Raw genomic sequence first — 140,383 nt, 5'->3', positions numbered from 1 at the left:
TGGAGGATGCTGGGAAGTTATACAATTTTTAAAAATTATAACAAAATCGGCACGTTAGATTACGTGAAGACAATATGGGACAGAATGACAGAGAGATGAGTGTGTGGGCATGGTCAGACCACCCAGTTTTGACCAGTTGTCCTCCATAATTCACAAACTGTTGTCTTGGGCAAGTTCCTCATCATTCCAGCTCCCATGTCCACATCTAGGAATATGGAATAAGGAGAGAGAGTGCCTTCCTGAGAGAGGTGTAATGAGATTTAAATGAAGTGATGTATGGAAGAGTCCCCAGTGATAGCAAAGGTCTTGGGAGACCTAACCCTGAGATGCTGCGGTGATGCTGTACCCAGGATTGCATATCTGGGGTCCCCAGAGAGTGGTCCATAGAGAGTTGGACTTCAAAGACCTGCTCCTGAGAGGTGGGGTGATGCTGTCCCCAGATCCTGTACCTGGGGTCCTCCAGGAGTGCTCTCTGTTGGGGGTGGGACGTCATGGACCTGCATTTGAGATGTCGGGTGATGCTGTCCTCAGATCCTGTACCTGGGGTCCTCCAGGAGTGTTCTCTGATGGGGGTGGACGTCATGGACATGCATCTGAGATGTGAGGGCTATGCTTTACCAAGTTCTCTGTTTAGGATTTCCCAGTAGTTTGTGTCCAGTGATATCCATCAGGGCACAGTTCTGATCTCGCTTTGTGTGTTGATTTAATAAATCGTGTGACCCTTCCTGTTTCATACAATAAGGAAAGCTTTTATTCCCTCTCACTCTCCATAGAGTTGGGACAACTAAATGAGACTCAATGAAAGTAAGTGAATTACATGGGTGTCCATTGTTTTAGTCTATTGTAATTTATTTTACACAATTCCACACATTTCGTCTGTGGAAACACACACACACACACACACACACACAGAGCCTCACAGCTCTTATCAAGACCCCTGATAATGCCTTGGGACTGTGGAGAAGGATGTCGCCTGCCATATTAGTAAACAAAGGATGTTGCAGCCACCAAGCCCTCAGCCACTGCAGCCGCCCCCAGCTGTGCCCCCTGAGGGGACTCAGGATGGAGAAAAACAGGAAACTGGCCCCAGGTAGCTGAGGTGCAGATCAAAGGAGTGATTTCAGTGAACCCAGACGCTTGCATCTTCCCGTACCTAGAAAGCACTAAAATCATTTACTTGAGATGCCTGGTTTTCTTTAATTAACAGTCATGTTTTGATGTTCAGACTACCTGGTGTTTGTTGCAAAAACCCCTAGATATTTCGGCCCCTCCCTTACCTCTTTGGAGCTGTCCTTCAGAGCCTTCTGAGTGGCTGTCTCCAGGATTTGAGTCCTCAGAAGTTCTGCCCAATAAAACAAAATTCTTCCGCGGAGCAACTAAGCCCACGCGCCACAACTACTGAACCTGCGCTCTAGATCCCGCGAGCCACAACTGCTGAGCCCACGTGCCACAGCTACTGAAGCCCACGCGCCTAGAGCCCGTGCTCCACAACAAGAGAAGCCACCGCAATGAGAAACCCGTGCACCGCAACAAAGAGCAGCCCCCGCTGGCCACAACTAGAGAAAAAGCCCGCACGTAGCAACGAAGACCCAACGCGGCCGAAAATAAATAAATAAAATAAGTAAGTTTAAATAAAAGTAAAATTAAAAAAAAAAATTCTTAACTTTTAGGTTGTGCTTTTTTTCAGTCACCAGGACAATTCCTTCCTGGACCCAGCAGCAAAGTGGACCCTTGGCTTCCAGAAACCTCCCACCCAACTCTGTTTACATCTTCCTCCTATCCCTCTGCCTGCACCTGCTCTCTCTTCTGGAATATTCTTACCCAGGAATCCGGCCACTTTCCAACTCACCCCTTTTCCCAGAGGCCCCCTATTTCACGAGCAAACAGCTTACACACACACCCCGTCCTTCGAACCGTATTTCCATAGCCCTTACACCGGTTTTAACACACCGTATAATCTCCTTATTTGTTATGGAGGGTGCCTATCGCCCCTACAATGGTATCAGTTTCACGAGAAGGAGGGTCTTTGTTCTGTTGACTGCAAGCCGCCGGGCCCACGATGAGGACCCAACGCCCGTGGACGGAACCGAGTGAGTGGGGAAGTGAGTGGATCCTTCCACACTGCGGGGCACCCTCCTTTGAGCTCTTCGGAGCTGACGACCTCACCCATCTTTGGTGGGGCATGGCCAGCCTCCCGCTATAAACCTGCTTTCCCAGACCGCTTTTGTTTTCGACGAAGGTGATATATCAGCCCAGTCCTACGCTTTGCCTCTTTCAACCTATTCAACTGCATTTGTTCCTAATGGGAGACAGAGAGGTCCCCAGACGACCGGGCCCGCTGCGCGCTTGTTAGCATCTGTTGGCAGATCGAGGCCTGATGAGGTGCTAATCGGATACAGTGCAGGCAAAAGAGGCCTCCGACATTTCTGGGTCACATCTGTGTAATGTACGGCCCTGATCTGTGGGACTTTCATGTGGCGCTCTGCAGGAATGCGTGTCACCCCGCCGGCCCCTGCCCCAACCCTGGACGGACCCTTGGAACGTCTGAGGCTGATTGCCTCAATACGGAACACCTTGGGGCTCTGCCCACACTCCCTGCCCGGGAGGGGAAAGCCGCTGGGCTGTGTGTGTGTTTGAAGTGCTTCGTCATCTGCGTTCCTGATTGCCTAGCCCTTTCTCCCACGTTTGCATGGAAAGAGAAGCTACAGAAAGTTTCTGGGAAGCTCGGGTGCCCGTGTGTGCCCACGTCCGGGCCAGGCACCCCACCCATCCCTCGTGGGGAGGGGACCAGAAAACAGTGCTCTTTGCAGGATGGTGGGACCACCTGCTTCTTCCAGATTATCCCGGAAGTGGGAAGGGAAGAAGGGTTGGGCTCAAGAGCGGAAGGCCGGGCGCCATGTCTGCGTCCCGTTTGTTCATGCGTGAGCTCCTGTGGGGTTTCCTCTGTGCCCCTGGAAGTTAACGGTCGTGGAAGCCGACGGGCAGGACAGACTGGAACGGCCCCCTTGGAAACCGATTTTACTCCCCCAAGGCTGTCAAACCCTCTGTGCATGAATTATCAGGCTGCTCAAGGGTGAAATGGGTGCAGGAGTATCCAACCTGCTCCTGCAGTAGGTGCGCTCCGGGATGTTCAATTTTAATAAAATCGGGTTTTTTTCAAGTGCACTTCTTTTTGTAAAATGGTGGGGAAATAGTTATAGCATCGATTTTACCATCTTTGCTGTGTTTAAGTGCACAGCTCAGTGGTGTGAAGTACAGCCTGTTGTACAACCGTCCGAGTCATCCAGCCCTATAACTTCCATCTGCCCAAACTGAGACGCTGTCCCCATTAAACACGCACTTCCCATCCACCTCCCCAGCCCCTGGCCCCCACCCTCTACTTTCTGTCTTTATGAATCTGACTATTCCAGGGACCTCCTACGAGTGGAATTATACAGTGTTTCTCCTTCTGTGTCTGCCTCTCTCACTGAGCATCGTGTGTTCAAGGTCCGTCCACATTGTAACCTCTGTCAGAGCTTCACTCCTTTTCACGGCTGAGTCATATTCCCCTATATGGGTGGACCCCGTGCTGTTTATCCACCCATCCGTCCATCCATCCATCCACCCATGGACACTTGGGTTGCTTCCACATTTTAGCTATTGTGAATAACACTGCTATAAACACAGGTGTACGGATATCTGCTTCAAAGTGTCTCTTTCGGATTCTTTCGAATATAAAAAAAGAGGAAGTGGTGAAGCATAGGGTCATTCTGTTTAATTCTTTTGCAGGAATTACCATACTCTTATCCACAGCACTTTCTGGCCTGACTGTGTTTTATTAGATTTCTTCCTTGGCACCCCTAATATCAAACACTTGGATGAAACAAAGAGGAGACACGAGGGGGTCGGGGCACGACAAACATTACAGGACATTCTCACATTTACAAAACAGAAAACCAGAGGCAGGGACTCTGCCAAATCGGCAAAGAGGATTATGGTCATTGGTTTAAAGATCAAATGGGGAAGAAAGACAAGTAGAAGAATTCAGTCTGAGGAGAAGAATTCAGGCGGTCCAGTGGTTAAGACTCGGTGTTTTCACTGCTGAGGGACAGGGTTTGATCCCTGGTCGGGGAACTAAGATCCCACAAGCCACGAGGTGTGGCCGGAAAACACACACACACACACACACACACACACACACACACACAAGAATTCAGTCTGAGAATAAAATTGCATATCCATCCCTTCGTGGTTATCTTTTGAGAAGAAAGGGTTTCAGATGTGGCATTTTTACATAACTCCATCATTCAGGGATAGACGGAGCTCTGGGGAAGGCAGGGCTATGGGGCTTAGTACCTGAGTGAGACTCTTTTCTCTGAGGCAACAAGGAGTCAGGGAATTGACCACCCAACTCAAGCCATTCTCCCACTGTCATGCCAAGAACACTCAGAGCGTGTGCTGGTCTTCACGCACGGGGGGCCTGCCCATGAGAGTGAGATGGACCCCAAGGGGAAAGCAACATTCTCTAATAAACGTTTACCATCTCTGGACACCAAGGAGAATCAGTGTTTGCAGAAAAGTTCGGAGAATTTAGCCAGGAACACAGGCGGCAGTGATGTTTGTCAGCTGGTTAGTGGCCTATACTGTTTTCAAGGGGGTCCTTGGCCAAATTCCATGCTGTGTCTGAACTGGTAGAATCAGTCTCTGAGGAACGGCCTGTGGCTGCAGCTTCCTGGGGCGGCCACGGCAAACGGCCACAAACTGGGGCTTAAATCCAAAGACATCCACCCTCCCCCATCCTGGAGACAAGACGTCTGAGGTGAAGGTGTCCCAGGGCTGAGCTCCCTTTGGAGGCCCCAGGGGAGGGTCCTTCCCGCCCCTTCCAGCTTCTGGGGGCTCCAGGCATCCCTGGGCTTGTGGCCGTGTCCCTCCCGTCTCTGCCTCTGTCTTCCCAGGGCTTCTCCTCTGTGTCTGTGTCTCTCCTCTTCTGTCTCTTAGAAGGACCCTGTCATTTAGGACTGTTAGAGATAAATACATAAATAATACACAGATGATAGAAGAGATAGATAGATAGACAAATGGATCGATGGATGGATGGCTAGATGAATAGATAGATAAATAGACAGATGATTGTTACAGATATATGCATAAATAGATGATAGATAGATAGACAAGGTAGATAGATAGATAGAAATAGTAAGAAAGAGACTCTCTTGTGAATTGGCCAGAGGTTCTCAGCCTCACCCCCACTGACATCTGGGGCTGGGTGACCCTCTGATGTGGGGCGTCCTGGGCCCTGTGGGGGGCGGAGCAGCTTCCCTGGTCTCCACCCACCACGTGCCAGGAGCACCCCCTCCACCAGTCATGACAACTGAAAATGTCTTCAGATTTTGCTAGGTTTCCCCAGGAGGTGAGTATTTCCCCATTCGAGAATTGTAGAGAGTTGTCTGTTGTGGGTGTGTGGAAGGCACCCCGCCCCTGGTGCCTCCTTGTGCCGCAAAATACTTGGCCAGTGGGTCACAACTGCAGCCCCGAATACCTGTAGCATTTAGAGCCCAAGAGAGGGAAGGGCTCGGCTCTTTCTCCCTGCTTCTGGGTCCAACATTAAATTTTTGCACCGAGAAAACACGACAGGGTGGTTGGCCTCTTAACCACAGTGAGACTCGGTCCATCTTTGCCTCCCGATGTCCATCTGGGAAATAATTCTTCTCTCCCCAACACGATCCACATGCCCAGGGCGAATTTCCCACTTAACAGATCACCGTCTATCAGGATTGGTAGAAAAGTCAAGTCTGACCAAAGCTTCGTGAAAGAAAGCTTCCCTTTCATTAATAGTCTCCAACTTTGGCTCTTTTTAAGAGGGAGGAAAAAGCCAACCATAGAACGCTTCTTTTATTTATTTTCTCCCCCAAACAATAAACTATTTAGCCAATGCCATCCCGGGCTTCTCCCCTTGGTGGTCAACTCATGAATTATGAAGCCTGGCTGGCTGCTAAGAGTCTCTGCTGGCCACTCCTTCTCCGGATGCGGAGCGCGGTAACAGTGGCGGTTTGTCTGCCCTGGGGGAGGGCAGGGGGCCCTAAAAGGGCTACTGTGTCTGCAAGGACAGGGACGGAGGACAGGCAGCCGGCCGTGCACGACTGTGCTCTCTTTCTGCGCCACTGCAGCAGGGAGCTGGTGGGGCTCAAGGAAGGCATGGATTTTCTGCAGACTCATGCTGAACGGAATCAGTGCCCCACCAGGACTTTTCACCGGTACAGGACTTGGAGCTCCATGGGCTGCAGCAGGAGGGTCCTGCCTTCCGGAGTGACGCCTGCCCCTAGTTCCCCACCAGAGCCGGCCAATAACTACACAACGGAAATCAGGGAATAGGAATTACAGCCCCACAGGCACCTTGGCCTCCCTCCCATCCAGCCGCACGTTTTGAATCTCTCTGGGTGATTCTCACCTACAGCCTGGATTCAGAGCCTCCTCCAGCTGAGGTGTCAAGGTTTCTCCTTTCTCCCCCATCTCTGTTCCCTTCCCCCTGCTCCCCGCCCCCCCCCCCCAAGGACCTTCCATCCTGCAAAATAGAGCTGAGCCCTGGTCACACTCCACCCCTAGGAGATGGCCATGGAGAAGCACACGACATGCCTCTTCTGGCCCACAACATGGGATGCCCGCAGCTCCCTGGAGAAAGAGGGGGCACTGCCTTTCTTGGGGGGATCAGCTCACACTCAATGGCTCAGCGATGCCTTTGGTCCTAAGGAACAAGGGACACAGGTTCCAAGAGGCACATGAAATAGCATCACCGTCATCCTGGGTGAGCCCCAGCAGACATGCCAGGTACGTGACAAAACATGGCGGGAGGCCGTTCTTCAGGGTGAAGTTAAGATTCTGAGTGTCCATCACTGGCCAGTTTGTAGGCTGTGAACTTTTTTCTTCTCTGCCCCCTCCCACAGTTAAGTGTCCACCTTGACTTCCAAGACTTACAAGTCACATATCACCTTCAGCCACTCCCACACCTGCCCAAGCATTTGCTGTTTTCATCTTGACATCATGCATGACTGACTCTCTACCCATGAGAATCTAAAAGCCCCTTTAGCTGCTTTATAGAGATGATTTACAGTATCCAAGGGAACAGAATGTGAGCGTTTTTATTAGAAAGCTAAATAGAAAGCGAATTCTATTGACCTGAGTTTATTCTTCGTAGTGAGGTATTTAGTTCACTGAAAGCTCTAATCTCACCCTGAATGCTTCTTACCCATGAAGGCTGCATTCCTCCAAGAATCTTTCATGACTATATGTTGGACATATTTTAAACTCCACCAGCCACTAAGATCTCATGGAAATTTTTCCTTCCTGGATACGGTTCTTCATGATTAAAAAAAAAAAAAAGTGTTAATGGGGACAGAGTTTCAGTTTGGGTGATGAAAATGTTCTGAGATGATTGTGGTGATGGTTGCATAGCAGAGTAAAGGTCCGTAATGCCACAGAACCGTGCACTTAACAGTGATTAAGATGGTAAATTTTACGCTACATATATTTTACCACAACAAAAGAAGACTGTTACATTCAAAAATTCATTTGGGGCTTCCCTGGGGGCGCAGTGATTGAGAGTCCGCCTGCCGATGCAGGGGACACAGGTTCGAGCCCTGGTCCGGGAAGATCCCACATGCACCGGAGCAACTAAGCCCGTGCGCCGCAACTACTGAAGCCCACGCGCCTAGAGCCCATGCTCCGCAACAAGAGAAGCCACGGCAATGAGAAGCCCGCGCACCGCAACCAAGAGTAGCCCCGCTTGCCGCAGTTAGAGAAAGCCCGCGTGCAGCAACGAAGACCCAACGCAGCCAAAAATAAATAAATAATTTTTTTAAAAAATCATTTGGGGCTTCCCTGGTGGCGCAGTGGTTGAGAGTCCGCCTGCCGATGCAGGGGACGCGGGTTCGTGCCCCGGTCCGGGAAGATCCCACATGCCGTGGAGCGGCTGGGCCCGTGAGCCGTGGCCGCTGAGCCTGCGCGTCCGGAGCCCGTTGCTCCGCAACGGGAGAGGCCACAACAGTGAGAGGCCCGCGTATCGCAAAAAAAAAAAAAAAAAAAAAAAAAAAAAAATTCATTTGATTCTTTTATTTTTCATTGACTTTCATTGTATATCCTTGGCTATAAAATGAACAAACACTTAAATACGTGTTGCCCTCAGGATGTAATAAAATTCCACTTAAGAATAATATAAACCATCTTTTTTCCTGTGAGAATTTGGCCTTGAGAAGAATTTAGGCTGGAGTCGTCAACTCAAGCATTGTTTTGATTGAAAACCTTGACGTCTGCAGCTAACCTTTAGGAATTCAGCTTGTTCTGGTTTGAATTTTCACAAAGCCCTGTTATCTAGAGAAAAAAAAAGTCCTGACCTCAGCCCTGGCATCACCGCGACCCAAGCACCCAGCTAGATCCTGCCGCGGCATCACACCTGCTCCGCACATCCCCTCTGTACGTCCTGGCAACGTCTGGGCTGGCTCAGACGCTGCTTCTTCCTATGCCAAGAAAACAGGACATGTTCAGAAGTAAGTAGGCTAAAATGGAAACTAGGAGATATTAGAAATGTAATCACATCATTTTCACCAGACCCATCAACTCAAAAATACCAGGAGAAAATCTGCAACATTTTAACTGGAAATAGTTTGGACGTTAAGAAATTATATAATCATAAATCCCACCTGCAGAGTCAGCATAGGGACAGCCCCTGCTTGAGCGTCTCGCATGTGGCCTCCTATGGGCTCCGGATCCAGGTAAGGACAGCTGTCAATTTTGGGTTTTGCTTCAGCCTGGAAGAAAAACATCGGGGATGACCCCTGAGGGTCAGGGATCTGGACAAACACCCTGGTGAAGGTTCTGGACCCTTGGTGGCTTTTTTCGCCCCTGAGCTGACCGTGGTCCCAAACAAAGGTGCCCAGTTTGAATCATGCTAACAAAACCGTTTACACCCTAATGCATGCCTAGAGCCAGCTGGACACACTGACCAGTAAAATCAAACCTCTCCTAATTGCAGTGCCCACCTGCCCGTCAGAGGTGGCGATGCCTTTGCCCCAGAAGCTCTCCCGGCCAAGGGCACTTGGAGGGGAAGGGGGAGAGGTCACCAGGGCACAGGTCAGAATTAGAAAGTGTCCATCTGCCCAGGTGCACGTGGCTGCCCTCCATGCTCTGGAGCTGTCTGCAGTATTGGGGACCCTACATGTCCTGGGGCTGTCTGCTGGATAGGGGCCCCTCCATGCCCTGGGTCTGTCTGTAAAATTGGGGGACCCTCCATGCCCTGGATCTGTCTGCAGTATTGGGGATCCTACATGTCCTGGGGCTGTCGGCAGGATGGGGGGACCCTCCAGGCCCTGGGTCTGTCTGCAGGATTGGGGGATCCTCCATGCTCTGGGGCTGTCTGGGGCTTGGGGAACAAAATAAAATGCCTCCACCTCTTATAACTTCATCTTCCTGAAAACAAGTGACTCCAATGCTGTACCCGTTGAGACCTGGATAAGCCATCACCCGAGGAAACCCGGGTGGGGGAACAGCAAACGCTCTCCCAACTGTGAAGGGTCCCCAACCCCCGTCCCTTTTTCTTCTCCAGATGCAGGCCCTCCTTACCCCACAATGATTTCTAAACTACTTATTTAGACAGAGACAGGAAGGTCCCTGGCTCTCTGCTTCTCTTCAATCCCACATTTAACCTGACGCTGCAGTGTTCCAAGTGTTCCAGGACATCTTTGGAGCCGATTGCCAAATGCCAGCTACCTGAGAGCCACGGACAAACCACCGGTTTCCCTTCGATGACATTGAGCTGAACCAGGAACGCCCAGTTTAGACATCTTTGCCCCGGTCCGGTGTCCCTGGGCTGTCGACTGCTACAACGGTCCCATCCTAACGGGGTCGATTTTGAGGAAGAGATTGGGTTCGTTTGGGATGACTTGGTTACCCATGGGGTGGGGGGAGGGTCCATCTTTCACACCCGCCGTGGGGTTTGGGGGCGTGAGATGTGTACAGTGGGCTCTCAGCGGAGCTTGCATTTTTCTTAGATTTTTTTACCCGCGTAAGGCTGTTTTGAGAAGCCGCGGACATCTGCTGCCCCCCAGTGGCGGTTTGGGAGTATGGTCCAAGGATTGGGTCTGAGAAGAAACACCTCCCACCTCCATCTTGCCTGTGGAGTCGACCCTGAAACTCAAGGAAAAACGGGAGGTATTTCCAGAGGGGTCCAGGTGGGTATTCCAGACAAATACAAGGAAACTCCGAGAGTTTCTGCAGTTTTGCATATTCTCCCCGTGTCTTGGTCTCCGGCAGAGGGCTGAGCATCTTTTGTAGACCCTTAGTTTGGAGCTTTCTCTGTCAGAGATGAAAAGGAAGTGATTCATTCATCTCCCCAGCCCAGCTTTCGGGGATAAAGACGCTTGGCAATAGGAGGTTGAATTTCCCCGACATCCGGAGGAAGAGGTGCTCGTCCGCAGGGACAGAACTGTGTTGACGGCCACCCATGAGTGTCCCTCTTCGTGAGAAGGCAAAGGGGACCTCGTGCCCCTCAGAGGGAATGCTTACAAATACTGGTCCCCAGTGACCCGTCCCCCGTGGGCTCATCACCGTATTCGGAGATGCAGCCACCTCAGCCCTCATCCTTCATAACGTGGATCAAATCTGTGAGCAGCCCTCGCCTGCCCAGACCGTAGGGTGCTACAGGCACCAGGGCGCATCCCCGTCTGGGATACGGCCATGTGGGAAACTGAGGCCACAAGCTGGATTTCTCTTTTTTCTTTCTTTCTTTCTTTTTTTAACATATACATGTATCTAAGTGTTTTCCATGTATTAACTTACTTTTTTTAATTTTTATTTTATATTGGAGTAGAGTTGATCTACAATGTCGTGTTACTTTCAGGTGTACAGCAAAGTGATTCAGTTCTACATATACATGTATCTGTTCTTTTTTCACATTCTTTTCCCATTTAGGTTGTTACAGAATATTGAGCAGAGTTCCCTGTGCTCGACAGTAGGTCCTTGTTGGTTATCCATTTTAAATATAACAGTGTGTACCTTTCAATCCCAAACTCCTAATTTATCCCTCCCCCACCCACCTCCCCCCCACCCCATAACCATAAGTTCAAGTTCTCGAAAGTCCATGAGTCTGTTTCTGTTTTGTTAATAAGTTCATTTGTATCCGTTTTTTTTTAGATTCCACATAGAAGTGATATCATATGATGTTTGTCTATCTCTGTCTGACTTACTTCACTTAGCAGGATAATTTCTAGGTCCATCCATGTTGCTGCAAATGACATTAGTTCATTCTTTTTCCTGGCTGAGTAATATTCCATTGTATATATGTACCACACCTCCTTTATCTATTCATCTGTCCTTGGACACTTAGGTTGCTTCCATGTCTTGGCTATTATGAATACTGCTGCCATGAACATAGGGGTATATGTATCCGTCTCACTCTTTAGATTCCACATGTAAGTGATATCATATGATGTTTGTCCTTCTCTTTCTGACTTACTTCACTTAGTATAATCATTTCCAGGTCCTGGAAAAACTGGACTCTCTCTTAGCATCCCTCCCTTTCCAGGAAGGAGGTGGGGAAATGCATTATCCTGTAAAGGTAGCCGGCACCTAGCTCTGCCTCCGCCACAAGAAGCAGGCACTGCCTCCACGACTTCCGGTGAGAGTGGAAAAGGATGGGTACCGAGCCCGTGGAAGCCACTGAGAAGCGGTTTCCATTTTTCACGGGATTTTAAGTCTGACGCCACCGCCTGAGCACCCTGCGTTTTACGCATCGTTGGACCACCACACCCCAGTTTAAAGCATCCTTCAAACTAAGTCTCTGAAGTTGTATCCATGGTTCCACGGACGTGACCCATGGTTAAAACCTCATACAAATCATTGTTCTGAGTTTATGAATCTTGGCAGGGGTGTTTTGTAAGACCTGCAATGGCCGGGCAGAGGCATGAGAAGACACACAGTTCTTTTCATTTTTGTGTGTGTGCAATTCTTCTTAGGACGCTTGCTTAATCCCACACCATCATACGTATGTGTGCTGCCCTGTGGTGAATGGTCCCAGGGAACCAGAAAACAGTCCCCTCTAGTAGAAGACTTGCCTTTGTTCTGCAACCAGACCCAGGGTGATTTAGGGCCAGATGCGGCCATTGGCCCCCTGTCGCTTCCCAAAGAGCAGGCAGCTGGCTGCAGGAATGTCTCACGCGTCCCCAGACTTAAAAGACCCTCACAAACGCCACTGTAGTCCTTCACGGTTGCCCTGGAATAGGCATCATTTCTCCAAGCCTGTGGGGGATGCCAAGTCCCAGTGCATTCAACCTGTTTACTCTTTAGATGAATTTAATTACCAGTCGGAACCCTGTGCGCGCAGGTCTGGAAACACCACCTGATGAAGCCAAATCTTGAGTCCTTGTGAGAGCTCTTCCAGGCCTCCTTCCAGGAAGAGCTGTTTTTCGTTAAAAGCGAGAACACTATGTTACCTGTCACAGGGATGTCTCACGCACCCTGTATGTCTTCTTTCATAAGCGAAACAGGGGTGATTTCCTTTGTCCCTGTTTCTCCAGAAACGAGGGAATCCTGCCATCTGGCTCTGCTCTTGGAGCTGGACGTTCCCTAAGGCCGGTGAGAGTTCAGCTTGCTTACGAAGGGCTGGGCACAGAATTATGGGTAACGCTGCCGTGATCAGTGGAACTTCCCACACCTCCCGTTTCCCAGAAGCAGAAAAGTGCTTTTCTTTTTTAAGAAAAATTTATTTTAAAGACAGAGGGGACAGCTGGAACCATATCCATAAAACACCAGCAAAAAAATATATTACTCAGCCATAAAAAAAGAATGCAATCATGCCATTTGCAGCAACATGGATGGACCCAGAGATGATCATACTAAGTGAAGCAAGTCAGACAGAGAAAGACAAATACCGCGTGATATCACTTCTATGTGGAATCTAAAATTATGACACAAACGAACTTATTTACAAAATAAAAACAGACTCACAGACATAGAGAATGAGCTTATGGTTACCAAAGGGGAAAAGTTGGTGGGGGGGATACACTGGGAGTTTGGGATTAGCAGATACACACTGCTATATATATAATAGATAAGGACCTACTGTAGAGCACAGGGAACTCTACTCAATATTCTGTGATAACCTATATGGGAAAGGAATCTGTAAAAGAATATATATATATGTGTATCTATAACTGAATCACTTTGCTGTACACCTGAAACTAGCACAACATTGTAAATCAACTGTACTTCAATTAAAAAAAGAATCAGTGCATGTCTGTTCTAGGAGGGGCCATAATACTTGTGAATGGGTTTGTTTTGATTTTGCACGGGGTGAAGCAGCAGATACGGTCTTATTGTTGGTAGCGAAGACTGTGTCATCGGAAGGTAATGGTTTTCTATTTGGGGGCCAGTTTACCTGCTGGGGGCCGCTTTAGGAGAGCACAGGCATTTGTTCGGAAGGCAGGTCTCATTAGACATAGAATTAAGTGCGTGGGTGAACTCAGGACCCAGTGTAGGATCGCAGAGGGGGGTTCTGCAGAGAAAGGGCTCACACTCTCCCAAGTGTGGGTCTGCAGACAGAGGGGAAGGCAAGGACCAGTGCCCTTTTTACTATGTGATCAGAGCTCAGCCACCCAAACTGAGCTTGTGAGCATCTGAGGTCGTGCCTCAGGCATCGCTCTGCCACCTCAAGGCCCACGACATCGGCAAGACACATTGGTACCAACAAGGCCTACTTCCGGGGGCTGTGCTAGCCGGGCAGAAGTGACCTGATGACAATTTTGCACCAGACGCTTCACAGCAGCCTTTTGCAGGATTACGGACATAACTGTAGAAACAGAAAGTACAACAGGCTGTATGGAACCTTATGCATTTAGGCAGAAAGAAATAGCAGAATAAACAATATCAAATTTTAGGCATTTAGGCAGAAATAGATGATAGAATAAACTATATCTAATCTTATGCATTTGGGCAGAAATAAATAGAATAAACTGTATGGAAACTTATACATTTAGGCAGAAATAAATGGCAGAATAAACAATATCAAATTTTAGGCATTTAGGCAGAAATAGATGATAGAATAAACTATATCTAATCTTATGCATTTGGGCAGAAATAAATAGAATAAACTGTATGGAAACGTATACATTTAGGCAGAAATAAATAGCAGAATAAATAATATCTAATTTTATGCATTTAGGCAGAAATGGATAGTAGAATAAACTATCTAACCTTATGCATTTAGGTAGAAATAAATAGTAGAATAAACTCTATGTAACCTTATGCATCTAGACAGAAATGGTGTAATAAACTATATATAATCTTGTGTATTTAGGCAAAAATGAATTGTAGAATTAAAACTATCTAGTTCTATGCATTCAGGTAGAAATGAAGAATGGACAAAATATATCTAATCTTATGGGTTTTGGGGGGTTTTTTTGGTTTTTTTGCCTAAATAAATACCGGGTGAATGGCCCGGCTTCGAAGAGGAGGCTTTTTGTGTAAACGAATGATAATCAGAAAAGCGAAGCCTTTACATCACGTCTGACACTGTCCTTCTCACCCCCAGAAGCAGGCTCCCTAACAAACGAGGCTATTGGCTCTCTATAAACAGGCATCTCAAACCTCGGCTGCCGTCTTTGGGTGTCCTGTCCACACTTCCCACCTCGGGAATGCTGGGAAATTCAGCATTTGAGATGCTGTGCAGGGCACCAGGGTCTGCGGGGGGAGGGGAGCGTGTGTGTTCAGATCACAAAACATCGGTTTGCAAATTCCCCTTCATCATTTCTGAAAACGGACAGAAAAATAAAAGGGGGGCGGGGTGGCGCCCTCAACAGCATATTTTCCATCATGAAGGCACATGATTCTCATCAAGCAGCTCAGAGGAAGCAACACGTCAGGATGGAACTTGGGGAGATGCTGACCTTCTGGGGAGATAAGCAGGCAGTAAAGGCAGGTACATGCCAGGAAGTGAAGAGCCAGGTGCATTCCTTTCAGAAAAGGGATTTATTCACACTATTTACGACACCCAGGGAACACAAGGCAGGACAGCAGTCAGGGATATTCGCCCCTGGCCCTGGAAGGAACTTTGAAAGCAAAGCAGTGCCCAGATGCTGCAAAGAGGGGCTGGATTTGCAGCTACAACCAAAAGCCAGCTTCCGGCGAGGAATCCGGCCGAATGGAGAAAATGAGCATTGGCGACGGTTGGGGACAGCAAAAAAAAGATGCTTTGCACATGTGGCGACCCGCCCCTGGGGACAGAGGGCAAAGGAAACAAGGGCTGTGCTCCCAGGCGCCCACAGGATCAGGGCTCACCGTGGAAGGCTGGTACCCAGAGCCACAACTGGAACCAGGATGGAGAAACGGTCTCTCCCCTCCAAGGGGAGAGGGCTGCAGGTGGAGAGTGGGATGGGCTCCGGGTCCGGAAGCAAGGAAACGTGCCCCCCAGGAGAATGAATTAGAAAAGGTTAGGATGCACTGGGCATGGCTTCACCCAATGGACCATCACCTGTCCCGCTGGGTCACCAGACCTTGGAATCTAACACAGGTGTGATCTCATGTGCAAATTCTGCACAGATTCGGTGAGCATTTGTGGTAATGCCAAACGTTCCCTTTTCCCCTTCATCCTCAGGGAAAGAGGACGTCCCTCTAGTGTGGAGCTGGTTGGTGACCGTACACCACGCTAGTTCAGTGCTGTGCAGACACATCCCTTCCTGGGGAGGGCAACCGTGTAGATGAGGGTGAGAATGTCCAAGGTGAGCTGTTAGAACCTTCTTTTGAAAGCTGTGGGCTGCAGGTAGAATCGAACAATTGATGTGAATATTCATGTGATGAAAATGTATTGATTAATACATAGTGGGGGTTACTGTGCTGATAGGGAAGGGGTCCAGAATTAGCCACTGTGGCATAAAATTATTTTGAGCCGAAGGCATTTGAGCTCCTGAAATTCTTTATCTGTCTGAACGCAGAGCCTCTGCCAACAGCCATTGTCATAAACCCACTCTGTGGAAGCAACTGTAATCTTGTTTCCTCGGCGATGAGGTTGGTACCACACCCACACAGACATTGTTACACAAATATTGTATCTCCCATCTGTTCTCCTAAGGGCACATTTATCTTCCCAAAGAGTCATCTGTTTTTCCGTAAGTGCCCCTTCTCTCCCCATTTCCAAGAAGCCATTTGTTCTCCCAGAAACACTCTCTTTTTCTCCTCATTCCCTATGAATAGGGTATAGAAAGTCTGAAATTCTAACCCCTCCATGAGTCAGATTTCTCTGTGAAGTCCTGTGCATATATGCATCATGTAATGTTTTATTCTCTTGCTAATCTGTCTTTTGCCGGTTTAATTTGCACGCGCCAGGGACCGAAGTAAGAGGGTAGAGGAAAAGGTTTTCCTCCCTGACAGTATTAGTAGAGGGAAAGATGATACAGAGAGGCTGGATCCAACATTCCCTCACTTTCTCTCCTCTCCCATATTCATCTTGGCTCTTTTTTCCTTCCTTGTTCCCCTCTTCAAATGTCTGCCTCCACAAATACAAAGGAAAGCTAAGCTTTGAGCTTCCTTGAAATCGCTACTCTTGTGAGTCTGAAGTTGGCCCGCAGTGAAGGGCTCCCCTTTGCGTGTATCTAGGAAAGGAGCCCTGGGATGCTGGTGGCAGGCAGCACTGCAGGAAGGGACTCCAGCGGTGAGAATCCAGGTGGCCTTAACAGGTAAGTTGAGAAGCCATATACAGACCCCTGAACAAGGACCTCTCAGATCCTTAAATCTTAGTGCCAAACTTCTCAGATGACTTTGGTTATCATTTGGGCTTCTCTGTTGCCCAGCGTCTGGAGGGTGAAGACTCTTCCATGCCAGAGGCTGAGCTACTGTCTCTGTAAACCAGTAGATGACCACAAGGGCGTCTGCTTCAAGTCTATGTGAGTTGAGCTAATGTGAATCGGGCCTTAAGAGAACAGGCTGGCTTTGGGAATTCTGGTGCAATCATATTTCTGAGTCTGTAAGGTTTGAGGGGGCAGTTCCACTACTGGGGTAAATCCAGCTAAGGAAACCCACCCTTTAGGTCCTGGGCTGCCATCCAGAGGACGTTTTTTGTTTTTTGTTTTTTGTTTTTGTCTGCACCACATGGCATACAGGATCTTAGTTCCCTGAGCAGGGATGGGAACTGTGCCCCCTGCAGTGGAAGCACAGAGTCTTAACCACTGGACCACCAGGGAAGTCCCCTAGAGGACTTTAGTTATAAAGACCTGACCACCCTGCACAAGGACCTTCTACCCTTCCTGGTTTCCAGGGCAGCCACACCCAGCAGTTGAGAAGCACCCGCACTGCAGTCAATCAGAACCACCTCTGTCATCTTGAGATCAACGAGAAACCCTGGGGTCCTGTCCTGACCTGCCGATGAAGCAGGTTTTCCCAGGTCTGCAGCCCTGCGATTGGTTTGCAGACCAGGAAATGAGGCTGTTACCTTCATCTCTATTAAGTTCTCGCTTGTCCTCTGCCAGTGGCTTCAGGCTGGCCAGGGGCTGTCCCTGAAGCCTTTAGCTGACCCTCCCTGACCTGGCCACCTACATTCATGACCCACCACGGCATCCGGGTCAAGACCTCCTGGGGCTGAAAACCGGGGGCCTTTTGTGTTGGCCGTTGTCTTAAGAACTCCCAGCACCTTTAGAATGTACATTCTCTTCCAGGACACGGAAGAATGTATGACGACTGACCATGAAGGAGGTTAGGACACATGGCCCCAAAATGTGTCGCTTTGGTACACTGATTATTTTGAGTGGACGTCACTAGAAAACCGGCAGATGCCGGGAGGGTCTTTCTCTGAACGTAGATACTTAATGTTCTTCCAAAAGGAACCCGGTTGTCATCAATCCCCTCCAGGGAGTGTCATCAATCAGGAATATTGACTCTTGTCCCGGGAAAGGAGGTTCCACATCAGCTCCACATCCAGAGGGACATTGTCACAAATGGTCATACCTGCCATGTGTTCTTTTTTTTTAATTAATTTTTATTAGAGTAGAGTTGATTTACAACGTTGTCTTAGTTTCTGCTGTACAGCAACGTGAACCAGTTACATATGTATACCTATATCCCCTCTTTTTTGGATTTCCTTCCCATGTAGGTCACTACAGAGCAGTGAGTAGAGTTCCCTGTGCTCTACAGCAGGTTCTTACTAGTTATCTATTTTACATGCCGTAGTGTGTATATGTCAATCCCAATCTCCCAATCTATCCCGCCCCCCCATCCCCTGGTAACCGTAAGTTTGTTTTCTACATCTGTGAGTCTATTTGTCTTGTAAATAGTTTCATTTGCACCCTTATTTTAGGTTCCACATATAAGCAATATCATATGGTATTTGTCTTTCTCTGTCTGACTTACTTCACTCAGTATGATCATCTCTAGGTCCATCCATGTTGCTGCAAATGGCATTATTTCATCCTTTTTATGGCTGAGTAATATTCCATTGTATATACGTGCCACACCTTCTTTATCCATTCATCTGTTGATGGACACTTAGGTTGCTTCCATGTCCTGGCTATTGTAAATAGAGCTGCAATGAACATTGTGGTACATGACTCTTTTTGAATTATGGTTTTTTCTGGGTATATGCCCAGTAGTGGGATTGCTGGGTCATATAATAATTCTATTTTTACTTTTTTAAGGAACCTCCATACTGTTCTCCATAGTGGCTGTATCAATTTACATTCCCACCAACAGCGCGAGAGGGTTCCCTTTTCTCCACACCCTCTCCAGCATTTACTGTTTGTAGATTTTTCGATGATAGCCATTCGGACCGTCTGTTCTCCTAAGGGCTGAGCCATCTTTCCTGAGAACGTTTCAGTCTGCCTGAGAGGCCCACACCCCCTCCCCTCCCCTGTTAAGATGGTCTGTAACGTCTCAAACGTCTCGGCTTCTCACCTCTCCTCCTGTGAGGCCCTCGTGCGCGTAATGTAATGTTAAACCTTAATAGGTCTGTGTACCTTTCCTCCCGCTACTCCGCCTGTTGTCAGTTTATTTCGCAGGCCCAGCTGTGGCACTTAGGAGGGCAGAGGTAAAGGCTTTCTTCTCTGACAACCCATACACCAAGTCATAAAGTGACTCTCAAGAAGGCTTAAAAAAGCTAAAACCCAAAAAAGTGTATTCTCTGAAAACAATAAAATTGCACGAGAGACCAATGACAAAAAGATAGCACAGGAGTTAGAAGGGGAAAACGCAGTAAAATAAATTCAGAGAAAGTATTGGAAAGGAAATTATAAAGATTTTTTAAATACGGGGGGAGGGCTTCCCTGGTGGCGCAGTGGTTAAGAATCTGCCTGCCAGTGCAGGGGACACGGGTTTGAGCCCTGATCCGGGAAGATCCCACATGCCGCAGAGCAACGAAGCCCGTGCGCCACAACTACTGAGCCTGTGCTCTAGAGCCCACGAGCCACAACGACTGAGCTCGTGTGCCACAGCTACTGAAGCCCGCATGCCTAGAGCCCATGGTCCACAACAAGAGTAGCCCCCGCTCGCCGCAACTAGAGAAAGCCCGTGCGCAGCAACGAAGACCCAACACAGCCAATAAATAAATAAATAATAAAATAATAAAAATAGGGGGAAATACAACCAAAGCGAAAACGTGGTTTTACAACAAAACTGACAAAGTCGATAAACCCCCGGTGAGGCCAACAGAGAGAAAGAATGAACAAACAGCAGATAGAAACATAACCAGGAGAGGAAATAGAAATCGTGGTGTCAGCATTAGAACAGAAGAAATAGGGAATTCCTTGGCGGTCCAGTGGTTAGGACTCTGCGCTTCCACTGCACGGGACAAGGATTCAATCCCTGGTTAGGGAAAAAAGATCCCACAAGCCGCAGGAGTGCCCCCCCCCCCGAAAAAAAGAAAGAAAGAAGAAAGAAAATAATTATCTGCAGCTAAATAATTATGACCTAGAAAATTCAAAGTAATCTAAAGATGAGTGAATGCCTAGGAGAGTTTATCTGGCAAGAGCCCAACACAATACCAATATACAAAAATCACTTGTTTCTACCTGGTAGCAAAAAAAAATTTTTTTTAACATTAAAGGAAAGATGTCATTTAGGAGAGCATCAAATCTAGGAGCTTAGGAAAAATTCCAACCAAAGAGGTAAAACTCTTCTGATCGGAAAAATTTCCAAAACGTTACTGCAAATGGAATCGGGTGATATACTTAGGTTACCAACCAGGGCTCTTGGCCGCCTCCATCAACAGAAATTGATCAGAGGACAGACAAAAAATTCAGGCCAGGCTTTATTTGGGCCCCTGATGCAGCAGGGTGAGCGCGAGGGCGGTGAGCTGGCTCCTTACACGGGGTGAGGGTACGGGTGGGTCCAGGGGTCGGGCAGGAGGGGAGGCTTAGGTGGTCTGCCCACCCCTTAGGTGGTGTTGAGTGCGGGGGGCATCCTCAGGACCCTGCTTTCGCTCCACGCTCTTCAAAAGCGGCAACTGGGTTTTTTGGTTTCTTTGTATCTTTTAGGTCCAGGATTTGTCCCGACTGCGCATGCACGCAGTTATTTTTGGTCCCATAGAGTTTCTTTGTATTTTGTTGCGTCCAGATGCAAGCATCGCCGCCCTGCAGCAAAGAGTCCCAGGTCCCAGCAGAGGGTCCCAGGTCCCAGCCTGTCTCCCTTACAGGTTCAGACGCTCTGTATTTGCAAGAGATTGATTGTCTTCCCATCATCATCTGGAGATCCCACCCAAGTCCAATTAGAATTTCAACAAGTTTTTTTTTTCCGTTGTTATTGACAAGCTGTTTATAAAGGTTGTGTGGGAATTCGAAAGGGCTCAGATTCTCCAAACAGAGGGGATGGAGGGGGGCAGACGGAGAGAAAAGAAACACAGTGTATCAGACAGCCAGATGCCACGTTTATTAATAGAGCTGCAAAATCAAGTCAACCGGCCACGGGGCAGGGTCTGGAATGAACCCCGCAAACCCCAAGAGAGTCCAGGACGGGGTCCTGGGTTACAGACCTTAGGGGACAGCAGGGGGCGCTGTAGACACGTCAGGACCGGCTGCCTCGGAATAGCTAAAAAGGCGTCCCTCGCTCCCACCTGACTCAGCATCTCCATCCAGGTGGATTATATAAACCTCTGTGTGACTATTAAACCGTAGAGCGCTCAGAAACTCAGATAGGAGGACTGAGGCACCACCTCGGGGAAGGGCGATTTGTTTATACGAAAGTGTGAAAGGACAAAATAAGCAAGAAAAGACTCCTCAGATCGAGTTCCGCCAGCCAGAGGGCTCCAGGCACCCCAGGGAGGTAGGGTGAAAACTCACTTCCTGCCGGGATTTTCCCCTAGGCCCTTCCTGACGTCTCCATTGTGTTTCTAACGTATGTCTTGCTTATGCCGTGAACTGCACCCTCCTAGAATTCTCCAGGTGTGTGCGTGTTTATTTTTTTTTTTAATGCTATCCTGTCACTGTAGTATTGACAGAATTATTTTTACTGTATTTGGGGGATTTTTTGGCATGGTGTCAGGACACATGCCCCTTGTGCCTGTCACAGAAATGTGCTGATTTACAGCATTATCCTGGTTCACCAACCCCCCTCGCCCCAGGCGCCATCAGTCTAGCGACCCTGCCTTGCTGCGCAGGAGAAAACAGGGTTCCACAGGAAGGTCCGTTGGTTTTCACGTCTGTGTGGCCGGACCCATTAAGCATAAAGATACCTAAACACGTATTTTGCTTAATCGTTGGCTTGAGTTTCTCGCCTCTTTTTTGTGTCCTTTCACTCCGTGGGGACTCAGAGTTGGCCTGAAAAATAGTTTAAGCTGACGACATTTGAGATTCAACAGATGCTGGGAAGAAAAAACAACTTTCTAGAGCTTCCCTTCTCTGACCCAAAGGGGCAACTGCTAGGAAATAAGGCTCCATAAATTCCTCATCAAGGTGGATCTATTCCCAGAATTCAGAACACCAGAAAACCTCCCCTCCCCCCAAAAAAAACTAAAAATTAAAAACCTCCCCCCAAATCCCTTCTCCAGGGGAGTTTTTGTCCCCAGAAGGAGATGGAAACATCACTCATACCCATACAGACATCATCACAAACTTTCTCATCTCCTGTTTGTGCTCGGAAAACCCACTTCTCTTTCCAAAAAGTTACTTGTTTTCCCCTCCGTGCTTTTCTGGCCAGCTTCCCTTTCACCTCGAAGCCCCAAAATTCTAACAATCCTTTCCGGTTACTCAAAACACGCCACCCCCAAGTATGCCGCTTTGGCCTGTGGAGGTCCCTAAAAGCCACACAGAGCCAGTCGACTCCAGATAAGTAAGGAGATTTCCACGTATAAAGGAAATGCTCATTTGTAAAGATGTATCTGTCTCCCATACCTGGAAGAAGAGGCCGCTTCAGAACTCTTATCGCTACAGAAGGATCCACTTAATCTATGTAACAAGCCCTGATAAATACCCTCTTTCACCATAGTTTCCTAGTCAGCTCCCCACAATTTGCCTTCTCCCCCAGAACCCTCAAATCTGTTCTCCTTTGTTTAGCTTCAAAAAGGTATATATAACCACCCCTTGGAATTACTTGCCTCTGGGTACCCCCAAGTGGAACCGAGATGCTCTGCTAATAAACTTCAGTTTTTCTCCTGATAATCTGTCTGCGGTCGATCTCAGTTATAAGGTCCCACCCAGAGAACCTAAGTTCTGGGTCTTGCAGCCCTGGGAAGGTTAACCCAAGAAAGCAGGGTCAGCAGTCACACGGGGGGGACTCACTCGCTTGCCTGTTATAAAATTTAACTATTTGCAAGAATGCCTGCGCTATGATCTGGGGGTTTTAGAACGTGAATATGTGAGCATGTGTGTCTTAAATTGGTTTTGCGTCGACGAACTCGGTAAAAAATGTGATTTTGACTGAAGACTGGGAGCCTCTGCATTCATGAAGCTCAACACCTCTTAAATTCATGGGTTTTCGTGGCAGGCAGGCAGAGCCTGCCTGTGGAGCCTTCAAATATGCCTCTTAGGGGATTTGTTTAATTGAAGAAAATGTGAAAATATAGTAAGCGGTGATGTTAACAAAACATAGACATTTTTACGATGTCTTTTTCCATAATAACCAGAGGCCCCTTGCTAGTCCTGGCAGATGTCTGGAATTTTTGTTTTTGTTTTTTTCTATGAAAAACCAAATTATTTGCCCTGTATCACAGAACCACCCACACACAGCCTCTGACACTCACAGCTTCACGGGTGATAGGATACAAGAGATTCTGCTTCCAAATGCAGACAGAACGTTTCATTAAAATGAGGACTGATGTGTCCTGTGGGATTTCTGGGCGTGTGTTTTCACGGCTAAATTCTGAACACACATAAGACAACGATAATTCAAGCGTGGGGTGTGTGCTTCGTGAACTTGCTTTCTGGGGTTCTGGGCTTAAGCTAATCAATGGATTCAACGGGGCTGATGGGAATCTTGTTTCTTGCTGTCGGAGAATGGATTTATGCACATGGTGAGGTGGGACTCGGAATGAATGCAGGGGTGTTCTCAGTGGGTGAGTCTCCGGGGGCCGTTGTAACAAAGTACCCCAGACGGGGGGGGGGGGCTTCAACCAGGAAGTGCACCCTCCCCCAGCCCTGGGGACCAGACGTCTGAGGGCAAGGTGGCCCAGGACCGCGCTCCCTCCAGAGGCTCCAGGGGAGGGTCCTTCCCGCCTCTTCCAGCTTCTGGGGGCTCCAGGCGTCCCTGGGCTTGTGGCCGCGTCCCTCCCGTCTCTGCCTCTGTCTTCCCGGGGCTTCTCCTCTGTGTCCTCCTGTGGTCTTCCGTCCGTGTGTGTCTATGTCCTAGTGGAAGATACGGGCCTTCTGCATGGAAAGAGGCAGGTAACCATTGTGGAGAAAGAATGTCGCCTGCCATTTCAGTAAACAAACGACCTTTCGGCTGCCAAGCCCTCAGCTACTGCAGCTGCCCCCGACGGTGCCCCCGAGGGGACTCAGGATGGAGAAAATCAGGATCCTGGCCCTAGAGAGTTAAGATACCTATCAGAGGAATGATTTCCGTGAGCCCAGACTCCTGCATCTTCCCGTACATAGGAAAGCGCTACACTCATTTACTTGAGATGTCTGGTTTTCTTTAATTAGGAGTAATCTTTTGATGTTCGGCCACCTGGGGGGGGTGTGTTTGTTTGCATTTGTAAAACTCATATATCCAGGCTGCTCCCTGACCTCTTTGAAACAGCCCTTCAGAGCCATCTGGAAAGCTGTATTCCAGTCTTGAGTCCTCAGGAATGCCCCGACTAAAACATAACTCTCAACTTTTAGGTTGTGTTTTTTTCTCACGGACAGAGTCATTCACAACTTCTTCCCATGAGTTTAGGGGTTTGTATCCCTGAGGCTCATCATGACCACCGGTGGGCTGGCATCAGCTGGCACCTTTGTCTGGGGGAGCTGAGAGTTCTTAGCTGTGACCCCTGGGAGCCCACAGTCCTGAGGTTCCCCACCCCTCTGTGGGGTGCAGCAGGCAGGAGTGTCTCCAGATGGCCAGTGGGTACACAGAGCCCAAAGCGGCCTTCGCGGGTGGCCCAGAAGCACCGGGGAAAGTGGACACTGTTCCTTCATCCAGGGGGGCACAGACCCCAGCTGAGGGACGTGGATCCCCAGCCCTGCCGCAGCGCCAGGAGTGCCCAGCGGCCACAGACAGGACTGCAGCACGGCCACAGCCGCAGGTGTCCCCATGGAAGGGCAGCCACAGGCAGGACCAGGTGCAACCTTGGACAAGCCCACGGAAGCCAGTGTGGAAACCCGCAGGAGAGCACACTCCTCTCTGCCGGACCAGGAGGCCCCGAAACCCCAGCCAGGGAGCTTTGTCACCTGCCCTGTGCAAAGGAGCAAGAAAGGAAGACCGGTGGGATCTCCCCAGATGAACCCCCAAAACTGTACCTACTCAGAACTGCATAGGACACGCTATTTTTTAAAACTGAACCATAGTTGATTGACAATGTGTTAGGTTCAGGGGTACAGCATAGTGATTCAGTGACATTTTTTCCAGATTCTTTTCCATTATACGTGATTACAAGATACTGAGCATATTTCGCTGTGCTATACAGTAGGACCTTGTTGTGTGTCTATTTTAAATAGAGTAGTACCTATCTGTTATTCCCAAGCCCCTAATTTATCCCCTCCCCCCTTCCCCCTTTGGTGAGCCTAAATTTGTTTTCTATGTCTGTGGGTGGGTCTATTTCTGTTCTTTAAAAAAATGTTACAAAATGACACACTGTTGTATTCCTGCCCTCCTGGGAAAGGCAATGCCTGGGATACATTTGTGCCGCAGAGAAGGAGACGTCTCACAATTTGCTCAGAGTGTGGGCGGAGGCTCCCCGTGCCCTGGAAGTGGGGGATGGAGGTACCATTCTCTGAGACTCCCCCAGAGAAAGCACTTGTTTCTGTGCTCACAGCGCTTCTCACGCCAGGGAGGTTGTGTCTTCCTCACGGAGAGCTTCTCCGATTCATTGTGGACAGCAGGCGGTGTCCCAGCATCCTTGGTGACCCTGAGTTCCCCGGTGTTAGCGCAGACCCCTCAGGGTAAGGGACAGCCCCACCAGACTGGCCACACTTCAGCCAAATGTTAGGGACCCACGTGGTAAGTTATGAGGTGTTGGTTCCCCTGGCAACCAGCCCCCATCCTGAAGGCCTCCAGGGGCCCCTGTTGGGTTGAAAAGGACTTATTATGAATAACAAAAGAAGTGCTTCTCCCACCCCCCACCCCCCCATCCCTCAGGACATCCCGAGGGTTTTAGGAGCTCTGTGACTGGAACCAAGGCAGAGAACATATATTTCTTTTCTTTTTCTTCCAGGCGTTTCACACACCTCTCACCCCCTGCCTCTGGCAACCATCAATCTGTTCTCTGTATCTGTGAACTTGTTGGGGTTTTTTGGTTTGTTTTAGGTTACACACGTAAGTGATAACATAGAGTATTTGTCTCTCTCTGTCTGACTTAATTCACTGAGCATCATATGCTCTCCAAGTGCATCCGTGTTGCTGCAAATGGCATTATTTCCTTCCTTTTGTGGCTAATATTCCATTATTTATTTATTTTTTTTATTCCATTATTTATACATATATATAGAGAGAGAGAGAGGGAGAGAGAGAGAGAGCGATGATATAGATAGATATAGATGATAAATGATAGATAGATGTTAGATAGGCAGGTAGACAGATAGATGATAGATACAGATGATAAATGATAGGTAGATAGATGATAGGTAGATAGATGATAGACGATAGATGATAGATGATAGTATAGATAGATATAGATGATAAAAGATAGGTAGGTAGATAGATGATAGATGATAGTATAGATAGATATAGATGATAAAAGGTAGGTAGATAGATGATATAGATGATAAATAAAAGATAGGTAGACAGATGATAGATAGCTAGCTAGATAGATAGATGGGTAGATATCACATTCTCTTTACCCCTTCCTCTGTCAATGGACACTTAGGCTGTTTATGTATCTCGGCTCTTGTAAATAGAGCTGCTATAAACATGGAGATGCAGATGTCTCTTCGAGATCCTGACTATTTATTCTTTACGTAAAAGCCCAGAAGAGTGGACTTGCTGGATGGACCGTCCAGTATATTTCATATTTTATCACCACGTAACATCATTTTCTAGATTCTTTCCGTCATTACTGCCCAAGCCCCGCTTATCCCACCTCGACTGTTAAAGCCACACTGTCATCCAGTGGAAACTGGCATTCTTTCATCCAAATCCAAGGTTGTTTTCCGATCAGCAAAATCAAGAGGGGAAAATGTCAACAGGGATAGCAGAACATTCGAAGGTAAGAGAAAAGAAGGTTTTTAAAAAATACCCACCACCTCGAGTGTACATATAATATGTTGATCTTGGTACGAGCCTTTCCAGCTCCCAAGCCTGCGCTGGAGCATCTCAGGGCCTTTCTGGAAAAGGGATTCCTGGGTGACTGGACAGATAAGACTTCTTGAATGTGAAGTGGGGTTTTCCTCTGGTTTTCCAGTGGTTGCAATGAAATCCCACCCAGACCTTGGTGCTGAGCTGTACCGTCCCCTCTCAGGAGACCAGGCAGCGTCTAGCCTGAAGGGCCTGGCTGTCTGTCCCTCCCAAGGCTCCACTGCTTGCCCAGAGGGAGAAGTGAAGCATATTGGCCTGAATTCTTGCCATACCAGGTAGACAGAGAGGCTTTCCTGGGCCAGTGGGGTCAGGCCAAGGATGCGGGCAGGTAGGTGGACCACAGGCTGACCTGGTTAGATAGTTCCAGTCTGCATTGTGTCTCCCCCCAGATTCCTATGCTGAAGCCCTAAACCCCAGGACTTCAGAATTGGCTGTATTCAGAGATAAGGTCTTTAAAGAAGTGATGAAGGGAAAATGAGGTCACTAGGGTGGGTCCTGATCCCATAGCACTGGTGTCCTTATAAGAAGAGGAGATAAGGGCACTGACACACACAGAGGGATGACCACGTGGAGACGCAGGGAGAAGACGGCCCGCCCAGGAGAGACGCCTCAGGAGGGACCAGCCCTGCCCACGCCTGGATCTCACATTCTAGCCTCCAGGACTGGGAGAGGCAAATGTCTGTTGTCTTAGCCCAACCCCCCGCCCGGTCTGGGTTACTTGTCACAGCAGCCCTAGCTGATGAATGCAACATCTGTCCACCTCAGTGATGATTGTGGAGCCAACTTGTTTCCTGCGTCACGAATAAAACCCACATGGAGGCAACTCTCAGGAAAATCGAATGCTTACCCCGCTGATGGGACTAGATTCTGGAAACCTCCACGCACTTCCCCCAGAAAAGCCTGGTCTGAAGCAGAGGGCCTGTGCCCACCTGGAACGTATAGGCAGGGGATTCCACATGACCACACATCTCGGCTCTGTGACCCCAGGGGAGGGTCACCTGTAGCCTCAGGTCCCCGGGAGACGGAGGGCTGCTTCCCTGGTCAGTGCCGGCACCTTGCTCCCGAGAAGGGGGCTTCAGCGTCCAAGCAGCACAGACTAGCCCTCCTCTGTCTTCCAGGATTCAGTCGGCATCTTGCCGTACACCCTCCTCAGAGTGTGGTGCACACACCGGCCATGCCATCTCCCCTCCAGCCACTCCTGGGGAGGCTTGTAGAAGCGCAGCTGCTCTGACTGCAGAGGCACCTGCTGAATCAGAACCTCTGGGCAGGGGGACACAAGCCTTCCGGGGGGCTCCAGTGTGTGAGACCCCCTCTTTTCACCCCAGTGAGTGAGGAGAAGAGAAACACTGCATGATTCCCAACTCGAGGACTCTGGAGCAAAGAAACATGGACCAGGACACGAAAGATTCAATGGTGGAGACACAATTAAAGCCCCAGGGTGGGGCTTCCCTGGTGGTGCAGTGGTTGGGAATTCGCCTGCCAATGCAGGGGACACGGGTTCGAGCCCTGGTCCGGGAAGATCCCACATGCCGCGGAGCAACTAAGCCCGTGCGCCACAACTACTGAGCCTGTGCTCTAGAGCCCGCGGGCCACAACTACTAAGCCCATGTGCCACACCTACTGAAGCCAGTGCGCCTAGAGCCCGTGCTCTGCAGCAAAAGAAGCCACCGCAATGAGAAGCCCTCACACCGCAATGAAGAGTAGCCCCCGCTCACCGCAACTAGAGAAAGCCCGCGCGCAGCAACAAAGACCCAACGCAGCCAAACATAAATAAATTAATTAATTACTTTAAAAAAATAAATAAAAGCCTCTCACAGCCCAGAAACAAGGTCCCAGGTCCAGGCGTGCAGCCCACCATGAAATCTTCCTCGGGGAAAGGTGACTTCTGGGGTTCCTGCTCTCCCACTTCCAACCCTGCACCACAGCTCTGACCCAGGAATGACCTTCCCAAACGGGAACAATCACATAAGGCCCACCTCCCAGCTTCCAGGGAAGAGAGTGGCCTTACTGCAGCTGGAAACCTGGCCCCAAATTGCAACACCTACATCCTACAGAGAGGAGACAATTAGCAATGTTGTCTTGAGAATGGGACCGGGTTGCTAAGCTCAGAAACAGGGTGAGAGTCCTTCTATGTTTGCCAACCGTTAGCGGGCTGCCTGGCTTGGTGTTTGTTCACTAATAAAAGTGTTTTCTTTCCATTTCTATCTTTGTGGAGGAATTTTCTGGGGTGGGGAGAGATTTTGTTAAATTATAAATCCCCAACACCACACACACACACACACACACACACACACACACACACACACACACTCCAGGTATATCTGATCAAGTTTATTTACTGCACCCTGCAGAGAGAGACAAGATAAACTCAGTGCCAGCCTGAAAAAAAAAAAAACAAAGAAAAAAACAACTAGATCTCAATAATCTAGAAATCTAGACACATCCTGTACGTGAAGCTTGAGGGCATCAAACTAACATTGTCCACTATCTCCACACATATCAGCAAGATGTTTACATCTCACCGTAGTTCTCAGGCCAACACTTTTTTTTCTTTTTATTTCAATATAAAAAATAATAATAATAATGCACACTCAGCGGGGAATGTCTCAAATGCTCATGCAGGGTTTTTACATTCAAATGTCTCTTAGGAGTGATGTCCTGAGTGTGGACTCAGGAATTAAAACAGTCTGCTTAGTAAAATGCCTCAATGCTTGCAAAGAGGGTTTTTCCCTTTTGGATCAAGAGCTGGGTGGCTGGTTGTGGTTGGTAACGCAGAATCCCTTTTGTACCTGGGGGTGCCGTGCCTCACCTGCTGGGTACAGGTGCCGCGTAGCAAAAGACCTCAGGAACCACTCAGGTGCGAGCAGTAATGGCGAAAGGGCAGGACTGGGTGGGCACGTGCGAAGGAAGGTGGGCTCAGGCCGCGGGCTGTCCTTCCTTACGATTTAAGTGAACCGTGACAATGTGCCAGGTGACAGCAAGAACAAGCCCAACCAACGGTCTGCCGCCTATAGGGAATCCGCCTTCAAGCCCTTGGATATCGACATGCATGGGATGCATTGGTTAGATGGGTGGGATGTTGGGTGACCCCAGACACCAGCATCCTCGGTTCTGGGGAGTTCCCTTCACAGCGGTTTTTAGCCCCTGAGATGCTGTCCTGGGTTCCTACAATGTTAACGTAGATTTTGATGTTGGCTTTTGAGTTTGCACCCCCTCAGAACATCACGTATGAGTTGTCACTCATCACAAACGTAACATCCCCGAGAGAGACCACCTCGCCGCCCTGGGGGGGCTGGCGAGGGAGCTGGCCGGGCTCCCCGGTGGCCTCTTCCTCCGCTGTCTGCCGGTACACAGGGCTCGTCACCACTGTCTTGGGCATCTCGGCCAGCTGGACCACCACGGCCTCTTCCGGGAGAGACTCCCACTCCCCGTCTTCCATCTTATTCACATGAGCCACGTTCTGCGTGTCCTTGATCCACTCCTGCCAGGATGAAACACTGACTCAGGCTCCGTGCGGCAAACCCCTCCCCTCGGGGCCCGTGCATCCCCGGGACCCTGGCAGCCTCCCTCCGGAGGTGATGCCACCCCCAGCAGAACAAAAAAGCTCTCATGTTTAGTATCTTGGCATAGAGCTTGTGGTTTCAGACCCGCCTTTTTTTTTTTTTTTTTTTTTTTTTTTTTGCGGTACGCGGGCTTCTCACTGCTGCGGCCTCTGCCGTTGTGGAGCACAGGCTCCGGACGCGCAGGCTCAGCGGCCATGGCTCACGGGCCCAGCCGCTCCGCGGCACGTGGGATCTTCCCGGACCGGGGCACGGACCCGTGTCCCCTCCATCGGCAGGCGGACTCTCAACCACTGCGCCACCAGGGAAGCCCCAGACCTGCCTTTTGTCATCAGCCTCAAAGCGGCTGGCCTGTGGTCACTCCTCACACATGAGGACCGCCTGAGGGGCTTTTCCGGAACCCAAAACAGGAAACACAGATTCCTCCCCGCGCCCCCACCCCGCAGGTATGTTCTCTGAGATGGGAGTGACTTTTCAGAAGGAGGACTGTCACTCAGCAGGTCCAGGGGGCCCAGATGCTGAATCCTAACAGGTGCCCTGGGATTTCCTGATGCTGGCTGGGAGCACATCTGGAATACGGTGCTCCAGGGGACCGTATTCCACCGGGTGACTCCTCTGTTCCCTATAACATCTCCCTTCCCCGGCCCAGCCTCCCCCATCTCCTTCTTCTAGCCCCAAGTATTGAAAAGCTTCAGATTTCCTGTCCTAAACTCTGCTGTAACCCCCTCTCTTCTCCCTTGAAAGGAACTGGGACACCCCTAAATATGCCGCTTTTTCAGCTGCAGGCAATGGAGAATGCACCGCTGCAGAGAGGATTCTTTGCTCTCCGTTTATCCTCCCTAGAAGCAGGGCATAACTGTCCCTTTTGGCAAGGAAATGTACATTTGTAAAAGGTCACCCTGACCCTTCCAACTCCAGAGACAACACTTAGCACCTGGGAGAACTTGAGTCCGCATAAAATCTTACTAAAGAACCCTTATTTCTCATGCATTTCCTAGTCACCTTCTCATATCTTGCCTGCCACCCCCAAGTCCCCAACCCCTTTTCTTTTACTTGGTGTCTCCTCCACACTCTATCACCCTTTGTTTTCACTTGTTTTCATGTGCATACAAAATAAACCTTTTCTCTTCTTAATCTTTTTTTTTTTTTTGGTCCATTTAATTTGCAGGTATCAGGGACAGAACTTAACAGGATAGAGGCATGTTTTTGTGGGTTTTCTTTCCATTTCTTTCCCTCTCCTACACCTGTAAGTAGTTTTAAAGTTCACCTTCTTGCTCCTCTGGAAGGTTAAATAGTGCATCCCTTCCAAAATAAAGATATGCCCCAGTGCTAACCCTCAGAACCTGGGAATGGGACTTTATTTGGAAATAGGGTCCTTGCAGATGTGATGAAGTGAAGGGTCTGAGACGAGGTCCTCCTGGAGGAGGGTGGCCCTACATCCAATGACAGGGTCCTTCTAAGAGACAGAAGAGGAGAGACACAGACACAGAGGAGAAGCCCCAAGACAAAGGCAGAGACGGGAGGGAGGCGGCCACAAGCTCAGGGACGCCTGGAGCCCCCAGAAGCTGGAAGGGGCAGAAAGGACCCTCCCCTGGAGCCTCTGGAGGGAGCGCGGCCCTGGGACACCTGGACCTCACATGTCTGGTCTCCAGGATGGGGGAGGATGAATGTGTGATGTTTTGAACCCCGCCGTTTGTGGCAGCCGCAGGGAACTGGCATAACTCTGATCCCATGGTCCCGTAAAGTCTACGCCTGGGTGTCCACTGCTGGCAATCTCCTGGGGACGCGGTGCTGATTCCCTCCGTCTCATTCCTCCCAACTCCTTAAGCATTTGTCGTGTGAATGAAACAACAACCATAAAGTTTGAAAAAGGAAGTGTAGGTTTTGTTGTCAGCTCTGCAGAGAGAACAGATTAAGAACACAACTTCCTGATAAGATCAGAAAGTGATTAGGCTGGAAAATCCCGTAGTGGGGGCCACTGATCTCCGGGGCTGATTTCAAGAGAAGCCACCCTCGGAGGCCCTTGGATCTGCTCTCTCTGACCCAAAGAGAAAAGAACGTGCTGCTGCTTTCAAATGCAAAAGGGCTCCCAGGCATTTAAAGAGGCTGCTGGAATAGAAGCGGGGTTTTACGTGGTGCACAGGGGGGTAGCAGGACGGCACAAAGCAAGCCTGTTTCTCAGGCCCAAGGACATGACGCTTACCTGGAAGTTACCTTGGTGAGACTCAAAGAGCCCCGAGAAGGTGAATCTGGGATCCGGCACGCTGGGCATGAGAACCTTCTTAACCCTGAAATGGACATGGAGGGTCTGGTCAGACAGGCTGGCGCCCCTGAGCAGGGCTGTGGACGTCCAGGCGGACAGACCCCACCCACCGCCCCGCCATGAGGGGCCCGGGATGGCTGCAGACTGTGACCCCAGAGGCTGCACACCTTGGCGGAACTGCGACCCTAATTTCAAAACATGTGCCCCGCTCCTACCCTCGCAGGTACCCTGCTCCCAGCATCCACGAGAAGCCCTCACCAAGAATGTGATATTAGGGGCGTGGAGCCCGTCTCTGCCAAAGAGCAATTCTTATTACCCAGGAATCACTACTTCTGTTGACACTGTGGACTGAATTGTGTCCCCACCTCCCCAAATTCATAACTTGAAACCCTAACCCCTCAATCTGACCGTATCTGGAGGTCGTACTTCTTAGGAGGTAATTAAGGTGAAATGAGGTCATAGACATGGGGTATGAATGTGAACAGGATACACCACCCCAAAATATGCCACTTGGGGATATTGTGTATTTGGAGGTGAAGGCACTTGAGAAACAGCAGAGGTAGGAGAAGCCCTCTGCCCTCCCCCACCCACCTAAAAGCAGACCACAAATTTCCCTCTTTACAAAAAAGAAAAATTCCATTTGTAAAGGTGCCCCCCCCTTTACCTGGAAATGGACGAGTCACTGAGAGGCACCAAGATGCTTCCACACAGACAACGTTTATCTGCCTGTAGTTTCCCCCACACATTTCTTAGTCACCCTCCCACTAGTTACCCACATCCAAACTCCCTTTTCATTTGTCTTCCTTTTCCACTTCTCCACAAATTATCACCTTTTGTTAAAATGGTACAGAAGCCCCCGAATTAACTGCCTTGTTAGATGTTCACTTCCTTTCTACGAATCTCCACATGCTTAAGAACATTACATCAGTAAAGAAACATGCATTTTCTTACGTTACTCTGTCTTTGGTCAGTTTAATTCGCAGGCCCCCAGTTACAGAACCTAAGAGGTTTTCATCTAATAAGATGCTAACCCTGTGTGACTGGTGTCCTTAAAAGAAGAGGAGATTAGTACACAGATGCACAGAGAGGGACAACCGTGTGAGGACACAGAGAGGAGAGGGCCGTCTACACACCCAGGAGAGAGAAGCCTCAGGAGGAACCAGCCCTGCCCGCACCTGGACCTCAGATTCAAGCCTCCAGTACTGGGAGAAATAAACGTCTGTTGTTTGAGCCCCCCCCCCCGTCTGGGGTGCTTTGTTATGGCAACCCCAGGAAAATAATACAGTTGATTTCACCACTCGTCGTGAACAGGGACTTCCTTGAAGACAGGACAAGTGTTAGTTTTTTCCAAGAAGTGTACCCCTCAGATTCCCTCAGGGATGATTTCAGTTTTGTATTAAAAACATCAGACATGTCACCTGTCAACACGCTTATCTGATTGCTTCATCTACTCCCTTGGAGAGAACCATATTGCAGGCATCTGTTTGAGCTGGTCAAAGAGAGAAGAGCAGACTGAAGAAAAAATGGGGCGATTTGCAAGAATCAAGAGAAGCTGTATCCAACCATGACGGGACGTCCTTGAACTTGTCTAACTTAGCCTAGCTCAGACCCAGCCTGAGTTGTCCAGAATGGCGGTCCACGTTTCTCTATGCATCACTCCAGTCGTTGCTATGGAAACCTCATCCTAAGAAACAAAGATGGCACCCACGGCCCTGGGCATCAGTGCTTTCAAACATCATCAAGAAGTAAAAGGCCCGGGCACAAGTACGTTTAAAGAAAGATGGAAATAGCAGTTGTTAAATTATTGCATGGAAGGTTAATGGGGAGAAATATTTAATATCATATTTTTGAAATGCTTTCTATGGTCTCAAAGAATATTGTTTTGCTGTATCTGTAAATGGATTTACAAAGCAGACAAGCTTTCTTCTTGTCCAGTTCTTCTCACCTCACTCACCAAATTGTCTCATTTAATAAATCTCAATAAAAATTAAAAGTGTTTTAAGTACCTGTCATTGTAACATGACAGGAGGACACAGCTCAATGGGGCGTGTGTTTGAAGCAAGGTAACGCTCTCATAGGAATGAGCATTCTTATGTCCTACTGTCTCCAAGAGAATATTTGTCAATGAATTCTGCAGATATCTCTGCACCTTTGGCATTATTTCCCTCTCTATTTTCTTGTCATATACCACTGGCAAAGTGTGTATTATAGAGAAAGTGATATTCAGCTAAATAATCATATCAGACAATTCTTTTTTTCCCCCCCAGTTCAGGGACATATTGGAACCAAAGCCCATGTGTCTGAGGATTCTGTCAGGGTCATCCTTACCTCCGTAGTTTCCATAAAGGCAGAAGGAGAAGGGAGGCTATCAGGAAGGTGACCATGCTAGCAAATAAAATAAAATTTGGGAAAAGGCTCTTTTCCTGGCACAAATCTAAAGCAAAACAGAATGAGGGCTGTAAGTTATCAAGATAATTTCAACATAATACTAGATCACACTCCAAACCCAGCCACCCACATTGTTTTTTCCTCTGTAAATGTCAGGGTCAGCAAATCTTGATTTTGGTGTGAAATGTCCTGGAAAGAGAGATGGTGACACTGGACAGGCAAACATCAGGAAGGAGGGAGTGTATATTTAACTCACTGCCAGGGGTATTTGAGGATATCAGGGCTTTCTTTGGTCTATCCATACCTATCATCTATCTATCTATCTATCATCTATCTACCTATCTGTCTATCATCTATCTATCTATCATCTATCATCTATCTATTTACCTACCTGCCTATCTACTTATCTATCTACGATATATATCTGTCTACTTACCTATCCATCTATCTAGCTATCTATCACCTATCATCCATCTATGTCTATCTATCTATATATGTCATCTATCTATCACCTATTTATATCTGTCATCTATCTATCATCATCTATCATCTATCAATCTATCCATCTATCACCTATTTATCTATAGATCTCTCTATGCATCTGTATCTATATCCATGGAACCACATTCATAAATGACACATTATTCTTGCTATGAAATAAAAATGAAAATTAGTCCAATAATGATGGAATCTAGAAGAGGAATTCTTCCACCGTGACCTCTGGAGCAGGACTTGGGGTCATCCGTGTTTTCAGGTGCCCCATTCCACCCTCCCCCCAACGTAGGGTGCTGGACCATGTTGTGCAGCGATGCTGTGTGACATTACCTGTTAGCTTGCCCCTCTGCTGGCGTATCACCTCTGACCAGTCACTTGGGTATGTGTCAGAGCCGTAGCTGGACTCCAGCGTTTTCACTCTGGCCCGAAAGAAATAACACTTCTCATCATCCAAACTGTCGAGCGTGACATTGCAGGTTTTTGCCTCCTTGGACTAGAGGGAAAAACAGACACGATGACCCATGATTGACCCAGACTTTTCATCTTCTACCAGGGATTCACACAAGATTCCCTCTTGCAGGATTTCCCTCTCTTGTTTCACTTCCTCTCTCTGCCCAGATATTTATCCTCCAAACAGCAGCAAAAACAAATGTGGCAGCACCTCTACACCTCCCTCCAAAAAGGAAAAAAAATTCGTTATGACAAACATGATGACAGACGCTTTTGAAGAATTACTAAGTTCTTTCTTTTAAAAAAAAAAGTAATTTTTTAAAATAGAAGTATAGTTGCTGTACAGTATTATATGTTACGGGTGTACAATATAGTGGTTCACAATTTTTAAGGGTTAGACTTCATTTACAGTTATTATAAAATATTGCCTATATTTCCCAAGTAACTTTTTTTATGAATATAAAAGTAATGTATGCTGTGGCTTCCCTGGTGGCACAGTGGTTAAGAATCCGCCTGCCAATGCAGGGGACATGGGTTCGAGCCCTGGTCTGGGAAGATCCCACATGCCGCGGAGCAACTAAGCCCGTGCGCCACAGCTACTGAGCCTGCGCTCTAGAGCCCGCAAGCCACAACTACTGAGCCCACGTGCCACAACTACTGAAACCCGTGCGCCTAGAGCCCATGCTCCGCAACAAGAGAAGCCACCGCAATGAGAAGCCCGTGCACCGCAACAAAGAGTAGCCTCCGCTCGCCGCAACTAGAGAAACCCCGCACGCAGCAACAAAGGCCCAACACAGCCCCAAAATAAATTAATTAATTAATTTAAAAAGAAAGAAAAGTAATGCATGCTTACATTTGAGACTTTAGAAAACACACACACACACACACACACACACACACATACACACACACAAAGGCAAAATAAGACACTTAAAACCCGTCTTTATCCTAGCTCCAAAATACAATCACCATTAACAAATTGATATCATTTCTCTCCTTCCGGGGGTACGGTATTCATTGAACACAATATTTAATGTACACATTGCTTCTTATCACTAAATATTCTTCAAAATACCTTTTGATGGTTCTTAAATATTTTATTATAAATGCACCATAATTTGTTTGACTATTCACCTGCTGTATGCCACATAGGTGGTCCCTAAGTCCATGTATTTATTGTAGATAATGCTTCGATAGACGTCTTCGTGTATACAGCCTCATCCACATTTTGAATTATTCCCTGAGGATTGATTTCTGCAAAGGGAATTAATTGATCACAACAAGGACGGAGGTCTTAAAGTTTCCTGGTGTTCAACATCATTAAAAATGATCACATTTTATGATCAGCTATTTAGGAGAACTCCAGTATCCCTCTATTTTTTTTTTAATTTTAATTTATTTATATTATTTATTTTTGGCTGTGTTGGGTCTTCGTTGCTACGCACGGGCTTCCTCTAGTTGCGGTGAGTGGGGGCTACTCTTTGTTGTGGTGGGCGGGCTTCTCATTGCGGTGGCTTCTCTTGTTGCGGAGCACGGGCTCTAGGCACGTGGGCTTCAGTAGATGCGGCACGTGGGCTCAGTAGTTGTGGCTCCCGGGCTTAGTTGCTCCATGGCACGTGGGATCTTCCCTGACCTGGGCTCGATCCCATATTCCCTGCATTGGCAGGCAGATTCTTAACCACTGCGCCACCAGGGAAGCCAAGTATCCCTCTATTTTAATGTGTATTTCTTTGATGAGCAGTGATTCTATTCTACTGATTCCAGCCATTTGTCCGTCTTCTCCCTTTTTGGATGAGTGCCCCCTGCTTCTGTCACATACACCGGGCTCCACAATCACATGACCAAGTCCTTAAAATCAATCTCAGTATCTTTGTCTCTGTGTCTCTCCAGCTTCTCCACTGTTCGCATCTTGGGGATACTTACGTACACCTGGCCCGAGAAGACGTCCCTGCCCTCACCTGCCACTCGGCGTCAAAGGTGCTCTTGTGCTGGATTTCATACACGAGGCCTTTGTACCACAGGTCAGAGCAAGTCACTGTCACTGCTCCCTGATGCCACTGGAAGCTCAGATCACTCAGGGATCTGGGTTTCACTAAGAAGGAGAAATAGCACAATGACTAACGCCTCTGCCAAGATAAACATTCCACATCTCTGAAATTACAGTGGTAGCTGGGCTTGGATTCACTTTCCTCTGACTGTTCCAATCCTTCCTCTGATACCTTATGAGATGTGGGGTTTCCTTGTCTTTAGTACATTAAAAATAGAATTTTTAGCCAGCTCTCCAAGGACCCTTAGGTGTCTCGTGGAAAGAGCTCTCTGAAATTGCTTGAAAACCTTTTCTGTATCTGTTATGGGATGAATTGTGTCCCACCAGAAAAAGACACTTTGAAGTCCTGGACCCTAGCACCTCAGAATCTTTGGGAAGAGGATCATTACAGGTGTAATTGTTTAAGATAAGATGAGGTCATCCTGGAGTAGCGTGAGCCCTAATCCAGTATGACTGGCATCCTTATCAGAAGAGAAGAGACACAGACACAGAGGAGAAGCCACATGAAGACGGATGCAGAGACGGGAGGAGGCGGCCCCAAGCCCAGGGACGCCCAAGGTTACGAGCAGCTCCCAAGAATTGGGAGAGGCTTGGACAGATTCTCCCTCAGAACTTCCAGAAGGGACCAACCCCACCCACATCTCGACTGTAGAATTTCTGGTGTCCAGAACTGGAAGATAATGTTTACTTTAAGCAACCCAATTTCTGATCATTTTTTATGGCAGCCCGAGGAGACTTATACAATGTCTATGAGGGGTTGTTTTCAGGAGGGGGTCCATAGCTCTCATGGGATTCTGAGATGGACCTGTGACATCCCATCCCTCAAAACAGGGGGGGAAAAAGAAACTCTGCCTCACAGAAATCCAGACCAAAACATGAATCTTTGGAGAGAGGGTGTCACTACCTTTGTAGGATGTATCCTAACCCAACATGGACAGTCAGCCCTCAAGGTACTAAAGCACGTACGGTAACTGCTGATCCACAGACTCTTGCTGAGAAGAGGGTGTGTTCCATTCCTGATGGAAAAATATAGAACTTCATCTTTCTCTACTTCCAAGAGGCACCCGGCAGTGTAACCTTGTTGAAGGGTGTACTTGGAGCACGGTCTGTAGGCCTCATTGCTGCTTAACCTGTGATTTAAAAGGAGAAAAATTCAGCTATGTAGCATCTTAAAAATAACAACTTAAGGGCCGTTCCTTCGCTCCATGACTCTGTCACTGACTCAGATTGGGTACCACGTCACTCGCTTCAATGACCCCCTCCCCTTACAAAACTACAGCAAGACCTGTCGAAACAGAAAAGTACCCCTCTCTCAAATGTTTACCCCCCTTGAATGGATCTTGTAGGGCTCGAATTGTGGCCCTCCAAATGGCATGCCTACGTATCGATACTAACCCCGGAACCTGGGAACAGGACCTCATTAGGAAATAGGATCTTTGCAGAGGTGATGAAGTGAGGGGTCTGAGATGAGGTCCTCCTGGATGATGGTGGCCCTACACCCCATGACAGGGTCCTTCTAAGAGACAGAAGACGAGAGACACAGACACAGAGGAGAAGCCCCGGGAAGACAGAGGCAGAGACGGGAGGGATGCAGCCACAAGCCCAGGGACGCCTGGAGCCCCCGGAAGCTGGAAGGGGCAGGAAGGAGCCTCCCCTGGAGCCTCAGGAGGGAGCGCGGTCCTGGGACACCTTGACCTCAGACATCTGGTCTCCAGGATGGGGGAGGATGAATTTTCCTTGTTTTAAGCTGCCCAGTTTTGGGTACTTTGTTGCGGCCGCCCTAGGAAAGTAATTGACCTGCAGAGTAACCCAGCCCTTGACTCAAAGAGGCATTTTTATTTTCTATTGGAGTAGAGCTGATTAACAGTGTTGTGATAGCTTCAGGTGCACAGCAAAGTGAATCAGCCACGCATATACATGTATCCAGTCTCCCCTCCCATCCAGGCTGCCACATAACATTGAGCAGACTTCCCTGTATTATACAGTAGGTCCTTGTTGGTTATCATTTTTTTAAAAATAAAATTTATTTATTTACTTTTGGCTGCATTGGGTCTTTGTTGCTGCGCGTGGGCTTTTCTCTAGTTGCGGCGAGCGGTGGCTACTCTTCGTTGCGGTGTGCGGGCTTCTCATTGCAGTGGCTTCTCTTGTTGTGGAGCACGGGCTCTAGGCACGTGGGCTTCAGTAGTTGCGGCTCACGAGCTCAGTAATTGTGGCTCGCGGGCTCTAGAGCGCAGGCTCAGTAGTTGTGGCGCACAGGCTTAGTTGCTCCGGGGCATGTGGGATCTTCCTGGACCAGGGCTCAAACCCGTGTCCCCTGCATTGGCAGGCGGATTCTTAACCACTGCGCCACCAGGGAAGTCCCTGGTTATCCTTTTTAAATGTAGCAGTGTGTACATGTCAATCCCAAACTCCCTAACTATCTCTTCCAGGAGACATTTTTAATAGGGATGTCCCAAGATTGGGTATATCTTTGAGGCTTCCCTGCAGTATTAAGAAGAAGCCTATAGGACTGAGTGTGAGACCAGCTTATACTCCATCCTTAAGATCTCAAACCCAAGCAGTGATGAGACGAAGAATTATCTCCTTTATGATTAAAGAAATGGATGCGGGACTTCCCTTGTGGTTAAGAATCTGCCTACCAATGCAGGGGACACGGGTTCGAGCCCTGGTCTGGGAAGATCCCACATGCCCCGGAGCAACTAAGCCCGTGCGCCACAACTACTGAGCCTGCGCTCTAGAGCCCGCGAACCACAACTACTGAAGCCCACATGCCTAGAGCCCGTGCTCTGCAACAAGAGAAGCCACCGCAATGAGAAGCCCGCGCACCGCAACAAAGAGTAGCCCCTGCTCGCCGCAACTAGAGAAAGCCTGTGCGCAGCAAGGAAGACCCAACGCAGCCAAACATAAATTAATTCATTCATTAAAAAAAAGAAAAAAGATATAATCAAATATCTATTTAAAAAAAAAAGAATCTAGGTGGTTTCGAGCATGAGTCAGTCATCACTCCGTTAGAAGGTCTGGAAGCTGTGGCTACAGCTGTGGTGAGGCCTGAGAGCTAGAGAGCACACACATGCACACTTGCACCTTCTGATCCTTCACACGCTCGCGTCCTGGGCCTCCCAGCTGTTGACATCTTAGAAGAGGAAATATTTTAGCCATGGGCATGGTTTTCCCTTCCTCAGGGCACTTACTTTTGGAGGAATGTCAAATTAGTCCCGGGGTATTCACTTGCGTTCCATGTAACCTTCACAGTTTCGAAATTGAAGTTGATGATTTGAAGCTGCAATGTTTCTCCTGGGTAAAAAGACACACATAGAGTAGACTTCGAGGCGATGCTGGAAAGAGCTTGAAATTTGTAAAATGATGTCAGCACTCATGTTATAAGAATGATATAGTGCTTTTTAAAAAAATTTGATGATATATTTTATTTAACCCTATATATCCAGAATATTATCATTTCAACATGATATCTATATCTATCTATCCATCTATCTATCTACCTCTATTATCTATCTCTATTATCTATCTATGTATCTATCCATCATCATCTAGCTATTATTTATCTACTATCTATTTATGTATCTAACATCTATATCGTCTATCTACCTATCATCTATCTTGTCATCATCTATCTGTTACCTATGTCATCTATCTGTAATTATCAACAAGATATTTTATATTCTTACTATGTGTCCAGAGTCTGTTACGTGTTTCATACTTATAATACAAGAATGATAGAGTGCTTTAAAGGGACAGAGAAAACCAAGATTCTCACAAACAAACCGGTCATGACTTATGTCAGTAAGACTGCAGGATCTATGAAGGTCGGTGAGAAAACTCAATCACTTTGAGAGACAACAGTCAGTGCAAGATTACAGCGGACTTTCTTCTCTCGTTGGCAAGAGGTAATGATTACCGGTTAGTGTGAAGAGTAAACGGTGAGTGCTGACTGTGTGTCCAGAGGCACCATGTTTTGTGGGCACACAGAGAGGAACTGGACACTGTCCCCCATCCACCAAAGTCACTGTCTTACTCAGAACACCACACATGACGAGTCGAGGAAAAGCTCAAGGTCAAGTGAGTCCTTCAATGTTTGCTTTACACGCTACTTAGGCTCCACACCTGTCAGAATGGCCATCATCAAAAAGACCACAAATAATAAATGTTGGTGAGGGTGTGGAGAAAAGGGAGCCCTGGTACACTGTTGGTAGGGATGCAAATTGGTGCAGCCACTGTGGAAAACACTACGGCAGTTTCTCTAAAAGATAAAAATAGAGCTGCCATAGAAACCAGTGATTCCACTCCTGGGCATTTATCGCAAAAAAACAAAAACTCTAATTTGAAAAGACACATGCACGCCAATGTTCATAGCAGCACTACTTGCAATAGCCAAGACATGGAAGCAACTTAAACGTCCATCAACAGAGGAATGGACAAAGAAGATGTGGTGCATATGTACAGTGGAATACCACTCAGCCATAAAAAAGAAGGACATAATGCCATTGGCAGCAACACGGATGGACCTAGAGCTGATCATACTGAGTGAAGTAAGCCAGAGAAAGACAAATATCACATGATATCACTTAAATGTGGGATCTAAAATATGACACAAACTAGTGAATGTAACAAAACAGAAGCAGACTCACAGATACAAAAACAAACTAGCGGTTAAAAGTGGGGAGAGGGAAGGGGGCGAGTGGCAAGATAGGGGTAGAGGATTAAGAGGTACAAACTATTACATAGAAAATAAATAAGCTACAAGGATATATTGTATAACACAGGGGATATAGCCAATATTTCATAATAACTCTACATGGAGTATAATTTTTAAAAAATTATGAATCCCTATGTTGTATACCTGAAACATATATAATATTATAAATCAACTCTATCTCAATTTTAAAACTCATAATATATATTTTTTATAAATTTATTTATTTATTTGTTTTATTTATTTATTGGCTGCGTTGGGTCATCGTAGCTGCACGCGGGCTTTCTCTAGTTGCGGCGAGTGGCGGCTACACTTGATTCCAGTGCACGGGCTTCTCACTGTGGTGACTTCTCTTGCTGCGGAGCACGGGCTCTAGGGACACAGGCTTCAGTAGTTGTGGCACACGGGCTTAGTTGCTCCGCAGCATGTGGGATCCTCCTGGACCAGGGCTCAAATCCGTGTGCCCTGCACTGGCAGGTGGGTTCTTAACAACTGCGCCACCAGGGCAGTCCCAAAACTCATTATGTATATATATATATATGTATATATATATATATATACATATATATATATATATGTTTTTTGTTTTTTTTTTTTTTTTTTGCCGTACGCGGACCTCTCACTGTTCTGGCCTCTCCCGTTGCGGAGCACAGGCTCCGGACGCGCAGGCTCAGCGGCCATGGCTCACGGGCCCAGCCGCTCCGTGGCCTGTGGGATATTGCCGGACCGGGGCACGAACCCGTGTCCCCTCCATCGGCAGGCGGACTCTCAACCACTGCGCCACCAGGGAAGCCCTCATAATATATTAAAAATAAATAAATAAAATGTGTACGTTTTTTCTTCATCCCTCTGAAATATATGTAGAGACTTTTCGAAGTTAGTGAGCTTTTTCCAGATTTGGGACCTAGGCACAACCTTCTCAAGGGAGCCAACTCCTTGAAGAGCAAACATGAACGGTGTGGAGCCCCATTTCCGTGAGGGGCTAAGAGTCTGGCTCCAGGTCGTAAAAGCACCTTCAGTCATAAAGACAGGAGTTAATTTTTCCCTTGGAGAAAGCCAGTGATCTGACCCAGGTGGTCCCTCCACCTGGAAGGTGAGTTTAGGAAGAATTATGGTTACAAATGGTGCCGGGACGTCCTCCCGTTTGAGAATGCGGGTGCAGTGGCTGGTGTCCACCTTGCTCTAGAAGAGGGTTTGTGTCCTGTCAACCTCTTTCTCAAAAGGCATGTGCATCAGAGCGCAGGCTTGTTCAATGCTTGTTCAGTCATGAAACCGTGTCTCTCTTATCTCTACCTTGGTGGAGAAGAATTCTGGGTTGGCGAGAAATGCCAGTTTTGATTCTGTTTCTCCAGTACCATCAGAAACACCTCCATCTCTCCAGAAATTACCGCCAACCTGGGCCATCGGTGGTTAACCATCCTGGTGGCACCATTGCCCCTGAGAGATACCATCTCATTCCTGTGACTTCACTGTTCCCACCTGAATGTCGGCTCCCGAACGGAGAGCGCTCAGGGCCAGCAGGACCCGTTGTTGCTTAGAAAGTGTGTGCTGATTTTATGGGATATTATGAACTTATTCGGAAATTTTAAGAGATGAAGGTGTAAATGGCAAAGTGTACCAGGACAGCCCTGGTGACAAAGGTTGTCTGCACCAAGGCAAGGGTGGGGGTGGGGGGGTGTCTCTGGGTGTCGATTTCCTCGTGCTTCTTTTGACGCCGGTTCACAAGCGTTCACGAGGGTTAGGCGTGTTCGGGGCAAGGGCGTATTATCACTAGCCCCAACAGAAACACAGTAGCCTTATGTGGAAATATGATCTGAATCCCCAATGGAGTCGTGAAGTCTGAATCTGTTGGTTCAAAATGGATCGACGGCATGGAAATGGCCCCGGAGGGACCTCCCTGCGCAGCTCCGGGACCTCGGGTGGGATGGGGCGAGGCTTTTCTAAGACTGTGCCCAGTGGGACCGCAGGTGTTCACACACCTGTGATGACCTCGGCAAAAGAAAAGCAGGCAAACCACAAAGGCCTTTCGTCAAGCAAGTTCTGCATTTTCCAGGAAGTTCCTACAAAGGTTCTGAGTGAGCCCGGCTTCACAGAGGGATGAGAACCGCCTCGGGTGGGACCCTCTGTGCATCCACGACCTTAACCCCTACTTCTGCCCGCGGATGCGCTTCAAGTGGGTCAGAGTCTAGAACTGGTCTGAAGGGCTCTTTCTTCACTCAAACTGCACGTGCGCAGTGGTGGCCGGTAGAGGGGGGCTGTCAGAAGGGAGCTATGGGTCTCAAGGAATCTGTGGGCACAGGGGGCCCCGCTCGCAGCCAAATCTCCCCTGCCTCTGCCTCCTGTCGCTGGCAGACGGGGTCCTCGGTTCGGCCACGTGGGGACAGGGCACCGGGCGCCACACAGGGCTAGGGAATCATGCGGGTGCCAGCCCTGGGGACACCCCACATCCAGGCTCTCTCACCCTCCTCACTGTGTCCACTTGATACCCAGTCTGCAACCCCAGGGCTGCAGCAAAGAAGGCCCCTAGGGACCCTTCCAAACCAGGTAGGCGAGAGGCCAGCTCGGACGTGGACGGTCAAGCACGGGGTGACGCCTGGGGACGGTTCAGAAGCTACATGTCACGAACGTGCCACCACCTGCTCCCATCCGGGCCTCCCTTGAGCTGGAAAGCAAATCGAAGCTGTCTAGTGCAAGAGGGGACCAGATACCTCCCGTCCGCCCCCTCCTGTTGCTGCCTTTTGACAAAGCTTGTAAGGTGATCGTGCAGCCTGGAAACAATTCTCTGGAAAAGCCCCAGGAACCAGGCTCTGCGGACAGAGGGCAAAGGTGACGCTGATCATCGTTCTCAGAAGGCGCGGCCAGCCGTGGGATGGGATTCAAGGGTGACCCGCGGACAACGGGTGACCGGGGAGGCTCTTGTCTTTCTTGGGGGCACTGTGGCGGCATGATCTCACCACGGGAAGGGAAATGTTAATTCAGACAAAAGCCTTTCACCTCTTTGGAGGCAGACAGAACAGCAAAGCAGCCCAGATTCTCAGTTCTGCAGACAAGAGCTCTTCTATTGATTCTTTTCCCTTCAGACCTAATCCTGAGCTCAGTCAAGAGTGGGTCCTGGGGCTTCCCTGGTGGCGCAGTGGTTGAGATTCCACCTGCCGATGCAGGGGACACGGGTTCGAGCCCTGGTCTGGGAGGATCCCACATGCCGCGGAGCAACTGGGCCCGTGAGCCACAACTACTGAGGCTGCGCTCCGCAACAAGAGAGGCCGCGATAGTGAGAGGCTCACCCACTGCGATGAAGAGTGGCCCCCGCTTGCCACAACTAGAGAAAGCCCTCGCACAGAAACGAAGACCCAACATAGCCATAAATTAATTAATTAATTAATTTTAAAAAATAATTAAAAAAAAAAAGAGTGGGTCCTTTGCAACAGGCAAATGGAGCTTTGCCCGAGACTCAGGAACCTGTGTAAGCCCTTGTCACTTTGACAAAGAAAACACTGCAGTTGCAAAAGACACCATAAAAAGAAGAGAGCTGAGATGTTCAAAGAAAGGGCATTTCAGGCAGACAAATGGCTACGTTCGCCAGCGTTGACTTACTCAGCTCCGTTTCTTCTGAAGCCATCAGATGTCCCAGCAGGAAGAGAGCTGAGGCTGCCCAGGGCAGAAGGATACGCCTCATGCTTGAAGGAGGAGAAAGCAGTGAGCAGAAGGTCAGCGCCTCAGCTCATCGTACACAGGTCACCCCGTCTTTAAAATGTGGAAAAGAAACTCGGGAAATGACTACAGGAAACAGCCATGCTTTATTTTAAAAGATGACTCTTGTCAAAAAAAAAAAGTGCAGGATCATTTTTTCAGCCCCGCCGAGCACTTTTGCAGCCCCGCCGGATACATCTCACTTGAAACAGTATCAGATATGATCTGCACCCAGGATTCTCACCCTCTGCTGGGTTGTGAGAATCCTGCGTTTGGAGGTCGAGGTCCAAGCGCGGTCCTGCAGCCCTCGTCTTGCTGAGGCTTCCTGGCTGCTCACCCAGAAGCAGGGACGCTTGGTCCCCCTCCCAATGGCCTCAAGCAAGCAGGGGACAGCATGGTATCCATAAAGGACAAAGTTTGGGGACGTGCAGAATCCCAAGGAGAATCGTTTCCCAGATGTTACCAGGGAGATTTGTAGGTGGGCTTTTTCCCACAGAAGCAAGCCTGGATTGATCCCCAGTGGCCAGTTTATGGCCCCCATGTCTGCCTCCAAATGTGCCCCCGGGAGTGGGTGACTCTAACGCAACATAACACCCACCGTGATAACTGTGCTTGTAAAATCATGTCAAAACTACAAAGCCGCTTCACAGATATGCACTGACAGAATCTGTGGGCAGCGGGAGATGGGCAGAGTAAACACCAATTGCTCCATTGTAGAGTTAAGAACTCAGTTTCCCAGAAGCAGACAGCGGCCAATTGACTTCCAGTGGCGTATTGCAGGGCAGGCTGAGACTCGGGTCTTCCTGGCGCCAGATCAGGGGTGCTTCCACCGTGGGCATCCTTCTGGAGGTCAGAGGTCCAACACTGCTGTCCCTGGGCTGAAATCCAGGTGTGGGCAGGGCTGGCTCCTTCCGGAGGCTCCGGGGAGAATCCGTCTTCTTGCCTTTCCAGCTTCTAGAGGCACCCACCTTCCTCAGCTCATGTCCCCACGTGACACCAACCTCTGCTTCTCTGACTCTGAACCTTCTGCTTCCTTCTTGCAAGTAAGGGCCCTTGTGCCCACCTGGATAACTCAGGACACTCTTTCCATTTCCAGATTCTTTTTTTTGGCCGTGCCGTGGCGGCTTGCAGGATCTTAGTTCCCTGACCAGGGATCGAACCCAGGCCCCCTGCAGTGAAAGCACAGAGTCTTAACCACTGGACCACCGGGGAAGTCCCCATCTCCAGATTCTTAATCACATCAGCCAAAGGTCTTTTTTTTTTTTTTTTTTTGCGGTACGCGGGCCTCTCACTGTTGTGGCCTCTCCCGTCGCGGAGCACAGGCTCCGGACGCGCAGGCTCAGCGGCCATGGCTCACGGGCCCAGCCACTCCGCGGCATGTGGGATCCTTCCGGACCGGGGCACGAACCCGTGTCCCCTGCATCGGCAGGCGGACTCTCAACCACCGTGCCACCAGGGAAGCCCTGCAAAAGGTCTTTTGTCCTGTCAGGTGACATATTTGCAGTTGCCAGGAATTAGGACGTGGACATCTTTGGGGACATTAGTCTGTCTACTACCCAGGGATTACGACGTGGACACCTTAGTGTGATAGATGATAGATTGACAGACACAGACATGCATATATACTCATGTACCTTGATGACAGATTGATGATAGATAAGTAGATAGATGATAGTGAGATAGATGGTAGGTAGATGATAGATAGATAGATAGATGATAGATGATAGATAATTGATAGAAAGCCTCTCATGCTAGCTCAGGGCTTCTCAGCCTCAGCACTCCTGACATCGGGGCTGGGCGACGCTCTGATGTGGGGCATCCTGGGCCCTGTGGGGGGCGGAGCAGCTTCCCTGGTCTCCACCCACCAGGTGCCAGGAGCTCCCCTCCCCCCATCCCCCCGCCCCCAGCCAGGACAGCCAAAGGGCTCCAGGCATCCCCCAGCTTCCCTTTGGTGGGGGGGCCCCTTATCCCTTCATCTCCCCCCACTGCTCCCTCCTTCCCGCCATCCAGGGCAGCTAGAGCTTCTAGCTCTTTTCCAGAGCAGACCTTGCCCTGAAGGAACTGTTCATTTCAGAAATTTTACCTACAAAAGGAAATACTCAGGCAGACCACACGGGGAGAAAAGGCCTGGGAGGCCACTTTGAGGTCGGAGAAGAAAGCCAAGCCTCACCGTGGTGCTTCTGCAGTAGGGATGGGGATCCTGTGAGATTAGGATTTTATGGGAACAGAGATGAGTGGTCCCCGAAGATGGGTTCTCACAGCTCCCCGGGTCAATGACGTGAAAGAGTGTTTGCCCTTCGGGAGGACCCAAGAGGCACAAAGAGAGGCTCGGAAGCCGCGGTGCTCTCTCGCACTCCCTGGAAAACTGTGACAGGCTGTCCCCCCATGTTTTACGGCTCTGAGACGCTGGACCGCTCCGAGAAGGGTGACCCGGTGGGAAAAGCATGATGGCCGGGGTTGTGCTACCTCGGTGAACTGCGCGGGAAGGTTTTGCGTTCTCTGGTCCTGCCCTTCGCGGGCGCATAAACCTGGGCGGGGCGGGGCGGGGCGGGGCGGGGGGAGAAAATGGGCAGGCGAGCCGTCCCCTCCCTTCTGGATTCCAGAATGGAAACAAACTGCACGTGAATCTCGGAGGCCACGGCCATGTCTCGTGGAGATGACACATCAAACCGCACGCCGTCTCCTTCCCACTGTCCGCCCTCTGCGCTCAAAGCCACAAACGGGTACTGTGCCGTGCGCTCTTCTCCGTATCAGAGGTGCAGGGTGAGTCAGCAGCGAGAAAAGCAAAGAGGAGGGAGGTTATAAGACGTGGGTGTGAATGGAGCTGGAAACGTCAGTGTTCCTGTGCTTTCTTCTGTTCTGCCCACTCCCCCTGCGTGTGGGAACGATTTGGGTGACCTGTGGCTGTAGCCCCAAACACCCCAAAGCTCAGAGGCACCCATGGACAGCAGCTTGTCGTGTCTCCCGATTCACAGACTGGTTGGGACTCAGATGCTCAGAAGCTTCAGTGTCGGCTGGATCCATCGTCAGCGGGAGGACTGATTGAGTGGGAATGTTCTAGAAGCTTTGCTCACACACCTGGCCTCTGGACTGAGTAGTAGCTGACAGCCTGACCGGTCCCTTCCCTGACCGGAAGACTTGACTGCATGGAACGTTCCACAAGGTCCGGTCACTTCCGCTGTCTTTGATTGGCCAAAGCAAGCCACGGGCCAGCCCAGACTCAAGCGACAACGAACCCCCTTGGGAGGAGCTGGAAAGAATTCACACCCATCCAGATTTCTCCGCAATAGCGATCTCTGTCTGATCAGGTTCCACGTGATTTCCATAAAAGACAGCTCTTTCTTACATGAAGTCAAGATATGATGGGTTCGCAGCAATGATAATGAACCACAGTGTTGGTTCCACCAGCCTTAAATGTCCAGCTTCTGCCACACCGAATCGTGTCAGAATGTGCAGCGTGACACGACCTCTCACCTCTACTCCGGCACTGGTCTGTTCCTGAATCTGCCCGGCGCTGCTGGATGTAATGTCGAAAAGGCACGGGTTGGGGGGGGGGGGCAGCTGAAAGCCGTGAGCTGCGTGCTTTGCTCTCAGCGAAAGCAATCTTTAATCTCAGTGAAAGCGTGTCGGGGTTTACTGTGTATTGAGAACTATTGCATGACGGAAGGGTTTCCCCGCTCAGCAGACAGCAGAGGCCTGGGAGCGATGAACGTAGCACAGCGGCATTTTTACAGCACAGAACCATGTGGGAAGCTCTTTGCTATTTCATTTGTTTGAGGAGAGATTTGAAGATGGGCAGCTGTACTGATCCAGAACCTTGGAAACGGAGGGATTGGCTTCGGAGGGGGCGTGAGTGGAACTCAGGGGGCCTACGCATCTGGATCTGGGAGAAGGATGCCTTGTCCGCATGTGGTTACGTTAACAGCTCTGTCTGAGGACGGGCCAGCAGACACCATCGGTGTAGAGCATGGACCAGTGCACAATGCTTACTTATATCACAAGCCAAAGAAAACTCACTTCTTAATTGCATGGTGTGTTCTTGGCCAGAGAGTTACAACGTTGAGTACAAGGGCCTGCCTCTGCTGAGTAACGTTCCCTTCATAAACAAGTGAGTCTTGGAAGAGCTGACGTTTTTGTAGCCCATCCCAGCCTCCTGTCTTGCCCTGCTCCATCCCACCTATCCCCAAACCCAGCCTGGCTTTGCACAGAAATACCAGGAAGGGGTGGAGGAAGTGACCAATGACATGGGCAAAAATGGGGGAACCAGAGCAGTTCTCCTGGACTTCTCCTAGAACGAGGAAATACAATTCGGCTAAGGAAAAGGTCTTTATGTGTGATGTGATAAAGTCTCATAAATGAAATTACGAGTTCAACACTAGCTAAGTGGAGGCCTAATTAAATGTAACGTGTTGGCATAGTCATGCAATGATGATGGGCTTAGTAGGATTCTGTTGGTCTGTGTCTACACATCCCGGGTGCATATGGTGTCCACCCTGTGTCTGACACGCAGAAAGTGTATAATCCTGAAAGCTGACAGAGGGACAAATGGAGGAACATATGGGTGGATGAATGGATGGATGGCTGGCTGGCTGGAAGGGTGAATGATGAATGGACAGATGGGTGGGTAGAATCATGGAAGAATCATCCAGTCTGGGTTCTCAAGGTCCCTGAAAGATGTTATTGTGGATTGAATTTCCCCCTAAATACATATTGAAGCTCTAACCCCCAGAACCTATGCCTATGACCTTATTTGGAAATAGGGTCTTTGCAGATGGTCAAGTTAAGATGAAATTTTGAGTAGGCCCTAATCCAATATGACTTGTGTCCTGCTAAAACGGGACCTTGGGCATGCCAACAAACATACAAAGGGAGGAGCATGTAAAGACACAGGGAGAAGATGGCCATCTACAAGCCAAGAAACCCCCGAGGCTCCTAGAATTAGCAGAGAGGACGTTGAAAAGATTTACCCTCATGGCCCTCAAAAGGAACCCACCCTGCTGACACTTTGATTTGGCACTTCCGGCGTCCAGAACTGTCAGACAGTAAGCCCCCCCCCCCCCCCCGCCAATCCCCCCCAACCTGCTTGCCATCTGTGGTGTTTGTTACAGTTGTACCAGGAAACTCATACAGATGTCACCCTAAGTCTGGTAGGGGCAGCAAGCTTGTTATGGACAGAACATTCCATCTCGTGTCCGAACGGCTGCAATGCACAGGAAGTCCACCTGCTCCCCCGACCCAGCCTGTCCTCTGACCACACAGAAAACCCATCTCTGTGTGCGCCCCGTTCAGATAACTGAGGATGGCCAACGCTACCTTGGTTTCCAGGTTAAACGAGCCTCATTCTCTCATGAGCTCCTAGACGCTTCGGTAGCCTGAGGTCCTGGCAATGAGCCCTCAGGTTCAAGATGGTGGGTGACCCTCCACAGAGGTCATTCACGTGGCTGAACAGAAATACGGGAAAGGGAATAAATCCATCACAGGGAGGGGGACAGGAGGGGCAGGCGCTGGCGGAGCACAGGGTTCTATAGGATTCTGGGCTAAGAAAGAGGATTGACTCTTACAGGGATGGAAACATCCAAGTGGGGGAAGGTGAAACTGTAGGGGAAGGGAGAAAAAAAAAAATCTTTTTTCTCTATCCTCTTAGGTTCTTTCCCTAGGCCCCTGCAAATTAAACTGACAGAAGATCGGCGAAGAGGGAAGAAGAAAGCAGAAGTTACACGTGCAGCGTGCATACACGGGGGAGAAACGCAATGATCAGTAACTCAAAGGGATGGTTAGAATTTGGGGTTTATGTACCTAACTTAGCAGGTTATGGGGAGGTGGAGAAAGGACACTTAGGGGAAAACAAACGTCTTTTGAAAAGATAAGTGGGTTTTCAGGTGAACGAACAGGAGATCAGAAAATGTGGGATAATGTTTGTGTGCACAGATATGAGTGCTCTTTCCACCTCCTTCCTGGCCATAAACTCCCCTGGAGAAGGGGCTGGGGGTGGATTTTATTACCTTTTCCCTTCTGGGAGCAGATCCTCCCTGAAGGGAAATTTGTGGAGCCCTATTTCTCAGAAACTGCTACTTTTGTTCAGACAGGGAAGCTCCAAGAAGAGGTGTTTTTTTTCCCCTGCATCTGTCGAATTTCAACTGTCTTCAGGTTAAAATCATCCGGGAAGATCCCAGCAACTAAGCCCCCATGCGCCACAACTACTGAGCCTGTGCTCTAGAGCCCGTGCACCACAACTACTGAAGCCCACACACCTAGAGTCCATGCTCTGCAACAAGAGAAGCCACCGCAGTGAGAAGCCCGCGCACCGCAAGGAAGAGTAGCCCCCGCTCGCCGCAGCTAGAGAAAGCCCACGCGCAGCAACGAAGACCCAACGCAGCCAAACATAAATAAATAAATTTAAAAAGAGAAAGTAGATGGTGGGTCCAGGAGCTGGGGGAGGGTGATGGGGATCGAGTGTTTCATGGGGACAGATTCTCAGTTTGGGAAGATGAACAAGTTCTGGAGACGGACGGTGGGGATGGTCACACAAGGTGAATGTACTTGGTGCCCCTGAACTGTGCATGTAAAAATGGTTAAGATGGGAAATTTGATGTTGTGTGTTTTTATCACAATTAAAAATAAATTTTTACAAGTATACGTTCTGCCTCTGAAATATAAAAAGAGTTTTCTTTTAGAGGAAGGACCCAACGTTGGAAGGAAGGGCCAACAGTAGGAAAAGCCGGCAACCCTGAAGTCTCTGACGTTTGTAACACAGCGGAAAAGTGACTTTATAGGTCACGCCTGAGGCACAATTGCCCCTTATTTGGCACTGAGCTTTGTGTGACATTAAGCCACATTCAGCCACGGTATCGTTCCACTCCCACTTTTCGTGGCTCCTGCTTCCCTTTTGCGGCAAATGTCTTTCGGGATTGGCCACAGGGAGCTGGGCGGGGATGCCTTTGTGGGCGTGTGTGGGATGTGTGGACTACTCTCCAGTCACAGCCGTGTCTAACTCTGTGGTCAAGAGCCAGCCCAGTGGTGTGTCGTCTATGAATATCCCTACCACCCAGGGTCCTGACTCACTGGCCCATGATGGGAGGGGCCAGGGGTCAATGGTGGCCACGCATGTCTGTGTCAGGGCACACGCATCTCTGTGTCAGGGCACACGTGCCAGGAGCATGTGTGAAAATGCAGAGCAGCGAGCCCAAAGCCTGTCCGTGGAAAGATGCAATAGAGCCGTACCCAGCAGCCTGTCCCTCAGCGTTTCAGACCTCATTCCCGGACGCCGGGATATTTGGGAATCGGTCAGCGTTTCGAAATGAGCCCCTGCTTGTGCTCCCTTGCTCTGTTCCAAATTCACGTCTGCTTTCCTGTCGCATGTTCACTGCTTGGACCTGCCCCTGGCAAGCGAGCAGTTTGATGCCCTGAAATGCCTGAAAATGGGCATTCCTTTTCCCAGGAGATCACATCTTGCCTCCGCTGTTGTTTTGGTCCTTATGCGGGTCCTTCCTTCTCCCTGACGCGGCAGCCAACACCCATGATATTCCTCTGTCAGCATTAGGCAGGTTCCTAGTGGCCACAGAGACGTCTTGGCCCTTTGCCTTCTCGCCTACTTTATCAGCATTATAAGTGGGCACGAAAAAAAATAAAACCGTAAGCCCTTCCTCCAAAAGATCAGGAGACACACTTCGGAGTACATTTCAACGTTCGTGTATAGAAGTGATTGAAATTACAGCCGAAGATGCAATAACTGTAAACTGAGTGTCGGCCTCCTGACACCGAAATTCTTTACCCTGAAAATGGCTATCTTACCCCAAGAAACAGCCCTCCGGGGGATCGCCCCCCGAGGCTGACTTAGTGAAATCCGCTTTTGTAACCTTTGGAAGCACACGGAGAACTTAATCGACGGGCTCAGAAAGGGCTTTCTGGAATCTCGGGGCGGCCCTACAAACTTTTGCTCTCCTGGTTTGGAAAAGTTGGGAGGCTGTGTTCCTACTACCCGCCCCCCCCCCCAACACACACACACAGCCCTCCCCAGCTTGGTCCTGGGACAGTTTGCAGGGCCCGGCAGCTGCAAGCTCCTTCGAGCTCCTTGGAGCCCACGACCCAGGTGCATCTAAGCAGGTATGAACCATGAAACGCCGCGGTTATTAACCAGAGTCAAGCGCCTAGAAAGGCTGCAGAAATTACCTTGGGATCAAGTGCTCCCTTGATCCCTTAACGGGGGGGCGGGGGGGGGCGTGCAATGATGCCCCGAGACTGGGGGAGAAAACGTGACCTTTGCACGTTGCACAATCTGAGGCAGATTGTGCCTCAGATAGGACGGCAGGTGGAAAATGGGGGCAATCCCACTGAACTTGCTGCTGATGTATTTCTGCCCCCTCACCCAAAACGCCTGCAGCCCTGGTACCCGCATCCCTGTGGCTTCGGGTACTTGGGCTGCCAGCTCTCTCGTCCATTTCATTTACATGGAAGCACCCCGGGTGGAAAACGCAATTAAGGGTGTGTACACGGCTTAGCTGTGTTCATCCAAAGAACCCAATATGTGTGTCTGGCAAAGGGAGACGTGGATTTTTCTGGCTTTGCCTCCTCCGGTTACTATTTTTCTTTTTTAGTGAGCAGACAAAGCAGTCCCTGACATTCTCTGTCAATGCTTTGTCCACATCTCAGAAGCGTTTCACTGTCCCCCAGGAAGGACCTTGAAATCCCACAGAGCAGCCCTCTCGGGGAACACAGTAAGCGGTTAATACTCCACCACCGGGGATCATGAAGCAGCAGAGTGCGTCTCTGCAGCCACGTCTAGGACACAGGAATCTACCCTCCGCTTTGGTTTCACAGAAAGAGAAACTGCAAAGAAGCTGGGCCGGAAATACAGAATTCAGGAGATGCCAAAGCTAATTTGGGATAAGCAGAGATTCTCGAACAGTGAGGTGCGTCTGAATCACGCGGAGAGGAGGTCTGGGGAAGATGCAGGTTCCGAGCAGTGGACCTGGCTGGGACCTGAGGCTCTGCGTTTTTAACCTGCCCCGTGGGATGCTGACACTTCTGGTCCCGGGACCCCTCGATCCCTGCTCTGCTGGTCCCCTGGAAAAGGGAGGTCTTAAAAGGTTTAGGGGATGGAGGGAAAGAAGGATTGAGGGCAAAGTGAGTGGTGGTCTCTCAATTCCGCTTAGACCTCAGCACCTTGTGGAGAATAGTTTTATTTTCCACCCACAGTGGGTGTCAGCAGCATCCCTACCCCAGGCTCTAGACCGAGATTTTTCAAGCAGAGACTAACGCTGAGTTGCTGACACACAGCCCTCTCCCCGTAGAAAAGCTCCATCTCTCCCATCCTGGAAGTTGTCAGCAAGCCTCAGGGACTGTGGATAAGGGATGGAAATTTGGGGTGAATGGGGGAACCCCTGGGGTGACTGATAGAAATGTGGGGTGAGCCTGAGGGTCTCTGGGGTTAGGGATGGATATCTGAGGTGATGGGGGGTGGTCTCTGGAGTGAGCCCGGGCATCGTCAGAAATCGGGTAACCCTAAAGCTGCCTGTGCCCAGCAGACGCAGGATCGAAAGTGCAAGAAGGCTGAAAATTTATCTTTGTTCCTTCTCCCGCGACAAGATTCAAAAACAAGAAACACAAGAGGAAGCCAACAACAAACACCTTATCACAGCCCAGTGATAAAAAGAGGCCGCGGGTGTGTGAGCTGGGGGCGGGGCGCAGCCGGAGGGCACAGAGCGAAGGGCCACGCAGACCCCCCGACACAGCCGCGCACCTGCCGAGGCCGTCACCGCGCCTCTCAGACCTTCGCACTCTTGAGGGGTGCGGGGCGCTCTCTCCATTGTGAACCCCTCCCCCGTCACCCCGCAATCTCTCGTGCATCTGACCTCTGCCCACGGGTTACCTGCTTTTCCAGGAACAGCAGCTCCACACAACCCAGGGGGCTGGGAGGGAGTTTCCGAAACTGCAGCAACAATGGAGATAAGCCCGGGAGATAAGCATGCTATTCTCCTATTTAAATTAAAAAAACAAAAAACCCAAAACTGTTACCGAGCCTGTTCTGCAGCCCCCCTGCAGGTGAGGTAGTGCCTGGTGTGGAAGAAAAAATGCAAATGAAAGGAGGCCTCCTTGGTTGGGCCCGGTGGCCTCTCCCGGGCTCCAGATTTGGGCGAGAGCTTCCCTCTGGGCACTCAGGTTGTCACGTACCAGCCCCTTGCGGCGTGGTGTCTGGCTGGGGTTGGAAACCCGAAAACGGAACGGCCAACGATTTCTCTTCTGGGTTGCATCACAGGGCACCCCCGGGAAGAATCGTTACTGCATTCGAAAGAGAATCTGAGGCTTCTGAGAAGTCCACCGGTCCAGCATGACCCCTGTGCCCAGTGGTACCTCTCCCACGAGGCAGGGGCACTTCCCAATCCCCCACTGCTTACGCCGAGCCATCCACGATGGGGCACCGCCCCTGCTTTGCCAAAGATGGGTTTCTGAGTCCTGTGACGAGGGAGGCCCCCTTCACTGCCCGCCGCTCTTCAGACCCCAGCGCGCCTGGACCGGGTTTGCAGAGAGCGCTACTGACCCCTAGTGACCAAAACTTCCCAATCAAGGCGCAAACCCCAGGACAGGATGCCACCCTGCTCCCTGGCGGGCAGCTTGACAGCATTTACCATTTCTTGGGGCCAAGAGCACCCTAAATATGATGCTCCTCCTGAAGGTGTTGCCCAGAGCGCCTGCCCCCAAACTTCACCCTGAACCCCTGAGCCCTCCGTCCACAGGGACCAGGGTCTACCCATGGCGGGGTGAGTGTCATCAGAAACAGACCGATTCCCAGTAGAAGCCCAGTTCTCAGCGTCCCCTGGAAGACTTTGGGGTTGAATAATTAAGGGGTGACAGGTAAGTATTTCAAAAGATGCAACCCCCTAAAAAAACACCCTATATTTTCACTGATCCCCAAACTAGAGAGACCTTTCCAATGAGGGGAGGGCAGCAACGAGACAGTTGGGCAAGAAAGATTCAGGGGGGTCGCCCTGGGGTCTGAGCTGTCCACCCTTGCATGGAGGGGTGCAGAGGGAACACCGGACGTAAAGGTCAGCAGTGTCCTTCCACTGGAATTCTAAGACGCATCCGTACCTGAATTTGTCTCTTCTTTTAAGGACGCTGGTCCAGTCGGATGAAGGACCCACCCTAGGGATCTCATCGCAACTCATTACATCTGCAAAAACCCTATTTCCCAGTGCTGTCAAAGTCACAGGTACCAGGGAGTCAGATTTCAGTATATCTTCGGGGGGACAATTAAACCCACACCAGGGGACATTGGCCAGAGCAGCTCTGACCACCCACCCAGCCACCGAAGCATCCAGGACTTCCTGCACCTTCTGACCCAGCAACTCCTGAGCTACAAGGAAGGCCTTTGCACTCAGGTCCTGCTGGGCGGAACTTGGGAGGGTAGGTCTGTGCTGAAAGCTCTTTACTTCACTGGGCTAGGAGCCCGGCTGGCTAGCTAGCATCGTGTCCTGGGGTTTGTGCTTTCATTGGGAAGTTTTGGTCACTAGGGGTCAGTAGCGCTCTCTGCAAACCAGGTGCAGGAGCGCTGGGCTCAAAAGTGAAACTGAAGTTTGAATTGGGCACCGTGGTGGTCGGGGGTGGGAGTGGGGAGGGAGGCCGAGCTGAGAGCCTGGGGTGCACAGTCCAACACCCGGGAGGCCCCAGGGCGAGGAGGGACGTCTGGAGCCCCGGAATGTCTCATGAGGGCAGCTCCGAGGTGGCCCAGGACCACTGCGCAGTGTCCGAGCCGTCCCCCAGGAGCGACCCCTCCAAGGGACCCAGAGTCATGGGCCAGCAGCAGGCTTAAGTCCTGCCTCTCAGGAAGCTGGAGAGAAATGTAGCTCAAAGGCAGGACCTGAAAGCAAGGAGGTCACATCTTCCATCAGGCATCCTGGAGGGTGTGGGTCCCAGTTGGTTTTGTTTGGGGATTTCTGACTGTGTGTCCAGCACGTTCTCCTAACGGGCTGGGCAGGGGACGCTGTCCTCTGGGTCCTGCCCTGGCTTTCTTCGGTCCAAAGTATGCGCTACGTGGTTTCGACTCTGTCTTGCCATGTTGGTCGATGTATTTTCTTGTTCTTTTCATCTCTGGTGAGGGTTTTCAGTTCTTTCTGTAAAATAGGGCAGAAGGCTGGGATGAAGAGTCTTAACGTTTTTAAGAACGGGTCTTGCTTATGTCTACCGACCTTAAACTTTATATATATATATCTTTTTCAGATTATTTTCCATTATAGGTTATTGCAAGATATGAATAGTTCCCTGTGCTATATGGTAATTCCTTGTTTTTTTATATTTTATATAAGATATTGAGTAGAGTTCCCCGTGCTGTACAGTAGGTCCTGTTGTTTATCTAGTTTGTGTACAGTGGTGTGTATCTGTTAATCCCAAACTCCTAATTCATCCCTCCCCTCCCTTTCCCCTTTGGTGCCCGTAAGTTTGTTTTCTAGGTCTGGGAGTGTGCTTCTGTTTTGTAGATAAGTTCCTTTGTATCATCTTCTTTAGATTCCGTGTATAAGTGATATCGTATGATATTTGTCTGTGTCTGACTTCACTTAGTATGATCACCTCTAGGTCCATCCATGTCGCTGCCAATGGCATCATTGCATTCTTTTTCATGGCTGGGTAATATTCCCTTGTATATACGTACCGTATCTTCTTTATCCATTTGTCTGTCGATGGACATTGAGGTTGCTTCTGAGGGTGGGTCTTTAATCCAGTATAACCGGTGTCATTATAAGAAGAGAAGACACAGAGACGCTCATAGGAGAAGCCATGTGATGACGGAGCAGCGATGTGCTCCCAGGACACTGGTCAGCTGATCTTCAAGGTGCAGGAGATGCTATGGGGGCGTGCTGGCTGCTGGCCTGAGGAGCAAGTGTAACGGCAAAGGCCCACCACGCTCCATGGAGTGAGGGCAGAAGGGAAGGATTCTGTGTGCTCTGTGCAATCTGACATGTTCTGTGTCTCGGGTGCGTCTTCCAGGGAGAGGAAGAAGCTTCTCCTTGCTTCAGCACACCTGAGAAGAGACCAAGGCAAGGAAGAATCTTGGTCGAGAGGTAAACAGGGGCCGGAGATGCAAGTGAGGCCCCAGGGTTCTTCCAGTGCATTGGTCCTGGCAGGGTTCTTCCAGTGCACTGGTCCTGGCCGAATCCTCCTTTGCCTTGCTGGTCAGGGCGGGGTGGAAGTTTCCAGAACACCTTAATCAGTGTCACCTTTGTATCTGTCATCTAGACAGCCAAGGAGATGGTGGACACTATGCTCATTCCTTCAGGGAAAACCTCAGGAACTCATCCTACCATTTTATTTCTTCTCTGAGCAAGTCTCACCTTCCAGGTAGAACCCTAGTCTACACGAGGAGACACATAAAGTTGTCTGCCAATTCCTGAAGCCAGGTTAGTGATGGGTGCTCCCTGCTCCTGGGGTGGCCCGATTTACCTGCATAAGGAAAAGCAGTTGCAAAAGTTTAAGGTCCACACACACCCCAATGTTCACTGTAGCACTATTTACAGTAGCCAAGACATGGAAACAACCCATCGACAGAGGAGTGGATAAAGAAGATGTGGTACCTATACACAACGGAATATTACTCAGCCATGAAAAAGTATGAAATAATGCCATTTGAGGCAACATGGATGGACCTAGAGATGATCATACTGAGTGAAGTAAGTCAGAAAAAGAAAGACAAATACCATATGACATCACTTATATGTGAAATCTAAAAAAATGATACAAATGAATTTATTTACAAAACAGAAATACTCCTAGCCATAGAAAACAAACTTATGGTTACCAAAGGCAAAAGGGGGTGGGGGAGGGATAAATCAGGAGTTTGGGATTAGCAGATACACACTACTATATACAAAATAGATAACCAACAAGGACCTACTGGATAGCACAGGGAACTAGACTCAGCATCTTGTAATAACCTATAATGGAAATGAATCTGAAAAAAAAACATATGTATAACCGAATCACTTTGCCCTACACCTGAAACGCATACAATATTGGTAGTCAACTATATTACAATTAAAAAAAATAATAAAATAGGGGCTTCCCCGATAGTCTAGTGGTTAGGACTCCGCACTTCCACTGCAGGGGGCACGGGTTCGATCCCTTGTCAGGGAACTAAGATCTCACATGCCGCGTGTCAAAAATCATCACAATAAAAAAAAACAATCATCACAATAATAAAATAAATAAAACTAAAATAAAAACTAAACAACACAAACCTAGGCATTTAAGAAGAGCAGCCCAGGGCTTCCCTGGTGGCGCAGTGGTTGAGGGTCCGCCTGCCGATGCAGGGGACGCGGGTTCGTGCCCCGGTCCGGGAGGATCCCACATGCCGCAGAGCGGCTGGGCCCGTGAGCCATGGCCGCTGAGCCTGCACGTCCGGAGCCTAAAAAAAAAAGAAGAAAAGCAGCCCAGCCCAGCCTTCTTGTGGCCTGAAGTCACTCCTTCTGGAAGTTCGGACGAGGTGGAGCTATTTGGAAATGTGCCTCCAAGTACCTGCTCCCACTTCTGGGAACAGAGATGCTACAACTGCCGGGCTACACCCTCCCCAGAAAGTTCACTCACAGAGGTCCTGCTTCTACGCAGCTCCTGCCCTCACGTCTGTTTTTCTCTGGAAGAGTGGCTGACTTGCTTTTCCCACCCCCCTTCTCTGCCCAGGAGGAGAGTCTGGGGAAGCAGGAAAAGCGTGACTGGGGGGGGGGGCGGGGCAGGTGTCGGCAAACGGATAGACTCACCCAGCACCTGGGGCGGGCTTCTCAGCCTCACCCCACGGGCATCTGCGGCGGGAGGACTCTCTGATGCGGGGCGTCCTGGGCACTGCGGGGTGTGCAGCAGCTTCCCTGGTCTCCACCCAGCAGGTGCCGGGAGCTCCCCTCCCCCATAGCTGTCACAGCCAAAATGTCTCCAGACATTGTTATTTGTCCCCTGCGGGCAAAGTCATCTCTGGTTTGGAACCACTGCCACAGACAGAGAAGTGACAGCCTGATAAATGGATAGATGCATGATCGATAGAGGTGATAGATGAATGATGGCTAGATGATGGCTAGATAGATACACAGATACATGGATAGATGACAGATAAAGTCTCTGAGGCTAAGTCAGGGTTCTAAGCCTCAGCATTACTGACATTTGGGGCTGGGTGACTCTCCAATGTGAGGCGTCCTGTGCCCTGTGGGCTGTGAAGCAGCATCCCTGGTCTCCACCCACCACGTGCCAGGAGCTCTCCTCCCCCATAGCTGTCACAGCCAAAATATCTCCAGCTGTTGCCAAGTGTCCCCTGGGGGCAAAGTCATGTCTGATTTTGAACCACTGCCACAGACAGACAGATTGAGAGGTCATAAACGGATGGACAGATAGATGCGTCGATATACATGATAGATGAAAGATGGATAGATGATGGATAGTTAGGTATGTGTTAAGAGATACAGAGAGATAGATGATAGATAGGTAGATACACAGAGAGATTGGCAAGAGATAGATACATAGATAGGTAGGTAGATAGATGATAGAGGATATAGATACATGGATAGAAGGATAGAGAGATGAGAGGTGATAGATAAAGTCTCTAATGCTCCGTCAGGGTGTCTCAGCCTCAGCACTGCTGACATCGGGGCTGGATGACTCTCTCACATGGGGCATCCTGGGCCCTGTGGGGTGTGGGGCAGCATCCTGGTCTCCACCCACCACGTGCCAGGAGCACCCCCTCTCCCAGCTGTGACAACCAGAAATGTCCCCAGACATCACCAAGTGTCTCCTGGGGGTAGGAAAGCAAAATTCCCACCTCCCCATTGGGAACGTCAGCAAACCTGTCTAAAGAGCACATTCCACGGGACGTGGGGCCCGAGGGCGGGTCTGGTGTGAAATAGCGTAAAGCAGAATTTAATCCTGCAGGAAGGCGGGTTTGACGAGGAAAAGGAAGGCGGAAGACGGGTCCTCACCCGTCTGCTGTCACGACTGTGATCTCCGGCTCTGTGTATCAGCAACTGGGCTTTAGATGCGGGAAGTGCTTTGCGAGCTGGGGGCCCCATGAAGCTCCCCAATGTCGGTGGGGGGAAGGGGAGCGTCCACACTGGGTGGTAAGTACACCCCCAGCATCCGTCCCTGTTGAAGGCACACCTCGGGATCCTGTTGCCAGGTGATGCGATGGACACAGGCTCCCCACCAGCGCCTGGCACCTCAGTGTTCTTATGGGGGGAGCGTCGGGCTTCAGTGGGTGTGGGTGTCTCACAGCCAGGGTGTGGGCAGAACTGGCTGCAGGCCCGTGAGTCATCGCCGTGGCCCCGTTGATTAACCAGTGTCAGGGGACCTGCTGCAGGGAGTGACGTCAGTAAAAACCATCCCAACGTAGACACTCAGCGCGTCATCATTTCTGTTACAGCTGTGACTCCGGACTGGCTGCCCCAAACGTGCTTTAGGAAAAGCCGCTTTAGGAAAAGCCGCTTTGCGGGGCGGGGTTTTCTTTGAATTTTTTTTTTTTTTTTTTGGAACGCGGGCCTCTCACTGCTGTGGCCTCTCCCGTTGCGGAGCACAGGCTCCGGACGCGCGTACCCAGCGGCCATGGCTCACGGGCCCAGCCGCTCTGCGGCACGTGGGATCTTCCCGGACCGGGGCACGAATCCGTGTCCCCTGCATCGGCAGGCGGATTCCCAACCACTGCGCCACCAGGGAAGCCCTCCCCAAGTTCTTTTGCAGATGTGAAAACCTCCCTACGAAATGGTGGATGTTAACTCCTTGGAGAGCATGCGCACACAGCCCCAGGCCTCCGGGAGCCTGAGCACTGATAACGTTGACCGCTGTGACACCACCCTGCTGCCTCACCATCCGCGGGTCAGACAACTGTGCACAAGCTGATCACATACCCTGCGACACCCCTCCCTCACCTGGCTCGTAAAAGTGCTTTGCCAGAACCTTCGGGGAGCTCGGGGCTTTTCAGGGCACGAGGCACTTCGTCTCCTTGTGTGACCTTGTTTGGCCTCACTGTGCGTCAGGCACGTGAACTTGCCTTAACAGATGCAATAGCCAACAAGGACCTACTGTACAGCACAGGGAACTGTACTCAATATTTTGTAGTAACCGGTAAGGGAAAAGAACCTGAAAAAGAATATGTATATATAATAGCCGAATCACTTTGCTGTACACCCAAAACTAACACAACATTGTAAACCAACTATACTTCAATAAAAAAAAATCTTTTCAAAACATGCAGATCGGAAAAGAGAAGTAGAACTCTATGTATTTGCAGACGGCTATTATATATAGACCATCTTAAGGAATCCACTAAAGAACTCCTCGAACCAATAAACAGATTCAGCTTGGCTGCAGGATACGAGCTGCACACGTCAACACCCGTGTGCAATGGGCCATCCAAACGTGACGTTAAGAAAACAAGCCCGTGTACAAGAGCATCCGAAAGAGCAGAGGACATCCGTGTTTACTGTCGAGTCGTTTTACCCATAAATAAATAATAACATCAGTTGAACCAAAGAGTGGAAGATCTATACACTGAAACCTGCGAAGCTTTGCTGAAAGGGACGAGAAGACCCCAATAAATAGAAAGGTATCCTGTGTTCCATCAGAAGCCTTCATCTTCTTAAGACACTCTGAAATCGCACACGTGGTCTTCAGAGTTAATGCAATCCCTTCAAAAAGCCCAGTTGCCTTTTTTTGCAGAAATGGACCAGCTGATCCTAAAATTCACACAGAAATGCAAGGAATCCAGAAGACCCAAAATATTCTCGAAAAAAAGAAGGAGTGAGGGCTCATGCTTCCTTGGCACGAGTGATGGCCGCTGAGTCCCCAGCCCTGGTGGCCTGTCCCCGGGCCCTGGGGTGCTTCCAACCCACCCCATCCTGATGCCCGGAGCAGTACTGGACCGGAGGGCCGGAGCTGTTGGGAACAGTTTAACCTTTCCTCCTCCTTTGTGAGTTCCTGGAAGGCTGGAGTGTGCCCATCCAGGCCCACATTCAGCTCTCAGAATGTGACTTATGACAAAGGTTACACTTACCCTCTAATAAAGGGTAAAATGTATTGTGTCAGAATAAAACAAAACAAAACACCCAAGCCCCAAATAGAGAAAGTGAAAACGAGAACACACAGTGCATTGTGCTAAAGTGACAGTCTAATGGTGAGAAGCCCTGTGAAATTCGTGGTCGCTAGAGAGGACTCTGGCGCCCACGCCCCCGCCCCACCCTGCATGCTCTCCCCAGCCTGTCCCAGAAGGACCCTTACAAGACACCCAAGACCAGGCAGCATCTCCTTTACTCTCCTTCCCCTTGTCCACACCCTGGTGGGAACTCTGAGCGAATCTGAAAAAGCCAGGGAAAAGCACAGAAGATGAAAAGCAGACCGAGAGAGTGTCCTACAGAGTGAACTAAGAAAGAGAAACACAGATATGTGGAGTCTAGAAAGATGATACGGATGAACTTACTGGCAAAGCAGAAATAGAGACACAGACGTAGAGAACAGGTGTATGCATACCAAGGGGGAGAGGTGGGTGGTGGGATGAATTGGGAGATTGGGATGGACATCTATACACTACTATGTATAAAATAGATAACTAATGAGAACCTACTGCATAGCGCAGAGAACCCTACTCGGTGCTCTGTGGTGACCTACATGGGAAGGAAATCCAAAAAAGAGGGGATATATGTATACATACAGCTGATTCACTCTGCTGTACAGCAGAAACTAACACAACAGTGTAAAGCAACTCTACTCTAATAAAAATTAATTTAAAAAAAAGATGAACACCAGGGGGTCCCGAGAAACATCACGGTGTCGCTTGTCCAGACCTTTAGTTATTCACCTTCTCTTGTGTGTGTCATGCTTGACCAGACATAGCGGCCTGTACGACGGTAAACAGGTAGTGTGTCGGGGTCCTTGAGACCACCCTCAGGTTCTACAATTCACTAGAAGGACCTACGGAAATCAGCAAGACCGTTATACACACAGCTCTGGTTTCATACGGCAAAGGGATACAGACTGAAGTCATCAAAGGCAAAAGATGCAGGGAGCAGGGTCCAGGAGGGACTAGGCGTCTCAGTGTCGGCTCCCTGCGGGTTTGTCTGGACAGGGCTTACTTCTCCCAGCAATGATACCTGATGACAGGCATGGGGTATGTGTCAACGGGAAAGTTCAGCCAGCCGTGGCGTCCAGGCTTTGTATTGGGGTCAGTCACGTAGCACGGAGCGTCCACACGGCTGACCTGAGTTACTCAGCCCCTCCCGAGGTCTGGATACGGCGTGACCCACAGTCCCATCATAACTTACATTGGAGCACAGACCACTGGATGTGACCCAAGACTCTAGGCAAACAAGGCAGGATGTTCCAAGGGTTCATAGGTGACCTGCCAGGAGCTGGTCAAGGGTCAGACCTTTCTTTGCAGTGGGCAGGGTGTGGACCACCCAGGGCTGCTGAGGTAACCCTTTACTACCCAAGTATGTTCATTCTGCCGCCACTCAAATCCTGTAAGAATCAGGAAGAGGAGTCCTGCCCGGAAGGGAGCTCAGATTTTCAGATCTCTCCCTTGAGGCCGAGCCCTACATCCAACTCCCTGATGGACGCCTCCCCTTCGGGGCTCATCAGGGAAGCCACTTAAACATGGCAGGACTGAGCCTTCCCCCAGCTCCATCCCCTTTGCCAGTACCTCCTCTTGCCCTAACTCTGATCTGTACCAGCATTCCTGCATTTCTGAAGCCCCGGAGCCCCAGTGAGCTTGGGAGACAACATCTCTCCCTCACACCCAGGATGTAGTCCCCATGAAACCCCACACCCACTCTTGTCCACCACCTCATGTGACAGACCCTCCTTGGGGACATCCAGTGCTGCGTTTGTGTCCCCAGCCCCCATGACCCTTCTGTTCAGCCTTGCCCCATCATGAGCTGGAAAGCCACTTCCTACCCACTCTGGCTGGTTTTAAATCCCTGGGATACTCAGCAAAGTTCTGATGAATTGAACTGAACAGAACTGGGTTGGTTGTGAATGTGAGCAAGGGGGTGTTCTCCACCGAAGACATGAAGACCCACCATGGTGTCCACTCTGAGCAGACCTGGTGATCTCTCTGGTCCAACCGTTAGGAGGATGACCTTCTCCACGTCAATGATGAAAATGGGCAGTGACACGAGAGGCCCACCTGGTAGCTGGTCTGGGCAGCCTCCTGAGCCACTGCTTGGACTTTAAGGAGGGTGACCTTCTCTGTATCTATGGTGAAGGGGGGCAACTCCACCACGAAGGTTTCCCAATTCCTTGTAATGAGAAACACCACAGATGGGGGAGGGAATCAAGGAGGAAAAAAAAAAAAGGAAGATATTGAGCTGAAATGTTCTTGTCGCGCAATCTGGGCACTTGCTTTCGGACGAGGAAGAGACTTAGTTGTCAGAGCGGCCAGATGTGGGAGCGTCAGGCAGCAGCATGGAGGAACACAGGTTGGCAGGGGCGAGCGTGGTACGGTGGGCTAGTCCGGTCCCCTTGATCCTGGGGTCCTCCAAAGTGTCAAGTCACTAGGGGACCTTTTCCTGCCTCTGTTGCTGCTCCGGGCAGCTGGCACTCCAGGTGGGCGAGAACTCGAGGGTGGGCAATAAAAACTGCTGGGTGAAGGGCACCCAGTGAAGATGGTTACTGGTGATGGGTGCGTCTCGTAGCACGTGAAGCTGCATTGTAAGGTCTGAGTGAGTCCCAGGGACCCAGCCAGCTTGCAGTGAGTGTGTGTGGAGCTCTCTGTACAAGCCTGTGCCTGGGACATGGCTTGGATTTAGCCCAAAGGCTCGGGTGGGACGCCTTCGTGGAGCTGTGTGTCCTGCAGAGCGGGTGGCCTGCCCAGGTTACAGGTGCTGCTGAAGAGGGTGGCGTTGCATTCTGTGTCTGTGTGTTGCCCGATCATGGTGATACGTGGCACCCCAGAACCACAGCGAGATCAAAATGCCAGCTGGTGCCAGGGTCCCCCGTGGACCCACGCCCCTGCAAGGTGTTTCCTGTGTGCCTCGAATTTGAGAGATGTTGTTCTGAGACAAGGTCTCAGCGCCTTCTTTCCAGCTGACATCTGTGTAAAGCTGAAATCTTTAAAAGAGGAAAGAAAACCCAGCCTGGTGAAAACCAGAAGAAGAGGGAAAGTGGGTACAAAAGGCAAAATAGGGCACGATTCCATTTACAGGGAACAAGCAGACGGGCAACTCCACAGAGACAGAAAGTGGGTTCATGGTGTCTGGGGGCTGGGGGCGTGGGCTGGGGAGTGACAGCTCATGCGGACGGGGTCTCCTTCTGGAGGGGTGAGAAGGTTCTGGAACCAGATAGAGGTGGTGGGATACACAACATTATGAATGTCCTAAGTGCTGCTGAGCTGTACGTTTTAAAGGGCGAATTTTATACCATGTGAATTTTGCCGCGACTTTAAAAACAATCAAGGCAACAAATAAAAGAATGAGATTTCACTGGGCTTTGGTCATCCGGCCACTTCTGTGAGGGTACCAGGAGCTGCCTCGTAGGACGGGGGTGAGAATTAAACCAGGCTCTGTCTGCACATGATGCATCATAGCACTGATGATCTCATGCTCTGCGTGAACTGTCCTCTGGAGGTTTCTCGCCATCCTCGACCAAGAGCCGGGGGCTGCGATGGACCGCTGATCTAAAGCAGCGACCTTTGGGTGGATTTCTGTGTCCCTCTGTGGTGTGTGAGAACTTGGCTGTTTTTTTTAAGTCAGGTTTACAGAAGTTTCTGGTTTTGCCCCATCACAATGAGCAAGAAGCCAAGGCAGTTTCGGTTCAGAGGAAGCTGAATGGGGAACTGTGCTGTAGGGTGTCGATCAGTCTAAGATAGTGTGTATCCTTGGGTACCCGCTGCGTGTCCATCCCGCTTCCCAAGGCAGGTACGATGCGAGGCACTAAGGAGGAGAAAAGTGCACCCAGGAAGCTGACGGGACAGAGGGCCAGGTGATGGGCGCAGGTGCTGTAACCGCTGAGGACTAAGGTGCTCCGGGCCGTGGCCCTTCCGCGGCCCATCCCCCGCCCTGTTAAGTGAGGCTCAGCTCCAACCGCAAGGGCAGTGCACAAATTGCGGATGTGAAAATCAAGGCAAGAGTCGCTGCGGGCGTGCACTGACCCAGGAAGGTCCTCTCTCAGAGCCTCTGGGTGCCCCGGCCCCAGCACAGAGGACGGGGACAAGACCCAGAGGAAAGCTGGCTGGTCCGGGGTCCCGTTCGCACGTGGAGGAAGCTGGGCGCTTTCCCATCGTGGGAGAAGGGCAGGAGATGTCAGGCGGGTGGGGAACTTGGAACAGGTCGGCTCTGTGGTTTTTATTTCCTCTCTGATAGCAAGTGAGGTCCCAGGGAGCGGGGGGGGAGTTGGGGGCAGGAATCTGAGGCTGGGTGCTTGTCTCCAGGTGTGCGGTGGCCCAGGTATGCACACCTGAAAAAGGGAGTGGGTGGGGTCCTCCATTGTTGGGACCCAGCCAGGAGGAGATGGTGAAGGTTCAGGGAATCTATTTCCTTTCTCCCTCCTCCCTCCCTTCCTTCCCTCCTCCCTCCCTCCCTTCCTTCCTTCCTTCCTTCCTTCCCGGCTCCAATAGATGAGCCAGTCAGCCTTCAACAGAGGAGGTGGGAAAGGAGGCGCGATCATGGAAACAGCGAATTAAACGCAGGAGGTGCTGGCGGCTTCTTAGCAGAGGCAGCTGGGGTGTGAGGAGAGGGTGTCCGGTGCCTGTGGAGCGCCAGCAGGCTCGGGACACTCCTGAACACGTCTCCGAGCGGGGGCAGGGTCCAGATGATAACGGGCCAGGGGGACTGGGCGTGTGAAGGCAGCTGGGGTGAAGGGGTCTTTGCTGGTGGAGATGGCTCACGGAAGTCGGGAGGTCCCCCTTGTACAATGGATGCCAAAGTCACCCAGGGTGACACAGGCCACGGAGGAGCTGGGCCAGCGGTCCGCTGATGGCGGGTCCTGTAGGTCTGAGAGCCTTGGCGGAAGATGGAGGAGCCCCCTTGGTGGGGCTGGAGCCCAGGAGGGAGATACGAGAATGTGGAGAAGGAGGTCCAAGGGGTCGGCGTGCTGGGCATAGTGGGAAAAAAAGCAGAGGCAGGACAGGATTGGATAGAGAAGGAATGAATTAGGGAAATGCCAGGAGGAAGGAAGGCCAGGAGGGAGGGGGCAGGGAGGGAGGGAAGAAAACTTGTGGTCCTTTCTTAGGGCAGCCCCCAGTCAACTAAAACACCAAGAGACAGAGGCTGCGTTTAGACCAATAGACTCCATAAACGCAAGGAAATTACAGAAAATATGATCGTGCACCATAAAATGCAGAGAGAGAGGGCCCTCCAGGAGAGGATGAAGCGTTAGAAGGATGGGCTTCTGGGAGCGCAGAGAGGTGAGGTGCGCACTGGCAGAACTCAGCGCCAGAGAAGGAAAGGCCACATTCCAAGTCACAGCAACACCAGATAATGAATCACCACAACCAAAGACACTGTTGGGGAAACGGTGAGCAGAGTCGCAGGTGCCACCCCAGACCCAGCCGGAAGACCAGGTGTCTTCTGTGGGGTGTGGCTTTATCGGAATAGAGCATGGTGCTTTTGCAGTACTATTTTTTGGTAATGTTAATTGACTTTGTGTAAGGCAGTTGTGGGTTTACAGAAACATTAGGTGGAAAGTAAGGGGAGTCCTACGTACCCACTTCCCCTACAGATAGTTCCCGTGACGGACACCATTCATCAGTGTGGCGCATGTCTTACAATTGATGGAGCAAGTTGGACGCAGGATTCTTGACTCAAGTTCATAATTTGCATTAGGGGTCAGTCTTGGTGTTGCACATTTCATGGGTGTGGACAAACGCATGATGACCTGTATCCATCATTATATATAGTGTCATGCAGAGTAGTTTCATTGCCCTAAAAATCCCCTGTGCTCCACTTCTTCATCCCTCTTCCTCTCTTAACCCCTGGCAACCATTGATGCTTTTGCTGTCTGCACGGTTTTGCTTTGTCCAGACTGTCGTAGAGCTGGAATCATGCACTACAAGCCCTTTTCAGATTGGTTCCTTTACCCAGTCACGTGCACTGAAAGTTCCTCCTTGTCTCTCTGTGTACTGACTGTTCCTATTTTTCTGTTTTGTTCCTAATGACGCTTTTTAATTGTTGCAACACTCAAGTTTTAAAAAATATTTTAAGATCTCAAAAAATGTGTTAATATCATAAAGGAAACCTGAACACGTATTTCTTGTTCCACTCTCCCCAAATCCAGTCTGATTAGTAAGAGAGAGTCAGAGCAATGAGACACAAAGCAAAGGGGCTGTAATTTTCCCCAAAGCATCTTTTTTGTAAAAAAAAAAAAATTTATTTATTTATTTTTGGCTGCATTGGGGCTTCCTTGCTGCGCATGGGCTTTCTCAATTGTCGTGAGTGGGGGCTACTCTTCGTTGCGGTGAGCAGATTTCTCATTGCGGTGTCTTCTCTTGTTGCGGAGCACGGGCTCTAGGCGCGAGGGCTTCAGTAGTTGTGGCTCGCGGGCTCTAGAGTGCAGGCTCAGTAGTTGTGGCTCACAGGCTCAGTAGTTGTGGCTCGTGGGCTCTAGAGCGCAGACTCAGTAGTTGTGGCACACGGGCTTAGTTGCTCTGCGGCATGTGGGATCTCTCGGACCAGGGCTCGAACCCGCTTCCCCTGCATTGATGGGCAGATTCTTAACCACTGCGCCACCAGGGAAGCCCCCCAAAGCATCTTATAATCACCGTGATGTGGCAACCATGGATTCATGGGTCACCTGAGCCACGAATTCCAAGTCCTGGTCCCCGTATGGTCGACAGAAAACGTCCCCCAAAACACCCACGTCCTAATCCCTAGAAACTTTGATATGTTACCTTACATGATAGACAGGACTAAGTGAAAAGTATTGAGATGGTGGATTATTCTGGATTATCTGGTTGAGCTCAGTGTCATCACAAGTGTCCTTATAAGAGAGAGGCAGTGCTGTGATGATGAAGAGGCTGGAGTAATGCACTTTGAAGATGGAGGGGGACCATGCACCCAGGAAGGAGGTGGCTTCCGGAAGCTGGAAAAGCCAAGGAAACGCTTTCCCCTGTGGAGTTTTCACAGGGAAGCAGCTCTCTGCCAATTCCTTGATTTTACCCCAAAGGGACCCTGTCAGACTTCTGATCTGCAGCACTGCAAGAGATGAAGTGCGGAGTTTTTAAAATGCCAAGTCTGGGGCTTCCCTGGCGGCGCAGTGGTTAAGAATCCGCCCGCCAATGCAGGGGACGCGGGTTCGAGCCCTGGTCCGGGAAGATCCCACATGCCGCGGAGCAACTAAACGGCCTGTGCGCCACAACTCCTGAAGCCCACGCACCTAGAGCCTGAGCTCCGCCACAAGAGAAGCCACCGCAGTGAGAAACCCCCGTGCACCACAACGAAGAGTAGCCCCCGCTCGCTGCAACTAGAGAAAAGCCCGCATGCAGCAACAAAGACCCAACACAACCAAAAATAATAAATAAATTAAAATAAATTTATAAAAAAATCAAAAAAGAAAATGCCAAGTTTGTGGGAATTTGTTACAGGAGCACAAGGAAAGTAACACAGTTTTCTTGGGGGGCAGGAAAAGCTCCCCGGTTTCCACGCTCTGTGGGGAACTGTACATCCACGTCAGGCTCAGCGCCTACAAACTCATGACATCTGTCTGATTTTGTGTCTGTCTTTCTGCTCATTTATCAACTTCCCTCATCGGGTGTGAATAACAAAGGGATCAAAGTGTGAAGCAAGCTTGTCAGAGAGAGAGTCTCCTAGCATAAAGATAATATAAATAAGTCACAGAATGTCCTTATGTATCAATATTATTTATAAAATTGTTCCTATTCATACAAACATGGATTATTTCTATATATTTCACATCATAGTTACAATTTTATATGAAGATCTCTATTATAAATGAAGAGATAGATTTTATAATTAATGCACAGGGGAATTATATAATAATGTATATAAATGGCTTATATTTTCTTTACATAGACCATCCCTGCTATTCTGCTCCCAACTTCAGCAGCTGCTCCAGGGGCTATACCTGCTTTTAGCACAGTCTGCTCTGGAGAAATAATCCACTCAATTTGTAAGATGTGTGTCCAGCGCCCTGATACCCATATGCTGGGGATGCATTTCTGGGGATAGAGAAACAGCTATGGCTGGGGGCTTACAGTCTCTCAGGGCAGAGAGAAAGACACTGCCCAGAGGGATTCCCATCCACAGACTCTGATAACCACGTTGGAGACTCAGGGTTTGGGTCTCCCCAAATGCACTGCATGGAGGGACCCTCGTCCTCAGGCTCTGGAGAAAGGATGCTGAAGGGTCAGGTGGAGGGTCTCCCAAGGGTCTCCCACTGCATGAAGGAACCCCATCCTCGGGCGCGGTACATGGCCTTTCATTGCCTTTGACTTGGGAGTTATCCCCCAGCCTCCCAAGCCCTGCCACCATGTTACAGACCAGGCAGGTGGGCAACTTGCCCAAAGTGATTCAGGAGGTAACAGGGAAGGCTGGACGTGGTGCTCAGGCTTGAGGACAGGCTCTTGGTTCTGGGGCCATCTCTGAGGCTTACTGAAGCCTGAGGACCCCCTGTAGCCAACAGTGACCCAGGCTGGCCAGGTCACCATGCTGACCATCACCCTGGAGAGAGTCCTGTGTTTTTTCCCTGGACATCCCGCCAGGGAAACACCCCTGGTCTCCATGTCCAGACCCCCATGAAAGCTGATTTTCTCTTCCCCCAGCACTTTCACGTCCCTCGGTCAGCCCCCTGTGTGCCCTGGTGATGGCCATTCTACTCTCCATGCTGCTGGTACCCTCACTCTGCCTGACCCAGGACCAATGGGATAAACGTATGAATGTGCTTCCCCTCTCCCCGTTGCTCCCATTCCCATGACCCTGGGTTCTGGGGGAAACATCCCAATGCCTGCATCTCATTTCATTTTATCCTCATATGCAATGGTCAACCGGCATCACACCTCCTGTTGTGCTCCCCCTGCTGGTGATGTGAATTCCCCCCCACCCATTCTGCAGACACAGGTGATGGTGGCCGACTCCCTTTACTATGGCAGGATCTGGATAAATAGCCTTTGCTGCTTCCTGTCTTCGTTTATTTCCACAGTGGACATCTCCCCTTGCAGAAAGGGCAGGAAGGAGAGGTGGGAAAGGGGTAGGGGGTGATGAGGATGTGAGAGGGGTAGGGGCACAGTGATTCCCAGCCCTGATCTCTGCTCACAAGATGTGAGATGCATTGGTTAAGGGAGAATGGAGACGGGAGAAGAGTAGTTTCTGACTCCTGAGGCTGTATGTTTCAGATCTTCCAACCGTGGAACAGAACTCCAGTCTAAACATGAAGTTTGACCCAAAGACGACAAAATTAACTTGGGACTGCCAGGAAAACGCTACCTACGGGGAATGTGTGTTGATTCACAAGGAGAAGGGACAGATTAAAAAAAAGGTAAGATGGATTGGATGTGCTCGATCACTGTTCTTTGTAGAGCTCTCGTCAAGCAGGACAAATAAAAAACATACGCGTGACACTGGGACACATCACAGACTCATGGTTCGAAGTGCACCAGGAAAGTGCTGCTGTGTCCAAGATGTGTCCAGAGGGCTGATTCCCTGAGAGGACCCCATTCCTCTCTCAGGCATCCCTATTCCAATTAGCCTGGGGGCTCCTGGCTGCCTGCAATGGCAGCCTTTTGCTCAGTTGATCCACCTGCAAGACTTAATCCTGAGAGAGAAATAACATTAGCTCTGCCTGTTCAATGGAAATAAAGTAAACAGACTGACTTGGATACAATGTAAACGTGACACCTGTGAGAGAAGGGTGGGTATGAGATAGGACAAGAAAAGTCAATCCCATAAAAGAGGGTGTGAAGTTCCCATACAGTTTAAAGGGATGAGGGCTCTCATATTAAAAGGTGAGCTCTGGGACTTCCCCTGGTGGCACAGTGGTTAAGAATCCGCCTGCCAATGCAGGGGAGATGGGTTTGATCCCTGGTCCAGGAAGATCCCACATGCCGCAGAGCAACTAAGCCTGTGCGCCACAACTACTGAGCCTGTGCTCTAGAGCCTGTTCACCACAACTACTGAGCCTGCACGCCACAACTGCTGAAGCCCTCGCTCCTAGGGCCTGTGCTCCACAACAAGAGAAGCCACTGCCATGAGAAGCCCACACACCGCAATGAAGAGTAACCCCTGCTCGCTGCAACTAGAGAAAGCTTGCACACGGCAACGAAGACCCAACGCGGCCAAACATAAATAAGTAAAATAAAATAAAAAGAAAAGGCGAGCTCTATTCTGACCTTATGAAGGCTGCTAGTTGGCGTCTTGCCAAAGAAGGTACCTGGGGGAGATGTCACAGAGGGAGGTGGATGTCATCACAGGGTCAGGGTAGGAGCAAACAACCAGGATGTAACGAAAGAAGACTGATTCTTAATTCACTGGCTGGTGACATCTTTTCAGGTCAAAGACAAGGAATGTCAGTGCACCTTTCAGGACTGTTCTCTCCATGGGGGAGTCACGCTCACTGTCGAAGTAAATATCAACCAAAGACGAATTTCAGAAACACTGGTCTACCTGAACCCAGGTAGGGAAAACATGGTGGTGATTCTTCTCCTTCCCACATGAGCATCAGGGTACATTCCCCCACTTTTTTCTGCTATATGGAGATAGAATTGACACATAGGAATTGCACATATTTAAGAGGTACATTTGGTGGGTTTTTTGTTTTTTGTTTTTTATCTTTTTGGCCGCGCTGCGCGGCCTGTGGGACCTTAGTTCCCTGACCAGGGATTGAACCTGGGCCCTCAGCAGTGAGAGCGCAGAGTCCTAACCGCTGGACCGCCAGGGAATCCCCACATTTGGTGTCTTGATGTACGTATACTTTGTGAAATGATTACCACAATTGAGCTATTAACGTATCCATCCTGTCAAGTAGGTTTTTTGTTTGTTTGTTTTGTGGTGAAAACCCTGGAGATCTACTCTCTTAGTGACTTTCAAGTGAACAATCCAGTATTTTAACTATAGTCACTATGTTATGCGTTAGGTCCCTGGAACTTACTCATCTTACAGCTGGATATTGGTACCTTTTGACAAACATCTCCCCATTTCCCCCACCCTCCCTAGCCCCTGGAACCCCCATTCTATTCTGTTTCTATGAGTTTTCGTTAGATTCCACATGTAAGTGAATCATATAGTATTTGTCTCTGTCGGATTTATTTCACTTAGCATAATACCCCCCAGGTCCATCCATGTTGTTGCAAATGGCAGAATTTCCTCCCTTTCATGGCTGACTAATATTCCTCCTTGTGTGTGTGTTTGTGTATGTGTATCACATCTTCTTTATTCATTCATCTGTCCACACAGACACTTAGTTTATTTCCATATCTTGGCTTCTGTGAATAATTCTGCAGTGAAGATGGGGGTGCAGGTATCTCTTCGAGATCCAGATTTTATTTCCATGGAACATACACTCATAAAAAGGATCGCTGGAGGGCTTCCCTGGTGGCGCAGTGGTTGACAGTCCACCTGCCGATGCAGGGGACGCGGGTTCGTGCCCCGGTCCGGGAAGATCCCACATGCCACGGAGCAGCTGGGCCCATGAGCCATGGCCACTGAGCCTGCGCGTCCGGAGCCTGTGCTCTGCAACGGGAGAGGCCACGACAGTGAGAGGCCCGCGTACCAAAAAAAAAAAAAAAAAAGGATCACTGGATCATATGATAGTTCCATTTTTAATTTTGGGGGGAATCGCCACACTGTTTCCCATGGTGGCTGCACCAATTTACATCCCCACCAACAGGGCACAAGGGTTCCCTTTTCTCCACATCCTTGCCAACACTTGTTATTTCTTGTCTTTTTGATGAGAGCTGTTCTGACAGGTGCGAGGTGATACCTCATTGTGGTTTTAATTTGCATTTCCCTGACAATTAGTGATGTTGAGCATCTTTTTAGGTACCTGTTGGACATTTGGATGTCTTCTTTGGAAAAACGTCTATTCAGATCCTCTGACTGTTTTTAATCAGATTAATTGTTTTTTGCTCTTGGGTTGCTTGAACTCTTTATATGTTTTGGATATTAACTCCTTATCAGATACATATGGTTTGCAAATATTTTCTCCCATTCCATAGGTTGGCTTTCCGCTGTGTTGATTGTTTCCTTTGCTGTGCAGAAGTGTTTAGTTTGACCCAATTCTAGTTTTCTACTTTTGTTTTAGTTGCCTGTGCTTTTGGTGTTAAATCCAAAAAATCATTGCTGGGACAAATGTCAAGATGTTCTTTCCCTATGCTTTCTTCTAGGAGTTTTACAGTTTCAGGTCTTATATTTAAGTCTTTAATCCATTTTGACTTGATTTCTGTATGTGGTGTGGGATAAGGACCCAATTTCATTCTTCTGCATGTGGATAGGCAGTTGTCCCATCATCATTCAGTAAAGACACTAATCCTTTCTCCCTGGTGTGTTCTTGGCAGGTTTATCAAATATCAGTACACCATAAGTGTGGGAATTTATTTCTGGGCTCTTTACTCTGTTTCAGTTATCTCTACATCTACTTTTATGCCATCATAGTACAGTTTTACTTACTGTAGCTTTGTAATATATCTTGGGATCAGGCAACATGAAGCTTCCAGCTTTGTTCTTCTTGCTCAAGATGGTTTTCGCTATTTGGAGTCTTGTGGTTCCATACGAATTTTAGGACTGTTTTTTCTTTTTCTTTAAAGAATGTCATTGGGGTTTTGATAGGAGTCACATTGATCTATAGATCACTTTGGGTAGTATGGACATTTTAACACTATTAATTCTTTCAGTCCATTAACACAGGGTGTCTTTCCATTTATCTGTGTCTTTTTTCATTTCCCTCATCAATGTCTTGCAACATTGAACTTACAAGCCTTTCACCTCCTTGGTTAAGTGTATTCCTAGGTACTTTACTCTTTTTGTGGCTATTGTAAATGAGATTTTTTTTTCTTAATTTCTGTTTCAGCTATGTCATTGTTACTGTGTGGAAATGCCACTGATTTGTGTATGTTGATTTTGTATCCTGCAACTTTACTAAATGTATTAGTTTCAATATTTTTTTTTGTTTAGTCTTAGGGTTTTCTACGTATATGATCATATCATCTGCAAACAGAGATCATCTTACTTCTTCCTTTCTGATTTGAATAACTTTATTTCTTTTTCTTGTCTAATTGGTCTGGCTAGGACTTCAGGTACTATGTTAAATAGGAGTGGTGAGAGTGGGCATCCTTGTCTTGTACAGGACCTTAGAGGAAACGCTTTCAGTTTTTCTCCATTGAGTATGACATTAGCTGTGGGATTTTCATATTTGCCCTTCATTGTGCTGAAGTAAATCCTTTTTATACCTATTTTGTTGAGAGTTTTTATCCTGAATGGATGTTGAATTTTGTCAAACACTTTTTCTGCATCTATTGAGATGATTATGTAGTTTATCTCTTTCACTCTGTTAATGTGGTGCATCACGTTGATTGATTTGCATATGTTGAATCATTCTTACATTCAAGGGATAAATTTGACTTTTAACATGCTGTTGGATGTGGTTTGCTAACATTTTGTTGGAGATTTTTACATCTATGCTTATTAGGGATATTGGCCTGTAATTTTCTTTTCTTGTGTCTTTGTCTGGCTTTGGTATCAGAGTGATGAGTGACGCTGACCTCAGAAAATGAGTTTAGAAGTGTTCCCTCTTCTCTTTTTGGGAAGAGTTTGAGAAGAATTGGTATTGATTCTTCTTTGAACCATGAAGCTATCCGGTCCATCCCCCTTTAAACTCCATGTACAAATTATTTTGTTTCTGTCTCTTCCCAGGTGGGGAGGGCACAGCTGCCCAAAACTTCTCCTGTCTTATCTACAATGCGGACTTCATGAACTGCACCTGGGCCAAGGGCCAAGCAGCGCCCAATGACGTTCAATATTTTTTGTATATAAGAGACTCAAAGTAAGTGTTGACCTCATGTAGACAACCCTGAGAAATACAGTGAAGAACGAAATATGCCCTGATTGTTCTCTGAACACTTTGGAATCTTACAGGAAAAAAATCGAAAGAGAATGTCCTCATTACCTAAAAGACTCAGGAACCCACGTGGGATGTCACCTCCAAGACCTCTCGGGATTAACTTCGTACAGTTACTTCCTGGTTAACGGTACCAGCCAAGAAGCAGGAATCCAGTTCTTCGATTCGGTTTTGCTGTTAAAAGAAATAGGTGAGAGCAACCACCTGTGATTTAACCACTGCCTAGTAGGTCCGACAGAATTTGCGTTGAAATCTGCGTAAGTTTCCTGGAGATGCTGTAACAAATGACCACAAACTGGGAGGCTTAAAACAATGGAAATGTATTGTCTTGCAGTTCTGGAGGTCAGAAATCCAAAATCAAGGCATTGGCAGGGTTGGTTCCTTCCGGACTGTCTGAAAGAACTTCTGCTCCCATGCCTCTTTCCTAGCTTCTGGTGATGGCCAGGAGTCCTTGGCTTATGGTTGCATCATTTCAATCTCTGTCCACATGTCCATCTTCCTGGTATATCACAGATCTCCCTTCCTTCCTTTTATACAGACACCAGTCATTGGATTTAGAGCTCATCTTATCCAGAATGACCTCATCTCAAGATCCTTAATTACTCAGTCAAACATGTCCACAAATTAGAGAGACAGCCACCCGAGAAGAGCAGGCATGGTAGCTCCACACCCTTTGCCCATGTCTTGCCCTATGCGTCTCTTCTGTCTGGCTGTTCCTGAGTTATGTCCTTTTATTGTAAAATAGTGGTCTAGTAAGTAAAATGTTTCCTGAGTTCTGAGAGCTTCTCTTGCAAATGAATCAAACCCACGGAGGAGGTCAGGGGAATCTTTGATCTATAGCAGGTCAGTTGGAAGCACAGGTGATGACCTGGACTTGGGATTGACATTTGAAGTGGGAGGACTGAGCCCTTCACCTATGGAATCTGACGCTACCTCCAGGTAGATAGTGTCAGAACTGAGTTGAATTGTAGGACACCCAGCTGGTGTCAGAGAATTGCTTGGTGGTGTTGGGGGTCGGAGGGAAGTCCCACACATTAGAACTGGGTGCAGAATCCTAAGTCCCGATCACAACAATAGGCCAGAGGAGTTATATCCCTTACTTTTTTCTGAGCTGGAAAATCCAGTGTAAGTATCCTAGGGATAGAACATCTCATCTCTAAATTTAAAGACGATCAGATCTACTCAATGTGGAAGTGGAGTCCATGAGATTCACAGTCACAAGAGAAGCTTCACACAGCCAAGCTGTCCAAACAGACCTTCAAAGATTCCAACAACAGAATTGAGTCTCAGCTTTTAGAATGGAACAGATGCCCATCAAAATGCAGTCAGATACAGAACTCCCATCCTGTTGATTGCTGGCATGCACCATCATGGGGTCACTGTTTGGATATCTGTTCAACGATGAAGGACACTGAAGTTCCTTGACCTTTTCAAACATGCATCAACTCCCCCATTTGGAAACCATGACTTTGCTAGCTCCATGTGGACCCAATTCCTCCAAGCCCCCATCTTTCCCTCCTTCCCTCCCTTTGGGTAACCTGCTACAAGGACAAGTGTACACCCAGTTGAATCTACCCAGATGCCACCTCCTCTTTCTCTCCTTAGAATGTGACAGTCCAAGCCCCTCCACCCATCCTGGACCACTGTGAATTTACTTCTTCTTCTTCTTCTTTTTTGCCAGCTCTTTCTCTTCTTTCTAGCGCTCTGCTCCAGGCTGGTCTCTTGAAGATACTCCCGTATGCCAAACAATGTCTTCTCTTGAACGCCAGCCCCTCTTTCTACCTGCAGGCTCCCTGATCCCATAGGATAGTCCAGGCCTCTTAAGGCTAAAGTCATTTCAAACCAGCCTCTCTCCTGCCCTCCAAACCCATCACCACCTACCTCCCCAGGTCTTCTTTTTTTTAAAATTTTATTTATTTTTGGCTGCGTTGGGTCTTCATTGCTGCGCGCGGGCTTCCTCTAGTTGCGAGGGCTAGTCTTTGTTATGGCGCACGGGCCTCTCATTGTGGTGGCTTCTCTTGTTGTGGAGCACAGGCTCTAGGCGCGCGGGCTTCAGTAGTTGTGGTGCATGGGCTTCAGCAGTTGTGGCTCACAGGCTCTAGAGCACAGGCTCAGTAATTGTGGCTCACTGGCTTAGTTGCTCTGCGGCATGTGGGATCTTCCCAGAACAGGGCTCGAACCCATGTCCCCTGCATCAGCAGGTGGATTCTTAACCACTGCGCCACCAGGAAAGTCTCCCCAGGTCTTGTTGAACCGCAACTTCCTCCCTTCTGCACATGGCGGCCTGATGATTGATATCTTCCCCAAGAGACGACACTCAGACCCACCCCTGCCTCCCGGTGACCTTGGTGAGGCACCATCAATGTTGTGAAGGCAGAACTGGGTCTCCTCTCTGTGGTCCAGGGGAAGCATTCTGGATTAGAGGTGTCTGCTGGGTTCTCATTACAGAGCAATACAACCCACCCAACAATATCACCGTGCACTGCAACGAATCACACTGCTTCATCCGGTGGGAAAAGCCCAGGACCCGAAAAACATTGTCCATCAGGGAGTTCCAGTACCAGCTGGACATCCAGAGACAGGTGAGTGGACACTGCTCCAAGCAGGGCACCACACCTCAAGAAGCTTGGCAGCCACCCCCATGACCCACCATGAGAACCTGGGGCACATGAGGTGGGCTCAGAATGGGTGAACATCTGGGAAAATTCAGGGTCTGCTCCAAGCCCACCTGGACCCAGTGTAGACAAGGAGGAACCTATGCTCCAAGCCCACCTGAATTCTTATCAGGATCCATAACCAGCTGAGGTTCTAGAAGGAGCCATGAGCAGGGGCACCCTCCCTCCTGTGGGCATGTTCCATCCTTCTATTTGGGGGCCACTGCAGGTTAGGGGGGACAGTAGGAGCTCAACCCTTTGTTGGACCCTGACTGTTTTCGTTTTTCCTGACTGTGCTCAAAGGGGGAGATTGGATGAGACCCATGAAAAACCTTCAAAATGGAGAGAAATAAACATTCTATTTTGGTCTGGATTTTTTTTTTTTCTAGAGTAATACCGGAAGCAGTGGAAATCAACTGGTGAGTTACAGCTCTGACCCAAAATATCACCCTTGTAGCTTAAGCGTACGATGTTGGGCAATGGACACATGCCAACTGCAAACTTCGTCCAGCGGTGGCCAGGATGGGGACGGGGTAAAAACCAGAGGATGGAGGTTTCCTAGAGTACCGTCCAGTCAGTGATATAGGGGCACCCCCCCAGTAGGCCCCTGGATGGGGTCTCCCTCTTCTATCCATGTTGGTCAAGGAAATATCCCTTGGAGTGTCAAGGGGATGATGTCTTCTTCCAAAATTCCTCTCAAGGTTGATCATCAAAGTAATTTTTGTTGATCTTTTCTAAGTTTCACCACCACTCTGACCTCAGTATCCTCCTCTGTCCAATGAGGAAGTCGAACTTGGTCCTCTTAACATCATTTACAGGGGCATTATCCATCCATGGGCGGGTTCATACCCACTGTAGCTCTTGAATCATTTCTGCATCTATACTTACGATCCTAGCAACTCCAGGAGTGGTTACTCGGAAAATGGCAGAATCACTCATTTTCATTATTCCCTTAAGCATTCCTCCCAAGTTCTCAGGACGTAAAATACCACATTCATGCCCAGATTGGGAGAGTGTGGCTTTGAATCTTTCACTTCAGTTGGGCAACTGAAAAGACACCCGCATTCTGTTTCTCAACACAGGCAACAACTCTGTCTAACTTTCTGTTTTCTCCAAAGATTGTGGTGTCTGGTGACTCGGGGAATAAATACAGCTTTCCGAGACCGGGGTTCAGAGCCAAACATACTGTGAAGATCAGGACGGCAGATGCCCGGAAAGCCCACTGGGGTGCCTGGAGTCAGCCAACTGAGTTTGGTACGTGTCCCGAGATCATCACCAGACAGATCCTGGCATCCTGAATTCATCTCTGAGCCATTCTGGGAGGGGTTCCTGTCCACCGGCCCCCGCAACACTGTTCCCCTGGCAACAGCAAGGGCTCGTGAGAGGGACCCTTTAAGAATAACTAAGAGCCTTCCTAAGCCTCCGCCCCACCAGGAAATGACCCATCCCTCCTGGTCACACCAAACAGCCCTCACGGTCCACCTCTGATCGGGATACAGCTCACATCCAAACTGGCTCTGTTTCTTTCTAATCGGGGGAGGGCTAACCTGACAGATTTTGGTTTTTTGGGTTTTTTTTGCGGTACGCGGGCCTCTTACTGTTGGGGCCCCTCCCGTTGTGGAGCACAGGCTCCGGACGCGCAGGCTCAGTGGCCATGGCTCACGGGCCCAGCCGCTCCGCGGCATGTGGGATCTTCCCGGACCGGGGCACGAACCCGCGTCCCCTGCCTCGGCAGGCGGACTCCAACTACTGCGCCACCAGGGAAGCCCTAGCCTGACAGATTTTACTACCTTCCTCCTTCTAACTTTGGTCAGCTGGCAGGAATATAATGGTTTGGCCCTAAAGCCAATCTGATACTTAAGAGCCTACCTTCCCTTCCATCCAGTCTCAAACACCTTCAGTGTTTTAGCAAGCACAGTATGCATACGTTTTTTTTTGTGGTTGTTTTTTTCTGATCCAAGATCAATGCCTTTGATACCTGCCGGTGTCGAATTTATGAAATGAAATAAGGATTCAGCGATATTTCATAAGCTGGAAGCGACAGCTGAGTACCGTAAGGAATTGATTTGCCATGTTGCACTTGTCAGCGGGTTCTTAGCCGTGACACCAAAAGCAGGAATGATGAAAGAAACAAATTGGTAAAGCGGACTTCATCAAAAATGAAAACTCTTGTGCATCAAAGGACACGCTCAAGACAGTGAAAAGACAACCCATGAAAAGGGAGGAAATATTTCAAATCATTTGATAAGGGCCAAGCCTCCAGAGCATATAAAGTATTCTGAGACGCCAAGAACAAAAACACTGACAACCCACTTTACAAATGGGTTTAAAATATGCCCCCACCACCAAAAAAATAAGAATAGACAAAAAGAATAGACTTTTCCCGGAACAGAGTTCTAAACAGACTTGGCTGACATCCGTGTGGCTTTTTCTGGTTTCATTTCCCCTCCGGAATACGCACTTTTGACAATTAACGTATCGCTTAAAATAAACAACGACAGCTTTGTGTAATAGGTCACATTTTATCTGTTCCTACTGAAAAATCTCACAATGGCGGCCCCTCCATCAGGTTATGAGGATCCTGGTAGAATTGGGATTTCTCATTGGCTTGTTAAATACTCACTGACAAAATGTGCCTTATTAGAAAAATAATGTGCTGTAAAGAGCACTTATCCTAAATGGCACGCGAAATTAGAGCTTAAGAAGAGATGGGACGCCATTTTGTTTAAAACCATATGCCTGGAAATGTGTATTCATCCTTTTTTGGTCCGTTTCTAAATTGAATTCTCGGTCTTTGGGTTGCTGTGTCTTAAAATCGCTTTATGCGTTTTGGACGTGATCCCGGGGTCGTGTTGTCTCACGAATATCTTTTTGTGGAAGTTGCAGGACTGGGTCCTTTCCTTAGACGTCCGTCCTGCTCTGGGCATGTTTCCTCCTCCGTGAGCTAGTGAGGACATAAGCTGGCTGGGTGGCGATCGCTCATGCCCCGGCCCCCGGCGTACTTGGCGTGTTCCCCTCTCTCTCCCCAGGCTCTGCGGAACCAGAATCCAGCCTGGTGCACGTCTACCTGCTGGTGGTCCTGGGGACCTTCGTCTGTGGCCTGACCATCAGCTGCCTTTTCAAAAGGTAACCTCAGGTCGTCCTAGGTGGGCATCCCCGTGGTCAGCGGAGGGGGCCGGTGTTTATTCCAAAGGCAGCCCCAATCGCTGGCAAAAAAGAGAGGGCAGCCTGCAAACATCCCAGGCAGTCCTAGCAGCCAATTGGCGTGTGGGTTTTCTGGAGGAAAACTTGTCTGGAAAAAGGGAAGGAAGTTGGAGAGATGGAAAAACACACAGGAGAGAAAGAGCTCTGAGGCTGCGTCCGTCAGTGGCAGGAGACCAACAAGGGTCTTTCCTGCCCCCAGACTCCTGCCGGGCGCCCCTCACAGCCCTGCTGTGCTCAGAGCTCTGCCTGCCCTCAGCCCCTTGGAGCTTCTGGAGTTCCCAGAAGGTCTCTCCTCCTCTGATTTTCATTTCCCCCAGCACAAGTCATTCAGCCCCGGCCCCCAGACCACTGCAGTCAGCCTGCCCACGGGCACCTCCGCAGTCATCTTTCCTGTTGTGCGACCCGGGCATCACACAGGGTCTGTGGCCACCGGGCAAATGCTTTGCAATGAACATGCAGACTAAACCTGCACGCGTGCGGCGTGGCGCCCTCTGCAAAGCATGGGGAGATTTTGTGCCTGGAGACCCTCCTGCAGGATGTGGGGATGCCGTGGGCGTCCGCCTGCGGCCCCTGTCCTGATGCCCCTGTCCTGGTCGGGCGTCCTGTGCTAATGTCCCCCGGGACCAGGCGAGACACTGGTCTGCCCTGTGAAAGCGACTGTGAGGGACACTGGACCTGGGAGCAAAGAGGCGTTTGGGCACCCCGGCCACTGGCTGTGGTGACAGGGACAGATCTCGTGCCTTACACAGAAGACTTATCTTAAAGAAAAGATGTGTGAGTTTCCTGTAGCTGCTGGAACCAGTGACCACAAGCCAGAGGCTTAAAGCCACAGGCATCCATCCTCCCCCATCCTGGAGAGCACACCTCTGAGGTCAAGGTGTCTCAGGGTCACGTTCACTCCAGAGGCTCCAGAGGAGGGTCCTTCCCGCCTCTTCCAGCTTCTGGGGGCTCCAGGCGTCCCTGGGCTCGTGGCCGCCTCCCTCCCGTCTCTGCCTCTGTCTTCCTGGGGTCTCTCCTCTGTGTCTGTGTCTCTCCTCTTCTGTGTCTTAGAAGGACCCCGTCATTGGATGTAGGGCCACCTCATCCAGGGGGACCTCATCTCAGACCCTTCACTTCATCACATCTGCAAAGACCTCGTTTCCACATAAACTCCCGCCCCCAGGTTTCAGGGGTCAGGAGGTGAATATATCTTTGGAGACTATCTTTCAACTCAGCACAAGCTCTCCTGATGATGTCACAGGACTGGAGGTACCATTCGTGTGGTGAGAAAGAAAACGCCCCTGTGAACATGCAGCGGACTGGGGTGCTGCGGGACCACGGAATATGCTGGTTAAGAGATAGCATTGAAAAGGCATGACAAAGGTGGCCCAATCTGGAACCGTGGGCTTCAAGGTTGGACAAGCCTCCTGGTCTTTAAACACAAGAGACCCCAGACTCCTCCAAGCTGCCGGAGACTGGACATGCCCCTCACTCCCATCCCTGTGTCCAAGGGAGTGAGTGAAGGTTCCAGAAAGACCCTCACAGAGTCTTTCATTTTCTCCATGGTCTAAGCCTGGAGTTGGTCCTTCTGTGATTCTTAAAGGAAATTGTTCTGAAGAAATGAGCCTGCATGGCGTGTTTGCACGTGACATGACAACACGTCCCCTTTGGGTGCAAGAAGGAAAGTGGGCGTCTAGGTCTTTTTTTCACACGTTTCTTGTCTCACCAGGTTCCTAGGGATGAACAGATTATTCCCGCCAATTCCACGGATCAAAGATAAATTGAGCGATAGCCATCAAATCGACCACCAGGTACATATGGGGTGGGGGGCAAGCCAGGATGGAGGAGAGGGGACAATGACCCCAGAATCTCAACTGTGTCCACCCAAAGGGGTCCACAGGGTGTGGCTGCCATCCCGTGTCCTGCTCCCTGGCCTTCTGCAGCGGTCAGGGACTGGGGTTTTACCTGCGAGCTGTGTCTGGGGAAATGGGGTGCGGGGAGAAGGAGAGAAGGAAGACGGGGAGGGAGAAAGAGAGAGGTAGAGACAGAGTGAAAGGGGTCAGACCAGATCTCCGGGAGCGGACAGCTCCCAGAGAGGATGAAAAAGGACAAGGGACAAGGGAGACGCCCCCTACGCGACACCCCCCTTGGGTGCACCCATCACATCTGCCTCTCCGTACGGCGGGCGCTACGTCTGCCTACTCCGCTGTCTGGCATCACATCCCCCAGCTGTCAGCTTGCTCACCTGCATTCTTGAACTGGGCAGCTCTCCTCTCAGGAGCACCGACCCACACCCTCTCCGGGTCCCTGGGACCTCCAGGGGCCCGCCCACCCTAGGGGGCCAGCATGAGACACGTCCCGCTACCCCTGAGCTCCGGGTGGCCCTAGCATATGTGGTACCCTAGGCTCAGATGTCCCTCCCACAAGCTCATCTGCCAGCTACAAGATCTGACGCAGAGAGCCGTCTCGGATTTCTAGCTAAACCCCCCATGGCCACTGCTCGCGGGGCTCCTGACACCCCCATCCTTCTCCCCAGCAGATCCTCTGGGAGAAATTTGCACATGACGCGGGAAAAGGTGACAAGGAAGAGGTCTTAGCCGTGGAAGAAGTCACAGAAGCCCCAGCGAATGCGTGAGCTCCAGGTGTCTGCATCCCCGGCACTTTCTGGAAGTCGTTGGTTTTTTTACAATTTCTTTTAATGTTTTTTCAATGTTTTGCTTAATTGTTGTGAATGTAGCTTTTTTAAATTGTTTTGAGCATTTTTCTACCTTTCTGTTCTGTTTTGTTTTGGTTTTTTACTCTGAAAACTAATGTGATGTTTTGCAAAGATGCTTTGTAGTTGGAGGGATGTTTCGAGGCCCGTGGACCCTGACCACGTAATGCGCCTTCCAGCCGCTCCGGGGAAACACCACCCCTTCCTCACAGGGAGGGGTCGGAGCTGCTGCTGGCCGCTGGGGCTGGGATGAGGGTCTGTGCCGCCGCCCGCCTCCACTGGCAGAAAATTGACATCCTCCTTCTTTCTCTACTGGCTGCAGTTCAGAAAGGAATGACTTTCCAGTGGCTGCTGTAACAGGACCACAATTGCCGAGTCGACACAGCGGACGCCTACTCATTATAGCTTGTAAGCCCTCCTGCCTGCTTCTTACAGGGATGCTTGTGGGTGATGTCACACCCACCTGGTAATCCAGGACCATGTCCCCATCTCGAGATCGACATCCGGGACTTAATCACACCTGTAAAGTCCCTTCTGTCAGAAGGCAACATTTTTATAGGGTCCAGGCATTAGGATGTGGACCTCTTTGGGGACATTTTTCTGTCCACCCCACGGAGCCCAAGGAGGGAAGCTTCGTTGAGCGGCTGTGATGGGCGAGCTCAGAGCCGCCCTCACTCCTCCGAGTTCGCACCTGGCCCACTGGGCTCTGTGCCCCCTCCCCATACCTGCCCTGTGCATCCCTCCCACCTGACTTGGATCCTAAGTCAAAACCAGCTGAGTTACATGCTTTATCGTAAGCCAGCAAAGTCTTTGTTTTCAATTCCCGTCTTTGCCTGAGTCCCGTGAGCAGTTTTAGCAAATTATCAAGCCTGAGGAGGCGGGTCATGGGAAGCCCTGATTTATAGCCAGTCGTTCCGAAGTCCGGGCTGCCCGGGGCTCCCACCCGGGGGTCTGAAGGGAGTGAGGTCTGGAGTCTTGGGGAGCCGGTTGTAGGCGTTGGAAGATGGCCCAGCAGACCGCACACACCCGCATGAAAGGCAGAGCAGCTGAGCATCTTACTGCACGGATGTCACATCTCAAGAGAAATGAGTTATTTATGTCTGCGAGTCTGTTTCTGCTTTGTATATAAATTCATTTATTTTTTAGATGCCGAAGTGATGATTACCAAAGGAGAAAGGAAGTGGGGGAGGGGATAAATTAGGAGTTTGGGATTAAGAGATACAAACTACTATACATAAAATCGATAAGCGACAACGATTTACTTTGTAACACAGGGAACAATATTCAATATCTTGTAATAACTTGGAGTGGAAAATAATCTGAAAAAATATATATATATTTAACTGAATCACTTTGTCGTACACCTGAAACCAACACAACATTGTAAATCAACTAGAATCCCATATAAAATAAAAATTAAAAAAGAAACTAAGGTCATTCTAATGGAAAAAAACGAGTTCTTGGACTGATGCCCCAGGCACTCAGGACCTAATGCCCCCGTATCCTCTGTGGCCCCAGTGGTGATCGGCTGCAACGTCCCAGCCCATCATCTCCCCGACGCTCCCGTCTCTGCCACCCGGGAGGCCCGGCCTGGACCCTCCCGGTGACTGTGTGGTTTGCACAATGGTGCCCCTGTGCTCACACGAGGGGTCAGCGGCTGCAGAGGCAGACTTTCAGGAACTTTCAGGCCACAGCATTGCCCAACAGGATGTGTGAGGCTGGCACAGCTGGGGTGGTGGGATTGGTCCCAGTGACACCAGCCGTCTCCCCGGCATCCTCTCCCCGTGGGAGGGCAAAGGGTGAGCATGTGCTTCCTGGGGAGCCCCCTCGGGGCAGCTGTGTAGTTGCCTAAGTTGCCTCCTTATATAGAGAGTTGAGGCACTGGGTCAGCAGAGACTGACCGGGCACAGATTCACGCCCCGGGCTCTGTCCTAGAATCACGGGGTACCAAGGGGCCCTGGAAGGCGGAGACAGAAGAAAAGTCCCGCCCCAACGGAGCTCTCCTCCTGCTGAGGCAGCCGACCATTGGACAGCAGGGAAGGACGTGGACGGCGTGTGAGTGACGTGATCCGGGGGCAGAGGACTCGGAAGCACCTCGTAGTTGAGGGTGAGCTCTCAGCCCCGTGCTGGGGGGAAAGGGTTCTCCCGGGAAAAACTAAAGCTGAGCCAGTGCTGGCTCTCGTGGAGGCCGGAGAGGGGATTCCGGGCAGGGCGAGGGGTCTCCACACTGCCGGGGACCAGGGAGCAGGGGCAGTGATGGCTGGGTGGGGGGAAATGGGGACCTTTGGAGGAGAATCTGGGTCTGGATGTACAGGCGGGAGGGCCGGGGTTGGGGGGAAGCATGGACGGTGTCCTGGGGCGGCAGCAGCAAATGACGCAGACCGGGGGGCTAAACACCACAGGCATCCGTCCTCCCCCATCCTGGGGACCAGACGTCTGAGGTCAAGGTGTCCCAGGGCCGCGCTCCCTGCAGGGGCTCCAGGGGAGGGTCCTTCCCGCCTCTTCCAGCTTCTGGGGGCTCCAGGCGTCCCTGGGCTTGTGGCCGCCTCCCTCCCGTCTCTGCCCCTGTCTGCACGTGGCTTCTCTGTGTCTGCGTCCCTCCTCTTCTGTGTCTTAGAAGGACCCTGTCACTGGATGTAGGGCCACCCTCCTCCAGGAGGACCTCATCTCAGACCCTTCCCTCCATCACCTCTGCAGAGTCCCTGTTTCCAAATTAAGTCACTTTCTGAGGTTCTGGGGCGTCCAGAGGTGGACTTACCGCTTTGGAAGGAACACAGTTCTGCCCACACGCCCCTCTAAAGAGGCTCCTTCCCGACTGTGTGCACCCCTAACCCCCAGCCCTGCCCCAAAGTGCCCCCAACCTGCACCCACAGCCCTACCTCCATCCACTTTCCCCAAGCGTCCGCAAACGTTCGCTCCTGTGAAAACCAGACATTCCAGGCTCCGCAGGCCACGCGCATCTGTCAACCAGATCTGGTCTCTCTCTCTCCTTTTTTTTTAACAACCTTTAAAAATGTAACAATTTATTCTTAGCTCACAGGCCCTCCAAACACAGGCCGCTTTTGGCCGGTAACCCCAGTGCATGCCCTCTCTGAGGTGAAGGTCAGGTAAATGAGATTTGTAAGGACAGACACAAATTAAAATTAAGGAAAATAATTTTATTTATTTTTAAAATTAATTTTTACTGGAGTAGAGTTGCTTTACATTGTTGTGTGAGTTTCTGCTGTACAGCTAAGTGTATCAGTTATACATATACCCCTATCCCCTCCTTTTTGGATTTCCTTCCCATTCGGGTCACCGCAGAGCACTGAGGGGAGTTCCCTGTGCTATACAGCAGGTTCTCCTTAGTTACCTATTTTATACATAGTAGTGTGTACAGATGTCCGTCCCAATCACCCAGTTCATCCCACCCACCCCCACCCCCCCTTGGTAACCATACGTTTGTTCTCTACATCTCGTGACTCTGTGTTTACTTTGCAAATAAGTTCATCTGTACCATTTTTCTAAATTCAACATGGAAGTGATATTATATGATATTTGTTTTTCTTTATTTAGAGAGAAACACACACCACAGACAGAGTGTGGGTCATCTCAGAAGGTGGGAGGCCAAGAAAGATAACTTAAACTCTCTCTTCAGTGACATCAGGGCAAGGGCGACCTCGCTCCAAGTTGCACACGTACCTACTGGCGCTAAAGCTGGGAGACGTGTGTTTTCTTTCTCCGGAGAGAGGCAGCTGGTTACCGTAGATGGGCCCCTATAAGCCAGGGGGTTTAGGGCAAACGCTGCGCGGCCCGCGGGGCAGTCAAGACCTGTTGCTTCAGGAAAGAGTGACTGTTTATCCCGACAAGGAGGCTGGGGTTGGTCGTCCCCTCCGGGCTGTGCGAGAAGGTGGGACTTTTCCGGTCCCTGCCAGGTCTCAGCCTGTGATGGGCGTCCCTTCCTGGTTTTGGGCTCCTTCAGTGATAAAACTGTGTTCTTCCCCTCCAGTCATTGTGGGGAGGTTTCCTGGGTTCGCAGGAGGCTTGGGGTTAATTATGTTTCCCCAACAGTGTGAGGCTGAGAATCTGCTCACGACGGCATCGCGCTACGTGGATCCCCCAGTGTCATAAATGACCTCCACCCCGTTCTGGGGACCCCTCTGCACATCCCCACAGGCACTGAGTGACTGGGTGACCCGCCCACTGAGTGACCCGCCCTGCAGGGTCTTTGGGTGTTTGCCGTACCTGCTCAGAGAGCAATGCTTTCTTTGTTTCGCTGAGTGCCAACTCGGAACTCCAGGCAACAGTCCCCAAGTGCGCACAGGGGATATGCCGTCAAGGCTGTGTGACTTTGGGCAGCCTGCTTGCCCTCTCTGGGCCGCATCTGTGAAATGGGATTGAAGACAGTGCTTGCTTCCTCCCTCCACAGGGCGGCCCACAAAGTCCCTGAACAGAGCCCTGAGGCTTGGGGAGGGGAGGGTGGAAGGGGAGGGGCTTGTGCTGAGACTTTTGTCTGTACTGGGTCTGGAGGGGCTAGTATGGGGTGGGGAGGGAAGAGCCCGGAATAAAGCCAGGATTTTCCTGACTTTCTTAGAGCCCTGAGGATGCACTTTCCTGCCTCACCCCAGCACACTGATTCCTCCTCAGGGCTGCACCGGGGACCCCAGTGCTCTGGGGGCTGAGGCCTCCCTGGGATGGAGAAGCTGGGGTGCTGCGGGAACCCACCCACAGGAGGAGGGGCCCAGTAGTCTCCGGGACCAGGCCTCACCCCCCCACAGGGACACAGGGGTCCAGCCCTACAAGACAAGACCTGCCGGGGCATCTCACATGGGGGGAGGGTGTCCAGGACCAGGGACCCGTGACCACCCACCTGGACTCAGGGAGCAAACCCAGAAGCCCCTTCCCCACCCCGCCAGCTCAAATCTTCAAGTCCAGCCCGGCCACCCAGATCAGACGAACGGACCCTCCTCTGTCACCAGCACAGTCACTGCTCACAAACCACAAAACACCGGATGGTTGTAAACCCCCTAAGGAAGGAACACGGCTGAGTTCATTAGTAAAGGGCCCCACTTCTTGCTGAAACACAAAAAGCAATTCATAGATGGGTTGGGGGTGCGGAAGGAGGGCAAGGAAAGCGGGATGAGGGTAGAGTCTGGAGCCCAATCCTCTCCCCGTGGCAGCTGCCACTTCTCTGTTTCATATGCGAAAAAAAAGAAATAGAAAAGTGGGTTCTGGGGCTTTGGAAGCCCTGGTTCCGACAGGGAACCGGTTCTGTGTGGCTACACGACATCCCGGCTAAGAACAATGTTATCAGTATCAACGTATCCATGGTAACAGATGCACCACCCAACGCAGGATATTCCATAATAGGAGGGTAACAGGGGAACCTGGGAGAGGGTGGGAGAGGGGTCCATGGGAACTCCGTGCCTTCTGCTGAGCGTCTCCGAAAACCGAAACCTGCTGAAAAACTTGTCCGTTAGTAACGAGGATGATAATAATATTAAAGGGCCAGGGGGGAGAGGCTAGGGGAACAGCAGGGAAATAAAAGGCGAATATCTGCAAAGTGTATCAGGGTCTCTGGAAGGAAAACCGTGTCTCGGCAGACTCTCTGTTTTAGGTGATGAAACACGGAAGGAACACAGAGTAGTGACAGTTCAGGAAATGTCATTTGCGGACAGACCGCAGTACAAACTGAGTCACCGCCAACTTGCACTATTTCCGGCGGCGTCTCTCTGTCTCTGTCTTTCTCAGTGGAGTCCCCAGCGGGCAGTGGCTGACCTGCAGGACCTGAGGGTCCCGGGGAGGCCGCCCCTCTCATTGAGACACAGGGGACAGACCCCGGCCGTGGGTGAAGCCTGCTGCCTCTGGGGTCCACGCCAGGGACCCCGGTCCATCGTGGGCGTCCAGGTCAGAGGGGGAAACGGGACGTGGACTCGTTGACTCACTCACTGACCCACAGGCCATCCTGCAGGGGCAGGGCCTGTCTCTCCCCAGGGTGCCCTCAAGGTGTTCCATCCCTGAGCTTTCAGGGCGATGCAGCCCTCAGGGTCCCTGGGACCAGCCAGCCCGTGGGGTTAGTACTCTGCGTGGTGACACTGCGCACCGGGTCTTTCCCGCCCCGCATCACCCTGTGCGGTCCTAAAAGTTCAGGGCAGCCGGGGACCCCATTGCTGAGGGCAGCACAAACATCTACCAGGGCTGGGATCTCCTTCTCTAATCCCGGGAGGGGTGTGGTGAGTGAGGAGGGGGCAGTCACATCTCTCCTAATTCAACATCTCCTAGCTAACAACTCTAAGGTCTTCTGGAAAATCTGCCGGACGAAGGGATGATTTGAACATCCTTCGTGCAGCCTCGTGCGGTTTAGCAAGTGGACAAACCCGTGTCACAAGCACGATGTGGAATGCTTGCCTCTGGATTCCCTGTCCCTCCCTCAGCCAGGGGACACCCCAGCCCCTGTAGATGAGATGCACCATCTCCCGAGTTTCCTAGAGAGGGAAGCCCACGGTATGAATCCTGTGGTCTGGCTTTCTTTTAGCTCAGCGTGTTTTGAGATTGGTCCACGCCCTTGAGTATACGGGGAGCTCGGTGCTTTTCATAGATGAATCTCACTCCAACCCAGCGCACGTCTGTATCACAGTTGCTAGGTGCATTTTCCCATTGATGGGCGCTTTGGTCATTCCCAGTTTGGGGTGACAAAAAAATCAAGCCGCTGTATGACATTTGGGTACAAGTCTTTCTGTGGAAGGGATTCTTCCTTTATTTGGGGTAAATACCTGAGAGTGAAATTCCCGAGCCGCATAGGAACTGTATGTCTGGCTTTATAAGGTCTAAGAACTGCCTGCTTTTTGCTGTGTGCTCCCCAACATTTATATGCTGAAGCTCTGACCCCCCATGGGATGGTGTTAGGAGGTGAGGCTTTTGGGAGGTGATTAATTAGGGTTAGATGAGGTCATGAGGGTGGGGCCCCCATGATGAGATTAGTGTCCTTAAAAGAGAAGAAGATGCACCAGAGCCCCTCTCTCCATCACGTGAGGTCCCAGTGAGAAGGTGGCTGTCCGAAGGACAAGAAGAAGGTTTTCTCCAGAAACCCAGCCATGCCAGTGCCCTGATCTTAGACATTCAGCCCCAGAACTGTGGGAAATAAGCGTCTGTGGTTTAAACCCCTCGACTAATGGTATTTGCTATGGCAGCTCGAGCAGGTTAATGGCAGACTGTTCTCCAAGGCAGCTGCACTATTTTAGATCCCCACAAACAGCGCTTGAGGGTGCTGGGTCGTCAGCATCCCTAGCAGCTCTCGTTATGATCTTTTTCGTAACCTTCCCGCTGCTTGTTTCTATATATATATATGAGCTTTGATAGAATGCCTACCCTTAGATATCAAAACGTCTGCGTGATTCCAAAAAGGACCTTTATTTATTTATTTATTGAGGCTGCACCGCATGGCTTGCAGGATCTTAGTTCCCCGACCAGGGATGGAAACTGCACCCCCTGCAGTGGAAGCACAGAGTCCTAACCACTGCACCGCCAGGGAAGTCCCTGTCAGTAGTTTTTAGCTGAAAAGAAAGAATGATTTCTCAGCTCAGTGATACCGTCTTATGGGCTCTTCCCTCCCTGGGAATTTGGTTACAACTTAGCTGGTTTAATTTATAACAAGAGCCTTTTTGAATCCTATATCATACCTGTGGGCGAAGTTAAATTTTCATAACACCCTAAACATCCCCTACCCCGCAAAATCATCTTACCATACATTCAGCGTGTTCATCAAGTGCGTCTAAAACCTGTAGCAGATGGTACCCCGTAACGAACGTCGTTCAAGCTCTCTGATGAAGGTGCAGGTTTGACAAGAGTTCCTGTGACCCCCCCAAAGAGGTTTTGTTTTCTTATCTTGTCACTGACGACGAATAGACATACAGTGAATTACACATGAGGCCTCGCTGGGGTCGTCACGTTAAATGCTGTCCCACAGTCCAGAAATGTTTCCTCAAGGCCCCGGGGGGGCACCGGTCTAAAATGTCCAAACATCCAGGAAGAAAACACCCATCTCCTTCATCTGGCTAGTGGCTCTAGGTTCTAAAATCCTCCTCTGGTCTGAAAGTGTCAGGAAATTAGCAACTTTATCTTTGGTTTTTTTTGGGGGGGGGGTTGTTTTTTTTTTTTGCGGTACGCAGGCCTCTCACTGCTGCGGCCTCTCCCGTTGCGGAGCACAGGCTCCGGACGCGCAGGCTCAGCGGCCACGGCTCACGAGCCCAGCCGCTCCGCGGCATGTGGGATCTTCCCGGACTGGGGCACGAACCCGTGTCCCCTGCATCAGCAGGCGGACTCTCAACCACTGCGCCACCAGGGAAGCCCTGCTCATTCCTTTTTGAAGACGTTCACTTATCTTGTTTTCTTTTGTCCTTGAAAGACAAAAGACATTGTAGTACCTAGCAAACTGGTTTGCCTCGCCCAAAGTTGTAAAGATTCCGCTTTTTTTTTTATTCTGAGGGGTGTGTACTTTTAGCTCTTACCTTTAGGGTTTTCATCCACATTTGCTTTCTTCGGAAAGCACGTCCCCTCAGAGCAGGGGCCCCGTCACAAAAGGCAACGTTGATTCCTATCCGTACGGAGTGCACAAAAGAACTCACTTTGAAATAGCTGAACTTAGGAACTTTTCCTCCTAAATGAATAGGGGACAGGAAAGAAGGGAGAAGAGGCTTCAATGGGAAAAAAAAAAAAATGGCTTGCTTTCAAACCCGGGTCCACAGCAGGGAAAGCGCACTGGCCCGCCAGGGAATTTCCTACAGATGGGTATCTTTAGGAAAGACAGATGGATTTCTAGGAGAACAAATGGTGCATAAGAAAGTCTGTGAGAATGTTTGTTTATGCCAGTACAGTGGTACTGTCTTCAAGGCCATAAAACTTCCCTGGAGACAGAATTTATGATGGTTTCAACCCTTTCCTGGGAGTGAAGTGTCCCAGAGGGAATTTATGGCATGCTTCACTCCCAGAAGTTTTTGCTTTCAGTCTGATAAGAGAAACTCCGAGAAGCCTTATTTTTCCTGCATCTGTTGAATCCCAAATCTCTTCTGCTTAAAATAATTTCATACCCATCCTGGGGTTCCGAGGGGGTTCCCACATTTGCAGACAAGGCTGAGAAGAGAGCCACTTACCATCTTTCCTTTGTTCTGTCTACAGGGCAGCCTCTCTAAGCGAGACCCCATAAGTACCCCTTCCTTTCTCTGCAGCCTCCCTGCTTGGGTTTTAGATGCTCAAAGTTGAGCCCTCAGCGGGCAGCCAGCACAGCTCAGCCCCGGGTCCCACTGAGCCCCTTTAGGGGTCACCGGGCTTTGTCTCCGATGGTGAAGCTGTGATTTCCCAAATGCCTCTGACTCAGCTCAAGGAGCCTGTTGTCACCCGCCCCGAGGAGAGAGCAACGTCCTTCTTCCCAATGGAGCTACTGACACCTTCTCAGTACACAGTGTAGCGACCTGAAAGCGCCCCCCTAAAAGTCATGTCCACCCAGAACCACAGAATGGGACTTCATTTGGAAGCAGGGCCTTTGCAGATGTGATGAAGTGAAGGATCTGTCCTCTGTGTAGAAAGAATCAGAATAACCCCAACCTCACTTCCCAAGGGCATGGGGACCCTGCCCGAGATGTGGGCACAGACGGACAGCTGTGAGACCCAGGTGCAAGACGGCAAAGCCCCTTAGGGCCCTGCCATTGCGGGGAGGGAGGGGAATATGGACCGAGGAAGCGGGTCCCAGGTGTCCGCCCGGTGTCAGGATGCTCTCCTGCGATGTGCACACGCTCTGCCTTCGCCCTGTTCCCAGCCTGGCGTTTGTCACCAAAGTCCATCACAAGATCCTCTTTTCTTTTAAAGGTTTTCCAAAGAGGAGGTGATAAAAATGAGTAGTGAATGCCCGATTCTGCCGTGATGGGAGAGCACACCGCCCGCATGCGTGTGAAGCGCGTGTCCTATAAAATCTGGAGTGAATGGAGCTCCACGCAGCACTTCGGTGAGTCTCCCGGGAACACCCGAGGCCACCGATGCCTGGCCAGGGGGGAGGGAAGCAGGGGCCCTTCCTCTGAATCCTGCTGCTTGACCCTCCTTCTTTTTTGGGGGGGGGGTCAGTTTCTCTTTTATTTCAAATAGTTTCACCTTCATTAAGAGCTTACAAAACAGGTATATGCATTATCTCATTGAATCTCCATTTTGCGAGGAGGTAACTGTAAGTGCAATTTTAATGTTTGTTCTATAAATTAAAAACTTGCACATTAATAATTGAACTGTTAAAAGATTATGTGTTCCTGGAAACCATTCTCCTATAGAATAGTAACAGTACAGAGGTTGGTTAGTAGGAAGGAATCTTCTGTCTCTTAGAAGGACCCTGTCATCAGATATAGGGCCACCCTCCTCCAGGAGGACCTCATCACACCCTTCACTGCATCACATCTGCAGAGACTCTCTTTCCAAATAAGGTCCCGGTTCCCAGGGTATAGGATGGGGACACATCTTTACGGGGGTCCACTGAGCCAACTGCAGGGCCCCTCCCAGCAGAGGGGCCCAAGGGTGGGTCCCGCAAGCTCTCTGATTAAACACACAACCTGCAGCCTGTCCTGCGGCCCTACGCGCCCTCCCATGTTTCTGGGGTAACCCTATGGGGAGGGCCCCACCCAGCTGCAACCACAGGAACACACGCTGCTGTGGGTCACTCCTGCCTCGGTCTCACTGGGAGGTCTCTGAGGCTCTGGCTGCCCGTCACCCCCCACCCCAGGGATGTCACCCTCGTGGGGTCAGCCAGGGTGTCCCCACTTCTCTCCCCACATGAGGGGGCTCTGACCTCCAGAGTGCCTCCCTCCTTCAGGGGGCCGGGAGGGGTATCACAAAGTGAGTTGCCTGAAAATCTGACAGCTGCCATCTGTCAGCACGGCTGGCTTGGTTCCTGGCAGGAAATGCCAAGGGTTGGCCCCGTAAGCTCAAGGTTGGCAGACCCACAGGGCACCTCATGCAGCCTCATGCCTGCCCTGTAGGACCAGCAGAAAACCCACAAGGTCGGGATCCACCCAGTCCCTCCCTCCAGGGCTCCCTCGGGATTCATTAGCAGCCAACAGGGCATGAGCTCTAAGTATGCACCTGCTGAATGCCTAAAAGAAGGGCTGCCCCACCCCTTCCCCAGAGAGGAGCTACCAAATCCATGTCTGAGCCTCCTTCCCCATAGGCAGTGGGTTCATGGCTTGCAGAAGGGGTCCAGGCTACACGAGTCAAGTCAGAGTTCCCCCAGAAAAGCCTCATTTGCAATTAAAACGAAAACAACACACACACACACACACACACACACACACCTTTCTCTCATCCTTGACATTTCACAATTACACATTCATTCCTTTGGTTATGTAGTGCAGTATTGAAAGTTAATATCCATTGAGAAGGAAGGCATTGTGTGGTATTAGCTGTGCCCTCGTGGAAATGTAATTGGTGGGTCCTGTCTTGTGAGCAGCAGGGTGAGAAATATGGGGACAGTGAAAAGGGGTGGGGTGGGGTGGGACAGGATCGCAGAAGAATCGATTCTTCACTGCCAAGATTCCCACGTTCCTCAGGCCCCTGTGTCTGGAAGTTCTCTTCTCCTCTGCTCAGCCCTGCTTCCCCCGCCCCGCAGTCTGATACCGGGTTGGTAGCCGATGTGTGCAAACCTGACCACCCGGTCACTCCTGACCCTCTGCACCTCTGTCCCATCAGGTTTCCCAGAGAAGAACTTCCTTGTGGTCCTGATCGGGCTGGTGGTGAGGGCAGCGGTTTTGTCCAGCATGGGCCTGAAATTCCTCTGTAAAAGGCAACACCCGCCCCCCACCCTCACCCCCCAAAAAACCTCGAGAACAGCATGACGGAGGCCACACACAAAAGGGCCCACGCCTGTCACCCCGTGCACGCAGAATGGCCAGAAACCCAGATTCAAAAAGCAGATTTGAGGTTGCTTAGGGCGGAGGGAGGGGAATGAGGGCAGGGGGCGGCTGCTAAAGGGATGGCCCGTCTGCTGCCTGAGCCCCATCCGTGGCCCAATGTCCACACTGGTTCTCTCCTGATGGCCGGGTCGGGGGGAGTTTGACTTTCCCGTGTGCTGTGGGCTTTACGCTTCCCGCAAAAGGCAGTCATTATTTTGTGCTCCAAAGAATAAACTTTAAAAAGAGATTAGGATTGACATAAATACGCTACCGTGGGTAACAGATAGCTAGTGGGAACCTGCGTTATAGCACAGGGAGCTCAGCTCCGGTGCTCTGTGATGACCTAGGTGGGCGGGATGGGGGAGGGGGATGGAAGGAAGGTCCAAGAGGGAGGGGATACAGGTACACATAGAGCTGAATCACTTCATTGTACAGCAGAAACTAACACACCATGGTAAGGCAATTATACGCCAATAAAAAATGAATAAATTAGTTTATTGATTAAAAAGAAGAGGCTTTCAAGAAAGAGGCAAAGCCAGGGGTCTCTGCAGAGAGCACACGCGTGTCTGGAAGACGGGTCCTGAGGACGCCGCCGGGCAAAGCGACTGTGAGCTCAGTACCGGTTAGGGGCTGTCCCTGGTGTCACAATTCGGAACCACCTGCTGGGTGACCGTCCAGGCACGGGCGATGGAGGCTGGCTATGGTCACAGCCACCACACGGGGGCAGCGGTGAGCAACCCGCCCATTTCCCGGCCCCAGTTTCTCAGCTTCCCAGGCCCCGAGGGGGGTGGTGTCTGGCCCGAGGGGTCGACTCAGGGCGGTGGCATCAGCCCTGGCTGCAGATGCAGGCTCTGTCCCCTTTGCCGGCTGGCTCGCCACGCCTGTGCAGCATGTGTTGAATGCCAGGTGACCACCTGGAGTGCCTGGGGCACGGGCATCCCTAGGAGACCACCCAGCCAAGGGGCTGCGGGCGTGTGGAGGAAGGTGGGGGCATCCCATGTCCGCTGCGGACGTCTGTGGACCATTGCATACACAAGGACCAGAATCACTGATGGAGCGTCTTGGGGTTCTCCTATAGCATGCAGCCCTGGGGGACACCTGGAGAGACTTGGGGAGTCCTGGGGGACTTGGGAATGTGTAGGGCCCCCAGGGCCTCCGTCTGGGGGGATGATAGTGGCTTTGGCACCAGACAGAGGTGATGGTTGCACAACACTGGGAATGTGCTGAATGCCGTCAAACTGTGCGCTTAGCATGAATTCTGCAGCTCGCGAGTTAAACGTCAGTAAAGCCGTTTTTAAGAAAGAAAAGAACGAACACATCACGGGCATCTTCATCTCCGAGATGCCTGCAACCCAGGTGGAGGAATGGGTTTTCGCCGCCTCTTGGGGGGCAGACAGACAGCCTCCGACTTAGGACAGACGGCCCCATCCTTGCTGTCACACTACCACGTGCAGACTTCGAAGCTGGCATCTGTGCTCCGCCCTGACCCTCCCCTGTCCGGGTGTGACCTCTCTCCCTTTCAGGGAAAACCGTTTATGATAAGTAAAGAAAACGAAAAATCGCCTGGATGTTTATTCACGGATTTGTATGAATGCAATGGTGTGGGCTGTGCAGAAATTGTAAGGAGACGTAGATTCATTTCTGCGCCTAAGGAAAGATATTCGTGGTGTATTTTTAGCAAAATTAAAAAGTGACAGGACTTCCCTGGTGGCGCAGTGGTTAAGAATCTGCCTGCCAATGAAGGGGACACGGGTTCGAGCCCTGGTCCGGGAAGATCCCACATGTGGCGGAGCCTAGAGCCCGTGAGCCACAACTACTGAAGCCCGTGCGCCTAGAGCCCGTGCGCCTAGAGCCCGTGCTCCTCAACAAGAGAAGCCACCGCAGTGAGAAGCCCGCACACCACAACGAAGAGTAGCCCCCGCTCGCTGCAACTAGAGAAAGCCCACTCGCAGCAACGAAGACCCAACGCAGACAAAAATAAATAAATAAATTTATTAAAAAAAAAAAAGAAAGAATGAGCGAAGGCATTGAGGAAAATAATCACAAACTTCCCCCCAAGGTGGCCAACATGGGGCATCCCCAAAACTCGATATGAACAACAAAGACACCTATCTCCCTGCCCATCTTCCAGCCACGGGGGGAAGAAGGACAAAGGGAGTACAGACAGGACGAGGATGGAAAACGCCCAGCTGAGGACAGTTCTCTTCGGTGGCGTGTCTCTACAACCCCACATTAAACATCCAGGCTGGGTTCCGTCCACACGCAGAAGAGACCCATCTCCCAGGCGGGGCTCGCTCAGGCTGTTGGCCAGGGAAGCAAACAGCAGAGTCGCGCCCCAGACACAGAGGGAGACGCCCGCTCCGATTTCCTGGGACGCCCTGAGCCCAACCGAAGACAACACTACAAAGAAACGGGCGTTTCACGAAAGGCTGCGGCCACTGATAAGGAAGATTTCATTTAGAAACTTCCATGTTTGGGGTTGGGCCAGAGCTAAGAAGGCGTCTCTTTCAAAAGACGTGCGGTGCTTCAGAGAAAATAGAAAAGATGAGGTCTAAGTGGAGGAAACACTCGCTATCGCTGTGGCCGAGGAACCCGTGACCCCGAGATACCCTGTGTCATCACCCCAGAGAGCCTCTGGCCACGACGCCACCTGAGACAACCTGGACCTGGAAAGACGGGCTTCTCGTGGGAGCATCAGCTCCGGCTACGGATGGGCTTGGCCCCGGCACACTCTTATGTACACGGATGGGTTTACAATAAAAATCAGAACCTGGCAAGTCAGCCCAAGCCTGGGCTGGCCACCGGCAGGTTCCAGAGCGGACCTGTGCACCGGTGGGACAGGCACCCTATGGGAAGGGTAAGCTTCCCTGGCATGGGGCCAGGGACCCGGGCAGGTTTCAGGAGGCCAGAGGGAGGGGATAGGGGTGCACGGTGAGAGAAAAAGAGTGTTATTTCTTACAGCAGAGTCCAGGGCGGCTCTAACAACCACACACTGAGGGCCTAAAACCACAGGCATCCATCGTCCCCCCAGTCCTGGAGACCAGAAGCCTGAGGTCAAGGTGTCCCAGGGCCGCGCTCCCTCCAGAGGCTCCAGGGGAGGGTCCTTCCCGCCTCTTCCAGCTCCTGGGGGCTCCAGGCGTCCCTGGGCTCGTGGCCGCGTCCCTCCCGTCTCTGCCTCTGTCTTCACGGGGCTCCTCCTCTGTGTCTGGGTCTCTCGCCTTCTGTGTCTTAGAAGGACCCTGTCATTGGATGTAGGGCCACCCTCCTCCAGGAGGACCTCAGCTCAGATCTTTGACTTTATCCCATCTGCAAAGGCCCTGTTTCCTACTAAGGTCCCGTTCTGAGGCTCTAAGGGATGTGAACTTGGAGAGTTATTAAAAAGTGCAGCAAAGATTACCACCCCCAGCGGACAGGGCGCTGGTGGTCCCTAAGTGCCGGGGCCCCCAGAAGCAGCAGCTGGGAGGACAGGTCTGCAGGTTCCCCGAGAACGCAGAGGGTACAGCTCACCCGCGCCGTGTCCGTGCCCGGAGCGCCAGGCCAGGAATCTTACAGCAAGGCGTGTCCCCTCCTCCAGGAAGACGCTCCGCCACCACGGCGGAAGTGCTTTTGTTGGGAAAGGTCATGAGAGCAGCCCCTCCCCTCGGGAGAATCCCGGAGACCAGCCTGGCCTGACCCCGAGGGCACGGCCCAGCCTTGTGCCGGGAAGTGGCCCTGGAGGGTCTCTGGGGACCTCAGAGCGCACGGGGTACCCTGTGCCTCAGCCTGCGAATTTCTTTATTTTTCTTTCTTTTTTAAGAAAATATTTATTTATTTATTTGGCTGCGTCGGGTCTTAGTTGCGGCACGCGTGTGGGATCTTAGTTCCTTGGACAGGGATCGAACCCGGGCCCCCTGCATGGAGAGCGCGGAGTCTTAGCCACTGGACGGCCAGGGAAGTCCCCTCAGCCTGTGATGTTCACTTCTCGCTCTTGCCCTGGGCTCTCAGACCGGCAGGGCTGCAGGTCCCGACGTGCACCCCACCACGCCCGTTTGCAGCTTTGCAGAGCTCGGCCTCGGCCAGCGAGGGAGGTGCGGCGCAGCTCAGGGGGGCGGGGTGGGGTGACCCCAGGTCGTGAGCTGCGGTTTGGAGCCTCCTGCCTGAGACACACCCGCCGCTCCCCCCGCCACTCCCCGCCCTGGCTTCCCCGAAGGTCGTGCAAAATCGAGGGACTTCCGGTTTAGAGGCAGAGCGCGGGGTGGGGGGGGAGGGGGAGGGGTGGGGGGGGAGGGGGAGGGGTGGGGGGAGGGGGAGGGGGGACTCCCTGGAGACAAGAATTTCTCTCTGCACGTTTTTCCGGACGGAAGACTAGATACAAGTCTCCCCGTGAGAGAGAGGTTCCTGAAACGCTTCAGAGCAGGAGTGGGTGTTGGCGTCTAAACCAGAATAGATTTGAAGTGGGTCTGGGGCCCCCCAGGGGCTGGATATGGTGGCCCCAGGAAGGTCAGGTTCTGCCCTCAGGATGGACCCGCTGGACCCAACAGGGTGTGTGAGACGCAGGCCCCAGGGAGACGGGCTGAACCCCGCCGGAAACACGCGTGTGTCTGTAGCGACAGACAGACAGACGGAACGTTTTCCCTTAAATAAATAAACACATATTTAATATTTAATGTATACGAATGCACTTATACACCAAGGTTAATTAATAGACATGAACGCTATGTAACATTGATGCAAACATTAATTAATGTACACCATGTAAGTCATACATTAATGCACCTGTATGATTATAATATACTATATACATGTAGTCTTTTATTTAGTTGTTATTTACTTTAAAAAAATTAATTTATTTATTTTTGGCTGCGTTGGGTCTTCATTGCTGTGCGCGGGCTTTCTCTAGTTGCGGCGAGTGGGGGCTGCTCTTCTTTGCGGTACGCGGGCTTCTCATTGCGGTGGCTTCTCTTGTCGCAGAGCTCGGGCTCTAGGCGTGTGGGCTTCAGTAGTTGTGGCTCAAGGGCTCTAGTGCGCAGGCTCAGCAGTTGTGGCACACGGGCTTAGTTGCTCCACGGCATGTGGGATCTTCCTGGACCAGGGCTCGAACCCATGTCCCCTGCATTGGCAGGCGGATTCTCAACCACTGCGCCACCAGGGAAGTCCCTATTATTTACTTTTAAACTTTTTATTTTATATTGGAGTATAGTTGATTACCAGTGTTGTGTTAGTTTCAGGTGTGCAGCAAAGTGATTCAGTTACACATATATATTCTTTTCCAGATTCGTTTCCTATTACAAGATATTGAATAGAGTTCCCTGTGCTACACGGTAGGTCCTTGTTGGTTATCCATCCTATATATAGCACTGTGTACATATATTCTCTTAAATATCTGAGCCTACTTTGATTTAAGGTGGTCCTGCAACTATTTCATCATAGAATCACAGTCACTAGTATTGTTAGCATTTTACTGTGGTGTTTGAAGGACATGTAGCCAAAAAGCGTCATCTCATGGCCAAACCCTGTCTCATAAACGTTGTTGGGAGGATGGGAAGCCCGGGCGCCTGGATGATAAGGGTGGGAGCCCATCACTTTTATGTCCACGGGCCGGTCGAAGCTCTGTGCCGTGGCCTGCGTTCTGGGTACGCGGGCCCAGCCGGAGGCCGCGTGGGAAGGGGGTTTAGGGGCTGTGTTGCTGGGCGGTGACCATGGCCACAGGGAAGCAGCCCCCCGGGAACTGATCCACTGCATCCCGCGGGGGGGCGTCCCGCCCCTCAGCAGGTCCCTAGGAGCCCCCCGGCGGCCGGTCTCCCAACGGGCATGCGGCCTTGGGCTGTCGTCTGCCGTCCAGGGGGCCGCGGGTTTCCTGGGGCGGAGGTGCTGCCGACCCCGCCCTCCTCGCCGAGCCGGCCATGCCCCCGGGTCGCGTGGCAGGTGCTAGGCGCTGGCTGGACGGGCTGCTATTCTGGTCTCTCCCGGCCCAGCTGCTCCGTGCCCTGGCCTTGCCCACCCCCTTTCCCGGTTCCCCATTTCTGTTCCCCGTAGCTCCTTCCCCACATGGAGGGCTGGATTCCAGGCACACAACGCACACTCCCCACGCCGCCAGCCCCCGGGTGTGTGGGGGCTTTTCTGAAATTAGTCATTGCTTGTCTGACGGCACTAAACCGCTGATGGGACGGAGCCGGGGGCCCCGGAGTGGGCGGCCGAGGGGTCTGTGGTCCCATGGAGGGAGACGGCTCAGCACGCATGCGCCCCTGGGCCTCTGTCGCCTCCTCTGGGTAGCGCCACCATCCTCTGCCTCACCTGGTCCCACCCCCCATCCGGAGACCCCCCCCCCCAAACACTAAACCTCAAGTCTTCCCCGGGGTTATAGCGACACCGGCGGGGCTGCGGGGGGATTTGGGGGTGTGGCCTTCATGGAACAGACTTGACACCAGTGGCCCCTGTTTGTCCTCTTGTCACCCCACGTACGCACGCCCAGGGCCTCCGGTTGGCAAGGTTCCCGGGGTCTGTGCCGTGCCCGCACGTTTGGGCTGCCTTGGGGCTGAGTATCCCCACGGACAGTCAGGGCTCAGCTTTTTTGGATCTGCTGAGCTAATGAGCACCTGTCCTGTGGCCTGGAGGCCCTGCGGTGCTTTTCTGTTGTGTCTTCCTTTTCTACTGGGGTTTTGGGCTTTTCGGGGAAAACTAAAAGGGCAGGAAGGAGAGGAGGGAGGGAGAGAGGGAGAGAAAGAGAAAGAAAAGAAAGAAGGGTCGTGGGGCATCCGTCCCAGACCCAGGAGTCAGAACCCACATCTGAACGTCACCCCTCAGCATCTGGGGGCGCACTGCCAGGAAAGGGGTCCAGCCTGGGCTCAGCCCCGTGGGTGAAGTCCACTCTGGACTGTCATTCCTCAGCTTTGTCATCTGTGCCCACCCCTGCCCCGCACTGCATCTGCCTAGACACCCCCTGCCCCAGCATCGCTGTGCTTCAGTCCCAGACGAAGAGGGACCCTGGGCAGACATGAGGTGTCCACCAAGAGTGGGCACTGCCTAGCGTGCCTTTCACAGTCGCCTCAGGTCTTAGCAAGATGCTCACCAGCCCTGAACAGGGATGAGGGGATGGGCGTCTGGTCCTTCCCTTGGGGAGACGTGGCTTTTGTCTGTCAGAGGCGCTGGTCAGCCACCGAGACTCGTGCTCTGCGGGAAGTGGGCGGCCGTCACAAAGGACCCCAGGCTGCTCGGCTTAAATCCACAGGCCTGCACCCTCCCCCAGCCCCGAGGACCAGACGTCCGAGCTCAACGTGCCCCGGGGCTGCGCTCCCTCCAGAGGCTCCAGGGGAGGGTCCTTCCCGGCTCTTCCAGCTTCCGGGGGCGCCAGGCGGCTCCCACCTCTGTCCTTGTGTGGCTGTGTCCTCCCTGTGTCCCTGTCTCCCGGGGGCCACCTTCTCATAAGGACAGCAGTCCCATGGGACATAGGGACCAGCCGGTTCCAGGTGGAGTCTGTGTTACCTTAATCCACTACACCTGTGACAGCCCTGTTTCTGAATAAACCGGGCTCTGCGAGTCCAGGTGGATGTGCACTGGGGCTGTGGAGTAGACAGGAAACACTGGAGGAGACAAGAGGACCTGCCTCAAGGGAGAGGGTGGAGGGACGGACACGTGGGGCTGGAGCTTGGGAGCGGCGACAGGCAGATGACAGGTGTAGGGCGAAGGCAAGGGATGCCCAGGAGGGCCCGGGTGAGGGAAGGTCACCTGGGAGCACGTTGGTAGGGGCCAGGCTGAGAGCTGCGTGAGTCCCGTGCAGCCAGCGCGTCGGGGGCCCGGGGTCACCTCCCTGTCCCCTTGGGCACGAGCGGTCATTCCAATGGGACCTCGAAGGAAGGGGCCAGGGCCCCGGCCATTCACGCTGACCGGCTTTACCCAGGACACGGCTCCGGGAAACTGCCCAAGCCGGGTGAATGGCGGGAAGCCACTAGGATTGTGACAAAGAGGAACCTGCAAACAGAAGTGAGAACGGGAAAAGCAGACTTTGAAAGCAAGGGTGTTCCTTCCAGGAGAGCACAGAGCTGCAGTCCTGTTCCTGACCCCAGACCGTAATTCTGAGCTGAGGGGTGCAGAGCGCTCCTGGACCTGGTCACACCCTCAACGCATTCTCCCCGCCTCCCCGGCTCACTGGGGCTTAGTTTTTAGGGGTGGGGCTGACCCCGGAGGCTATAAAAACACTGATGAGAGAAGAAACAAGGTTCTTTCTCTTTCGGGAGGCTGCCTGCAGCACAGCCGAGAAGCCAGGAGAGCTTGGGGCCCACCCCCAGGCCAGCTAGACCAGCACCAGGAGAGGGTGCCTGCATCCCAGGTAAGACCCCGGGGCCGGGCTTGGGGGCGGGAGGCAGGCAGCGGCCTCGACTGCTGTCCCTGGAGACTCAGTACTGACCGCCAGCCCCGGGGGCGGGGGCGGGACCCCCAGGACTTGAACGTGGCTCGTGGCCGCTGAGATGTGTCATCCGGGGCAACACACAACGGATTCAAAGCCTTTATGCCCAAGGATGCCGAGTGTGTCACGGACCCCGGTTACGGGATCCGACCGCGGTGCCACCCTGTACTAGGCTGGGTGCCCGGGGGTCTTGACCACCTCTGTGTCTTGCGCCGGGTCCTGTGCGTTGGCCGAATGGATGAACGGTTCGGAGTGGCTCTCCCCGGACGAGAGGCTTCCCCCTAATCACAGTGCCCCCGACTCCTGCAGGCTCACACTTGCCCCCAGACGCAGGCAGGCGAGCTGCCGGGGTGCAGAGCCCCAAGGCCCCTTCCCTCGCCCCGGTCCTGCTGAGCCTGGCCCCATCCCCCGCCTCTGGGGGCTTGACTCTGCCCAGGGACGCCTCTTCTCTTTGCGATCTGGGGGCAGCAGGATACGTCGATGACCCTCATGCAATGTGGGTGTTTAAAGGACGTGAGCTTCTCCGAGCAAGGAGAGATGCCTGTGGGTGGGCTCAGTGTCGCGGGCCTGGAGCCGTGTGTACCTGTGGGGCTCGGCTCACCTGAGCAGACGCCAGGAACAGACACCCACCCCTGCCTCGACGCCCACGGGGGCCCGTCTTCATCGATCAAAGAGGAGCCCGAGGCCGTGCTCATCCAATATTCTTCTCCCCGTGGATCCACGTCTGGGCCTTTTGTGAGCGCGGCGTTTACTCCTCTGGATCGTGAGGCCCGGCTGGGAGGCACCTCCCCTGAAGCTTTGTGCCCGACGCCTGGCCCTCCTCACCCTCATCCCTGTACCACAGATAGATGGTTTGGCGTCTGTCCCAGGACACCTCCCCGTGATGGGCAGTTCCGGATCTGACCCGTTGCCTTGTCCTGGGAAGGGGTCTCTCGGGCTTCCCTCCACCCAGTTTGGCAAGAAGGACCCTGGGTGTCGGCTTCTGGTGTCAAATCTGTGTGAAAGTTGGCACTTTTGGGGGACCAGGTCAGTCCTGGGGAATCTTGTGGGAGCCCCAGACCTGGATGGGGGAGCAGGTGAGACCCCAGATGGATGGAGTCCGGGTTGGGTCTCATGATGGGGCTGCTGGACAGGCCCTGAAGGAGGTAGGGTGCGTCCTGGGCCCCCCCCAATCCCAGCCAAGACGCTCCAGGTGGGATGGCGGGGAGTGGCGGTCAGGTCTTTGGGCGACCCTGACTGGCACAGAGAGCCTGAGGCCCTGCTGAGGGTGTGGCCCCCCGAGGCAGATGAGGGTCCAAGGCTCTGCTTGGGTGGCAGCCCCAGGTCGGCCTCCAGGCGCCAAGGGCATTTGCATGAGTGACTCAGGTGGGGGGGGGGATGGGTGGGGTCCGTCGGGAGACCCTGCCGCTGGGGCCCGGAAGGTGCAGAAGGTGGACCCCCGGGGGAGGGTCTAGGAGAGCCGGCCTGCAGAGGGGGGCTTCATGGGGACCTGGGGAAAAGCTCTGGCAGGAATGATGAGACAGCACGGGATTTAGTGACCGTAACTCGGTCTTTTCAGGAAACTGCGTTGTACTTCATGCTCTTAACTAAACTTCCTTCAACTGTTCTGTGAGCCCAGTGTTTCCTGGTGCTGCGTGGAAGGTGATTTCTGGGTTCCGGGATGGGGCTGGAGCCAAGGGTGAGCTCAAACCCCAGGGCGGGAGCTTTTTAGAGAGGCTGACACACACACACACACACACACACACACACACACACACACACACGCACGCACACACACACGCACGCACACACGCACACACACACGCACGCACACAGACACATATGTGCAGACCTGCATACACGCAGGAATGCATGTACACATGCACACACAGACCTGTGTAATGTGTGTGCGCAATACACACAGATACACACATGCACACATGCATGCACACAGACATACATGCACACACAGACACACAAAGACCTGTGTAATGTGTGCACACACACAGAGACACATGCATGCATACACAGCACACACAGAGACACACAAACACATGTAATGTGTGCACACACATGCGTGCATATGCATATAGAGACATGCAGCGCACATAGATACATATACAAGATGCAGAGATATGCACACAGATACACACGTGCACACATGTGCACACACAGTGCACAGACACATAAACACAAGTAATATGTGCAGACACATGCATACACATGCACACAGGCATGTGGTATACACGGGTGCATACACACGTGCACACACACATACGCACACATGCACACACGTGCACACATGCACACACACGTGCTCACGCACGGGAGGCTCTCCTCCCGGAAGCAGCTCCCTGCGCTCGGAGCAAGACAGCCCTGGGGGCTCAGCCTCCTCCCTGCCGCCACCCCACGCGGCCACTGTCTCTTCTCTTCCAGCTGGTGCCCGCCCTCCTGTGGGAGCTGCCTTGGCCATGGCTTTCGTCTGGCTGGCGGTCTTCCTGGTGCCCGTCTCCAGCCTGCTGCCACCGGACCACGGTAGGAAAAGCCGGAGGAAAAGCCGCGTGTGGTCTGTGGGTCCCTGGGGCTGTGTTGCTTTTCAGTGAAACTGTTTACGTTGGGGTCACGGTCGAGTCACTCGGCTGCCATGAGAGATAGTGCAGACACTTCCCACGTAGCCTTCCCCTCAGTCACCCCAGTGGGTTCATCTTGCAAAACTGGTACCTCACAGACAGGATGTTCATCCTGATATGGTCAAGACACTACGTCCAGAGCTCTGGGTGTAGCTACGGCGCTGGGACCCGGCAGTGTGCTTGGATGTATTGTCACCCTCTCTCTGGGTCGGAAGAACCCCGTGCAAACATTAGGGTGATGGGCTGAACTGGGTCCTCGCCAGATTCATGCGCTGAAGTCCTAACGAACAGAACCTGTCAACCGGAGTTATTTGGAAATAGGGTCTTTACAGACGTCCCTGAGTTAAGATGAGGTCACGTGGGTGGATCCCCGTCCAGAACAATGGGTGTCCTTATGAGGAGGGGAGATTTGGACCCAGGCATGGACACAGGGAGAAGCCAGGTGGCGATAGAGGAGAGATTGGGGTGATGCAGTCACAAGTGCAGGAACGCCTAGGACTGGGGCAGGGCAGCTCCCAGAAGCTGCAGAGGTTCTCCAGCTGGAACGGATTCTCCCTCTGAGTCTGTGGGAAGAACCAATCCTATAGCATCCTGGCCTCCGGGACCAGGAGATAAAAATCCAGGTGTCATGAGAGATGCGTCGTCTGGAGCTTGGACAAGCAGATGAGCAACGAGTAAGATGCTTTTGGGGCAACTCCATCCTGTTTTTCTCACATTTGTAACGGAGATTTATGGGGGGTAGGGTGCAAACCAGGGTCTCCGTGGCGTCCAGGAAGTTCCCACCATCTTCAAGCACGGTGGTGATGGGTAGGAAACAATTCGCGACGTGATAGTGAAGTTCGACCGTGACACACGATAAGGAGGTGAAAAGACAGTGATGTAGGTTCTTAAGCTGCCGTGCCCACCTCTGACTGTCAGTGTCCGGCTGACTTCGGGTGACAGGTGTGGCTGGGAGAGAATATCCCAGGTGGGGCAGGGTGCAGAGCCAGTCTGTTGCTGGTGGAGAGCGCCCACCACCAGGCAGCAGAACCCCCAGGGGAGCCATGCCCTCGGCCCCGGAGAGTCTACGTTTCCTGGGCGCCCAGTAGTGAGGGCGCCCAACTCGGGGTGCAAAGACCTGGATGCTTACAGGAGTACAAGAGATATGGTGCCCTCCAGGCGGGCATGCTGCCTTGGGGAGGGTCTGCAGAGAAGCCCCTCCCATCAGGGCTTCGCTGAGTGACCGGTGGACCCGGGACAGTGAGCAAGCCTCCTGTCCAGCTCGCACAACACGCACATGTGGAGCAGCGCTTCAGGCAACGGGAGCAGAGTGCACCCCCTCACCATGGACGCTGGGTGCTTGCATCAGGCGCCGCGCCCTGTGCCGCTGTGATGGCCACAGCATTGCCTAACCATGAGAAGTTCGTTCCTTCCTCAAAGAGTAGTGGAGTTCAGATGGTGTGAGAGTGTGTGTGTGTGTGTGTGTGTGTGTGTGTGTGTGTGTGTGTGTGTGTTAGGGCATAGGTATCATTCTTCTGGGGACTGCTGGCTTACTCAGCTCAGGCTGCCTTAACAAAATACCACAGTCTGGAGGACTTGAGTAACATACATTTATTTATCCCAGTCCTGGAGACCAGACGTCTGAGGTCAAGGTGTCCCAGGGCCACGCTCCCTCCAGAGGCTCCCGGGGAGGGTCCTTCCCGCCTCTACCAGCTTTTGGGGGCTCCAGGCGTCCCTGGGCTTGTGGCTGCCTCCCTCCTGTCTTCACAGGGGGTTCTCCCCGGGTGTGCACCTGTACCCAAATTTCCCCTCTTAATAAGGACACCAGTCGGATTGGGTTAGGGCCACAGTATGGCAGCGGGACCTCATCTTAATTAATTACATCTGCACTCACCCTATTTCCAGCTAAGGTCCCATTCTGTGGTTAGGACTCCAGCATGATTTGGGGAGGGCTGGGGAAAGGACACAGTTCACTCCATCCCAGGGGGCTCTGTTCCATGTACAGACCCGGGATCCTTACATACGGATGGACCTGGGAAGCTCCATCATCTCCTTGGAGGAGCTTGTAGACGGATCACACGGGAGTTTTTAGAGGTCTGAGCTAAAAGGACCATACATTGCTTCTGTCCATTTCCTGGACTCCAAGTCAGTCACGTGGCCGCACCTGGTGACCAGAGGGGCCGGGAGATGCAGGAGGTCTGGGAGGGGAGGGGGCTTTCTCCACGCCTGAGGCTCCCACCCCCGCCCCCCGTCTTTGCCCCACTTGTACGGGGCTGAGGCCGCTGCCACCTTTGTGGTGGCTTCAGGCCCATGGGCATTCTGGGGTCACTGACCACAGGCAGGAAGTGAGTAGCTTTCTAGGAGCCAAACGCTGAAGGAAGCAGGGAGCGTGTTGTACCGTTCTAACATTTCCCCCCAAAGCGCCCTAAAACTACAACGTTGGTCAAAGTGCATTAGAAAGGCCGTGGGTACAGGACACGGTGGAATAGAGGCGTTGAAACCAGACACCTTGTCTTGTTCGAATCGTACGGAGAAGTGGTTAGTCCTTCCCTACTGAGTCTGAATTAGCGCCAGGATTTTCACAGATTTATCAGGGGAAGGACGTTTTCGTCCCTGTCTAGTTTGCTGAGAGTTTTTCGTCTCAAAGGGGTGTTAAACATGGTCAAAAGGTTTTCCTGCTTCTATGGATACGATCACCAGTTTTCTGTTAAAGGGGCCCATTATAGTGATGGTTAAAATAGCCTTATAATATTCCTGGAGTAAATCCGTTGGGTCAGGAGGTGTTACCACTTTTGTACTTTACCTGATTTTCTGGGCTAGTATTCTGTGAAGGAATTTGGTGTCCAGGAGTATAAGGCGTTTTCGGTTTCAGTTTACTTCTAATGTTTTGATTTTGGTATCAGGATAACGCTGGCCTCATAAAGTGAGTCAGAACATGTTTCCCGCCTTTCCTCTGTTTTCGGAAAGTTTCCGCACGTTGTTACTATTTCTTTTTTAAATTGCTGGTGGAATTCAGCCGCAAAGCCATCTGTGCCTGATGCTTTCTTTCGGGGAAGCTTTTTCATTATATATTCTATTCCTTTAATACTTACAGGGTTATTCAGGTTTGCCACTTATGTCAGTACTGCTAATGTGTGTCTTTCAAGAAGTTGGTTCATGTCATACATCGTTGAAGGTATTGGCATAACTTTTGTTCAAATTACCCCCAATTCTTCTTTCAATGTCTTTCAGGATGTGTATCAGCGTCCCCTCTTTCATTCCTAAAATTGGTCTTTTTTTGTTTTTTCCTTGATCAGTGTAGCAAGAGAGAGGTTTTTCCATTATATTGTCTCTTGTATAGCACCAGCTTTTGGTTTCCTTGACAATCTATATAGTTTTTCCATTTTCTTTTTCACTGATTTTTTTTTGTTCCCTTTATTTTTTTTAGGGATTTTGCTTTAGGCTTAATTTCTTTTCAGTTTAATTTGTTCTTCTTTCTCTAACGTCTTCATGTGCAAACTGATTCTTGAATTTAAACTCTATTCCTACCCTAAACATGTAATGTTATGAATTTCCCTGTAAGCATTGCTGTAGCTGCGTCGCACTTTTTTTTCCTTTCATTTTCATTCAGTTCAAAATGTTTTCTACATTTCCTGTGATTTCTTCTAAGACGCACATGGTAATTTACCAGTATGTCATTTTGTTTGCAAATATATGGTGTGTTCCAGATTTTAAAAGACTGATCTTGAATTTAATCAAGAGAGAATTGTAGTCAGAGAATATATACACAGTGAATGATTTAAACCTTTTTAAAAGGACTGACACTTCCCGTGCCAGTACACGGTCTATTTTGATGAATCTTCTGTCTGTAGTTCATAAAAATGTGCATCCTGGGACTTCCCTGGTGGTCCAGTGGTTCGGACTCTGCACTTCCACTGCAGGGGACGCGGGTTCCAGCCCCGGTCAGGGAACTAAGATCCCGCAAGCCGTGCGGCTCGCCCCCGGACAAAAAAAAACAGAAAACAAATGTGCACCCTGCCGTCATTGGTTAGAATGTCCCCACAATGTCAATTAGGTCAAATTGTTGATATTTTGTTCAAGTCCTGTATATCCCTCCCGTATTCTGTCTATCTGTTCTATTAGACAGGGAGGTGGTGCTTATGCCGCATGTATTTTCAAAATGACTGTTGAGAGCACATATATTAGGATGAATTGGCCATTTAATCGCTTGAAATGGTCCCTTCTTACCCCCGGAAATAAAATCCTGGGATAAAATCCTAGGTTTTATACAATTGGAGCTTGCATAAAATATGCTTTCCTATTATTGCCATTTAAACTATATTTAAAGTACCTTTCTTGCGGACAGCGTACTGTGGGGTCCTTTTAAAGTCTAGTCTGAAAACCTTTCCTTCTCCCTGGAGTGTTTAGACCATTTGCATATGCAATGAACTTATTAAGATGATTGACTTTAATTCTACCATTTTGCTACTTGTTTGCTGGGTTTTTTTTTTTAGTTTTTCTTTTTTTTTCTTTTTGTCGCCCCTCCTTTCCTGACTTCTTTCCAGTTACTTTTTTAGTGCTTTTCTTGTTTTTGTGTTTTTCTCTACCGTTGGCTTTTGGGCTAGCCCTCTTTGTTCCATGGCTTGTGCGGTTCCTCTGGGATGATTCATTCAGTACATACTCTCTTCAAATAACGTTATTCTACTTCACACAGAACATAGGAATCTCAAAACAGTATACGTTTACTTCCTGCCTCATCCTTTGTGCCATGTCACACATGTACTTCTACGTCTCTATAAGCCCACAATACACAATACAATATTTTCTTTTAAAGAATTATCTTTTTAAAACCTTAAAAAAATGGGAAAGCTTTCCAGTTTGCCTACATTCCTACTATTTCTGGTATGCTTTTGTTGCATCTCTGCTCACCTTGGTTCCACATTCCTTCGTGAGTGTCCATCTGCTGATTTCTCCTTCAGCCACAAAAGCCTTTTTTGAAAACATTTCTTACAGACCTGCTCTTCTGGCAAAAAAACAAACAAATACAAAAATACAAAAAAAAAAACTTTCACTTTTTGTCACTATAAAAAGTCTTCATATTTCACCTTCCATTTATCGCTAAGATATAGATTCTAGGTTGACCAGGATTTGTATTGTTTTCTTGCAGCATTGGGAGAAGTCGTTCTGTCACCTTCTGTCTCCCATTGTTTCTAAAGAGAAATCAGCAGAAATTCTTATCTTTGTTCTCTGATAGGTGCGGCGCCTTTTTTCCGTTGGTTTTGTAAGATTTTCTTGATTCCACTTTTTAAAAAGGCATTTGAGGATGATGTGTCTTAGCGTTTGTGTTTGTTGGTACCTGTGTGTCTGTGTATCCTAGTAGGGTTTTTGAGCTTCCTGGGCCTGTAGGTTTATAATTTTCATTAAGTTAGGAAATGTTTGGCCACAATTTCTTCAAATATTTTTCTTTGGGGGCTTCAGCGTAGATCATTTCCATTGTCTTCCAGTTCATCCAAGTGAATTTTCTCATCTCAGATGCTATATGTTCTACCTCTAAAAATTCTGTTTGGTTCCTCCTTTATATCTTCCATTCCTCACTGCATAGTGTTCATGTTTTCCTTCAAGTCCTCTAACACATTTATAGTGGCTGTTTTAATGGACGTCTCTGTTAATTTCATCGTCAGCCACTCAGGGGACGATTTCTATGACCCGACATTTCTTCTGGTCACAGCCAACACATTCCTGCTTCTCTGCGTGTCTAGTCATTTTTTATTGGGTGCTGGATATTGTGAGGGATGGGTTGGTGAGGGTCTCCTTTGGTTGCCTTCTTTAAAGATGGTGAGTTTTGTTTCAGCAGGCCGTTCCTTTATTGGTGGGTCGCCTTGTTTTGAAGTTTTTCAAGGTGGGTCACCTTTAGCTTTTTCTCTCCGACAACAAAGGCCTGACTCTTCTGGGGTCTTTACTGACTTCTCAGTGTTCAGCAAGGAATCTCCACCTTGTCCCATTGGATTGTGAATGTCTCCCACCCCAAAATACACTCTCAGAATTGTTTGTCTTCGTTTTCAGAAAGTCTAAAAATAGTTGCTTTATATATTTGGCCGTTTTCTAGGGGCTCATGGTGAGAGATACATCTGAGACTACTTTACCATGACTGGAAGAGTATTTCCCACCATCTATAGTTTTTCAAAAGCTCTAGGGTTGAGAACACTATGTCCCTTTTCTTTCAGAGTACTGGAGGGTCACGAGTATATTGCAATAAACACTCTTATGTGTATTTGCATTGATTTTGTTTCATTTTGTCTTTACAGATTTGCTTTTACTTTCTTCTGTTGGCATTAAAGTTCTTTTTTATTTGTGAGCACAACTGTAATTGGGTAGATAATAACCACTCTAAGGGAGCACAGGTAGATTTTATGGAAAACATAGTGACAGAAAACTCCCTTGTTATGTGATTTAAATATATATGGACTTATTTATATAAATATATATAATTTTATATAAGTACATTTCATATTAGATTATAAAGATTATTTTAAAATTTTAATTTTAAAATAATTAAAGTTGTGGGCTTCCCTGGTGGCGCAGTGGTTGAGGGTCCACCTGCCGATGCAGGGGATGCGGGTTCATGCCCCGGTCCGGGAGGATCCCACATGCCGCAGAGCGGCTGGGCCCGTGAGCCATGGCTGCTGAGCCTGCACGTCCGGAGCCTGTGCTCCACAACGAGAGAGGCCACAACAGTGACAGGCCCATGTACCGCAAAAAAAAACAAACAAAAACAAAACAAAAAAAAATAAAATAATTAAAGTTGTAAATAAAGCTATAAAAATTAAAAACAAACTTAAATGTAATAAAAATACGCTAAAACTCATATTTTCTACTGCATCACTCATAGCTGTTTTAATGATATTTACTGTTGTTTTGGAAGAAGTGAATATAAATTCTGAGGCATAAGAATCCATTAAAAATTACATTTTCACTTGTAAGAAATTTCCCTAGGGAAATTGTGTTTTAAGGAATAAATTATCCTTATAGGTTGGGAGACCGTAATGCCAGAAACCAGGATATTCATAGGATTTGGTCTTGCTTGTCAAACTAAGGTTGTTGATCCTGATAACTGATCACAGTGCTTGCGGTTTATAATCATTTCTGCGAAATCCTCTAAATGAGGGGTCACAGATAACAGCTGAAGAAATGTCTGATGGACCTTTATAGCTTTGAGTTGCTGGTCCTATGTGATTGCTTCATGAAGCAAGTCACTGATAAAACACGTGGAATCCTTTGGTCTGCAAACTTTGACCTCCGTCCCCATTGACAGCATCATACGAATATATATGTGCTTTGATTGCACTTCAAAATGTATTTAGATGTACGCATTTTGGGTGGTTTTCCAAGAAGATGAGAATTCCTCTGGCACTCTGTGTAAGAACATAAATATCATTGTGTAAAGATCAGGTCTCCTACTTTATGAAAATATATAGTCCATTATATATACTTGTATATAAGTTTATATATTTTTAATATATCACATTAAAATTTCTTTTTTTTTTAAAGATTTTCTGATGTGGACCACTTTTAAAGTCTTTATTGAATTTGTTACAATACTTTTTCTGTTTTATGTTTGGGTTTTTTGGCCCCGAGGCATGTGGCATCTCAGCTCCCCAACCAGGGATCGAACCCGCACCCCCTGCATTGGAAGGCGAAGTCTTAACCACGGGACCGCCAGGGAAGTCCCTACATTAAAATTTCTATTGCAACTTGCAAAGCATTCCGAATTCTCAGTCTGTAGAGCAGACACTGAGCCAACTCTCTCAGCCTGAATTGGTTTTCAGTGAAAAGGACCTTCTTTGACATACATGCTTAAGAAAGGTACATTTCCCATCAACGCGGACGGCAGCAGTGATCTGCTTTTCTGACTCTCTCCCCCCATTGTTGGGAGGGTGAGCTGGTGAGCTCGCTAAGGTACTACAGATTCGGGGCCTCTGCCTGCTTCAGGCAACCACTTCTCCGTGTGGAACTCAGCTTCCCAAGGGGTAACTGAGTAGGACAAAGTTTAAGCGCTGTGTGCCTCTCTCCAGACCCTTACCCTATAGACATTTCCGATCCAGACCCACCAATTAAGAACCTAAGGATGGAGCCAGAAAGAAAAAGATTGACCTGGGACCTCCATGGAAACGTTTCCGAAATTATGTGTTTCATCAATTCAAAAGCTTTCACTAAGGTAAACCGTCTTCCCTGTACATAGCATCACAGAGACACGGGTTCTACTCCTGGGCTCAGCTGTGGAACGTGGGGTCCTTTACGGGCACTGCGGCTTGGGGCTCCTGATCTGTAAGACATCCAGAATGGTACCCACCGGAGAGGGTTGGTGTGGAAATGGGCTGAGATACTGCAGGTAGAGAACCAAGCCCAGTTGAAAGTGAGACCTCGGGAAACGCTGTCCCCCTCCACCATCCCCTGCCCCCCACTCAAATCCCCTCCTGTATCAGAGGGTTCGGAGGGCGTGAGAACTGTGACACGTCTCATGGGCAGAGGCCGTGGTGAGAATGCCAACCGCTGAGCATGTTTCATAAGAAGGACGCACCTGTCTGTAGGGCGCGGTCAGCTAACTGCCACGCAGCAGGAAGCTGAAGCAAGCTGAATCATCCTTCCTGTGGCCACTGCGCTTGCGCTAAGTATACTAATGAGGTTTTAAAGTAGCGACCTATCCGATGCTGGCTCACAAGTCGCACCATCAGCGAAAGCCAATCACAGAGCGACACATGTTCTTAATCCCTATATAAGCAGACTGCTATAGAATTGCGGGGTCTTCCTTCCATCTTTTCTTTAACCAAGCTGTGCTCCAACAAAGTGTGATACGAGAAGAATCTTGCGTGTGGCGACTCGTCATTCTGCTGGTCGGAGGCGGCTCGCCGCACCTGTCCGCGTCCTTGGGAAGAACGTTGGTTCCCTCAAATGACTCTCAACTGAGTACAATCCAAATCACACCCTATGTTAGTCCGCTTGGGCTGCTGCTGCACACGGGGCGGCGTAAACAACAGACATGTGTCTCCCAGTCCTGGAGGCTGGAATCTGAGATCCCGGCATGGGCAGGGCTGGTCCCTCCCGAAGCCTCTCTCCTGGGCGTGTAGACGGCCGTCTCCTCCCTGTGTCCTCACGTGGTCGTCCCTCTGTGTGTGTCTGTGTCCTGATCTCCTCTTCTTATAAGGACAGCAGTCCTATGGGATCAGGACCCACCCTAATGATCTCATTTTACTTTCATCCCCTCTTTAAGGACCCCCAATGCCAAATACATTTCCATTAAGGGCTTGGATTTCAATATATGAGGGGTTTTTTTTTGCGGGGGGGGGGGGGAGGGCACAATCCAGTTCATGACAAACCCCTATGGGATTTTAATGGAGCTCGGCCAGTTGACCCTAAACTCTATCTGCAAGAACAAATGTTGCAGAAGAACCGAGAAATTTTTTTAAATTAATTAATTTATTTACTTTTGGCTGCGTTGGGTCTTCGTTGCTGTGCGCGGGCTTTCTCTAGTTGCGGCGAGCGGGGGCTACTCTTCGTTGCAGTGCATGGGCTTCTCATTGCGATGGCTTCTCTTCTTGCGGAGCACGGCCCTAGGCACACGGGCTTCAGTAGTTGTGGCACGTGGGCTCAGTAGTTGTGGCGCACGGGCTTAGTTGCTCGCGGCATGTGGGATCTTCCCGGACCAGGGCTCGAACCCGTGTCCCCTGCATCAGCAGGCGGATTCTTAACCTCTGCACCACCAGGGAAGCCCTCTTTTCCTGTTTTCTGTTTTTTGTTTTCAAATCAAAGCAATACCTGCACAGAGTTTAAAGAGGAAAATAGTCGTACGGGGTTCGTTATAACAAAATAGCAACTTTTCAGTGAGACATCACTTCTTACCTTTTTACACCTGATGCTGTTGTTCTCGACCTCTGCATCTCTCTATAACACAAATTCTTGATTCATTCCGTTTAGCCAAAATGTGTTGATTTTTCTCCTAAGGGACGGGAGGCTTCACTCTCTATTTCCTATGCACAACTCACCTCCCCAGCAGTTGCCATCCCCAGCTCACACTCTCTCCTCTCTCGACAAATATTCAGTTTATTATAACCATATAAACACTATTCACACCTGAGCCATGTGGTTAATGGGGATTTTTCTTTCCTGTCTTACACAAATGTTTGTTTCTCCTAAATTTAATCATTTCCATTTCCTTAAGGTTTTATCTGTTTGCCCAGTTTGTCCATCACTACTTTACCATGACCTTCTTGGCCAAATGGCTAAATATCTTCTCAAAATATCAAGGCATTCTGCCAACTCTGTCTCAGAACCTTCTAGGATACTTGTTTCCTTTTGGTGAGTGATTTCCTCATTTTCATCTCCCTCTCTCCCTCTCTCTCTCTGCATACTGAGACTCTGGCTTTGGATGTTGAGGAAAACTAAAGAAAACCTATAGTTCTCTTTCTTTCTTTTTTAAATCTAAAGTCTCAGTGTTTTATTAGTTCTCCCCTAATTATGATTGGTAATAATAATTAGGGACAGAGCAATAATAGATTGCTCTGTCTCTCTCAGGCACGGAAAAGGACGTATTGCAGTATTCCTGACTTGTCATGCCAAGCTACAAACTACAGCATCAGGGTGACCAAAGGTCAGCCATTCTCCACATGGATTCAGTATCCTAGTCAAGGTAAGGGGAAGATGCTCTTTCAGGGTGTTCTTTGCTTTCAATCATCCGTTAGTGCTCTGAATACCAAAATAATGGCTTTTACCTTGGATGGGTCTCCAGGGACATAGCTTCGTGGGAAAAAGACCATCTCGGAGGGTCTCACGCAATTTCACACACGGCACCTGCCTGAATGAACGGAGCTGTAGAAACATAGAGCGGTTTTGTTGTTGTTGGTTTTTGTGTTTTTGCTTTTTTGTTTTGTTTTGTCTTTTTAGTTTGAGAACAGAGTTTTATCATTTTCCTCATGCCAAGCAAACAGATTGTCTGATCCCATATACGGTTTGGACAGAGAGAACACCAGTAGCAAGTCTGAACACCTCCTGCGCTCTTTGTCAGGAAGTTGGAATATCACAAAACTGTGCTCTTCTGAGAATGGGGAAACGAGGAAGATAAACTCTGGCTCCAAATTGTTGGAAATACAGTTTATGTTGTTGGATTTTTCTTTTCCTCTTTCATTAAAAAAAAAAAAAATGGGTCTTCCCTGGTGGCGCAGTGGTTGAGAGTCCGCCTGCCGATGCAGGGGACCCGGGTTCGTGCCCCGGTCCGGGAAGATCCCACTTGCCGCGGAGCGGCTGGGCCCGTGAGCCATGGCCGCTGCGCCTGCGCGTCCGGAGCCTGTGCTCCGCAACGGGAGAGGCCACAACAGTGAGGGGCCCGCGTACTGCCAAAAAAAACAAAAATGTCTTCCGTGACTCTAGCTGATCCAGGTTTCATCCAAAATATGTCACTTCTTAAAAATAGGGTTCTGATGGCAACGGACTTTAGCTGAGGAGTAGCTAGTAAGAGAAAGAAAGAAAGTTCCAGAAGACTGTTGGGCGTTTCTTGGGCTTAGGGTTGGGTGGGCAGGGTTGGGGGCAGGAGAGGTCCGGTAAGGGTATATAGGGTCACGGGGGGCGGGCCATGGGCGGGGAGCCTTGCAGGGAGGGGAGTTGTTACCACTGCAGAAACGGTAAGCGCTGCATGGATGTGTCTATTATTTCTTTTCTTTTTTCTTTTTTTTTTTTTGCGGTACGCGGGCCTCTCACCGCTGCGGCCTCTCCCGTTGCGGAGCACAGGCTCCGGACGCGCAGGCTCAGCGGCCATGGCTCACAGGCCCAGCCGCTCCACGGCATGCGGGATCTTCCCGGACTGGGGCACGAACCCGCGTCCCCTGCATCGGCAGGCGGACTCTCAACCACTGCGCCACCAGGGAAGCCCCTCTATTATTTCTTAGAACCGCGTGAGAATTCACAAGGATCACTAAAAAGAGACTCACTTAAAAAAATTTTTTTTAAATTTTATTGACGTATAGTTGATTTACAACGTTGTGTTAATTTCTGCTGCCCAGCAAAGTGACTCAGTTATACATAAATATTCTTTTTCATATTCTTTTCCATGATGGTTTATCCCAGGATATTGAATATAGTTCCCTGGGCTCTACAGTAGGACCTTGGTGTTTATCCGGGACTCAGTTTTGGTTTTCTTTCCCTCTTCTTTGCAAGCCCAGAAGGGAATCCCAGGGCGGCTGCAGAAAACCTGACCTGCTGGGTTCACGACGTGGATTTCCTGACGTGCAGCTGGGCGGTGGGCCGGGAGGCCCCGAGGGACGTGCAGTACCATCTCTACCTGGAGAACCTGGAGTAGGTGTGACCTTGGGCTCGCCGGGGCTCCCCCGGGCTGGAGCGGGGGCTTCAGGGCCGCTCATGACGCAGCCGCACCCCTCACAGCTCCTATGAGAAGTGGCCGTGCTCCCAGTACAGAGCAGATGAGCAAGGGACAAACGTCCAGTGCCGTTTTCACAACATCTCTGTGTTATCCAAGGATCAGACGCGTTTCCTGGTGAATGGTACCGGCAGTGGTTCCAAGATCCCCTGCTCTGAAACGAGTGATAGACTAGCCAAAATCGGTGAGTAAGAAAATGTGACCCTGCTTCGCGTGCCGCACTTCCGTGGAGATGCTGCTTGCCGTCCTGAAACCGAATACCCGAGGCCGGGCGCTTAGATGACACACTCCTCTCCCAGAGTCCTGGGGGCTGGGAGTCGGAGGTCGGGGCGTGGGCACGTCAGTTCCTGGCGAGACCCTCTTCCTGGCTTGCGTGTTTGCTGTGTCCTCACACAGTGGAGAGCGAACTCTGGTGCCTCTTCCCCCACTTCTTTTTTATTCTTATTTCTTATTGGGGTAGAGTTGTTTTACAGTGTTGTGTTAGTTTCTGCTGTAACGCGAAGTAGAGTTCCCTGTGCTGTACGGCAGGTTCTCATTAGGTATCTGTGTTACACATCTTAGTGGACGTGTGTCCGTCCCAATCTCCCAATTCATCCCACACCCCCTTGCTCTGATTATAAGGGTACTGATCCCATCATGGGGGCCTCACCTTCAGGACCTCATCTAACCCCGGATTGTGTCCCAAAGGCCCTGCCTCTAAACCGTCCCACTGGGCGTCAGGGCTTCTGTACGTGAATCTGGGGAGACACAGACACCTAGCTCACAGCAGCTGCTCTGTGTTCCCTGGACCTAAGGAAGCATTTCCAGAACACACCAAGCAGATGGCGCTGTGCCCCCCATCCACCGAGGACAGCTGCACCGTGAGACTGGGGGTCTCACACCGGTCGCCCCTCTCCAGGCCCTGTGTTCAAAAATAGCTCAAAAATAGTTATTCTTTTTGTTTGAATCTATCGACGGCAGGTTTTCAGGACACAAAACCCATCTTAGCAAAGCTCTGTCAATACTTTTTACTTTAAATTAGACCCCACTGCCCCCCAAACTAGGACAGCTTCAAGCCCCATGAAACCTGGCCCCTCACCACCCTGGCTGGTCCACGTGTAGCAGGGAAGCATATGAGCGGAGAGGTGGGTGCAAAAGGGGAGAAGATGGGGGCCTCCGGTTCAGAAGCCGGGATGGGCCTCCTGCCTTTGTCTGTGGTGTCCCCCCGGCCCGGAGCCAACCTCACTCTGATGCCACGTCCCTCACACACCACGCGCCCCTGGGCGAGTGCAGCCCTACACGTGTAGCCCCGCCCGCAACTCCGCACTGTGCTCCGGCCCCAGCCCTGCTGTCCACGTGGGGTGTCCACGGCCTGGTTCCCAGCAGGGGTGGCGGGGTGGTGCCAGCCCGTGTGGCAGTGGGAGTGGAGGTGGCCGGAGGTTTGAGTGCACATCAGTGGAGGGACCCGGGACTGGGGACCACCCCATGGTGAGCCTGGGCAGACACCAGTGGGGTCCTGGCGGGGGGTCAGACCTGTAGACCTAGACGCCGTCCCTCAGGAAACTGATGGAGCCGGAATCAGGGACGCACAACACCCCACGGAGGGCAAAGGGCGGAGCCCTGAGACAGCCCACAGAGGGGGCCCGAGGGTCCTGGAGGAGCTGGGTCCCACGCTGGGGGTGGCAGGTGAGAAGGAAGCAGGGGGTGGGTCCCGGTCAGAGTCCAAGGCGGGGGCAGAAGATTCCGGGTGAACTTTTGGGAGTGGGATTGGCGGCCAAAGTCTTGGGGGCAGGACTGGCCCCGAGCAGCTCGGGGAGGGGCCAGCTGCCCTGGAGGTGGGGTCTGAGCAGAGCCGATTGGTCCAGTGGGCAGGAGGGCGGGACCTTGCAGCTGGACCGCGCTTTGCTCCCCCTGCTGGAGAAGCGTAGCCCCAGGGACTGGAATCGCCGAGAGGGAAAAGAACAGCGCTGCTCTGAGGGGTGTCCCTGCACAGACGAGAAGAAAGCTTTGCAAGGGCCTCCGAGTGGGTGAGGGGTCCCCCCGGGCCAGTGTCTGAACTGGTCCGCAGGCTCCGTGACCCTAATCATCCCAACAGTTTTCTCTCACTTGTCTCTGTCTCTTGATACTTTTTAACCTTGGAATGACATTTTCCTCTCTTTCCCCCCCCCACCCCCCCAGCTTGTAGGAGGCCTCTTTTAAAAGTATCTCCGGGCGGGGGGGGGGGGGGAGAAATTCTTTTTTGATGTGCTTTACTCATAAAAGTGGTTTTTTTTCTCCCTAGAGGTATTAGCTGCTCCCAACATCACTAGCAGGTGGTGTAACCAAAGCTACTCGTTCATGCAGTGGCAAGTGAGGAGTCACCTTAATGATGACTTCAAGTATGAACTGCAGATACAGAAGGTAACCGGTTTCCTGGGTGGGCATCTCTTATACTCTTACATCCCCCTGGACTCCGGGGCTTTGGGGGTAGGTGAAACATTCAAAACAAAAAAAAAAAAACAGAGGAACTGTAAAATAAATGAGCTTTAGCAAAACTCCAAGTGTTTGGCCGTTTGAGTGACACCGCTGACGTTGGAAAGGAATCAGAATATGGAAGGGAATGCTTGCATACTTTCGTCAGGTTTGGGGTAGAGGAGGGATGTTTACCTGTCAACACGCAGAAGATAACCCTACAGAAAAAGAGCAAAAGGTTGAAACAGCCACTTGGTGAGACTCTGTCTGACCGTATGTCACAGAGCCTGCAATTCCCCTGCGAGAAATGAAACCAGTAGCCCCCCAAAGATGGGACCTAAGTGTTTGTAGCACCTACGTGTATAATGGTCCCTAAACAGGACACAACCCTAGGGAAGGGATGAACAAAATATAGCCACGCAGCGGAATCCTAGCCACCAAGAACTGGAGGGTCCCTTGTGTATGTTTGAAAGTGTCATAAAAGAAACGATTTACACAGGAAAACGCAGGATGCTCTGTAGGGACAGATCTGAGGGCTGGGGCAGGGGCGCAGGGAGGAGGGCATATGGAGGAGAAGCTGGAGGGAATTTGGGGGTGATGGACACGTTTCCTGTATTGTGCCGGTTTCACGCACACGTTTGCCAAAGTCAGCAGATTATATGCTCTGCTGGTGTGCTTTGCTGTATGCAAATCATACCTGAATAAAGCTACTGTTAAAAAAATATGCTGGAGATCACCGGTATTCTATACTCAGTGACTGACATAGTTATTGACTATGTTTATTTTTCTGTACGTGTTACATTTATTTATACTTTACACTCAACTTTTTCATAAGCCTAAGACTGCTCAAAAAAATGGAGTCAATAGATTAAAAAAAAAAGGGCCAGCTATTTTTGAGCTAGGTGGTATTTTGTACTTAATTGTCTACTTGTAATTATTTATTGTTTATGTATTTATAGTCAATAACTGCTTGTACTCATTTTTTATTTTATTGAAGTATAGTTGATTTACTCTGTTGTGTTAATTTCTGCTATACAGCGAAGTGATTCAGTTATACCGATATATACATTCTTTTTCATATTCTTTTCCATGATGGTTTGTCACGGGATATTGAATATAGTTCCCTGTGCTACACAGTAGGACCTTGCTGTTTACTCAATTTTTCTATAAACACAAAACTATTCCAAAAAATCTATTAATTAAAAAAAGACCGAGCACTTTGAGTCAATCAGTATTTTATACTCAATTATTTACTTATATTTATTACATTTATTTATTATCTATGTTCAATCACTGCTTATACTCAATTTTTCCACAACCTTAAAACTACTCAAAAAATCTATTAATTTAAAAGACCAAATATTTTTGCACTAATCAGCATCTTATACTCAATTATTTACTTATATTTATCTTTTATGTGTATTTACCTGTTTGTATTTATTAGTTATATTCATGTTCTGATTACTTCATACTCAACTCTATAAACCTAGAACTGCTCAAAAAATTAGTCCATAAATTAAAAGAAAATAAGTAGTTTTGAGCTCATTGGTATTTTTATACTCAGTTATTTACTTATATTTATTCATTATGTCAATGTATTCATATACCTGTGATTTATACTCAATTACTGCTTATCTTCAAGTTTTCTGTAAACCCAAAACCACTCAAAAAAAGTCGTCTACTGATTAAAAAGACCAAATATTTCTGAGGTAGTTGGTATTTTATACTCTACAATTTACTTACGTTTACTATTGTTGTCTACTGACTTATGTACTATATTTATTATTTAGACTCAACTAGCGTATGGTCAATTGTTCTGTTAACCAAAACGGCTCAAAAAAATCAAGTCTATCACTTTTATTTTTTTCATAAAAGACTAGGTACTTAAAAAACTTTTTGTTTTTAATTGAAACATAGTTGATTTACAATGTTGTGTTAGTTTCAGGTCACAGCAAAGTGATTCAGTTACGTACACATATTAACTGTATATATTCAGTTATATATATATATATTTCAGATTCTTTTCCATCATAAGTTATTACAAGATAGTGAGTAGAGTTCCCTGTGCTCTACAGTAGGTCCTTGTTACTTATCTATTATATATAGAGAGTAGTGTGTGTCTGTTAATCCCGAACTCCTGATTTATCCCTCCCCCAGGTACCGTTTAGTTCATCGATATGTTATACTCATTACCTCTATTTATTATTTTTGTGTACAGAAGTACTCTATTTATTATTTCTACCCAATGACTGATTATTTTATCCTCGACTTTTCTGTAAATGTGAAAATGCTCTGACAAATGAAGGCCCTTCCTGGGGATGGGGTCAGGCACCCATGCTCTGCTTTTCTCTTACAGGGTACGGAGCTCGCCTACAAACAGGAGGTGAGTGTCCCCCGCCCCCGCCCCAGTCTGGCATCCCAAGCCAGGCTCCTTATGTCTATTACTGTCCAGTGACTCTGAGATGAAGCTCCCCGGTCCATAGACCGGATGCCATCACCTGCCTGGTGCTGCCCTAAAGGTCCATCCCCCCGCCCCCAAATCCCTCAGGATTCGGTGGGAGTGTCACCACGCCCTAATTCACTACCTAACTGCCTCCAACCTGCGGAGGCAGCTGCTTCCGTACCGCAACTACCGGCCACAGACCCCATGGCCCCCGTCTCTCCTTTGTCTCTCTCTGTCTCTGTCTCTGCCTCTTCCTCCCGTCTCTGCCTCTGTCTTCTCGGGGCTTCTCCTCTGTGTCTGTGTCTCTCCTCTTCTGTGTCTTAGAAGGACACTGTCATTGGATGTAGGGCCTCCTTCCTCCAGGAGGACCACATCTCAGACCCTTCACCTCATCACATCTGCAAAGACCCTTTGTCCGTGTAAGATCCCATTCACGGGTACCAGCTGTTAGAATATGGACTTATCTATTGTTTTAGGGGATATGATTCAAATCAATACTAGATATATGTGTGTGTGTATATACAGAGGACCACACAGTGTGGGCAACAGACCTTCATTCTCCCTCAGTCCTGAGGACCAGACGTCTGAGTGAGATAAAAGTGTCCCAGGGCCGAGTTCCCTCCGGAGGCTCCAGGGGAGGGTCCTTCCCACCTCTTCCAGCTTCTGGGGGCTCCAGGCGTCCCTGGGCTTGTGGCCGCATCCCTCCCGTCTCTGCCTCTGTCTTCCCGGGGCTTCTCCTCTGTGTCTGTGTCTCTCCTCTTCTGTGTCTTAGAAGGACCCCGTCATTGAATGTAGGGCCACCCTCCCCCAGGAGGACCTCATCTCAGACCCTTCACTGCATCACCTCTGCAGAGACCCTGTTTCCAAATAAGGTCCCAGGTTCTGGGGGTACGACTCTTCTTGGGGGGACCCCACTGAATGTTCTACAGGCTCCATTCTGCCTGACACCCAAGATGCCACCACTCTCCTTGACCTCACTGGCGGTGGCCACCACGAATACTGACCTTCTAGTGATTAGAAAGAATATTTTTATTTAGATGCCAAGAACCTGGGCTGAGACGCAAAGGGAGCTTACGGTTCCCGGCCCCTCTGAGCACCAGGCATCTTCCTGTCTCCCAAGGGGGGCTGGCCGGGCTCTCTCTTGGGTGGCCGTCTTAGTTCCCTGGGGCAGCCGTAGACTGGGTGACTGAGAACCACAGACATTCACCCTCCCCCAGTTCTGGAGACCAGACGTCTGAGGTCAAGGTGTCCCAGGGCCGCGCTCCCTCCAGAGGCTCCAGGGAAGGGTCCTTCCTGCCTCTTCCAGCTTCTGGGGGCTCCAGGCATCCCCAGGCTTGTGGCCGTATCCCTTCCATATCCACAAGGTGTCTCCCTGTGTGTATGCACGTGTCTGTCTCCGAGTTTCCCCTCTTTATAAAGACACCAGTCATAGTGGCTAGGGGTCCACTGTACCCTATCCAACCTCCTCTTAACTCATCACATCTGCATCAACCCTATTTCCAAATAAAGTCGTCTTCTGAGACGCTGAGTGTTAGGACCCCAACACGTGAATGTGGGGAGGACCCACTCAACCCCTTGAAGGCCCCATTCTTCTGCCACGGACTGCGAATGGACTTTCCCCTCTACTTTCTTTTTTTTTTTTTTTTTCCCTCTACTTTCTTTTAAACTGCAGATCTATAAAGCCTTCTTGGAGCTGAACAATCCTGGGACCTACACGGTGCAAGTAAGGGCCAGGGATGCCACCTTCTCCCATTACAAACCTTGGGGTCCGTGGAGTGTCCCCCAACACTTCGGTGAGTGGGAGGGTCCCTCCTGTCTCTTCCAGCTTCTGGGGGCTCCCGACGTCCCTGGGTTTGTGACCGCCTCCCTCCCGTCTGTGATGGTGTGTCCAAGCTGTCCCATGGCGCTGCGCCAGGCGCGCGGAGACGGCTATCGCCAACACTCTGAGTTACAAGACAAACCTTTTAATGCAGTTTAAAAAAAGAATCGAAATTGAGGCGAAAAATCCATGATGTTTAATCCATATATTAAATTCAAGAACTAGGGCAGCGCGCACCCAGGACGCAGCGTGGCAGGGAGGGAGGGAGGTGGGGAACAGACCAACCTCGGCCCCGCCCCTCCCGATGGGCGTGGCTGACCCCCCGTCCCCCCCCCGCCCGCGACCCGAATTGATCTGAGGGGTCGGCGCTACCAGCCCCCAACTCCAAGTGTTGGTCGGTGGTCGGGGGGCATCGGGATTCTGGCGACTTGGGAGGGATTCCCGAGGGGCCCGGCCCGGTGCGCAGGTGGCCGCTGTCCCCAGGTGGACGGCGCTCCTGCACGCGCCTCCCGACCCCCGTGCCGGCCACCTCCTCCCCGAGCCCCCGTGGAGGTGCTGACCCCGGACCTCCCGGGACCTGCCCGACGCGTCCCGCCCCTCTTCCGTAGTGTGTGAGGAGGGCGCGCGCCTCCCCGTCTGGCTGACGTCTTTGCTGATCGCCCTGGGGACGCTGCTGGCTATGGGGCTCGTGCTCCGGTTTTGCAGGTGAGCCCGCGGGCCCCTGGTTTGCGCGGTCGTTTTCTGGAGTGCGATCCGCAGGCCAGGCAGCCCGCGCTGCCCACTCTCCGCCGCCCCCGCCCCGCCCCGTGCACCCGTGCGTCTGGGCTGCGGGACGCTCCCCCGCCAGTCGCAAGCCACCGCCTCTCGTCGCCCCAGCGGTCTTTTGCCAATCAGAACCTGGTTTCTGCCACCTGGTCCCTGCCGCCCGCGGAACCCAAGGAGCCGGGTCCCCCGTGCAGCACCCTGCGGGCCCCTCCCTCCCCAGCACCTGTGTGGGGGGTCTGCTGGTCCCCACATGCCCGCGCTGTTCGCTCCCTCACACCTCACCCCGACGCCGACTAGAAATAATCTTTCTAGTGATTAGAAAGAATATTTTTCTTTGGATGCCAAGAGCCTGAGCTGAGACGCAAAGGGAGGTTGAGGTTCCAGGCCCCTCTGAGCACCAGGCATCTTCCTGTCTCCCAAGGGGGGCTGGCCGGGCTCTCTCTTGGGCGGCCGTCTTGGTTCCCTGGGGCAGCCGTAAAAACGACCCTAGAAAAGGTAGCTCCTCCGGACGGGGCTCCGGGACCCCTCCCCAGCCTGGCAGGCAGCAGGCGCGCGGCAGCGTCAGCCAGGCCGGTTGCGGTCCCTTCCACAGGCCTGCGTGCTGAGCCGAAAGGGTGCGCCCGGCACAGGCCCCGCCCCGCCCCGCCCCGCCCCGCCCCGAGCGCCGGCTCCTGCCTCGTCTGGCTGCTGGCTTCACGCCCACCCCTCCCAGCCGCTTCAGGCTGAGCCGCCCCGCCCAGGGGCTTGGTTTGGGAGCGGATGGGACGCCGACCCAGGGAGGGGACCACCGGCTCGGCGCGGAGGCTGTGGGGTGGGAAGGTTGCCATGGTGATAGGATGGGGTCTCGGGAGAGGTGCCAAGGTGGGTACGGTGCAGCTGACTGAGCAGATGCAGCTCTGCTAGGGCTTCGCTTTCTCATTTCCGCACGTCTCCTGCAGGGACCCCTCCCAAAGGAGGCTGCACTCCTACTACATCGGGGCCTCGCTGGGGCTCTAGTGGACGCCGCATCTCCCCTCCGCTGGTGGGTGCGGGTTTCAGAACAGGTGTCTCTCTCTCCTCCGAGGTTCTCGGTGATGCAGAAGCTGTTCCCTCCCATCCCTCACATGAAAGACCATATCAATGGCAAACTTCAGAACGGAAGGACGGTACGTGGTCTCCCGCCGGGGACACATCTGGTGCCAGGTGCCTGCAGCCCCACCCAGGGAGCAGGGCACTGCTGGCCCTGGAGGGTGGCCTAGGAATGTGATGGGCAGGGGAGGAGCCGGCTCCGGTCCTGTGACACAGGCGGCCACTCCGAGATGCGGGTCCGGGAGCCCCTGGGGAGCTTCCCGCCGACGTGTGTTCTGCGCTGGCCCTGCCCCTGGGGCTTTCCAGGGTGCACTTGCCCCCACTGTGGCTCTGCACTCACCTCGCCTCCCTCACCCCGCAGATGACCTGGGACCCCGACCAAGACAGCCAGGAGGAGTGTCCAGTGGCCGAGGTGCAGGTTCTGGGGGAAACGTGAAGCTGGTGCAGAGGCCCGGTTTTCCGCCAGGCAGAGGGCGCACAGCCTGCTCATGGCAGGTCGTGGATGTTTCAAGCGGGGTCAGGGATGGAAAAGCCCGGTGCAGTTGACACGGGGTCACCTCGAGGAAGAAAGAACAAAACGTGTTGGGCTCATGTCTCATGTCACGGCTTTTTTCCTCATCCGTGACCCCTGGAAGTGGGGGTCACCCCCCAGCGCCGCTGAGCCCCACGTTCCAGCCTCCTGGACTTGGCCGGTGCTCGCACGCCCACATGCCCACTGGGTTTGCTCCTTCCCAAGTCTGTTAAGGGGCCCTGCCTGCCTGGTTTCTCTGTCTTGAACTGTTTTCTTGCTGCATTTCCCCTTTGTAAGCCCCTTAAATCACTTGTGTGACAACGCGGGGCTGGGGGTGGTGGTGTCTACATCCCTCCCCTGGCTATGTGTGCGACCCCAGGGAAGGCACACGGGAGACAGGCGTCAAGGCGGCAGGAAAGGGGGTGTCAGGGCAGTGTGGCCTGTGGGCCTCGGGGGCCCGCAGGCGCAGAGGTGTGGCCCTGCGTCCAGACATGGTCGTGGTGGGCAGTGAAGACACCCACCTGTACGCCCACGTGCACTGCCTGGCCCACGGGAACCCGAGTCTCCAAGAGGCAAGGCTTCCCTGGAGGACCTCTAATTTCGTTCCCTTGTTTACATGCTTAACATGTCAAGTTCTGTAGCAAAGAATTCAACCCCAACGGCAGATGCAGACTTGCTAGCTTTGCGGAAGGCACCCCTGCTGCGTCTGCAGGATGGCGCAGTCTATGGGCCTAAATGCACACGGGTGGAACCGTGTCCCAGGTGTGACCCCGGCAGTCAGCACAGGTCTGGGTAGACAGACAATGTCCCAGTTCTAAGTGACTCCACCCCAAGGGCTGGGGCACAGGCGGGTCAGAAGCCCAGGCTGCTCCTCAGGACTCCTCTGTGGAGGCGGGGCTGGCGGGACCCACGTGGGTGTGTGGCGGCCGGTGCCGTCCTGTCCCCCACCCAGCTCCACTCAGGACTCCTCTGTGGAGCCGGGGCTGGCGGGACCCACGTGGGCGTGTGGCGGCCGGTGCCGTCCTGTCCCCCACCCAGCTCCACTCAGGACTCCTCTGTGGAGCCGGGGCTGGCGGGACCCACATGGGCGTGTGGCGGCCGTGCCGTCCTGTCCCCCACCCAGCTCCACTCAGGACTCCTCTGTGGAGCCAGGGCTGGCGGGACCCACGTGGGCGTGTGGCGGCCGGTGCCGTCCTGTCCCCCACCCAGCTCCACTCAGGACTCCTCTGTGGAGCCGGGGCTGGCGGGACCCACGTGGGTGTGTGGCGGCCGTGCCGTCCTGTCCCCCACCCAGCTCCACTCAGGACTCCTCTGTGGAGCCGGGGCTGGCGGGACCCACGTGGGCGTGTGGCGGCCGGTGCCGGTCCTGTCCCCCACCCAGCTCCAGCAAGGTAACCTTGGGGAAAGCCAGCTCCAGCTCGTCTTCTCTGACCGACCTCACCCTGGGCTGGAGATGGAAGCTCTGCTCTCCGATGAACTCAGCCGGCCTCGGGGCGGTCCTGCTGTGGCCTGCAGCTGGCTTCCCCTCGAGGCGGTCCTGCTGTGGCCTGCAGCTGGCTTCCCCTCTCCAGCCCCTGCAGCGGACCCGTCTGACCTCTTCAAGGTCACTTGGTGCTGGAAGCTCCACGTGGACCCAGGGGACAGTTCTGTTCTTGGGCGGCTCTGTGTGTGTGACCGTGAGGCCTCAGACTGGTGATGACCCCACAGGCACAGTCCCGGACCCTGAGAACACCCAGAGCAAGCCCCAGAATACACCCCATTCCCCCATGATGACGTACCAGGACCCTGGGGCCAGCCTGGGAGAGACGCTCAAAGCAAGTTCTCTCCGTGCTGGAGACATCAGGCTTCCTGCAGATACGGCTGCAAGGGGGGGAAGGATGCTTGCCTGCCTGGGGCTGGGGGTCAGGCACACCTGAGAGGGTGCACGCGCTCACCTTGCAAGGGATTCCCCTGTGAGCCCAGGGCAGGGGTGGCCCACGGGACACACAGCTGCTACCACCCTGGGGGGCTTCTCTGTGGTTAAACCCCAGTGACAGGCCTGGAAGGGCGGGCACTGGGGCAAGGGAACTTCAGGTTAGGAAGCCCCAGGGTCCCCGCATCTGCGTGCTCCCCTCAGCACCCGAGGGCGGCCCCTGGGACAGGCCAGGCCACAGATGGGCAGCCAGGGCCTCCCCCTCCCCAGCTTGAGACCCTGCTGTTTCCTGCTCCCACCCCACGAGGCCGCTCGACTCAGAAACAAAACCAGCGTCCGTGTGTCCTAATTTTATTGTTTCGCAGCAGAACGCCTGACATAGAACATAACTAAATATTCGGCTGTGCAAAAGAGAACAGTGCTTAAGTACAAATGGAGACAAGATTTTCTTAAATAAATACTTAAACACGAGTCGGTCCTACAAGCACCTGGAATCTAGGTCTGGCGGGTAGAGGTGCCTCACCGCCTGTGGACCCACGAAGACGTCACGATTACCCTCCCCCCGTAATCAATACATGGACCCAGGGCCGACGGTCACGAGGAGCCCTCTGTGGGGCCGCCCCAGCCCTCCGCGAGGACACTGGAATTTCTCGAAGGTCGATGGTCCGTAACAGGTACTCCTCTATGTGGAGGTGTTGGTCGCTGTGGCGAGTGGGCAGGGCGCCTAGATGACCTTCTTCAGCTCGTCATACAGGACCAGCACGAAGGCGCCGCCCATGCCGCGGAGCACGTTGGACCAGGCGCCCTTAAAAAAGGCTCTGCCGCCCTCGTCCTTGAAGATCTTTCGCCAGCAGTCCAAGGTGCCCCTGTACATGATGTCGGCTGCGGGGAGAGGGCGGGGGTCACGGACAGGATCCCACAGGCGCGAAGCAGGCCCCGGAGAGACACGGTGCCGACGCGGGGCCCCAGCTGCCACCACCTGGGTGGCTAGGCGTTTCGACCGCAGGAAAAGGAAGCTCTGGACACCCACAGTTTGGGTGGGATCGAACACAAACTCGAGCCCCAGCCTCCCTAGGGCCCAGCACACCCGAGGATCAAGAGCAGAGAAGGAGCAGGCACCCGGCCCAGGACTCCCCCACGAAGCCCAGCTACTTCCCTCTGGGACCAAATGCTGCACCCCCCCCTCCGCCCGGCACGGAGCACCTCACGTGCTGGCTGTGCACCTCCGAAGGGCCGAACGCCAGGCCACTCAGCGATGCCCCACCCCCCAGAGCACAGGCGGCCCGGAGCAGGACGGAGACGGTACCTCCTTTGCGCCCCGACTGCATCATCATCCTCCGCCGTACGGTGTCGAAGGGGTAGGAGACCACGCCCGCCACGGCCGTCACCGTCTGCGCGATCATCCAGCTCACCACGATGTGCGTGTTCTTAGGGTCGGGGAGCATGCCTGCGGGGTCACCGTGGGCGTGAGGCCCCCGGGATCTCCACGCGGGGAATCCCAGCACCAGGTGACGCTAGACTGGTCACACTGGGGTCAGCACACCAGCCAGAGATGGGGAAGCCACCTGCAGGCTGGGAGGATGGCCCCAGAGACCAACCCAGTACCCGGCGGCAGGGGCCTCTCTAGAGGGAAACAGACGGGCCTTGGCAAGTGGAAGGTTTCACACCCGTTCCACTGCAAAGGTGCCAGCGGGCCTGGGCCCCGACAACCAGGGTGACTTACTTCACAGGGCGTGAAGTGTGTCCTCCCCCAAAATATACTAAAGCCCCAAACCCCAGGACCTCAGAGTGTAACTGTACTAGGAAATAAAAGCTTTTACAGAGATAATTAAAGTAAAAAAAATCAGGTCATCAGGGTGGGTCCAGATCACATAGGACTGGTGTCCTTATAAGAAGAAATTGGGACACAGACACACAAAGGGAACAACCCTGTGAGGACACAGGGAGGAAACAGCCGTCTACAAGCCCAAGAGAGAGGCCTCGGGAGGAACCAGCCCTGCCCACACCTGGATCTCAGATTCCAGCCTCCAGGCCTGGGAGTCCACAGACATGCTATTGAAGCCCCCCGCCCAGCACCTGTCCAGTCAGCCCCGAGAGCAGAGCGCACTCACCTTTGGCAGTGTCATACACGCCGAAGTACGCGGCCCGGTAGATGATGATGCCCTGCACAGAGACGCTGAAGCCCTGGTACAGCCCCCGGATGCCGTCAGACTTGGTAATCTTCACCAGACAGTCTCCCAGGCCTTTGAACTCCCGCTCCGTGCCGGATTTGCCGACGTCAGCCGCCAGCCGGGTCCTGGCGAAATCCAGGGGGTAGACGAAGCAGAGCGAGGTGGCTCCGGCCGCCCCGCCGGAGGCCAGGTTGCCGGCGAAGTACTTCCAGAACTGCGTGTGCTTGTCCACGCCCCCCAGGAAGATCTGCTTATACTTATCCTTAAAGGCGAAGTTGAGGGCTTGCGTGGGGAAGTAGCGGATGACATTGGCCAGGTTGCCCCTCCAGAAGGACAGCACACCCTGCTCCTTGGGGATGCGCACGATGCAGTCCACGATACCCTTGTACTGTTTGTCGGCCGCGATCTGCTTGCTGGCGTGCTGTACCTGGGGGCAGAGACAGGGGTTTTACACGAGGGCCTAAGTCAGACGCCCCCAAGAACCCCCAACGAAAGGTGTCGTCTTCGTAAGATAACATGTGCATGGGGCCTTTAAGCTGGCCAAACGTCCTACCAGAAAAAAAGCATCTTTTGGTCACTACGGGTCCCTACAAGTGTTACAAACAACAAACTAGCAACGATGTTTGCATTAGCGCTACATTTCTAACAATCCCGCAACAAAAACAGCTTATTCTGACTCAGAACAGCAAAAGGGAAATAAAAAGGGGAAAAGAACGGAAGTCCAATGAAGGACACGACGACTGCCCTCGTGACCCGCCCAAGGTCACGGCCCTCGCCCCGCGGGGCCCGTCCACGCGGCTGCTCCATGCGCATGCGTTCCCCGAACTGTGCCGCAAGGCCCAGTGCGCACGCGCCCGCGGCCCCATTTCTGCGCAGGCGATAGCGCCCACGTGACGCGCGCCCGGGCAATCCCCGGAAGCCGGCGGCGCGCGGACAAAGCGGCGCAGCCTCCCGCTTCCGGTGCACGCGGCCTGCCCGGCCCGTTGTCCCCGCGCCCCGGACCCTCGCACCTCGCCCGGCGTCCGCGTGTGCGTAGCCGGCTCCCACCTGTAGCAGCAGCTTGACCCGCTCGATCGGGGCCACGGCCGTCTTGGAGATGGCGGCGGCGATGCCTCCGGCCAGGAAGTCCTTGGCGAATGAGATGGCCTGTTCCGTCATGGTGGCGAGGCGGGCAACGCAGCGGGAAGAGAGTGGAGGGAAGGCCCGGAGAGCCAGAGCGTGGGCACCGCTGGTCTGCGCTGCCGCCGCCGGGACCGAAAAGATGGGGTGGCCAGCGCGCAGCCGCTAAGGCGCCCACGCCCCGCCCCGATCCCCCGCGCGCCGAGCCCATTGGCTGCGCCATCGCACAAGCCCCGCCCCTTCCCGCTCGTCTCGCCCCCACGGGCTGCCGGGAGCAGCTTGCGCCCCGCCCCTCGCCCTCGAGCGCCGCGCCCATTGGCTGAGCCGCCGCCGACGTCCCTCCCCTTCCCGCTCGCCGCGCCCGGGGCATGTAGGGAGCCGGGCCCCGCCCATGCGCCTTGCGGGCTGGGGGGCGCGGCGGCCGCCTTGACCTTATGAAGGTCACGCCGGGCCAGGGGGACGCGATAGACGGCGGTTATGTAAGGGGAAGGCCAGGGGTCGCTGACTCCGACGCCCGATGTTCATCCTGCCCCGGCCCCGGCATCGGACCCTCGGACCCTTGGGGTCGTCCCGGTGATTCCCGAGTCCCGACCGCGACCCCCAGTCTAAGTCCGCTGACCTTTGAGGACCGGCGGCGACCCCGGACTCGTCTTAATGACTCCTGTAGACTCCCGAGTCCCGGCCGCGACCCCAGGGATCACCCCGCGGGAGGAGCGACAGGTCGCGGGGTCAGGGCCGGAGTAGGAGGCCGCTCCGAGCCCCCCAGGCCCGGTTTCTCGAGGGCTTGCCTGTCCCCTGCCCGGTAGGCCCCGGGTCCGCCCGTAGGAGCGCCCCCGGAGGACCCCGCCCTGCCGTGGGGTCCCCCGACCCTGACCCCGAGACTCCGGGTGCACTGGGCGCGCCGGGCACTGGGGGGTCCCGGGGGTCCCTCTCCACCCACCCGGCCGCTTTCCCTGGGCCCTGTCCTCCCGGGGCCCAGTGGGCCTCAGACTCGGGTCCCCCTGCCATGCCGCGCGCTGCGACGTGGCGGCTCCAAGAGCGACAGGGGCACATGTGCTGCCCGCACACGCTCACTCACACATGCATCCACGTGCGCATGCCTAGACACGTGCCCACACATACCCACGCACACCTGCACGCACACCTGCATACACACGGAGACAGGCACATATGTCACCCGCAGGAGCACATCTACCCCCCTCCCCCCCAGGAAGTCTGAGACCTAGGTGTTTTGAAATGCTGTGAACTTTTTATTGAATTATAACTAAATGGCACAAGTCGTAAGTGTATTGTTCTGTGAATTTTCACTAAGTGAGTGCAATGGTGTCTCAGCACCCAGGTCAACAAAGTATCCTTTTCTTGGTGCAAGGATGCGTCCTTTCATTTATTTCGCTCCCTGCCTGTTTCTTCTTTCTCTCTTCCTCTTTTTTCTCTTTGCTCCACCCCCCATATTTTCATGAGGGGCTTTCCTGCATCCCCTCCAGCCGGTGACGCTGGGTGGATGGATGCCAGGGGCGGGCCCACCAGAGCCCAGGGCACCCGGAGCCTGCCATTCGTTTCCCCGGTCCCCGGTGTCCTTGCAGGGCCTTGCTCTGCCCTCTCATGACTTCCGTGGAGAAGCAGGTAAGAGGCGGAACGTGAGGCTGGTGCCGCTGCAGAGGGTGGGGCGGCTCAGGGCAAGCACTGGGCGAGGAGAGAGAGAGAGAGAGTCGGGGGGGGGGGGGCTTGATGTTGTGGCGCTTTCTGAGGCTTCACGGGACTGGGGGAAAGAACAGAGCTAGGGGGCCCTGCCCGGCTCCCGCTGGCAGCAACCGCAGGGCTTTGGGGTAGAGGACAGGGCGGCCGTGGGTTCTGGGCAGGGACAGGGTGCTGGCGCCGTCTGGGCACTCCCAGGTGAAGAGAGCATCTCTCCTGTCTGCATTTGTACGCAGGCGCCACCTGTCTGGGCGTGCAGGGAGCCTGTGATGGTTATCACTGCCCGCTGGGCCGACAGGGGCCAACCAGCCGAAGCTGGTCCTGCAGGCTCCGGCTGTGAGGCTCTGGAAGTAGGCGCTTCTGTTGGAGAGCCTCTCCCGCCCCGGTGGGAGCGGTTAACCTCTGAGCGACCCGCTCCCCTCCCCCAGGCAAGGGACACCCCTCCCTGTGCCCCACCTGCATTCCCAGCGCCCACCCCCCACCCCCCGCGCAGGTCAGCACCTCGCTGTTGGGAGGAATGAATGGCTGTGACCTCTTCCCCATTGCTAACTGGGGTTCAGAACGCGTTTCTCTTTAAAAAGCATCTCATGCGGGCCTTAGACGCAGACCCATCTGTCTAACCAGTGCATATGTGCCTCTGTCGGGGTGGGACTGAGCGGGGGTGACCCACCCCTCGTGCTTCAGGGAGGCTGACCCGGGTGGGCGGCAGGACCACGCACAAGAATACCATGTACCTGGTGAAGGAGGTAGACTGCGCACCGGGGATTGGAAAGGGAAAAAGGGGGCTGAGAGGTGGGGTTGCGGCGGGGAGAGGAAGGGGTTATGTCCTAGGATCCCCAGGGGCAGGGGTGGGGAGGCCGAGGTATGGCCCCCCGTTCCTCACGCTGCCCCAAAGTCTTACTGCGACCTGGACAGTATTAGAAGCTGGGTATCTGAAAAACGGGTGGCCTAACGAAAGGTAAAGGAGGAGGTGCTTAAAGATGATCGGGTTTCCACTGACGGCTCAGAGTGAGTCACAGAAGGGATGAGGGTGGCATTGGGGGGCGTGGCCTTTAAGTGAACTGGTCTGGTGAGGGGCCGGGGGCTGCTCAGGGAAGGCGCCTGCCTGGTGGAGGGACCCTGCAGGGGGGACCTGGGGGGGACCACACGCTGCTGTCTCGGGTGTCATCCTTATCGTCCCCTATGCCCACTGCCCGTCCACCCAAGTGGAGAGGACAGAGGTGTCACCCAGTGATGCATTCAGACAGGCCCCGTCTGCAGTGGGCACTCGGACATCTCCTGAGTGAATGGATGAATGAATGAATGTGACCCGGAAGGCGGGGGTCGGGTCCAGGGCAATTCCAACCTAGAAATCCCTGTTGATTTAAAGACACAGGCACGTGCGGGCAGCCACGCCCGTGTGCTGTTTTACGCCAGCTTCCCTAAAAGTCCTGCTTTTGCATGTATTTCTAAGAAATGAAGAGTCAGGTTGTGTGGAAGTCACCCTTTCTTTTCTCACCTTTTAGTTTCTTATCTTTTTTTCTTACTGCAAACTGTTCCAACACAAGGAGAGGGAGCGGTACAAGGAAGCCATGGGCCCTTCGTTGCTTCCACAAGCGTCATCTGCCCGTTAGTTACTCTTCCAACTGGGCGTGGCCCTCGGGCGCATCCTTGGTTTACGGGAACAGTCGTGGGTCAGAGCCCTGCCTGTAGCAGCCCCCCTGCCCGCAGCCCGCAGGGCTCCCAGTAGCCAGGACTAAGGGGGGGTCGGGTACCACCCCCCTTCCCCCGGCCGAGGCAGGCGCTCTGACACCTCTGGTTACAAGCGCAGTTTCTTCTAGCAAACCCAGTGTCAAGACGGCTGGCTCCCTGCCCGGCCAGAGCACGGGCGTTCCACATGCCCTGTACCCGTCGCTTGGTATTGGGGACCCAGCCCTGCTGCAACACGGTGCCCTTGGCTGACGCAGGGTCACCTGCAGGGATGCACCTCTCCTCCCGGGTAGGAAGCGGGTTGAAGGGAGTGGCCCCCAGTGAACAGGGTCGGCGTCACCCCGGGTCCACCGCGCGGGGGATGTGGCCCTGCCAGCAGCCAAGCACCGCCCTGCCCAGGTGAAGGGACGCGGCGGGCAGCGGGGACCCGGTGGGCGGTCTCCTGCGACCCTAGC

The 140,383-nt window shown here is 51.4% G+C and overlaps 4 protein-coding genes and 2 long non-coding RNA genes across 14 annotated transcripts; 2 read left to right on the top strand and 4 right to left on the bottom strand.

The window, feature by feature from the left end:
* Positions 1 to 29,992: 29,992 nt before the first annotated feature.
* LOC137216738 (cytokine receptor-like factor 2) lies at positions 29,993 to 56,275 on the bottom strand. The gene is made up of 8 exons (XM_067722765.1): positions 56,209 to 56,275; positions 41,260 to 41,362; positions 39,035 to 39,198; positions 37,980 to 38,113; positions 35,902 to 36,064; positions 35,017 to 35,122; positions 32,629 to 32,713; positions 29,993 to 30,346 (listed from the first exon to the last, which is right to left on the bottom strand). Exons 1-8 carry the CDS (start codon positions 56,273 to 56,275, stop codon positions 30,080 to 30,082), a joined length of 1,089 nt encoding a protein of 362 aa, XP_067578866.1. The 3' UTR covers positions 29,993 to 30,079.
* A 10,543-nt stretch (positions 56,276 to 66,818) lies between these two features.
* Positions 66,819 to 89,337, top strand: LOC137216814 (granulocyte-macrophage colony-stimulating factor receptor subunit alpha-like). Of its 7 annotated transcripts, XR_010939863.1 has the most exons (14): positions 66,819 to 66,901; positions 73,198 to 73,305; positions 73,768 to 73,910; positions 74,921 to 75,044; positions 78,278 to 78,407; positions 78,500 to 78,672; positions 80,931 to 81,064; positions 81,526 to 81,555; positions 82,255 to 82,390; positions 84,166 to 84,262; positions 86,049 to 86,130; positions 86,856 to 86,961; positions 87,355 to 87,440; positions 88,968 to 89,337. XR_010939863.1 is itself a non-coding variant. In XM_067722878.1 (13 exons), the coding sequence occupies exons 1-12, from the start codon at positions 66,865 to 66,867 to the stop codon at positions 86,952 to 86,954; spliced, it is 1,290 nt and encodes a 429-aa protein (XP_067578979.1). In that variant the 5' UTR covers positions 66,819 to 66,864; the 3' UTR covers positions 86,955 to 86,961; positions 87,355 to 88,429. The 7 variants fall into 7 exon arrangements, 5 of the variants coding, with proteins under 5 accessions (XP_067578979.1, XP_067578978.1, XP_067578976.1 ...); XR_010939862.1 differs by having other exon boundaries at positions 86,856 to 87,440; XM_067722878.1 differs by lacking the exon at positions 88,968 to 89,337 and having other exon boundaries at positions 86,859 to 86,961; positions 87,355 to 88,429.
* Positions 89,338 to 90,474: 1,137 nt separating this feature from the next.
* Positions 90,475 to 94,949, bottom strand: LOC137216300 (uncharacterized). The gene is made up of 3 exons (XR_010939688.1): positions 94,754 to 94,949; positions 91,257 to 91,395; positions 90,475 to 91,038 (listed from the first exon to the last, which is right to left on the bottom strand). It is a non-coding gene; the product is annotated as an uncharacterized lncRNA (long non-coding RNA).
* Positions 94,950 to 102,592: 7,643 nt separating this feature from the next.
* On the top strand, positions 102,593 to 131,429 carry LOC137216299 (interleukin-3 receptor subunit alpha-like). Of its 3 annotated transcripts, XM_067722221.1 has the most exons (14): positions 102,593 to 102,677; positions 104,185 to 104,232; positions 107,146 to 107,237; positions 109,731 to 109,829; positions 117,955 to 118,097; positions 120,452 to 120,566; positions 122,092 to 122,224; positions 122,312 to 122,490; positions 124,567 to 124,685; positions 127,093 to 127,119; positions 128,852 to 128,972; positions 129,607 to 129,703; positions 130,827 to 130,908; positions 131,193 to 131,429. In XM_067722221.1, exons 4-14 carry the CDS (start codon positions 109,766 to 109,768, stop codon positions 131,265 to 131,267), a joined length of 1,155 nt encoding a protein of 384 aa, XP_067578322.1. In that variant the 5' UTR covers positions 102,593 to 102,677; positions 104,185 to 104,232; positions 107,146 to 107,237; positions 109,731 to 109,765; the 3' UTR covers positions 131,268 to 131,429. The 3 variants fall into 3 exon arrangements, with proteins under 3 accessions (XP_067578322.1, XP_067578321.1, XP_067578323.1); XM_067722220.1 differs by lacking the exons at positions 102,593 to 102,677; positions 104,185 to 104,232 and having other exon boundaries at positions 106,963 to 107,237; positions 130,827 to 130,945; XM_067722222.1 differs by lacking the exons at positions 102,593 to 102,677; positions 104,185 to 104,232; positions 107,146 to 107,237; positions 120,452 to 120,566 and having other exon boundaries at positions 122,406 to 122,490; positions 130,827 to 130,945.
* On the bottom strand, positions 119,344 to 124,098 carry LOC137216301 (uncharacterized). Its single transcript, XR_010939689.1, has 3 exons — positions 123,819 to 124,098; positions 120,649 to 120,745; positions 119,344 to 119,695 (listed from the first exon to the last, which is right to left on the bottom strand). It is a non-coding gene; the product is annotated as an uncharacterized lncRNA (long non-coding RNA).
* A 2,160-nt stretch (positions 131,430 to 133,589) lies between the features above and the next one.
* On the bottom strand, positions 133,590 to 136,695 carry LOC137217544 (ADP/ATP translocase 3). The gene is made up of 4 exons (XM_067724511.1): positions 136,473 to 136,695; positions 135,366 to 135,852; positions 134,561 to 134,701; positions 133,590 to 134,136 (listed from the first exon to the last, which is right to left on the bottom strand). Exons 1-4 carry the CDS (start codon positions 136,581 to 136,583, stop codon positions 133,979 to 133,981), a joined length of 897 nt encoding a protein of 298 aa, XP_067580612.1. The 5' UTR covers positions 136,584 to 136,695; the 3' UTR covers positions 133,590 to 133,978.
* Positions 136,696 to 140,383: the final 3,688 nt, after the last annotated feature.

This window comes from Pseudorca crassidens, chromosome X (assembly GCF_039906515.1).
Source record: "Pseudorca crassidens isolate mPseCra1 chromosome X, mPseCra1.hap1, whole genome shotgun sequence".
Lineage (NCBI taxonomy): Eukaryota > Metazoa > Chordata > Mammalia > Artiodactyla > Delphinidae > Pseudorca > Pseudorca crassidens.
This window is presented reverse-complemented; position numbering and strand designations above follow the sequence as displayed.

Excerpts from the sequence above, each read along its gene's own strand:
- LOC137216738 (XM_067722765.1), bottom strand. The coding sequence starts at position 56,275 with ATGGAGAGAGCGCCCCGCACCCCTCAAGAGTGCGAAGGTCTGAGAGGC. Across the intron at positions 41,363-56,208 it reads CGCGGTGACGGCCTCGGCAG|GAGAAACATTGCAGCTTCAA; the intron begins GTGCGCGGCTGT and ends CTTTTTACCCAG. Across the intron at positions 38,114-39,034 it reads TCTGTGGATCAGCAGTTACC|TGAAACCCAGATCCCTGAGT; the intron begins GTACGTGCTTTA and ends TCTCCTTCTTAG.
- LOC137216814 (XM_067722877.1), top strand. The coding sequence starts at position 66,865 with ATGTGGGAGCGTCAGGCAGCAGCATGGAGGAACACAG. Across the intron at positions 66,902-73,197 it reads AGCAGCATGGAGGAACACAG|CACTTTCACGTCCCTCGGTC; the intron begins GTTGGCAGGGGC and ends CTCTTCCCCCAG. Across the intron at positions 81,556-82,254 it reads GAAGCAGTGGAAATCAACTG|ATTGTGGTGTCTGGTGACTC; the intron begins GTGAGTTACAGC and ends TTTTCTCCAAAG.
- LOC137216299 (XM_067722220.1), top strand. The coding sequence starts at position 109,766 with ATGGCTTTCGTCTGGCTGGCGGTCTTCCTGGTGCCCGTCTCCAGCCTG. Across the intron at positions 122,491-124,566 it reads TGATAGACTAGCCAAAATCG|AGGTATTAGCTGCTCCCAAC; the intron begins GTGAGTAAGAAA and ends TTTTCTCCCTAG. Across the intron at positions 127,120-128,851 it reads AGCTCGCCTACAAACAGGAG|ATCTATAAAGCCTTCTTGGA; the intron begins GTGAGTGTCCCC and ends TTTAAACTGCAG.
- LOC137217544 (XM_067724511.1), bottom strand. The coding sequence starts at position 136,583 with ATGACGGAACAGGCCATCTCATTCGCCAAGGACTTCCTGGCCGGAGGC. Across the intron at positions 135,853-136,472 it reads GGGTCAAGCTGCTGCTACAG|GTACAGCACGCCAGCAAGCA; the intron begins GTGGGAGCCGGC and ends CTCTGCCCCCAG. Across the intron at positions 134,702-135,365 it reads CGTGTATGACACTGCCAAAG|GCATGCTCCCCGACCCTAAG; the intron begins GTGAGTGCGCTC and ends GTGACCCCGCAG.